A 144179-nucleotide genomic window follows, 5' to 3' on the forward strand; every position below is an offset into this window, starting at 1 on the left:
GTAGATAGGCAACAACAATATCTTCCCTAGGATATGGTTGGAGAAAAACAAACAGGTGTGTCCTCCGTGTGTCCTTTTCCTTTGCCCCATTTTAAACATAATAATAATAATAATAATAATAACAACAACAATAATAAACGAATAATAATAACCTCAAAGACTGCTGGAAAACTTCTAAACAAGTAACAGGTTTCAACTCACCGAGGTGCTGCTGGAATCTTAAATGACTAAGGTTAGCTATCCACTCGAAGCGGTGCTGCTTAACTACTTTTCCTTTTAGTCTCAAGCGCTTTATTCACTCTAGACGGCTCTCGGAGCTCCAGGCGAATAAGCGTAAGTATAGAAGCATTTATTTCCTTACCTCTCTCTCAGAAGTGTCCTCTCAAAGTAGCGAAGAGCTCCGTGTTTCCCCTCCTGTGGTCGCCCTTTTTCCAGAGGAGCCGTAATCAGAGTGAACGGCCGAGAAGCAGCCTACAGATAACTGACTAGACCCTCCCTCTCAGGTGCATTCAAAGACCGCTCGGAGACTCAAAGTTCTTCGTTTCTTAACTGAGGTTTGGTTTCAGGTTCGGGAGTGTTTCGACTACCTGCTATTTTCTCAACAAGCTTGTTTTCGCCACTTGAAAAACAAAAGCAAACTATAACTATCATAATTATGTATAATTATCACAAATTTGTCACAAAATTGACTGTCTAACTCAAGGTTCTGAGAAAATAAGACGAATGGGAAGAGCAAATTGAAATTTTGAGTTATTAGGTAGAAACTTTGAATTAATGACTCGAAATTTTGACTTATGGGTGGCAAAACAAACAAACACACAAACAAACAAACAAACGAACAGGAAAAGCTTCTGGTGGAAACAACTTTCTACAATGTTGTGTGTGCAAGACAGTAGAAATGCCATTTCCATTGTTTCTTCTTTTATTTAGTAGATGGTAAAGAACAGCATGAAATTCTCACTTCTGAAATTCTAAAATGTTTGCAATTTTTGCACTGGAATGAAGACGCAATATAAAATTCCAAAAATGATATGTATATTTTTCTTATAAATTTATAAACTACACCATTTGGCAATGCAGGCAAAAGCCAAATCTTCTACAATGTGTCAATGTATACTCCATGCAACCCAATACTCTGTGTGGCTGCCCCTATTTTCAAATGTGAACAAACAATGATGCAAGCTGTATTAGTGGTTCCCATCACTTTACTGTACTGCAAAAAACAAAACAAAACAAAACAAAACAAACAAAAACTCTTGCATCCCTATGGCGAAAATAAGACACTTTTGGCAGAGAGTGAGACACTGCATTCGTCTCTCAATGCACTCAATCTGAGCTTTAAAAAGTCTAACTCCACTTGAACATCGCACAGTGTCTTGGACGTTTGAGGTGCCACCGCCTGCACGCTATTGGCTGAACGGATTTAACCGTTAAATGGGCCCTCCCCTTTACGGTTAAAGAATAATGACATCATTTATATAAAGATTTTGTTTTCTTCTTTGTTTTTTATGGATATATTAAGGCTTCATTTTAATCTGCTGTCATTATTATTCTGTCCCCTCTGGTGCAGTCTAAGAAAATGGACTTTGACCCAAGTTATTTTCTCCCACAGTGCAACAGGAAATCACACAAGAGGGATTTAAGCTTTTTAACATACCATTCCCTCAGTGAGGTCGCAAGTTCATTCACCCCAGGGTGCAGTATGCTGTGAAAACACAGCACGAGCTCCGGGGTAGGGTGAACATTTCACCTACAGTATGAGCATTATTAACCCACAACAGCCTATTATGAGCACTCACAATCATATCATAACAGTTCTTTAAAAGTCACATTAGGAAGTTTAATGGTACCCAAACAGAAATAGCTGGAAGCAAATTTCTGGTGCATTAGTGTAAAAAACAAAGACTTAGTTGTTGAAACGTTGGAACTGCAAGCCTCAACAAGATGCAGTATGTAATCTGGACAGCTCTCTGCAGTTTCCATGGTAATATCCACATACTGTAGTTTCAAATATAACGGTACACATTGGCACCTCCCCGTGCCACAGAGTACTGATGCTATTTCTGTAGGTTGTCCGGAAGGGGAGCTGCTGCTGGCTGATGTGTGATTACATGAGGAAGATGAGTATTTGAGATGGAGCCACAGTTTGTAAAAGGAAAGCTGCAAACAAATTTACATGTTTGCCTCCAGCTGTTTCTCCACAAACTGCTATTATGACCCATACTAAATGGTTCATCTTGTAGTGTAATGTCTTTTGAGATGATGGTGCTTTGGATGCAAAGCCCCCCGCCCCCCCTTTTTTTGAATAGGCACTCCCAAAGTCTGGTAGGATCTAAAGGAATCAAAGATTTGCGGTTTAAAAGCTTAAAGTCAAGTCATTTGACTGGTGAACTAAATTTGCTCAGATCTTTTATTTACTGTGAGTTCGTGTTGTTAATTCGCTTTGACAGGGCTAAGTTTTGACATTTAAAATACCTTTACACCCCTGCCAGACTATAAACTGCTCCATAAAACAGAAAGAAGCTTTATAGTTTGCAGTAAATCATGAGGCAGGAATAGATGGCACACATATTTCTTTGGATTAATCGTGATAACTGACCCTCCATTTAACAACTGAGAGCTAAAGTCACAACATCGACAAGCTTCAGAGGCGTGACTGAATTTTGACCTCTGCATCTAGAAGCACTTCTTCATTTTTTTTAAATGTGACAGCAAAAACAAAAACAAAAAAAGGAAAAGAAAGAAGAAAAAAAGAACTAGCAACAACTCAAATAAAACATGTCAACATTAACAATAAGGCTATAAAAACTCTGTTCTCTAAACACCGGCAGGATCTGCTGGCTGCAATAAAATAAATATTGAGTATTCGTTGTTGTTATGGACCCGAAATAATCACTGAACAGTGGTATGGATTTTAACTGGTGTTTCCAGGATTTAATGCCACTGCTGAGTCTGACCAAAATACAGAAGAAACGTAAAAACAATTACATTAAAGGACATTCACATATGAGCAATGATCCCAGAGTGTGGCAGACACTTAACAGTAATCTTAATGCCCTTTACGCTGGTATAAATCAGGCCTTCCTTTCAAGCATTCAGTTGGTCCAAAATGCAGCTGCTTGCCTTCTTACCACAACCTATAAGACAAAGCATATCTCCTCTGTCCAGACATGCCTTCACTTAGAATTGATTTTAAGCTTTATTGTATGTTTTTAAATCCCTTAGAAGGTTAGTGGCATCTTATGACGCTGATCTCTTAACACCTTGTGTTCCTTTGAGGTCACTGAGATCAGCTGACCGGTTCCTCCTCCATGCTCCAAATACTGGACTTAGGAACTAGGAGGATCAAGCTTTCTGTGCCATAGCCGTTAAACTGTGGAATGAGTTACCTCCACATGTTAGGCTGGTGTGTGTGTGTGTGTGTGTGAATAAATTTGGATTGGATAAGTGAGTGAAAGAAAAGCCAAAGGACAACTTCTCCTTTTGTGTGTGTGTTCGTGAACAGTCAAGACACAATAAAACAACAAGCCTGAGCTGAGCTTCATCTGCAGTGTCCAGTATCATCAGCGTACATTGCTGCTCATCCCAGCTCAGTCTGAATGACACAGAGGGGAAAATCTAACCACAGTGCTAATAGTTAGCTCATACATTGTTACTAAAGGTCATTAATTTGGCCAAAAATGGTGTCATGACACTGATAATCACACGTCTTAGGTTATTACAGTTGCATCACCGTCTACTTGACCCTCTGGATCGTGAGCCAGCTTTTATAGGTTACATGCAGATTTCAGTCTTTCTTGTACCAACAAGAACTAAGTTACACAAGTCATGAACTGTTTGAATGTTAAATGAAATTACACTTTGTAATGTTGCATGAAAAAGCAAACTGTAAAATGTAAACTCATACTGAACAGTGCCGATAGTAGATTAATCAATGCTAGCACGTCACCATTATACAGTTTTATAGTCTGTGTTAAACCCGCAATAACCAACAGCTGGACCATGCTTCAAACATAACAGTGAAATATCATCAGATGAAGGTAAATTTGCTGGTGCAATATCAGCAGACATGCTGTTATTCGTTTGGATTCATTTGGAGCTATGTTAGTGTCCACCTGGTGAATGTAAATCCAGTGGCTGTTGCTTCTCGCTCTCTAGCAGCTCGTGAGGGAAACATCTGGTTGTCATAATAATTTTATGATGTTGTGAGATTTTGTTCAGTCGTAATTCACAGCGATATGCCCATAAAAATCAAAATATGACAGCAAAGATTTGAATTAAATGGAAAAGGACACACGTGATTGGCAGTATAGCCTGACGATTTTGCAGAAAAACAGAAAACACTGAAGAAAAATGAGAAATAATTAAAAAAAAAGACAAAACATGTTTTAAACTCTTTAGAGTGCAAACGTTCGCCAAGGCAGTTCACTCTCTGAGCAGTATTTACTTTTAAGTGAATAGTATGGTATTTTGCATATGTGCAAAAGTTTATAGTACAGCAAAAATAACGCATTCTGCGGTCAACTTGAAAGAAATGTAGATGTGAAATGTAAATGAAATGATGTGATGTGATATTTGGATCCAAACTATAATGTGTTTATGCAAGTTTGACCTTACTTGTAATAGTTCAGTAGTAACCTTATATTTAGAATCCTCATATTCCATTTCCTATATGTTCATATGTTGTCAATACAAACAGTAAGAAACATGGTTTTAATAAATAGCTCCATATGGGATTATTATCACTTTGCCCTTCAAATCAGTCTATTGACCTTGAAGGAGACGTCAGAGGTCAAATGTGATGTAATTTTTAAAATCTTCAAATGATATTATTTACATGTTGACATTACACACCACATTTGTAAGAATCATAGTTTCTAACTTATTGTCAATTTTTGACCAATAAATCACTGAGCTGACCATGAAGACCATGGTGAATGTAAACTAAATTTTAATGGATCGTTAACATGACCCCACTCTACACCCCTACACGGTTTGATCAGAATTCATTCAAAACCCTTTGAGCTCTATTGTGTTCATAGAAATAATTATAATTATACCTCAGTTGTATATGTGATCATGGCCTTACTATTAAAGTATTCAACAAGTTACTTTTGCAAATATACATATTTTTAATCATTTGTTCTGATGCCTGTATTTACACTTAGTTCACTTTTTACCTCTCTTATTTCTAAAAACCACTGAATACAGTCTGGAAGTACATTATTTTTGTGCTCTGTACATCACCAGTGCGGTATTGGCATAAACTAAATCATAAAAATTTAACACATGTAGTTTAATAAATAGCCTATTGGTTGGTTTATTTAAACTGTAATAACTCCAGTAATTTATTTATAGTTCTTATAGTGTTCTTCTGCGGCATAAAAATTGGATTAGTGTTTGTTTTCTATGCATTCCCCCAAACCTCCATACAGTAGGTAATGTATGGGGCTATTAGGGAACAACTTTACTTTATGGTTCTTTTGTTGCTGTGCTTCCACTATAGTCACCATCTAATTAAAAGCTATGAAAATCTGTAGCTATCTGTGTGCTAAGCAGATAGTGTTCACTGGGTTTTTAAGCTGCCTACACAGCTGAAAATTATGAAACCAAACATTAAAGTGGAAGAGAAGATAGCCAAACACTGAGCTGAAAACTAATGCAGATTCTTTTACTACTTTTCAAATGCTCACATTATTCTCATGCTATAATTTTTCATACTTTGTTGCAATTAAAAAGAAAGCAATTAAAGATGATCTAATGATTCCAGAGTTGTTGGCTCTGTAAAATAAAATGCTAGACAGTATAACTTTCCGCAAATTTTGAAACTAAAAACTAAATCATGGAGCAGTGCAGTATCCTGTGTGTGTGACATAAAAAATATATAGAAAGGATAAACCGCCATCAACAAAGTTGTAGATGCACCAACAAAACACATAAAAATGTATGCGTGTAAGAGGTTTTTTTTAACCTTTAGAACTAACTTCTTCTCATTATATCTTTTTGTTTGTACTTGCAAGTGTCTGACTCCCATCTCTCTCTTTTATTAAAGCAATTTTAAGGGCTTAGCTTGTGTGATATTGTTTAAAATCGGTTTCAGAGGATTTTATTAGAAGTTCAATATACACTACCTCTTTTATCAATTTATCAAAGCTTAGATAATCTAGTATCGTGGTTATACAGTACCTTCACCCCAGGACACGACATTGAAAGTCAATAAAATCTCTGTGAAGCCAAAAACTTGGCATTTCTCATCTTTTTCCCACGCGGGGCAGCACGCATCAGTGAACACAGAAAACAAGGGAACAAGCTTGAGGCTGCTGTGAACTACTGAGTCACCCAACATGTCCCTGGGGAAGTTGAGAGTGGAGCTCAGCTAGACGTCCTCGCTTCACCCTTTCGGCTCTAAGGCTGCTGAAATGTGAGGACACGCTGACACCCAGTGGTGTTAGAGACGTAGCGCAACAGGCGTGCATATCAGTGTGTTAGAAGATCTTGACGGAGCAGTGAGGCACGTCGATGACAAAAGACAGACGGGAATTTCATCAGCCCTAGTTTGATGCGACTTTTTTTTTTTTATGATTTTGCTTGGCTGTCACTGATCTCATAAGACAACCACCTGACATGGTGACAGAAGAAAAAGTGAACCCATATCCTGGTCTGTGCTTATCAGAAATGCTTTGAGGGGAAAGAAAAAAAAAAGGGGGGCTGTGGCTTGTGATAGTAAACCAAAAAATATTTTCGTGATTCGCAATTCTGATCACACAAAACCAGATTTATGAAAATGACTCACTATTGAATTTAAACAAACATTGTTCGCAGTTTTTAAGATGAAAAACCTGATCAGAGTAATCAGAAAATATACAAGTGACAAATCAATAATAAAAGGAAATATTGGGTGCAGTACTCATATTTATGAAGACATATCCTTCTGTCCTTTATGTGCTTTATCAGACTCTCAGTGGAACAAAACACTTCACCATGAAATAACTTTATCATGCACCTATGATTTGATCCTTATTTTTTTTTAATCTATATGCCATCAACAGTGAACAACCTCTGTAAAAAAAACCACAAAGTGTATACAGGTCTGACCACCAGAGGGCCTTCAACTCCAACATTTCGATATTAAACTGAGCCCTTCACACACACACACACACACACACACACACACATATATGTGTATATATATATATATGTGTGTGTGTATATATATACATATATATATATATAATTACATTTAACTGCACTGACAACCTGTGAACCACCACTGCCTACTGTTCCTGTTCAGTTAAGCCTTCAGAAGATAACTTTAGGATTTTTAAACTGGGCCAAATTCGACAGAAAAGAATCGTATTTCTCTGTAAGATGACATTTTTAACCACCGATCTCGTCTGCCTCCTCCTACTCCTGCTTAGAGCTGACTTTTCTTCAAAATACTGCTATTAGTAGCAGTGAATGTGGGCTCGCTGGTTCTTTCCTCTCTAAAGTGTCTTTTATCTTGGCTCCCTCTGGTGTCTTTTCCTCAGTAAGCTGGAGTCAGTTGAGTAAAAGACACTACTGGGAACCCAGAAAGAGTCGGTAAAAATTCCCCCTGCTGCCTCTCATATAAAATGCTCCCAAATTGCAACCAATGGTCTGCACAGCTTATCATTAATCATTAGCAGATCTTGTCATCAGGGGAAAATGAGGAGGTCAGAGAGAAGAGGGGTGAGCAGGTGGAAGAGCAAGAGTGAGTGGGGGGTGGGGGGTGAGATGGATGAATGAATTCAGTGTAGCCCCACTGGCGGCGTACACAAACAGACTAGATTGTTTCAGTGGTCGTGCTTTGCACAGTGATGTCCCCGCAGAAGCACATCTGTATGAATGGGATGTTGTGTGACTATCAGGCAATTTAAACCTGTGCGTACGTGCATCCAGGGCGGACAAACTCCTGTTTAGCAGGCCGTGTTGAGGGGGGGGGTAAAAAACGATTGCCACCCTCTTGTAAGGATTTACGGGGATGAGAGAGCAACGCAACATAAAAACGAGAAATTGAGGAGACAATAGAAGTTTTATCCTATTTCACTTGGGCCAGATATCCAGCTGTGCTGCTCAAATATGTAAAGCCAAAGGGGCGCGTCCCTGCTTGTGTTTGTGTCAGACCCTCTAATCCAGCTTATATACACAGGGCCACAGTGTACCAGGGTGTTAAATCCAACGATGGGTTATGGGCACAATATCTTTTAATACTTTTCAATGCAAGTGGAAGAACATTCTGGAACAATAATACATATATATATATATATATATATATATATGCATCTGCAGAAAACTTTTCTCTTCAACCTCCAAATTGAGCCCTTTCTGTCTGATCCCATCCTGATAAGAACTAAAGCTGTTTATGAGATTTAGAGGAGGAAAGAGGGAGAGTAAGGCTGTGAGAGAGAAAGACAAAAAAACAACTGAGAACTAGAGAGGATTAAAAAAGATTGAGAGAAGGAGCATGAGATATTCCTGTCCCTGAACCGGTAGTGCGAAACAACATAATCCCAGATTTTTATGGGCACTGTTTTTGCTGGAAAGCTTTTGGATTATGAGTGGCTGTTGCTTTATGTCGCCTGTATGTCATTGTGTAAACATGACCCCACGGCCCTGCTGCTCAGATGAGTGAAGCTGAGAGGCCGAATACAAGTGTAAACTAGGCGAATGACAGGAGAGGGGAAGACATATTCTGAGTTTTCCTAAGGTTTTTTTTTTTTCAAAAATGAAGCCATCAGTCAGACATAATTTCCACTTTACTGATCCTCTGTAGTTTTAAAAGCAACCTTTCTTCAAATGTATGTGTGTATGGGATTTCACAGGCACTGTGAGGGCCAGAATGGCTCATAAAGTTGTGACATAATCTCCACCTTGATCACTGAATATTTTAAAAAGTCATGGAAACAAGTCTCGTTGCACCATCTCTTGTTGCACTGCGGGAGCTTTCCAGCTGGTGTGCATATCATCACACATGTATGGGATAACTGACTCCCATCCACACATGGGTATCCGATAAATTAAAGGCTCATCACATTGAGTCACACCCTTTTTCTAGAGGAGCCGGGGTGCTTCCAAAAATGGTGTCGCCTAATTTCTAAACTAAAACATGTCAGTGTTTTGTGTCATCCTTATCATGGTTGATAGAGGTAAGGCAGCAATTATCCACAGTTTTATGTTAACAATGTATCAAAACATCAATCCAAAGACAATTAGGCACCTACAGAGAATTATTACATAATTGCACAGTTCTCCTACAGGGATTTAGAGTGAGTTTGAACCAGTTGTTTACTCTGATGGCTCTAATAATATTGTTTTCAGACACATCAGTTAGGTATTCTCAACAAAAAAGAGGCTAAAAAGCTACTGCAACCTACTTGCCCAGAAATAAATGGAAGACACACAGATAATAACCAGGTGATAAAGATATCGAAGCATTTGCTGTAGCAACAGAAGGGCTTAGTATTATCGTAGGGAATTAGTCGAGGTCAAACAGAATGCCAAAGGGTGAATACATTAGATTTACCAGGTAGTCAGAAACACAACTGCAAATGAATGTTTCTCAGTAGTGTATTTACTGTAATTAAAAAACTTGTTGATTACTGGTTGACCAAATTAACTTAAAGGTAAAGTCAATCATTTTTTGAGTTCAATTAATGGAAAAAAGAATACTGTAGTCATAAATATACATTAATTAGTATGTAATTACATCTTCCATTAAACTGATGGATTGTCATAAACTCTGAATTAATCCATTAAAAATACATAGGAGCGGGCGCCGGTTTGTGGAAACTGTAACGTTGTCCCACCACTCTGCCACATACATACTACGCCAAAGGTGGAGGAGAGAACTTGTACATGTTCACATGTTGTGGAGGCAAAAATGTAACTTATTTATACTTATCAAGATACAGTATGAAGAAACATACCTATGTTTTATTTTTGAAGGGGTCTCCTTCAACAATGAAGCAAAAATGTCAGGAAAGAGACAACTGCATCTGAATACAACGTTATCCTGTTCTTCCTCACCTCAAGTCTCATAGACATATCACCCTCCTGTGTCGGAATAGCTGACAAAATGCCAGCTAAACAATAACAACACCAGTTAATTATAAGCTAATGCTACGTTAAGCTCAATTATCCAAAAAAATCACGCTTTCCATCTGATAAACAGTTTGATGACATTCTCACATCATATAAATTTTTGTTTTGCTAAGTATCCAAGTCCAACAATATCTTCTAAGAAAGTTTCACTAACAGAGGCTAACAGCAGTGTTTACCAGCAGAAAAGTTCAGGATATCCTCAACAACTCACCTCAGTACTGCTGTCATTGAGCTAAAGTGAACCTCACTGACTTACTGATTTATATCGCACTACTTTCATAAAGTTTTACAGCTGTCCCCCAAGTAAATGTGTATCCAGGAATATGCTGCAGTGGTGTTCTTCAGTAGCAAAAAAATAAAAAAATAAAAAATAAATATTAGGCTTTATTGCTTGCATTGCTAAGAATGCATGAATGCCTCTACCTGGCTAAGCAGAAAAATACTTTTTTTTCTTCTTCTTGACTTTACTATTTGAATGCACTAACTTGGGAGTGATTCTGACATCCAACCTGTGAGATAACTGAAATGTGGTGATAGATGTTCAAGTTTCTCACTGGGCATGACGTAAACAGTGGACTGACAGACTGTCCAGACAGCAAAAGGCAAGTCCGGAGTCACTTTGGTATCTGGATGCACTCACTACAGATAAATGTGTGTTCTTCTGTTGTCTAGGGGATAAAAAACATGAAATGATGCAAAATATTTAATTGACACATTAATTTTTTATTATAGTGTGCATAAATTATTATGGTTTTCTGTACACAAAAAGTAGAATGAACATGCTGGCCAGTCAAAGTACAGACATTTGATATTTATGCTCTCTCTTGGCTGACTAAGACAGGTTTGGCCACCGAAGGATTATGAACTTGAATTGAGGGGTAAAAAAAAAACAGAATTCAGTTGATTGTAATCTGCAATCTAGCAGTGAGATTTTACACACTGTAACTTTAAAAGTACAGTTATATCATGTTGTATTCATTATTGTTACTACTTACCTGATTGTATGAGGCCAAATTTAAAATACCTGATTAAGGCAAAAGGAGATTGGTTAAAAATAAATGATTGCAAACTGCATGTTGGAAACAGAATGTGTAGCCACATCTTTTATATGCTCAAATTCTTATAAAACATCAAACTGCTCCGGATCTGGCTCATCCGTCAAAGAGCCTTCTGTTTAAGGACACAGAAATGAATGCTGTTTTATTTCTGTAGAGGACAAACTGTCCCTGCATGCTACCAGTACCATTTTGAGAACAGAAGAGAAAACAACATCAAGTGATGCCACAGCCCTCCTTAGAAATACAATGGGTGATCTGTTTGTTGTGCTTATCAAAGTTTGGAATATGGAAAGGTTATAGCATATGTATAAAACTGGATTTTATTATGGATTGTCGTTTCTTAGTCCTTTGACATCATCTAGTTGGAGATAATAAGAGTAGATAGCTGTCGGAAGGCAAACCAAACTAAATCAGCACTTTCACTCACTCCAGGCTACAACAGAAACAGTCTATCCAGGGTGTATGAAAAGCTGCATCAGTAATTGTAATAAATATAAGAGTGGATGAATCTACAGGTAATGAAGCAGATGCTATTAGTAGTGATGATACCATAGAAAAATTATTCAAATGATTTAGCTGCATTGTTGCATCTTAAATGCATTATTTTCTCATAATTTTTCTACTGGCCTTCAGAAAAAATAAAAGAGCTATTTCCAGCAAGACGTTTAATGAGTTTCTGGACTTCCTGTATCACAGAGATAGATATCGCTTTCCAAGACTTGGTGGAGACCAAAACCTGAGCTAAAAGGAGAAGGTGTATTCAATATACATTCGACAGGCAATGGAAATGAGGCTCAAAATTAATAATGAATTGTGGAGTGCCTGTTGTGTGTCTTACTAATGTTTTTATAGGGGTAAATTGGAATATACAGGCACATATAAACTGAATGTTTTAAAGTGATGCAGTTATAAGGACACACTTCCTGAATTATATCTGTGTCATGGTTCAGGTTGAGTGTCAGGTTGTGGTGTATTTTTCCATCCCGTCTCTTGAGTCTAGGTTTCTCACTCTAGTCTCACCTCACCTGCAGATCATCAGCAGCAATCACCAACCAGTGTTTAAGACCAGCTCAAGCTTCTACTCTTTGCCAGATTGTCTTCTGCCTCATGGTGGTCAATTGGCTTCCATGTTTTTGCTTATGTTCATTTTCCTCATCATATTAATTCAGTTCTTACGTATATCTCCAGCTATCCGTGCTCTTGGATCAGTACAGCTTTGTTCATTAAGATTTCTTTCCTGAAACGCCTGAGAAGAAACAGTTGTACATTGTATCTGCATTTGGGTCCAAACTTCATTACAGCCTTTTCAGCCCTTGATAATGTGTGCCTATTCAAAGCTTGGTTGTGCAGATTAGTCACTCTGTGCATTACATTTTAGCCCTGCACTTGGGTCTCCAGAAATAAACTACCATGCTTGCTCTTGATTTGCAAATTTATACATCAAAAAGTACACATTCTTCTCAATCTTCCCAAGCGCACAACCATTTTTCACTTGTGACTTTCATTGTGATAAGGCCTCTCAGAGATCTGAGCGCCTGAATCAGAACCATCTGTTCAATTTAGCTGAACATGTACTTTTATTTCTATTTTTTGACGCACTACATTCAGAGTAAAAGATTTAACCTTTCCTCTCAGAGTTTTAGTTGCTAGTTACTTTTGATGCTGTGATTTTCATGTGGAAATATGTGCCGAGATTAGGCAATATTTTGTAAATTTAATAGAGCTGAAAAAACATTTGATTAAAAAAACATCTAAATTTCATGGTTCCTGCATTTAAAATGTTGCAAAGCAGCTTCTCTTTTCTGTAATTTTAATAATTCAATTTATTTATTTTTTCATTTGTTTCATTCCTTTCCTTTTGGATGTGAATAAACACTTATTAAAATCTCTCTAACCTTCAGTCAAGGTTTAAATTCCATGTAAATTCAAAATTCAGCTATTATTCATATTCAGCCACTATTAGGAACTCGTTCACTGATAGCTGTCCATTTTCTTTTTTCTCTCCTGTAGATTTTTGCCCACTGCAGCAAGAAATGCAGTGGAAAGAGCACAGGCAGAGCATCACAGGTGTCCTTTTCTAAAGCAGCATCCTGGAGCTATACCGGGAGGATCTCCAGGTGCTGCCATAACATCAGTGAAATGTTGTCATTCATAATGTCATGTTGATCTAAAGGCTGGGGTTCAGAAACCGCCTAAGGTCACATGCTAGCATTTACTGGCTTTCCCTGGAGAAAAGCACAATATGAGCAACAGCACTGTATGGTCAGAATGGTCATTGAATGTAAGTTAAAGCAAATGCCTGCTGGAAAAAGAGCACGTGTGGAGGAGAGCTAGAGGTGATAATAAAGTGTGAGTATCACACGGTGATTTCACATTAGTGGCTGTTTTTTTTAATTAACCCCACACCCTCTAAGGACAATTACTCTAATAAGTGGATTGCATATTCATAAAGACAAATGAATGGAAATAAAAAAAATCTTTTTTGTATTTATGGTGTTTTTAACTGTATTTATTACAGAAAGATACTGTAGCTTATGAATAACAATGAGGGTATTCTTCTGCTCTTAGTGAAATGAGCTCATTCTGCTCACTCACATTCCACGTCTACTGTAAATGACATTTTAAGTGAATGAAGCAGAGTGAAAGGGGATCAGAATAAGGTGTGTCTAGAATGTCTGTAATGTAATTTTAATGGAGCTAACTGTAGTGTAGTTACCGCTAATGAGCTAGACTTATCCAGCGTTCATGCTGCGATGTGAGGCCATCAATTAGGAATGAGGGCGGAGACTGGTCTTTCATGCTCTTCATAGCTTTGAAGGAATTAGTCTGTTTGAACATTTACACCTTTGAGTGAACGAGCGTAACAGACAAGAGGAGAAAGGGTTGAGTTAGTAAGATGCACCCTGCTGCTATCTGAGATAAAGGCTTCTCTGCTGAGGGCAGCTCTGTCTGTGATAAGTGATCTGCTGTAACTTTTTTACGCTACAACTCTTAGTTTTCTGAGATGTAAAAGCGCTGCTCGGGGTAAGAAAAAAAATGGGTGGAAAAAAAAAGATTCTTCAGCATTTTCAGTTTAACAGATGAATGCACAGATTTCTGGATTTGAGGAAGAATTCCTGAAAGTCAGCATAAGTCGCTTTTTTTTTTTTTGTGCAGACAAAACTGCAAAAAGTGACTTGACGGCATATTTGGAGTGTCCAGTAATAATGCAAATAGGCTATTCTATATGGAGATTACACTTATGTGGGACTGTGGAAAGTCATCTGTGGAGGAAAGGAGGAGTATGAGTGATGGACAGAAGGAGGGACAGCAAGAACAGAAAAACAGCCATCAAAATAGATACCACAGCAAGTAAGAACAACTGCGACAGAGACACCTTCCAGCTGCTGTCTTTCATATGCTAATGCTGGCATGACTGTCTGCCAGTGCAACACAGAAGACAATGTGTGTTTTTGTGTATGTGCACGACTGTTTATTCCATATGAAGCGATGCACTCAGCGCTCAGTATTGGTAGTAAGAGTCATCTGGCAGGGCTTTGAATCTTGCACAGAAGTACAAACATAAAGCTTTAACCTTCACTTTTATGCTGTAAAAAAGTGAAATTTATAGATGTATAAGATGTAATCCACTTTGTGATGACAGAATATACTATAACAGATGGTGTCAGCAGTCTGATCTGATTCCGTTAAACAGTATTCCTTGACATAGATCGATACACCGTAGTGTTTTTCTTTCATAAACTTTCACTGATGCCCTAAAACTGTTAAACTTAAATAAGCTACAGCATTGCATGGAATAACTTGTTCCATCATTCCTTTGAACTTTCTTTTAGCCACATTTTATATTAACTAGCATCATATCAGATGCTTTTAACTTGACAGAGCCAACCATTAATTGCTTGTTTACCCACTAAGGAGCAATGGAGCGATAGTATCATTCATTTGGAGTTGTGTTTGTATCAATGTGGAAAATGTCACACTTTTATTCTGGTCTTTACCAAATCCAGAGGAAATATCTGTAATGATCTGTAGGTGGAAAACAGAGGACAAAGGAAGAGAGTTTAAAATAAACAGACTTGAAACTACAAACAAATAAAACACAAATAAATCGACAAAACAGGCAGTGCCAAGCACACAGGAAGACTTACAGTAATAGACGAGTGTAATGACCCATGATACAAGTCAACGTGGCAGAGAGTGGGGAAACATAGACTAAAAGCACTAAAAGGGAGGACAGCTAAACACGGGTGGAGTAGCTAAAGTCAGGGAAAGCCATCACAATAGCAAGAAACACACAGAGGCTGAAAAAAGATCTAAATAAGAGCAAAGGTTAGAGCACATGCAGAAATGTCGATTAAAAAAAATGATAACTCAGGTTGCTCTCATGATTTGGTTCCTTAGCAAATAAAACTTCATTTTGTTCACCAGATAGTTGCTCCTTTATCTTTCTGCAGTTTGGTGCTGAGCTGCCCGATATGAGAGCGGTGAAAGGAAACCAAAGCTGCAGGCCGGTCGGCTGAATGTAAAGCTGTTCGGCACAGGCAAACTACGGCTTCAGGAAACAATTCTCTGTAGGTTTATCACATTAAATGACCATTTTTTTAACTATACTTTTTTGAATTGTACACTGTTATGAATTATAAATACTTTAAAGATCCACTTCTTCTGCTGGACCCAATTAGCTGAAGGCTGCAAGCCACACACATATGCAGGACGTTGAGAAGCAGAGAGACAAACAGTTTATGGACAATAAAATCATCTAAAAAATAAATTTTCTTTACTGTGAGGTTTTACAAGTGATAACTGCCAAATGGTACACTGCCTACTATAATTATTGCTCTGATGATTATGAGTAGTACAGAGCCATGTGGCAAACGCCTCATGTCTGTGAGGATTATCTCTTGGTCCTGCAGGATTTGTCTTCTTTTCAGCTGTTTCACTGAGCTGATAGAAGGAAAAGTATGACAAATGAATACGATTAGACTGTTTCGAGGGGCTCGATTATCATGTCCACGTGACTGTGTATGCGTGTGCTTGCATGTTTCATGCCTTGTATACACACAACATGCAACTCCAAGGCTGTCATGTGATATGTAAAGGAAAGTGAGTATTCTGTGAACAAGAGCTCTGAGTGGCACATGTTAAATCCCACTGTGTGTGTGTGTTTGTGTGTGTGTTAAAGTGTGGGTGAACATGTATGTGCATAAATGCCAAAGATCCCAAAGGAATTAGACTGATTTTTGAGGGCTTCCAAGCAGGCCCTGGGATCTTGCGTTGCATGCATGTCTCTATTTGTTATCTTGCAGTCCACATGCTGAGTTTAACTACGCTGCCAGAACGCAGTACAGAAGACAAATCCCATGGTTGGGCTTTCCAGGTTATCCGTGATTCACCCGTGTTACTTTAGCGAGCAAGAGAGAAGAAGAGAGAGGAACAAAGAGACAGAGGGAGAATGAGAATGCTTCGGTATATTAAGAAGATAGCATACAAGGGGAGGATTAAAGAATGAGCAATGAAAACAAAAGTTAAAAAGAGGAGAGGAGAGGAAATAAAAGGAGGGGAGAGTAGAGTGTTGAAGGTTCAAGAGGGTGACCAGAAAGGAGAGGAGATCAGTAATCTGAACTCTTTGTCAGCGTAACAGATTAGCTCACTGGGTGAAATGATATATGACTGGCAGCAGGCCTCCCCACATGCACACGTGCACAATCACACCCCCACTATGGATCAATTACCCTGTCATCCATGTGTGCAGCCATACATCATCACCTCGATTACATCTCGCACACACTTGTATGCTCACTCCAATATAAAGTACACACCACCACCAGAACTTCAGTTGTACTTTGTCTCACTAAGTGTTTGTGTGTGTGTAGAGTTTTACTACCAGGTTTCTCCGCCGCCTGATTTCTGTGTCCTTAATACCTATTACTGTCTATCTGTTTCTCCTGCCACCAGAGGGGAAACTGCACATTTTGTGACACACACATACAGTACACATGCACAGTCACACTTTAGAGGGCCAGTGGGGACTACTTCCTCAAATGAACTGCACTGGTCAGAGTGACTGAGTCTGGACAAAGTCATTTGTTGTGAGTAAACTTCTTTGGGCAGTTCAGGTCATTTCGGGCAACGGAACACACATAAAGACGCACACGGACATACACTCGCTCAGGCAGAGAGGCCGGTCAATTTGGACGGTATGGTGTCGATCACCCCTTCGCTCCTTTTGGTGTAGTCTACTGGGAAATGCCCGTAGCTCAGCTAAAGTGAGTTCAATTTAATTTGAACCTCTCACCGCTGAGAGAGGGGCGCGTGCGCACACACAGATACAGACAGAAACATAGACACACACACACACACACTGAGACAATAATATTGTTTTGTCCTTCATGAAGTGACACAAACATTTTTGCTGATACTTCTGTTGTTGTCTGACTGCACGTGTGCATTGTGTGCATGTATTCTGTGTCAATATGCTGGCTGATGCTTCTTTCGGTTTCACTACCAGGCAATAAACCACTAATATCATATATCCAACATGTCTTGGCGCAGCCCATATGGCCCTTCTTCACATTACTGTACAGTATCATTTACATTTATTGCCCGCACATCGGTGAGCAGTTCTTCCCCAACTAAACCGCTAGGGGGCGCTGCTCCACTTCAGAGTTTTACACTCTAAAGGCAATCCTCTCCATCTTCCTGGCGGACAAGCAGGAGCGCAGTAACAGTCTGCGTGACTCCCCGACCGCAACGCATCTCTGTCCCGCCACTGGGCTGCTTTCACACTACATCATTTAAAGAGGAGAAAAAGAAGGAGATTGCTGCTGCAAAACAGAAGCCAGCTTTCCAAACTGGCTGTTTCTTCCTTCGTGACATGGCTTAATAACTAAGTTTCTGTGCAAAAGCGGAGGACAGGAGCGGAACTTTCAGGAGACCTTTCCTTGCACAGGAGTAGTAGCAGGAGCACCACCCCAGAAGGTCACGTCTGCAACCGGCTCCTTTTTTGTGTGTGTCTGCTACTCGGCTTCGAAGGTGGATGGTATGGTATAACTTTTCCGCTCTAGTCGAACTGAGCGGCCGGTGTCACAGAGGAGCTGTTTTCCGCTAGTGGAGTGGGGATGCGAGTCTCTTCTCTGTCTCGGATAGCGGAGCGGCTATGAGGAGAGAGGTTCACCTGCTGGGCTAACAGAACAAGACCACACCGCACCAACAGGTATGGGTCACAGGGTAGCCTTTACACCTGGGCGGAGCTGCTCGGTGTCTGTCACGGTTTTAACGCGCCTTTAGTTAACAGCAGGAGAAGTGATCGTGATAAAAAAAAAAAAAAAAAAAAAAGTCAATTACTAACCCACCTGACATGCACGGATACAGCCGTGTCACAGTCTACTGGTTAACCCGTCTTAGAAAACCATTTACGCACGAAATGGATTACACTTCATCCGCTCCATTTGTAAGGAAATAGAAAGGGATTGGATTTTAGGAAGGCATTAGAGTTGTGAAAATGATTTCTAGTGGTGTCACCCATCAGCCTGGTCTGCTTTAGTGTCAGTTTTATTCACGCGGTTGTGATTTTGCAGCAAAGACAAATGATTGCGGTTGTTTCAGATATTGCACAGCCTATAGAACCTCTCTCTCTCTCTGTCTCTCTCTCTCTCTCTCTCTCACACACACACACACACACGTATGCGCACGCACGCACAAGGGCGCTCAGGTATAGCTGTGCGTATGTGGGCATTGACGGATTCTGTGCGCTATTTTAGGCAGACCTGCCGTGTGGTGGTTGTCACTTCACGATGATTATTTTTTTTGTGATTGATCCTATTAGCTGGATCCACATGTGTCAAATAATTGATAAATTAAAGTAAGAGGCGGCATTCTTAAAGAAAAAGAGCTGATAAGGAACCTTTATGCTTTCCTTATCCTTTATACCCCATTATGCTCTATTACATATCTTCTGGTTTCAAACAGTTGCACTCAGTATGGAGTGTTTCTAGGCTTAATATGGCTGAAATGCAGGCTACTGCTTTTGCATGTTAAAAATTGAGAGGCTGTGCAGGGGTGGGTGTCTTCTGTGCACCTGATGTGTGAATATGAAAACTTTACATTGACGATGGCAGCATAGATCATCAGTCTAACAGAGGAGAGGCTGTGAGTTAGGTGTTCCAGGTTCTGCTTTTCTTTCCTTCACTGTTAAAAAGAAGAAGGTAGTGCCGGTTTCAAGCTTCTTCATGACCTAGACCTGGTTATAAAGTGTTGTGTGCACACAGGCTTGTTTAATTTAAACAAAGATGGCCATCCTGACTGTGAATATTTTCGACATGTTACTGCTCCATCTGTCGCTGTCTCTTCCTCTGCTTCCGTTTTCACAAGCCTCTGTGAAGAACACAGGGGAGGCGAGCCACAGAGGTGAACTGAGGGAGTTAGAAAGTAAGACGGAAGAGAACTGCCAGTAAGACTTGATGGTAGGAGGAGAAAGATTGCACTAAGGTGATGGTGAGCAAGAGCGACAAGGGAGATTGGTTGGATTGTTGGGGTTTATGGAGCGATACAAGAATACACTATAATTTGTGGTCAAGGATGGGCCTTAATGTGGCCGCAAATGCTATCTGCATATATAGTATGCTTTCCATTTTATTGACCACTGGCAGATTTGGCAGACTTGGCTTTGTACCTTCAAGCCTGTCATTGCGAAGTTGCCTCTTCACCGTTGCCTATAAGACCCAGTGTTTTGTGGGTTAATGGAGCTCCCAGTTGAGAAATGGTGAGATGCCTTTTTCTCAAACTAGAGACTTTGATGTACTTGTTCTCTGGCTCAGCTGTGTACACTCGGATCTCAGTGAGTGCTCTTCGGTGAAGGGAGTAGTACACAACATATGCAGTCTCTTTTTGAGGCTAATTAAACCCACAAAGGCTAATGCTCCAGACACTCAGTCAGATTTATTGCTTCTTTGAAATCAGCAATTCAGCGATGCTTACATATTTGGAAAAAAAAGGCTTTTTTTTCCTATTGATTAGTTGGTCTTGTATTAGATAACGCGATGCAACCATCACAGGTGTGATGGTTGCTGAAAAGGGGCCTCTGCACGCCTACACGCATTAAAAATAAATCATTTAGAAAAAATATGTCATTAATCATCATTATTTGCTTGTTATTTGCAAAATCATAATCAGTTTTAATCAAAAACAAATGTGTTATTCTTTCAAAAGCAAGGACATTTCTAAGTGACCCCACTAGAGAACGATGTTAACATGAAAAGTTTAGTCACAAAATATTCTGGACTTCTACTCACTTTACTAACCGGAGTTAAATGAAAGATAGAAATGAGGAAAACTAAAGAAAAATGAGGACAGAGGAGACTGAAGTTAAAAGAGGTGGGATTTTTGTTCTGGTTATTACTTCAAGGAATGCATTTTTTGTTTGGATTTATGAATCTAAAATAGAATAACTATAACCAAGTACCTTCATGGCTACATAAGTCCCAAAAATGGCACATGAGACTAGCTACAAATGTAAGCCCATCCCTACAGACTTTTGATTTTAGAGCATGATTTTGGTTTCCACTCAATCAAGGCTTAAACTTAGATGTATGGGAGCTCTGACTGGCAGGTAGATGCTGACAAAGGCATCTGTAGCCACTGGCTGCCTGGCGGGTCTCATTTTAGATAATTCGAGTCACTGGACTGGACCTCTTGACCAATTTTCTGGTGTTGATGCATCATGGAACACCAACCCGGAGTAAAAAGAGTCTGTGCTTCAGTTTAGGTGTCTGTCTGATGTAAATATGTAATCTATAGATGGACCTTTCTAATGAAATACTAAAAGCTGCTAATCTAACTCTCCAGTGTTTTATTTAGATCATGTAAGCATACAAACAAATGGCTGATGCTACAGAGCAGATGTGGACAATTAATTTTCCCAAGGGGTCACACGAAAAACTGAAGCGATTGTGGAGGGACCCACCAATAAACTAAACTCAGTTCTGCTCAATAATAATTTTAACTCTTCATAAGCTTATTGGTGCGTCACTTCATAACTGTCCCAGTTTGGCATCCAGCCTCTTGGAAAAAGGAATTGCCCACCTCTGCCACAGGGGCTATGTGCAACTTTCCGTTACAGTCTTTGCACAGAAAAAAACCAAAACAAAACAATGTAAGTGCAGATATGTTTTGCTTAGTCATTTAGGAAGCATTTAGTTACTACAGCCTACATCCTGCTACAGGCTGCAGAGCATGCTCAAATTACTTAATATGAATTTCCATCTTGGATGAATCACATTATATCCCATTTAATGTGAGGCAAAGAGAGAGAGAGAGAGTGAGAGAGAGAGAGTCTCTTCCGATGACGTTACAAAGTAACAGATGTTTGCCCTGAGAATATTGTTCCTGGTGAGTTAAATGGTTTGGTTCTGGGTTCAAGGTTATATTAAGTTTAGTCTCCGTGCACTTGATTATTCATTGGTTGGGAAAACAAATCCGTTTTCACAGTCACACTATTTAGACTGACCTCGCTTGTTTGTGTATGCATATGCAAATATAAAAATGTGTATGTTTGCGTGTTTTGCATTTTATGTCTTAATTAGTGGGCCAGAGATGCAACAAAGGTCATGGTTGCCATCTTAACTCCTACACCACAGCAGAACCCCAGTGTATATGTGCTTTAGGAAAAATGAATGGCTCAGTATGAAGATTAATGTAGGGAATAATGCACTACTTTACAAAAAGCCAAAAAACCAATCTGTGTCCTAATTTTACCCCTTTTTTAGTATTTTATAAATTCATAACTGAATATTGTTAGCTTCATTTTAGAATGTGATTGATGGTATCAGACATGAACACAGTACTCTAGCAGACTCCTTTCACAGACGTGCCTGAGGTGACTGCAGACTGCAGGACTTGGTCAGATTGGACCATTTTCACCCCAACTTCCTGCAGCCTCATGACCAAAAGCAGATACATACAGATGCTTGAAAATTCACCAAGCTTTCATGTTTCTACATCCCACAATTTTATGTCTCCCTCTGCACCTTTAACACACGCTCTACCCTTTCCTGTAGTTTTCTGACTTGCTTTCTTTATCCATCTCTTCTACCAATAAATCCTCTGGGCCATGGGAATAATGTCAGAGCTGTTATCCGGAGAGAGAGAGAGAGAGAGATTGGAAAAGAGAGATAGTTCTAATAAAGACAAAGAGATCAACCAGAGGAAACAAAAAATACACTATGCGGCCTATAAAAGGTGATCTCGTTTTCATTTGCACCTCCTGTAGCTGCGTGTGATGAGAAAAGAATAGGAGAGATGGGGGGGTGAACAAGATTGAGAAACAGGAAGGAGTAAGACAGAGACCTAGACAGAGCGAGAGAAGGAGAGGAAAAAAGAAAGCTACAGGGGATAAATAAAAATAAATAAAAAGCATGTGTCCTATAAAAGAGTGTTCTGTATTTCATTGGCCATCTCCAGTAGCTGTGTGTGGTGAGCTGAGGCCCGGGGGGGGGACGAGTAGCCACTCTAAATGTGTGTAACCCACATAAAGAAATTGTTTCTGGGAGATCGAGCCTCGTAAATTCATTCCTAGCCGTCAGCCCCGTTCTTATCCCACCTCCCAAAGGTGAGCTATAACATCCAAACACATATATTTTTTAGATTCTTTTCCCGCTCTCTTGCTACACACAGACACACACACGTATTTTTCAGCACACATCCAGACGTACACATCCGTAACCTCACTTTATCTCTATGCATTTTTTTCTTTCTTTTTTTTGGGGGGGGTGTGTGTGTCAGAATGCACACGGATATACTGTACACACACATCCACTTTTGATAAGCACACTTTTTTTTTTTCAAGAGAAAACACACATTCACAGAAATGCAGACACACATTGCTTTACTCCCAAATGGCTTGTGTGGGACAGTTACAGTGACAGCTACAACAACATCAGTACCTGCTGTGGAACAAAACAGCGTCAGAGAGAAACAGCACCAGATGCTGAGCTCACAGCTCCAGGATTACCTTAGCCTGAACAAACTCCATTACTGCCTCTATTACCCAGGTATACACAGGCTGGGAAAAAGCACTTTGCAGAACCACTGTTTACCCACCACCTCTCGGCCCCACACTGCTTCCTTCGACTACAGAGCAAGGAAAGGGTGAAGAGCAGGGGGAAGGGGGCGGGCTTCATGGGGGGAAAGCATGAGGCGCGTCTTTCTCCGGCTGTGTGTGTCTAATTCAGGTTAATGCAGAGGGCGGATTCAGTATACACAAGAGGAAAAAAAATCATTATTAATCTTTTTGATAGTCAATCATTAGGAAAAAAAAAAAATCTGTATCAGTGCCAGCATATTTTATAATATATAATTTACAACATATTTCTGTTTGTATTTACTGTCACTGTTTATTGACTGTGTCTACATTTTGGCCCAGTTGTTGGACAAAAATTTAAATTTTTTCGATGTTCTGAAAATCAAAAATGTTTCTGCTGTATTATGATTACTTTAAAAAAAATAAAACTATATGAAACGCTGAATGAAAATGTCAGCTTCCAGCTTTTCAAATGTGCTCTTTTATGTGGATTACTGTAAACTCAGGGCCTCTAGGATTTGAAACCAAAGCACTTTTAGGACAATTTGTCAAAATATCCAACTTCTGCCTATTCTTATTTTTCATCTGAATCTGTTTAAAAAAAAATCTCTCAACTCTTGGTCAAACAAAATCATCAATTTTAAGACAACGTGTTGAACTCGGCTTTTCAGTGAAGGGCATTTCTCATCATTTCTTACATTTCGTGCGCTAGCAGACTGATGAATTCACTGAAAATAACAAGCAACAGATAGAGACAATCAGACAGCACGGCGATGACGAAGGAATATTGTGGCAATGATCGGGGTATGAGATCAGAGCGTTCCTGTGTGTTTGTGTGTGTACATGAGAGCTTTTCCAAGGCTGCTTACGTGATTGCAGGGCCATCAATACAAAGCTGAATGGCTTTTGCAAAACAGCATAAGTGGATGAGCAGAAGGTTAATAAGGGAGAAAAGCAAGTGTGTGATTCTGTGTGAAAATACACTATAAGTACGTGTGCATGTCTGAGGTGAGTGATGAACTGCCATGTATTTGAGCTGAAAGCCATCCATCACCCTCATCAGTGGCTCTTGGGTCCTGTCATTACACGTTTCCCTTCATTTACACTGTTAATAGCCATCTCTCTTGACCAGACTCTGCTGTCTTTCTGTCAGCCTCTCAAATGTTTCTTTTTTTTCCCAACACAAGGCAATGCCATCAACAGATGCAGTACACCAGTAAGTGAATGCACTGATATTTATAATGCTCTGACAGTCAGGAAGTATTCGAAGCAAGTATCAAACTCAGATTACTCATATTACAAGGGCAATATCCAAACCATTATTTAACTAATGTTTCTGTTGCTTTTGAAAAATAATGAGCCTTTAAATGGGAAATAATGTCGATGCTCCCAGTGACCAGCGAGGGGAGCTCCGTTCAATCAAGATTTTGTGTTAAAGCCTTGATGCATCACAAAACGCTTTGGGTTTTAAATGTCCTGAATTTACATGTGAAAATACGAAAAAGTCAAGTCAGAGCTGGTTATGCAATGCAATATAAAGATATTATAGTGAACGCCACAAAGGGTTTCCAACAACACATTGCTGGTGCAAATCCAAGTTTTGCCTTGATGCCGTTTGAAAGCCTGACTGCATTTCATAGGTTTAAAAACTGTATGATAGACAGAGTCTTATGTGGCTAAAATTTAAGGAATTTCTAAAGGAAGAAAATATTGCATACTGCACTTGTGAGTCATCTTTAGTCCTAGCCACCCTTTTTGACCTCACCAGTCTTTCTTTAGTGGAAAATGTGATCATTTCTAATTGGGCTCTGAAACGCAGCTACATATTAGTCTGGTATCTCCACAGATGACTGAAAACCATAGAAAACAGTGATGACATACAGATTCAGTGAGTCAGAATGCAGCACAAAAGAAGACAGGTTGTGCTCTCCACCTGTTAAAGCAGAAACTTCCCTACATGCTGGGAGAAAGAAACTGGCTTGTCTCAAGAACGTGTACCAAAGACGAAAAACACGGAGCGCTCCTGATTTTGTGTTTGTACATATAAAAGTTCTGAATCATGTCTTACTAAGTAAAAACATGCTTTTCCTAAAATTTCAAGGCTCATTAACAGATAATTGTGATTCATTGAAACATAGGGAAATATAGTGGATGCTCTTGCACCATTGTAGGCAAATCCAAAGGGTGCAGGTGAACCATTGTTACTATTTGTGGTAGCCAACTTGCTGTGACATGTTGCATCTTATTAAGGAAGCCGTTTGATTTGTTGATTTTGGCGCCACTATAGCTTCTGCTAATGAGTTTGCAGTGACAGAACTCTCAGCCAGTGTGTGGGCTGGGAGGTGGTATTACTTTCAGCAGCCATTATAAACGAACCGACACAGACACTCTAGCTTTGGCGGTGTCAGAGCTGACTCATTACGGCTGATGGCAAAGAGGAGCTGTTAGCCAGAAGTCTGAACTACACCACACATGCAGCCCTCTGGCAGCTTTCTTCATCAACAACTAGACAGCAATCACTGCGGTCATTAGGCCAGCAAATTAGGCCTTACCTTGTGTGACTGTTTGTGTGTGTCTGAGTGTGTGTGGGTCTGCTGTCCCTGCTCTCTAGAGGTATGTTTGTGAGAGTCTTGTCTTGGTCAGTCTTACGGCGATGATGAGGAGTAAGGTAGGTGGAAAATCACGTCCCCGAGGCTGAGAAATGGAAACCACAGAGACACTTAGAGTCACTGATAAACTGAGCCGCTGTTGATAGATTATAATGAGGGTTGAAAACTCCCTCACTCACTTTTTCTTCTTGTTTTAATAATTTCAACTTTTTTTTCTTTTTTTTGTCTGGGTGTAGCTCTGGGCTTGTCCTACTGTCTGTCCTTGTTTATCTGTGTATGCCCTTTTATCTTGTAGTCTTTGATTATGTTCTTATAAGTGGAACCACTAGCTATTTTACAGCTGCCTCATTAGGTTGTCAGGCAAGCCCACAGCACATGCAATTATATCTAATTATGCAATTATGAATTCAGAATGAAGCTTTATATACTGTAGACTGCTATGTTTGAGCTGGAGCACACACACAGCAGTAATTAGTGCAGTTTTGTGGGTATTTGTGCACTATACGAGTATGGGTGTGTGTGTGTGTGTGGCTCACCAATAAAGGTTATAATAAAGAATCAGATATGGATGAGCGTGCACATTTAAATAATTTCTGTTACCTTTGAGGACTTGTTTTTACACACTGTGGGTTTAGTCTTAGTATATTTGTTACTGTAGGGCACAGTAGCATTTAGAGGGCTGTAACTAAACAACAACACTTCATTTGACAGTTCAGCTCTGTCGCGTTGCTTATAAAGCAGAAGAATTCGCTAGTAATAAAAAAGCAACAACTTAAAGTTGAAAAAAGTTTGAATATAGACTTTAATATTAACGTAAGCTTAAATGTACGCACATTTCCACCGCCATCTTTAGCTTCTTATTCTGCTTAATGCTTAAAAGCCAAAAGAGTGTCTGCGTGTTTTAACAAACATTGTCGATATATTGGTCGATATAACACAAGAAAAAGTGGTATATTGATATATAGATATAGGGATATTTTGTGCAATACAAAGTTAAAGCCTGCAGCCTACAGTGTAGCATACTGGCCATTCTGCTAAAAGCAACTCCTTCTGCTGGGACCTGTGGAGCTACTAATGGGTAAAGTGGCAATGGATAGGTTAGTACTATGTAGGCTGCCATAAATCTGAATAACGTAATACTGTAATGAGTTTTTGTTTTATCATTAACACAAATATTAGACCTGAGTTAGGACTCAGTCACACAGACCTAGAGACTGGTCAGCCACCTATTGGCAAAAATGTGTGTTCCCCGACCAGGTAGCGACTTAGCGACTATTAGTCACCGGGTGGAACTGGTTATATATATTGCTGCACTAAAAACCTTATAGCGATTGCTTTGGTTGCTAGCAGATTGCTAGTGGGCTGGTTTCAGTCATTATGCAAATGTACTGGTTATAAGGTTTGGGGAAACCTGCAGTCAGCTGAGACTGAAGAAGTCACTTGGATGAGTGACGAAACGTTTCTCCCACAAAACGCTACGTCCAGATGAACAGATTCAACTTTTGGAGATAGCAGATTGCTAGTTTGCATGGAAACTGGCAACTTGGCGAGTGGTTTGAGAATGTTTGCAGACAAGCTGGCATCTTCCACGCAAACTACTGGCAACTGTGCTAACCTACCAGAAAGCATTTGCACGGAGGTTTCGGGGCAGCACCACATATCTATTTGCAACCACTGCCAGAAACCTCAAGCAAACACTCCTCAGCCTGCTATGTAATACACACCGGCATCTAGCCCTACCTGAATGGTCTACCTAGGGATTTATGCTTCTGAAATCCTGCATCATAAACTAGTTGTTTTCTATATCACAACCTATATTGTAACCTGATGTGCACTTCCCTTGAAATGTTACTACATGTCCCATTGATGCGGCCATAACTACCATGACCGGCCTGCTAAGTGCCTCCTTCCATCAGCCTACAGAGTCAAACCTAGGATCTTGTTGCTATGAGGCAACAATGGTGATGACTGCACTACTGTATTTTCAGATGCACTATTTTCTGAAAATCATAGATTCCGGTCTCCGATGAATCTGCCACTTTTGGCTTCAACCACAAACGCCACAGTCTGCGCGGTAAGAGGGAACGCTTTGTTAAGAAGCTTGAAAGCAGAGGTCTGCTTATTCTAATTTGCACGCTTCAGCCTTCCTACACTGCTGCAGCATTTCTGTTTTTCTACCAGACACATTTCACACCAGCACTTCAATAGATGAGATAAAGAAAAAAAAAAAACTCTGTGGAAGAGGGGAATGAGCTACGGTAGGTGGTGCGCTTCAGTGTGTCATGTTTCTCCACAGATCCTATTGAGAAAAGCAGGCACGGCTGCTAGGCTCCCAATATGTGTGTGAGACGGGCTGACAGTAATACAAGCAGTATCTGGCACCCCCTCCCAGGGATCACATCCTTAAGACGGTTTCTCTTACTAATCCCCTCCTAATATGACTAATATTATGACACTGCCATTAGCTAGAGCCCTCTGAGGGCACACGCAGGAGGACAACTACAGTAGCGAGCGAGTGCATATATACACATGGTGCTTGAGAAAGCTTAATCGGAGGCACTTTATAAATATAATGCTTTGTTATTGATGAAACAATACGAGAGTGATCTGAACTTTAGATTCGCTGTTTTTTTCATCTAAAACATCAAGTCGTGGTTTGCGGGTTTGGGGGGTGGGCGATGCTGATGCCCTTTATATTTCTGCCAGCAGCCACAGTTGTTTGTTGAAGAAACTTGTTGCATAGTTGGATTTACTGATGCTGCCAGAGGCTGAGGAGACCAAGATAAGTGTCAATGTCAATAGTGAACAAGCAACAGAGAATGGTAGCAGCAACAGTAGAAGCAAAAAGATGATATCTATTTTCAAATGTAATATCAAGGTGAAGTTACATAATAAAGCTTTTCTGCTCATAAGCCTTTTAACATATTTTAAAGTGCCATTATTTTGAAGTGTTTTTGTACGATTAAAATCAAATAATGCTTCACACATGCGTCTGTCAGTGTATAACACAACATTCTTTCAGGTCGAGCCAGGATAAGACTCAGGCTGTGTGGGAGAGACTGAGAGAGGCTCTGAATGCAGAACAAGAATTCTAATTTTAAAGCCATGAATTACCAAAAGGCTGCTTTCAATTTGATTGAATCCAACTTTATTAGCATTCCGCTTGCCTTTATGTGATGAGGCTGAGCTGGCCTTGTGTCCTCTCCAGGGCTGCAGCTGTGGCAGCGAAGGGCACAAAGAGGAGCTTAATTTGGGATGCTGATGGCTTTAGGGCTTTCGGTGACAAAGAATTACGTTGTCAATTATTTTTGCCAATATGTTTTCTACATCTTGTCTACTCTTATTGCACACACAGCTTTTGATATGACCGACTGAGCATGTCTGTCATGCTGTGTGAAATTTAGATGGTAGCTCACGCAGCAGGTTCTCGGTTTAATATGAAGAAGTACATATGTAGTGAGCAAACTGTGCTATATGAATCTAAAGTAAAAGTACAATGTTTCATGTTTTGCTTCTATTATTATATATGACATTGTTAGATGTAAAATAGCGGTGCAAGGATGATTGGGTTCGATTTTTTAATTTTTGATGAAGTTTGGGTAGTTAAGAAACACATAAAACAAAAGCCAGATGTCTTGCATTAAATACGATGAGCAGTAGTTTAGAAACATCTGGCAGATATAAGAATATAAAGATTATATGATTGTACACAGTCCTTCCTGATACTTCTTCCTCATGATTTGAATCATTTGTAATCTAAATCAAATACAATGCACTAAATAGTACAGGTCTTGTGTAGATGCACTTTCACCAGTTATTAGCAAATTCTATCAATAGTTGGCCCATGAGTTTGATTGTGCTATTATTATTGTGAGTATAAGAATTAAGTGTTCATTAGTTAAATTGCTCCAATTTAGCAATAATGTTTGTGTACTTTAACCATCACTGGCAGAATGCAACCTGTTTTTCTTGATGTACCCTTAAAAGGAAACATCATGTGATCATGTAACCATCCATGTTGTGTACTGAAGGCATTAGTTGTGTACTGATGTGATGGTATTCTTGATTAAAGTCTCTTTAGCGAGCCAGGTGTGTGCACAACCTGCACACACCTGGCTGCAGTAATGAGGCCCCTACAGGCCCTCAGACCTTGCTGTAAGACCATATGATTGACTGTGTGTTTGCATATTTGGATTTGTGTGCTTACCTTTAAATTGTGGTCTTATCCAAGCTGTGGAGAACTTTATAACTGTGTTATTCTTTTATTTTTTTTTATGCTGTATAAAAAAGTTATTATTATTTTTCCACTGTGGAGCTGTCTATGGTGCTGAACACTGCAGTGGCAGCCACTGAGGGAGCTCTCCATGGTGGTGCAAGGGATGACGTGCTTCTGGGAACAAATAGCAGAACCCAAAGATGTTTGAAGTGGTCACTGCTAACCATTCATTTGATTGCGATGTTTTATCAGATTAAATGTGTTTTCCCTCCAAGCTGCATGGTCACCCACAAGATGATGGCAGCAGTAGTGCTGAGCTGCTTAAAGAACAGATATTTTTTTCACAGTTACGACTTCCCCATGTGGAGACATCTTAAGAATCTCTTTGACGCAGCGTGGTCCTTCTTACCCCCTAAGGTGTTTGGAAAAGAGAGCTAATGCAGCGAGGCAAGCTGGAGGAAAAATCCACCTGACGAGGACGTGGTTGTTCACGGGAGGGCAGTCAGTGCTAAGGGGGAGCAGCTGTGGAAAAAAACATTCTTGGAAGGGAAGAACGACATTGGATGGATGGAAGCTTTTTGCGTGTTGTCTTGGCGATTCATGCAGTATGAATAATCTGCAGAAGGCATGGCTTTTGGACCTTTCCTTTAAATGGGAATTCAACGTCTTCAAGTGTCATCCTAATTCCGTTTCCGCTTTAAAGCATCCTGTTTAAAAATTGAACAACTCCTCTCCGACTTGCTCTCTTTCAGAATCTGCTTGTGAGTTCAAGTGAGCATATGTTACCTATACTGCGAGGGCTCTGTATGTGCAAACTTGCGTCCTGCACCTTATTAATAAATCCTGACAGAGAGCTGTGCTGTGGCACTGGCTGTCCATCCTTCTCTTTCTCTTTTGTCTCCATGTGTGTCTCTGCTTTGGATTTGGAATAACTGTGAAGACTGAAATGGGAGTTGGGGATAGGGTTGATATGAGGCTCCTGTGTGTGTGTGTGTGTGTGTGTTCACACGTGTGGGTGTGTGCTTGTGTGTGTGTGCGGGGTAAGCCTAGGGGTAAGCTTTTAGAGGTCTGAGCAGAAGGGTGTGAGTGAGAAGGAGAAGACAGATTTGAGCATTTATCTCTCCCTGCAGACCTCCTGTCCTGCATGCCTACACATCCACACACAAACACACACACGCACATACAGTACACACAAATATATGTACACCATTCCCATCTGTAATCATGTTTAGCACGGCTCTCTCACACACATACACAGTCTTGCGTGAATGGACGATCACATCCAGCTAGAAGAGAATGCCTGTGCTTACTGAGTTGGCTGCTCTGTATTTGTTGTGCAGCAACAGCAAAATCTCTCCACTGTACCTCTTATTGCTCACCAGAAACAAGCCCTGAGCTGCAAGCACACAGAACATAGCCTGGGATTGTGGGGTTGATGCTATTTTTACAGCCAGCGTGATGAGAGATGTGCTGAAAGAAAGCTTGGCTCGCTTCCCCCGCTAGATACTTTAATTAGAATGCTCGCACTTCTTCCACTCTCACCTGTCTCTTTGTTATGGGAAATAATACACGTTAGGGAGAAAGAGGTAACTGGATAAATGGATAGATAAATTTGACTGAGAATACAATTTGCACCCATTTCTTTATTTTGCAAAGGCGTATTTGCAAGGAAACGGTGCTTCCAGGGAGTTACTGATACACGGCGCAGAGCGTTGCAGTCAACAGTACAAATCAATGCAGAGAATATAGTGGAAATTACTACAGCAGCCTGCAAGTGAACCTAGTGGAACAAACTAACTAATACATGAATAAATAAGCACAGTGAAATGGAGATGTGTGTGTGTGTTTGGGAATGTGTGCGTGGCACGTAGATCGTGGACAGCGCTGTGCCAGCCAATTAACGAAGTGTGTAAACCGAGCTCATTAAAGAAACACAACATTGGACACACACACTTTCATAAACACGGTCACACACAAACACTTCTTAGTATCCAGCCAGACTCTTCTATTTCAGGTATACCATACGTGTATCGGAGGAGGAATCCTTGTTTTTGTGTTTTTTTCACAGCTGGTATTCTCTCCTTGTTTGAAGACTCTTCTAGTCCTTTTGTTGTGTCCGTGTGTGTGTGTGTCTCTTTGAGTCTGTTTGGACAAGCTGTAAAAGATTGATTTAGAGTTTGTTGCTTTGAACCAACTGCCAAGTGCTGCCTCGCTAACGCTCCGTGTTCAGAGAACAAAAGCTTTTCAAGGTCCCCCACCTACTAACCGTTCCTCCGTCTCTCTGTCTGTCTCCCCATGACTCGGTGCTTCTTGGCTTCTTTTCTTGTCTTACACTCATCTATTCTAATCTGGCTTTGTCTCACTCTGCCCTTCTGTTTTCAAATGTTGGCTGAGCAGCACAAACACAAGCGCTTCATTTGCTTCTCTGTGTAATAAAAGCGAGTCATGAAGATCCTGTTTTGTAAGTGTTGTGACTGAGTGCAGCGTGCCTGTGTCTCCTAACTTTCTCCTGTCAATGAGACTTTGAAAAATAAGCAGCTATGAGATTTAGGGGAAAACATTTTCTCTCACACTGCTTAATAACCATGATTCATGGAACAGCGTGGACTATTATTAGTCACTCAAATGAGAGGAACCGAAGAGGGACTTAATCAGGCGGTGAGGTATGTGCCATTATTCCAGGGTCTGAGTGTTGAAAGGTGTGTCTGTCTCTCCTGTTTCTGCTCCACGCGTGTCTCAATTTAAATTACGTTAATTCAGTCCATTTTGGCTCAGTGTGATTTAGTGGCATGAATGCTAATGAAGACAGGTTCCCAAGTTTCAAAATAACATAGCAGTTATCCATGAGATGTACTGAGTCATGGCAGTTTTTTAAATTGGTTTTCTATTAATCATCAGGGTTGGTTTCCAAGAAAAGACTGCCTTTTTTTTTTCAAAGATTTTCCTTACTAATTCTGATTCTGATTTTTTGTAATCTACTGACATTGTTTTTGTATGAACTGGAAGTGACATATATCTATATCTATATGTATGTATATATATATATATACATATATATATATATGTATAATTTTCATAATAAAAATTTATATTAAAGTAAACAAAGTAATCTATTGCTGGAGCAAGTTACAAATAAGTTGCTGTGCATTCACCTTTATCTAACTTTATCTGTGCAAACAAAAGCAAATGCACCAGATTTAGATAACAAAACAAATGTCGGTTACTTAATCATTTTCCAGTATGTTTATAACGTCATCTTATAACAGGACATTGACCCGTCTCTCTTTTCTGTTATTGCCATAATCTTCCTCGTAACTGCTTTGATCTTTTTCTAATACCAAGGCTGCTAGCTTTTGGCTCGCTCTGACCTCTGGCTAGCTTTAGCTTTAGCAACTTTGTCTTTGTTAGCGTCTTTAAAATATCGCTAATCAGCTAGGTAATGGTGATTTGTATGTGAATGTGTGTGAATAGGTTTGTTGTTATGTTTTCACAGTTGATCGCGTCATGGTTTACTTTGTGCCTTCACTCACAATGAAAAGCTTTCACGCTACCAACATATTAGCGAATGGCCGCAAGCGTGCGTGCGACTGTTTGCCTGCTCATTTTTACATTCATGAAGCGGACAGGCTTGTTGTCACTCACACAGCATGCTGACCAGCTGATTATTGGTCAGAACACTCCAAAAAATCTGATTCTGGTCCTTGGCTGGTCGATTGGTGGTTATCTAGTGAAAATTGGGCTATTAAATACATCTGGGTTTTTGTTCGAAGGTCAGATTTTTTCAGAACCACACTCAGCATTTTTTTTATAATGAGGTAAATCACAAAGGATGAACAGAAAAAAGGGATTTCACATCAATTTTGAACATTTTTCTACTTGTTTTATACTATCAAGTAATGTATCTTTATTTTAATAAATGTTAAAAATATCTCTGGCAGCGTTAAATATTGAATTATAGCTTTTTCTCTCTTTAACAAAAGTATCTCCACTTAGATTTTTTGTTTCTTTCACTGATTTTATTCTCTTAAATGTCTAAATTGGATAATTGGTTGTTATTCTGTGAAATGTGACATGTTCATTTAGAGAGAGTTTTGATAGCTGTTTTTTTGTTTTGCTAAAAAAAATATTTCAGTAAGCAAATATATTTTAATTAATGAATAATCACGCTAACATTTAATTGTTGTCCTAGTTAAAGTTATGATTCGTTTAGTTAGTGTGTAAGTTTATTCACATACATGACCTGAGCGCTCACATCAACCCGACAACTGTAGCCTTTTTGATTTATTCATTTTATCTTTTTGCTTGACTGAATGCAGCGTTTTTCCTGATGTGCATCCAATCAGAATTGTACACAGTTTACATACATAGATGAGCACACACATGTATTTGTGCTGCGGGAATGAAGCTCAGTGATTCTGTGTGCATATTTTGATTTTTGTGTACTTACAAAGGCCAATCGTGTGCTTAACAAAAGATTTGGAGGATCGGGAAACAAAGCTGCTGCATCCAGAATTTGTCACAGACTCAGCTTGTTTGCAATACCTTCAAGTGCATCCAGTTACACCTCTGTCAGCTGGCTATACAGAGTACAATCATCATTGCTACAGTACGAAACTGAAAAAGGCAAAACATTTCTTTCCTTGTCATTAGCCTCTCTTTGGAGCTAAGTCATAAATGATTAACCTTACACTCCATTCAGAGGCATAAAACAACTCGGCAGCATGCATTAACAACAAGGACAGCCGTGCCAAAGTGCTGAGCCCTCATCCAACAGATGGGGGGATTTGACTACAAGCTACATGTTATATTACTGAAGGGGAATCTAACAGTTGTGTCATTTTGAAAAGCCTGACTGTGAACTGATAATCAAAGAGCCAAGAGCAAATCCTCCCTTGAGGCAAATATTCATGTATTCACATGCAGCAGTATAGCTTGTGGGTCACCCATGGCACTAACCGTTCCCAGCACACAGCTGGGCTGATCATAGGGAACACATGTGGGAACATGTGTTCAAAAGGTTTTAAGAGATGGAGGTTCAAAAATAGATAGAATAGCCCTATGTACATGTGCATGCTTCATCTATCCATCCATTCATCCATCCATCCATGTATCTGTCCCCAGTTAAGTTCACGTTGAACCCTTCACAATGTGACAGTGGGTTGGCAGATTGCTGGGGCTGCTGGCCTTGGTGTCATGCCAGTGGAGCCAGGTGGTGGGAATCTGTTGCAGATTAAAGTGCTTGGTGACCAGCTAACCAGCTCACCCTGGCTCTGACAGACGTGGCACCCCTAGCTGATTGACCTCTGTGGCAGGTGTCATGGGTATGGGTGGCAGGACAGAGCTTGGCCTTTTCTGCCTTCTTCTGTCCAGGGGAAAACTTTGGCATCCATCTGTAATGCCACATCAGACCTACCTTCTAAAGACAAGACTAAAACGAGTGTTATTACAGTCATATTGTTACTGACATTCAATCCCCGATCTCCCCATGTCCTAAGTGTTCATTTGCTCATCCTTAAACTTTTATGCCCATACTTGATGCTTTTTTTTGCAAACTCACCTAGATCATGGAGATCTCCCAGTTTACAGGTTTCATGTGACGAAGCTGCCGGTTGTGGACTTAAGATTCATCCGTCTTTTAAACTAGAATCTCCGATGTATTTGATTGCCAAGTATGAGCCTTCGTAATCTCTTTCTATCCTCATTAGAACATATTAGTGCAGTTCTGTGAAGAAAGTTGTACTCACCTTTGTATGAAATCTTCAATTTTTCCACATGAAATAACCTTCATTTCTTAGAAGAAGAATAACACATTTCAAAAGAGAGCTCTTTTTTTGGACATTTTGAGACCACAATTGAAAATATCCAAGCTGGTGCTCCACTCAGCTGCCCAAATTTAATGCTTTTTTAATCAGAAGAAGAGTTCACAACTTTTGGAAAAGGGAATTTCCAAACATAAAACGTTGCTGTCATTTGGACACTGGAAATGGACTTTTGTACATCTGTATAGATATGCAGTTCAAGCTAAAGAAGATGGAGAAGGTGATGTATTCTACTGTCACTTTATTGGAGTGAGAGAGTTAGAAAAAGACAAAAATAGATGCCCAAGCTTGGGCTTGGGAGTGGGGTGGAGTCATTCCTGGGTTGCTCCAATTGGAACCCAGCTTTGGTGCTTGAAGTGCACGCTTTACAGGGTAAGCTACAGGGGGTCCCATTATACTGACTTTACTGAAGACAAACACTGTAGTCTGAATCATCTGTCAAGCAGCCCAGAATCATTGCTTTCACAGATGATGACGAGCTCAGAGAGACAAAAAGACTGCAAGAGAAAATCATTTCAGCTGCTTCCAATGACCTGACAGGAGACTGTGCGTATATGACTGATAGACAAGCTGCACAAACAGAGGATTATTTTTTTCCATGTGATTATTTAATTTAGTACGTATCACGTGGCTACTCCTCAACATCCATAATCTAAGTCTGCACATGTGGCTTGTTACAAGAAGGGCTCTACTACTTCCTCCATTTTAATTACACATTAAAATAATGAGATCATTGTTAATTACACTATTCAGCAATAGATTCTTGATGTAAAATAGCATTAATGCGGTGGACTATTTTTTTCTGATTAGCTTGTATAGCAATGTGGCGGGATACTTTGAACTTAAGTGTAGTGCCACTAAAGTAAATATACTCTGTGAAGCTAGGATGTAGTACGTGCTAAACCTACAGTAAGTATGTTATTAAACTTTAATAGAAAAAAAGAATGTTGTACTAATAAATACACATTTATTAGTGTGTAATTGCATCTCCCAACAAACTGATGTGTTCTCATAAATGTAGAATTAATCCATTAAAAATACATTGGAGTGGGTGGCAGTTTGTGTAAGCCACCACAGCTTCCCACCATCGTGAATACAGTGGCTGAGTTGGACATTGCCATTCCACTTAACTTTGTTTTATGTATTTAGCACACAGTATGCCTTTTATTTGAAGTTTTATTTGAAAAATGTCTCAAATAGATCTTTCAAACTGTGTATGACCATTTAACATCTGCACGACTCCTCCTCTTCATTTACCTTCTTCACCACTGCTCTCTCTCCTCCCTGATTTCAAGCTCATCCTCTCCTTACCTCAAGCCTCATTTCCTGAACTGAAGTCAGGGCTCTAACACATGAAGATATGCCTAAACATGAATATTCACTCCCAGTATTGTCGCAGTTACTTGTTTCAGCAGATTAGACATGCAACCCTACATCTCAGGACAGATGACAAGAGCTGGCTAAACATTAACAGTACTATAAGCTAGCTTTATGCCTGCTAATCTTAGGCTCGAGTGTTTATCTAAAGGAAGAATTACACTCTCCCTCTGATAAACACCTTAATTACAGTCTCGCATCATATGAGAGTTTGCTAAGTGCGCAAGTCCAGAGTGAGCCCAACTCCAAAATAAGTTTCACTAACTCCAGCTAACAGCACCACTTATTCTCAACACCCAGCCTAATGCAGGATTTTGAATACTGATACTGATGCAGATATTTGGGAATGTAAAAATCAAATACATTGGGCAATGCTTTTTTCTTCCAGATGCAGAAAAATATCAACAGATTTGTGATATTTATGAGTTCTTACTAAGATAATATTACAATGCAGTTTAAAAAAAAAATTCTTGTGTTACAACAAGTCACAGTTTACTCTGCCCGCCTCCCCTTAGATCAGGTGGTTATAAGTGTTTGTGGTGTTCAAAACAGTGTTGCCAGCAGTGAATTTGCTCATCGCCCTCTAATGGACAAACCACACCAGGTCAAAACTCATAATGTGGTTGAAGGTTATTTCTCCCGTCCCTGCTTTACCTTTTAAACTTTTAACAATATATCAGCCGATAGCTAATATTGGCTGGTATATCGGCCCTACTTCTGAAATCTGTCAGACTGTAGTTTTGACGAATGGGAGGAATTCCAGCACGCTTCCCAGAAGCACAAGTAGACAGGGACATCACAGAAATTCCACTGAGCGATCTGAAAAACTAAAATTTTATTGTTAATGGCCTGTTCTCAGACCTTTTTGATCGCTCCTCACATTGTGAATGCGTGTTAAATGGTGTCTAGATTAGGGCAGCGCCTTTATCCTGTTGAGGAGCCTATTGTGTATTTATGAATATAATATATTGAAAACTGTGATACGCAGAATAGTCCAGGATAGTCCAATGCTGATACTCTTAGAGTGTCATACCATTTCATGCTTTTGCTCAGGTAGTGTCATGGACACAAAGCTCTTTTGAAAAAGATGGGTATCTGAATGAATCCTGAAAAGCGAGAGAAACCTACTCTTCTTTGTGGTTAATTGGTTTTTATTCAAGGACTCTCCATTTTTGCCACGGCTCTGTCTCCTTCCTCTTGCTCTCTCTCGCTCTCTCTTTTTCGCTCTCGTTCTTCGCTTGCAGTATCAAGTCTATGCAAGTCACTGGGGAGCTGTAGACCTTTACCTGCTCTGGTCTGGCTGTGTTAAAGGTCAGATATGAGAGGATCTCATATACCGGTCTCAGATGTCAACACCACCCCCCCCCTCCTGCAGCTTGGATTAAGAGGCAAGGAGACAATGGCTGCCAGGAAATCACTTGTCCTCCATCCTGTCAGTAACAGTCTGTGTCTCTGTCAGAGGTGGAGTGTGTGTGCATGTGTGTGTGTGTGAAAGAGATGGAGTAAGGCTGAGAGAAAAGAGAGAGGGGTACTGTATGTGTGTTTGTAATATCAATACCCCGCTGATCCTCTTCTCCCTGCTGTGAGTCTCTACACATCTCTGATTGCCAGATGTGTTTATAGAGAGCACGCGTGTGTAGGTGTGACGACCAGGTGTGTGCCTGAGTCTCTCGCTGGCAGTGAGAGATTTCTGTGTTGACAGCGCTGATGCTGTTTATTTTGGCAATATGCTATCGGGGATGCTGGGACACCAGTGGTGTGTGTGTGTGTGCGTATACAGCAGGGTTTGTATTGCTGGTCTGGTAGTGTGTGTGTATGTTTGTGTATATTTGTGTTAAGTTGGACATGTGAACTGCTGTCACGTATAGAAGACAGCAGTCTGTAATCAGGCACAATCAGGTGACGTGAATGGGTGTGTTTGAGTGTGAGTGTTATTCTTGAAAAACTCAACAGGAATCAGCTTTAATTGTGGACCCGCCTACGGTGACACACACACAAACACATACGCACACACACACACACACACACACAAAGAAAAGTTTATGTACAGCTGCCTCGAACTACATTTGTGTGGATTTTTTTCCACTGACTGACTAACAGATTGCGCTTGTACTTCTTAAATCTCAATGATCACTTAATTGTTTGTCCGCTGGTGTTTTTGATGTAGTCCTGTATGTCTGTGACAGCACCCTAGAGCAAACTACAGCTGCTAGATACTAAAACCAGTGAGGAGGCAAATGCAACACTAGCATTTATTGGTACCGCAGGGAATTCCTTAAGGTGTCTGTTGTTTTATGCGTGTCCTTTAGCACAAGTACACAAACACAGCACACATAGTTTTTGCTCTCATAGTCCTGTCTCTCTAAGCTCTTCTTGTTCTGTCTTTTTCCCCTCATCCCCCAACAACTGGTCTCAGTAGATTACTGCCTGTCCTTGAGCCTAGTTCTGCTAGTTTCTTCCTGTTAAAGGGGAGTTTTTCCTTCTCACTGTCACCTAATTCCTTTTCATAGGGATTGTCTGATTAATGGTGTTTTCTCTGTAATACTGTAGGGTCTTTACCTTGCTGTATAAAGTCCCATGAGATAAGTGTTTTTGGATTTGGAGATATATATTGTAATTGAACTTGAATTGAAGTTTATTGTATCAGACCCTCTTATTAATCACGGATAGGCAATTAAGTTTCCCAAGGGACTACATAAAAAGCTAAGTCTGCTGTTGAGGTTTGGACCAATAAGTTGAACTCAATTCAATATAAATATCTCTTTATAAACTGATATTGGTACAGGAAGCTGTTACAAGTAGGCAGTGAAAATGTGAAATAGGCATAGAAAAACGTACTAATGTCATCTGCAGGTTTTTTGTCCATTGCGGTCAGGTTTAGTTCCAGAGGTAGAAATGCAATGGTGGTTCTCACTGAGTCAGGACTGATCAGTCATGATCTGGATTTGTTCAAGTTATGTCACTGAGAATGTTTGTTCAGATATGAAGGTAGATCCAAAGAGAACCAACATCTTCTGAGCATGTCTCTGTATGTGTGGAAAGTTTAAATCAAGCAATGATGATGGTTTGAATTGCTCTGCATGTAGTGAGTCATCTGACATCACTGGATGCATTATCCACACTGCAAGTGAAGGAAGATTAAATCGTGTGTATTTCACTCTCAGCTGTTTTGAAGTCTTCAAATAGCCTTGAAAACTCACCAGGCAGGGCTTCGTGATTGAGTGTCAGGTGACGCGATCAGCTGATGGTATGGGCTCTTAATCGTTTGACATCTAAATAATGCACTCGAGTGGGCTCAAAAGAAACAGCAACTTTCTTGTGAAAGTCTCCAGCAAGCTGTACATTTCATGCGCAAATAGGCTCTTGGCTTGTAGTTCAGTTTGCAGTTCATTCATTAGTGCAGTCACATCAACAGTAAATGTGAGATCTATTTTCCATTCTGTATCTGAACGCCCTTGCTTTTCTTCTCACAAAACTTTCAATGTTCTGCTCTCAGGTCCCATACTTTTTCAGCACTTAGCCAAGGCTGAGCCACCTGACAGCTGCGTGGTAGCTCATGTCACCATGTTTAGCCTCACGCTCCTCCAAAAGTGCAACAAACTGTGTGTAATTCAATTCTTCTGCCCTAATGAAGTTAACCATTTTAGTTAAAAAATAAAGAACACGGTTCATTTTCAGCACAGCACCTCCTGTTTTATAATACAATGCAGAAATACCAATTTCAGTTCAGGGATTATTTCTGTGACATTGTCTTGCATCTGCTTCAGAAGTGTGACATTTGTCAGATTTGGACAGCCATCGGTTGCAACACCTGCTAGTTTTGTCCTATTTCAGCCCCAGCCTCTATCAAAGCATGTAGGTACTTTGGTTAACAAATCCCTCACAGTTGCATCACCTTTCATTCAGCACAATGCTTCCAACTCCTCCATAATCTCAAACTTTTTCTTTATCCCACGTACAAAGATGAGTAACTGAGCTGTGTCGTGGATATCACAGCTCTCTTACAAAGCCAAGAAGAAATAGTCAGAACTATCTGCTTTCTTTTTCAACTGAAGTTTCAGATTTCCTGCAAGGTCCTCAGTCCTGAATGATTGAAGACCTTGGGGGAATCTAAATGCTTCTTTTTTCTCAGGGCATATGGGCAGAGTACACCAAACACTCTTTGATAAACTCCCCATCCGAAAATGCCTTGCTGTTTTTTGCAATTTTGTGGGAAATCACAAAGCTGGTTTTAAATGTTCCATCCCTTGATGTGCAAAGCTTAGTAAAAAGAACTTGTTGCTTTCACTGGAGGAAAGCGTCACAACATTAGTCAAATAATGGCCAAAAGTCAGTGGGAATATACAGAAAAAAAACAAATCACTTGAATCCCACTTTTGTAAGGGCACTTCTTGTTTTTTTCTGTTCTGAATAATTTAATTTGCTTCTTTTTAAGTGTGAGATAATTTAAATGTTCTTTTGGCATTTTATTCACATTTGATATTTCTTCTTTTCAGTGCTACTTTATGAAGTTAGAGGCAGAGTTAAACCTTTACACAGTCAGGTGATGTTACGTTGACTTGACCTTGAACTTTTATATTTGAAATATAACATTGTGATATGACACCATCAACTGAATTCATCATTTGCTTTAGATATTTTCCAAAGTTTCCTCCCATAGTATGTGAAGATATAAAACCCATATACGTGACATACGGATATCTATCCACGGTTCTGATTCTTTAGCAGCCCATACCATCCCTCCTGCTGATCGTAGAATACATGATGAGTAGGAGGGATGCATTCACTGAGTTTTTGAGGACACTTTTCTAAGCCTATCTCTAACAAAGGCTCCCACCTTATACAGTCTAGTCAGTGCCACTGCCAGTGACTGAAATACGGTCATTTCAATATTAAACAGTGCAATGACTTGTTTGCATTTTATTTACAGGCAAAGTACAGTATATGTACCATGTAACCCAAAATATATATTTTGGATCATTCTACAAAAATAACTACAGTATTTACCAGCACATCTTTTTAGTGAGTCTCATAATCTTGTAGCCTTAAAAGGAGCTGAATGCCTAATAGTAAGAAATGCCTAAAAAAAAAGTGTAAAAACTCAGCTGTGTAGGGAAACCGTAACTTTAAGGATGCTTTGCACTTGGTTTCTTTTAATATTTTTTTCATGAGCGCTGCATCTGAAAAATAAATACATACAGTATATAAATGACATGTTCACATACTGTATTTTTAGTGCTAGCATCCTATTAAACTGTGGGTGGTTGCTTTCAGGCTACAATCACACTCCCTTATATACCTCCCCATTTCAGGCATGGATTTCAAACAGCTCCGCTGGCACTATTTTTTACTTTGTTTTCAGTGATAATTATCCATTCTCTCTTCACCCCTTCTCTTTTGGCGCTTTCTCTATTTTAGTAGCAGACATCTGCATGTAACAGATAAATTTTTAAATGGTTTTTGACCTGGCTTAAACAAACCATCATCTCCCGCCTCCGAGTGAAACAGCTTATACGTCTGAAAAAAAAAAGGAGGTGTTTGAAGTCTGCATCAAAATGTCGAGGCGTTTGACACTGACGCTCACAGCTATAACCGCTTGATGAAACAAAACCGTGACCTGCGACAAAAGAGGAGAAATAACTAGTTGCTTCAATTACCACACATATCACATGACACAATGTTTAACTATGATGCAAGTGTATCTCTCGGCCTTCTGAGGGATTTCTGCGCTATCTATAGGCAAGACACTCTCAATGCTTTCTGAAAATTAATCCGTGCAAATTTGATTAAAGGGATGTGAAAACAAGTATTTGAACAAGAAGGGCTGTGCATGGCAAGCGTGAAGATGAATAACATGAATACATTACGGATCAGGGGACTGACGCATTTTTGCCTGTGATGTTTGAGAATTATGGATTTAAGTGTTCATCTAATTTATAGGTGCATAGGTGACAGCGCAGTCTCTCACAAGAGGTGTCATACCCGCTAATTTTTTCCACTGACTAAAGGCTGCCTCAGATCACGGGGGTGGGCGTGTGTGTGTGAACTCAAAGTTTATTCCATTACTATTTCATTACACTTTTGTTGGCTTGGTTTTGGGAAAGGGTGTTAGTGTTTTTGTGCGATATTTGAATTCCAGTGTGCGTGTGTGTTTGAGTGCTTGTGTGTGTCACACCATGCCATCCTGCGCATGCATGAGGGGCACACGTCAAACCGCTAAACCCCGGAGAGGAGAAGCTGTCACCAGAATGCAAGAGGAAGGGAAGGAAGGATAGATGGATGTGGTAAAGGTAAAGAAGAAAAAAAACATATAGGGTGAGAAATCCCAAGTGAGAAAGCAGGCTGTTCATTAGCAGCACAGGAATGTGTGTGTATGTGTTTGTGCAAGTGTGCAGGCTGTGTATGTTTGTGCATTGAGCAGCTGGGTATTAACTAGGACACGTTTCCCCAGAATGAAGCAAAGGCAGATTTTGAGCAGGACGCATCTTATCTTTTTCTCATCACTTTTTTACCTCTGCATGAACTGCTCTGTGTGATGCATTCCTCAGCAAATCAGCATGCAGATCTACCTCACTGCTGCAGAAGTGCTGCACTGCTTTGTACCTCATGTACTTTAATTCACTGCTGCATCACTGGCTTGTCAATTAGATCACTGCTTGAGAGAATCTGTGTGTTTCCTTCTCTGAAATGGAACTGTGGGCTGAAATAGACTAACTCAAACACACCCTTGCAGCCATTTGCTTTCTTCACCCCTCTTACCCCACTACAAATCCTCAAAATGTCGACCTCCTTGCTTTCCCCACTGAATATTACATGTCTTTTTCCTCCCTGGCGCTTTTTCCTCCCTCTCCTTTGTTTTCAATTTTTCTAAGCCAGCAATTGTTTTATCCGTCCCGAGGCAGATTTCCTCTGCTGGTTTTGAGTAAAGGAAAAACTCTTATTTATTCATAAGACAGACATACTCACCTCAGATTGTTCCAAATTGCATTCATGTTCTTGGCTGCGCGTGTTTTGGTGTTGCGTTATAAGTTGAAGATTGAATTAGACTCAAGGAAGGGGAATCGCCAGCAGAGAAACATAATGGATGGCTTTCTGTGTGTGTGTGTGCGTGCGTGTGTGTGTGTGTGTGTGTGTGGCTACATCGCTGATAGTGTCAGGGAGGGATGTGCTCCATTTGAGGAGACCAGTTTTCTGTGATCACAGCTCTGATAAGAATTGTGGGAAACCACACTCACAACAAGCCACCCTGGAATATCAACTAGACACACACACACACTCACTCTTTATATACACACACATCATTCCTTCTGAGGCACACACACACACACAAATTCAAACTTATTACGACAGACATTCAAGTAATATACATATGTATATGTATGTATATATATATATATAAATATCTGATGTGTTCCATGTTCACGTTTCTGCTAGATGTAACTCCTGAGAATATGACCTATCCACGGAAAAAGAGAAGTGAGTGTCCTGCAGGCATATGAGTGCATCAGGCCAAGCATTATTAATGATTTACTGTGATCGTACAGGGACATCTGCCCTGATTAACCGGATATAGAGAATCAAATCATTCTCAAACTTAGATGCAGGAATACTAGTGCATCACTGTGACTTTTTTTTGAACAATTTAATTCTAAAAGGGAAAGTTTCACATATTCTATATTCATTATGCATAAACTGGAATATTTCTAGCTTTTTTATTTTGATTTCAATGATTAAGACTATTTGCTTCTTAAAAATTAGAAATCAAGCATCTGAAAATCCTAAAATATTTCCTTCAGAAATGTCAAACTGGTGAAAATTATATTAATTACTGCACAGTACTTTTTGGGGTTTCTTTTAACACGAATTAGTTTAGGTTCCTTTGATAGGAGTCTTCAGATCATCTGTAGTTTTGGGTTGGGTGTTTCTCATTTTTAGGTCCACCAAGTTGGAAGGCCCGTCAAGCTCAGTGATAATGCAGTCACCAAAGTGTTTGGTGTTAGTTTTGGGCCCCTGGACAGGCGTTAAGTCCTGTTGGAAAAGGAAATCAGCATCTTCATAAAGCTTATCAGCAGATGGAAACATGAAATCCTTTAAAATTTCCTGATAGGTAGCTGCATCATAGTTTAACTACCAACACCAGCAGAGGACATGGCAACCCAAATCATTACAGACTGTGAGAACTTCCCACTGGAGTTCAATCACCTTGGATTCTGTACCTTAAATGAAAATTCACTTTCATCTGCCAAGAGGACTTATGATCACTGAGCAACAGTCCAGTTCTTATTCTCCTTTTTCTCCTTAGTCCAGGTAAGAGGCTTCCGATGTTCCTTCCGGTTCAGGAGTGGCTTGATAACAGGAAAGTATAGAGTAAGACAGTTGTAGATACACTGACACTTGACAATTCTCTCAAGGCTGCAGTCATCCTCTTGCTTGTGCACTTGTTCCTATCACTTTTCCCTCCATACCACGTTCTATTAATATGCTGTGATACTGCACTCTGTGAACGCCAAGCCTTTTCAGCAGTGACCCTCTTGGCTTACACTCCTTATGGAGGGTCTTGATGACACTAACTATCAAGTCAGCAGTCTTCCCCATGATTGTGGCTGTATGTAGTGAACTAGACCGTCAAATATTAATTTATATAAACTCAAAATGAATATTTTAATAATTTGAGATGCTCAATTTCTCATTTTAATGTGCTGTAAGCCACAGTTATCACAGTTACTACAGTTACTGTAGGCTTTTTAGCTTACAAAATAAAGCAACGCAAGCCAACTGCTGTTATGATTTTGCCCTCTATCTAAATGGGCTATGGTTGTTTCTGGTTTCAAAAGGCCAAGGTAATGGTAGCCATCAAGCTAATATCTCTGAGTAGCTTACATTAAGGTTAAAAAAAAGGTAAAGTTAATTAGACAAGTTCAAGTTCTTGTTTTCTTTTCCCCCTCCCTGAGTGAGGGTGAATATAAATGGTAACAATTTAACCCTCCAGAAAAGTGAAACTCTGTTTGTCCCTCTGTCTGCTTCAGATAATTGCCAGCCCAGCTGCCAATCTGCCTGCCCCAGTGGCTCCAGTTCTCCATTATCATGTCTGATAGACGGTTGTGTGTAGAAGTCAATAGCTCACCCTGATCTGTTGGCAATAACTTCTGATGGGAGTTTTGGTACATGTGCGCCAAATCCCTCATCTGCCGGTTACTGGCAGCAGAAAGCAGTTCCTGTTGGGTGGAATTTGCAATGACAGGATGGACTGTGGTTAAATGTTTAGTTACTAACCTGCCTGTTCCCATATGAGCCTGTACAGAAACGCACCACGCTCCTCTTTCTCAAATAGAAACACAGAAGAGTTTGCGTTACATGCTACATGTTTTTTTGTTGTCGTTTTTTGTTTATTTGTGTTTTTGTGTTATTGCAGACTGTGATAAATATTATGTGATATGGTGGGTTTGTATGCATGTGTGTGGATTTGCATGTGTGTGTGTAACTGGAGTCCATCTGTTGTTGTGGATGCTGATATGGCAACTGCATCTGTGGGGAGCTGACTAGCACATTAGAGAAAGAACACACACACACACACACACACACACACACAGAGACACACACACACACTCACACAGACACACACACACACACACACACACACACACACACACACACATATACAAACCTGCAGGTAGATAGCTAACAGCTCATTTGACACTGTAATTAAGGCCAAGGATCATGGATCCATTCTTCAGCCCTCTTTCTCAGGGTGTCGTCTGACCTCCAACGATATCAGCATAAGATGGATGTAAAAGAGGAAGGACAGACGGGGGAGAGGAGAAAGAGCGAGGATGGATAGAAGAAGAAATCAGAGAGGTGAAAAAAGTAATGGTTTGTGAGAAAATATGGGAGAGTGTGGATGGGGAGTGATGTACAGATTGGGAGGATCCATGTTTATGTGCCTGGAGGTGGGGATAGATTCAGACAGTGTGTGTGTATGTGTGTGTGTGTGTATGAGTGTTTGGTGTATCCAGGCATTTCGCTTTCCGTTGCAGTCTCTCATGTTGACCTCACTGGCTGCTTCACCGTTGCATTATTAGGATGGCTTATATTTGTTGCCATCTACAGCTGTTGGCTGCAAATGCACACATGTGTACAGACACACAGTGAGTGTGCACACAGATAACACATCAAATCACGGCGACCTGTATAAAAACAGCATGCATAAGTTATATGCACCAGGCTGGGAGGTGAAATAGGACTGATATTATCAGTTTTCTGGGGAGAAAAACAAGGAGTTTTCATTAATTTCCTGCTCTTTCCCATGAAGAAAATGAAATTAACACCCCTGTAAGAATAAATTCTATCATCCACACGCTGTAGGGAAATTAGCTTCATTTTGGAAATATGGCAAAAATTTCTATAAAGCACACACACATTAACTTAGGCAGAAATTAAATAAGAAATTTCACAGTAACACACTAACTACCTCTATAAAAACAAATGAATGAGGAATTTAGTGAAAGACTTGGCAGTGAAAGTATGATGCAGGTGAGTGATTGTCATTCTTATTGGAAGCAGCGTTTGGAATAAAGCACACAGTTGTCATTTCTATAGTCTCCTGGTAAGAAGAAAGAAAGTGTGGTGTTTACTTGCATGTCCATAGCCGCTGAGTCAGTGAGACGAATTATAGAGATGGAGAGAGAGAGGGCTGCAGCAGCAGCAGTGCGTGTGGCAGTGAAGAGCTTTCTGAAGTTGCCTGGCAATGCAGAAATACAATGAGAGACCTTTTTATTGGTGACAACAAAGAATCCATAAAGTTGCGTTCCAGCAGCTGCTTTTTATAGGCAACATTTTTAAGGGAAATCCTGACCAGGAGAGGAGCGTGCTTGTCACCAGAGGGCATTGTCGGTGTTGACTTCCCTCCCTAGACACACCCATCGAGGTGTCAGAGAATACTCAGGGAAATGGTGGCTTTTGAGGTGACTTTAAAAGCAACTGAAAAAATAAACGGAACTATGATTTAAGTAATAATCCGTGGGATTTGGTGATTCACAAGGTATTGAGATAATATTCTATGAAGTATTTTAACACAGAAAAAAAACTTTAAAGCTACTTTAAACACAGCAAAGCAAAAGAAGAAACTTATATTCTTTACTTTTAAAAAGTGTCTGTGCATTGAAGCAGAAGGTTGAAGGAATTTAAGATGGCACAATGATCATTAAGTATTTTTATTACTTTAAACAGACTGAAAATTGTTTCATACTTTTGAAAGAGTTTCCAGTCTGGTGAAAATTTCTTCTCCTGTCTCTCTTTGCCATCCACATTCAAAGAGTCTAATTCCCATTTATGTGGTTTCATGTCTTAGCCATTGAATTGATGCTCACAGCATGGGCTTTCCCTGAGTTTGAGAACTTCATTTTCTTATCTGGTCAGTGTTCATCCAGACACTGTTCAGGTGAAAGCGGACGGTTCTTTTGGGTATTTTTTTTTCCTTGGAGTGTGATAATTCCCTAGATGGGGAATATTCAACTGAACTATATAGAGTTTTATGTATTTTGGGAACAGAAGGTCCTTGAGGTGAAATGCTTAGCATTGCAGGACTGCAGGTTCCCCCCCATGCTGTGCTTAAATCATTACTACCTCTGATAGATGCCCCATCTCCTGCCTCTCTGGGGTCATAAAATGCATACCTTCTTGGTTTGGTGGTCTACTTCAAAGAGAAATTTATATGTGAGAGGTTGAGAAAGCATTGGCCTTTTAGAAGGTATAGAAGGTATCCTGCTGTCTTTGTGTTTATCAGAATGACTCCTCAGCTCTGCCAGCAATGTCCTTCAACATGGTTAGCAAGTAAGTGAAATAATTTTATTTAAGATCAGTAAGTCAAACAGATGTATACGTCTGTTACCTCACATCATCACACTGAATTGTTCAGTTCATCCTTTATCATATTTTTCCAGACTTAGAGTGAGGTCTTAGTAAGCATGATCAGCCCATGTAACAGCAATGAGTCTATGTTAACTTGGTTATTTCTGACTATAAGAACACAGATCACACAAAACTCTAAATAACACTGCCCTGTAGTGATGAATTGCAAGCATAACTAAAAGCGTTAGAAAAGACAGCAAAACCAGAAGTGCAAAGAAGGCATTGTGCATTAGTAGAATATCTCAAGTAGAGACATAAATCCACATGTACATGGGTCTCTTTTTTAAATGAAGATTTTTCCATGTCTGATTTGAAAAATATTTGTGTCCACATGAACATGCTAAATAACAATGTCAAGCTAAGAGGATGCCAAAGCAACAGGTGGTGATACAACCCTAAACATGTAGAAATGTTGGCCAGTCGGAATCAATATTATGCACAAGCCATGTTGATTTAAGGAAAACAGTTAGGATTAGCGTTGTCACAATACTAGAACTTCAACCTCAATCCTAATAACCAGGAAAATACTCAATAGAATTTTTGAAACCATGAGTGTAAAATCAAAAAGTAAGAAGCATAAGCAAAAAATAAAAATTAAATAATGAACAATACTGGTCTGTGCAAAGGGGTTAATCTGCAGCCATGTTTATTTCCTGTGCTTCTGGCAGACTTTTCTTAGGTTCAATTTGGGTTAAGAAAAACAGACAGCACTGTTGGTATCAGTGCTGTTACAAATGAGTATCCAATCTGATAAAATTTAATCTTGATTAGTATTTGAGTATAGATTTTTTAGAAACCTTCTTCAGCACATACATCATACAGGTACTAAACAAGTAATGTTATGCTTTCAGTTTGGTATTGAGAGATATATCAGTACTGGTGACATCGCTACCCTGGAATCGTCACCAATTTATCACAGGTAAAGCGCTCTGAGTGCTCAGATAGCGTAGAAAAGCGCCATATAAGAACCAGTCCATTTACCATTTATCATTTACAGAACTAGCACCGTGACAGACAACCAAGCATATTTATACCTATGGCCTATTTAGAATAGTAAATTGACATGCTTGCCACGATTTCCTGTTCTGATATCACGCTTATATTTATGTTTATGTCCTTCAAGAGTTGTTTGGCGAACAGCTATTAAACAGGATCTGAATTATTACTGTTATTCTCACGTCTTCTTATCAGTGTGGCACTGGCTGAAACGTTTTGGCAAGCATGCCAAATATTGATCTTTGGAAGGACGACATCGAAACTGAAGAGAAATGATTGGTTTCATGCCAATATATCAATAATTAGTGTTAATACAGAAACACTTAATACTGTGATTTTGTTTGGATAAATATTGGCAAGTACTTCTTTGGCTGTTGTCTATAGTACTTGCTGCTTGTTATTTGTGTGAAAGCTTCCAAATGATTGTTAATCTCTTAACTGTTAGGTTAAGAGAATCTAAATACAAGTTTTCGTTTACACATAAAGCTACCTGTTCGGTATCGTGATTCATTTGAATATAAATAGTTATAGCATGCGTTATCACATTTTTGAAATTCATTATACTGCATACAGCTTATTTACCCATTGCGATCTTAGACATTAACATACATTATCAATTTCAAAATCGTAGTCATGTGCTACTTATTTTGGAAACTGTTAGTAAAACTATTTTTAAGTCAGCCTCAGCCTGATACACACGGGCCTACAGGGACCACCCAAGCAGATGCTTCATTTACAGAATTATGCATTTAGGGCAGAGAAATAGGTCTGAGCTGGGGGAGTTTAGGAGAGTTACAGAATGAGACCAGAGAGGACTGAAGCCATCATTGAGACGCCCCGCTTTCAGTGTTGTGCTTTCAAAATTCCATAATCTAGTGAAAGACAGATAAGGAAAGAAGGAAACAAAACAGGGAGCCATTCCAGTGCTGTTTCCTCTCTTTAGGGTTTCACAAACCCGAGGCAGAGGTTTCTGGAGCAAAGCTTGGACCCTAAATGCTTCCTCCTGCCGCTCATCTGCTCACATCATCACACAAAAAGTCACATGCATGTACACACACACACACACACACACACACACACACACACACACACACACACACAAAACAAAAACCCCCCTAGAAAGACAATCGTTCACTGAACTTTTTTACTTTTATCCTGCTTCATCGCCCCCCTTGTCAAACACTATGTTTTTTTGACATTTTCAACTCAAACTAGCGGTGTTGGCAGTCCTCCACTGACACACATGAATGAACCCAGTTCCGGATGAAGGTTTTTTGCGCCCAGATTGAACATTTTTTAAGGTCCCTAACTGGCAGCAGCTTGTCTTTTAATCTGGCATGACTGAATTTAAATGATATATTGGTATCCTCTGTGGCAGGTGCTGTATTCAGAGTGTGTGTGTGTTTGTGTGTGTGTGTTTGTGTAGTCTTTACAGTCTTTACTTTCAACAGGGCATAAAGTGATTGAGCACTGAAGCCAGGATTTTGTGTGTGTGTGTGTGTGTATGTGTGTGTTTAGATGTATGAAACTATATCTTTTAAATGTCATCAACTGTTTGATGTTAGGAAAAAAATATATCTTCATAGCCTTATTACTGTTGTAATAATTCAAAGGTTTATTAAAAAAAGCCAGAAGAAAGACCTATTTTTACTACAAGTCAGGTGGCATTATTTAAAAACAGGGTTTATAAATGGGCTCTACTATAAAGACACTACGATAACGAATTCAAGTCAGTGATGAAGATTGTAATGACTTGCAAGTCCGCAGAAACTAGAGGAAGATAGAAATGGACGTGGAGTAGAGCCGCAATCTAAATATGCCAGCTGAGGGCAGTGGAGAAAAGAAAAAGCCCCAGTCTTCTGAAAACCACAGTGTGATGAAAAATTAAGTTGGGAGGCACAGAGAGGAAAGTATAGACAGAGAGAGAGGGAGAAGGAGGGGAGTGGAAGGGAGAGAGAGGGAGTAAGTGCTTTTACTGCCGGTCGCTTTCACCTGTCTGTCTGGGAGATAGACGGATGAAATCGCACTCCCATTAAAGTGAGCTGGAAAAGTAGAACCTGCGTTCTTCCTGTGTCACTGAGTCCAGAAATAAGCGAAGAGCTGCACCTTTTCTTTGCATCCAATAGCTTAACTGTGCCGGAGGTAGTTATCCTAAGGCCTCTGAGGCTCTGCAGTTCTTTATTGTTTTCACTCTCTGATGGGACTTTAACTGATCGGCCTTATTTCATTTCTCGTTCAGGTACAACAAAATCTCATTGGTGTCACAGTTTAACTTTGTAAGTGTTCTTATTCTTCAGAAACAAAGCACTACAAGGTTTCAAGTACTGAATGGGCTTCCACCTGTTTCATCAAGTGTTGTAATAATTTCAGCCAAAAGTCTACAAAAGTAAAAAAAACCCCAAAAAACTGCAATTAAATTGAATTAAAGAAGCAATCTTTTCCTTCTGAGTTATTTTTTCCGTCCGTGCTCTCCCATGCCTGACGCTTCCTGGCTTCCCACATCAGGGAGCACATAGTGGAAGCCATTAGCATTTTGCTTTAATATATTTCCTCAATTCCAAAGCTTCAAGAGATCCCTCTTTGCATTTGTTTATTTAGTTCAAAGTGTTTTTTCTGTCATTGCCCAAGAACCTCGCCGGAAATTGAAGTGTAGTCAAAATGTGATAGATAAATATAAAAGTGGTCTGCTGTGTATTCTACGGAGAGAAGGACTTTGATGTTATTTTTGCAGTGTTAAGCCAGCTTACAGGGTTGGTGTAGCTCGCGCCTGTAGGTGAAGCCTGGCAATTCCCTTTTTCTTTTATTGTTTGATGCTGTTGGACTAGTGGCTGATAGAAAGGCTCAGACAACATAACTGCGTTAACCACCTGGATCTGTACTGTCAGCAGCCACACACTGCAGCGCTGTTTTTTTTTCTTTGTGTGTGTGTGTGTGTGTGTGCGTTTGACCTGAGGATGTTTTTGGGGTGGCTGTGTTGTGCGTGGACGATGGATTGGTAGTGACATCAGGATCGTACCTCGCGGTGCAGCGGGCTCTCCAGGTTAGCACCGCGTGCGGCAAACAGAGCCAGAGCCAAAGAAGGAGAGAGGATGGAGATGGATGGAGTGTGACACCCTTGGGTCGACTCAAGCTTCGGGGATGTGTCGGGGACACACATGTAGCAGCAGCAGGCAAAAGCTGATTTGAGAGATGGGGGATGTCAAGTCTGTGATGTGCACTCTGCTGAAGTCATAGTGTACTGTTAACTAGTGAACGAATGATAAGAGGTTGAGGAATGGAGGAGGAAACGCCCACTCCTCATTATCTCACCCCCTCTTTTTTCCCCCGATCGTTCTCCTGATTTTCATGCACATTGACTCACACCGTTTCAGATATAATGTTTCCACAATGGTAGTTAAATTGGAGGTTTAAATTTTAGCCACTGGCTTTTTCTACAGGTCACATGGAGGGAATTTAGCCACAAAGGCCAAACTGTGGATTTGATTAATGAAACACACACATGAATCACACACTCATGCATGCAAATGCACACATACACACACACACATGCTTCTGGCAGGATCGGGGAGGCCTAATCAAGCTGAAATCTCCCGAGGTTGCAATTAGGTTTGGAGAGTCCTAGCAGTTCTAACTCTGGCTACAAAACAAGCCTGTCCATTAACTCGCAAGAATACCCAGAATCCCTTCGACAAATCATCATCTCCCAATTCTTATCCACTGCTGTGTGTAGCATCTACATGCTAGTTTAGTAAGAGTGGAGATGCAAGGTGCAGGCGATACACACCAGCAGTTTTTCATACCTTATTATTTTTGTTCTGGTATTACAATAGTGTAATTCAGGCTGCACCAGGATCTGGCCTAACAGCATTTCTGTTTGGGACACACAATAAGTCGTGTATCTTATCAACGAAAGACTCAATGATCTCGCAAAAGATAAATCGGACTAGATGGAAAATTCAGTATAAAAAATCAACTGTTTGTGAACGTTTTATGGTACATTTTTCCTTTAATGGACAGGTGATGGTGAAGAAGAAGACAAAAACGTGTCAGGTTTAGGTACAGTACTTGGAAACCTTGGTTACTGGTAACCTTGGATTCCTTCCTTCTCTTTCATCCTTGAGCCATTCCCTTTGGCTCTTTTGCTTACTTCCTATGCACTTGCCTAATTACCTTTCATTTTTCCTTTCTACCATCTCTGCGTCCTTTCCTTTCCTTTTTGCTGCTTCTTGTCGGTATCAAACAGCAGCTTCCATTTTCTCTTGATAGTTTTCACTTTAAATAGAACAACGAGCTTGCGAGCATCATGATGACCTTTGCTCCACGGGCGAGCGAGATAGTCAGCTCTCCCTTAAATTGTCAGGATGATTATGATTCATATCTATTGTTCTGAAGTCACAGTCATACAATAGCTAGTTAATTTCAATGCTGAAGGACAGAAAAAAAAATACAAGGTAACAGATTGTAGGGATCACAGATGTCACCGCTAATTGGTGCCAAAGATTTTCTCACAGTTAGAGCTGAAATTACTCTCATTGCAATAAAAGACCATATAACAATGGAGAAATTTTAGGGCCCATAAACACCTTGTGTGGCCCTCAGAAAAATAATAACATTGTTGGTGTGCAGCACTGGTAAATTTGAAGTCAGCAGGACAGTTCTCTTCTATTTGTTAACTAATTGTGAGCACTATTCACTCTAACTTGAATACTATTAATATAAATACGACAAAGATATGACACAAATAAAGCTTTGTCTCTTTGCCATTAAGCTAGTGGAGTCAACATGTTGTTGATGTCACTGGTAAACAAAACAAATAAATAAATAACCTTTCAGCATATTGTAATTCAAGTGATGTGAGAGGGAACTCGACTCTTACACCTCTTCTTGGCTCTGTTTTCAGGTGTTATAAAATCTAGCCCGTAATGGGAGACTGACATTGACCAATCATAGGTCTCAGAGAGAGAGCGAGAGAAAGCATGTGCCAGAAGTAAAATAAAGTGGTGCTATGTTGTGAGCTGAGGATTTTCACATATGAGAGCAGGGTTTTAACCTTGTGTGAAGCCAAATGCCATTATTAACTGGAGCACTTACTTGTAGAGCATGTATGGCCATACTTGCTGTTTGTTCTGTGCTCAGAAAAAGAGGGAGGAGCTGCAGGAGGTCTGTCTGATTTAAATGGTAAAAAAAAATCTCCCAGAGCTTTTTACTGAATTAGAGAAACGAATTACACCCCGTTTTTAATGTTTTTGACTATCTCATTATAATAAAATCCCTGCACTCATGTGCTGACATGAACACCTGTTACCATAGTTACAAGCTGCATAAATATACAGTGTACTGTATATTACTTTTCATGTTGCTTACAGACCTTTATGAGCAGATGGATTCAGCTGTAGTTTAGTTGTAAAAAATCAACAAACTAGTTGATGTTACATATACTGGAGTCTGCATACACGTGGGTTGGCAGACCACGAGAGACCAGAGCTACATGTCACCATTCCCCAACTATAAAGTTTCCTGATGGCTATTATTTAAAAAAATGTTGTAAAGAAGCCTTATCAAATGTTTCTGTTGGCTGTACTGGCTGAACTGTGAGTTCAGCTGTTAAAAATGCTGCATTTGATCCATTCGCTTTCACACCACAAATGAAATGTACCTCTACATTTCATGTAGAACTGGACCTGATGCTCTCAGGTTGGCTGGTTTGCACCACAGTTGAGGTGACAGCTTTCACATTGGCCTAAATGAACCACACTAAATGGACAATTGCACCTGTATAAACTGAACAGGGGTGTGAAAGCAACCCTAAAAATACCTTATAGTGTACTGGCACAACTGCTACTTTAAAACAGTTTATTCCCTCTTGAAAATGATGTCACTGACAGACTGTTTCTCAATATGCACGGAAATAAAAATGTCAGTTTTTGTGACCGTGGGTTAACAGTGTGTGTGTTCTAATATCAAAATCACTTTATGTTAATTGCTGCAGTGACTGATGCAGAGCGCACAGGGATCTCATTTTCCAAATGGCTTATATCTTAAAGAATGGAAACTCCTCGAGTATTAATGTATTTCTACTACATTTTTCTCTATTACCACTGGGAGCTCATCCAGGGCTCATATGCCCGTGAGATGTCTGTCCGGCTTTAGCTAAGATGCATACAAACACACATGCCCACGTGTGCGCACACACAAAAACAGACTGGAGATATGGAGAGGAAACTGATCAGCTGCGTGGAGCGGGGAGGGCATTCCAATGGGACTAATTAAAGGGATGGAACAGACTGCTGAAGTCATTGGAGACCACCGCTCTTTCACCAACTATTTCTTTCTCAACTCGCTTTTACTTTCTCTTTTGCTCCTCTGTGTTCTGTTAAAAAAGCTACATCATCCAGGGTTATGAGATTTAATGCTGTTTTCTCACCAGCGTTAACACTAAAGATGTGATTAGAGGAGTTTAGGAATTCTGGAGTCTGCACTGCTTGAAGCGCTTGTTTACCAGCCGTTGTGATCTCCAAATTCACAAAGTTCCTAACTCACACATGGACTTTTGGTTTGTCAATATAGAAAATTTGTCTGTTGCCTTTGAGTTTGTGCAGATGTGTGAGTCACCGTCGTCTGATGAGTTTGATACTGATGGAGAGTCGAGCTGTTTAGAAGCTATTGATCAGAACCCCTTGTTCCTGAGCAGTCAGACTCACACGTACACAAACACACACGCAACCACAGTGCTCCTTTCCACTACTCTTTCTTTCTCTCTCTCTCTCTCTCTGTCTTCTCCTGCCCCTTTCTGAATCCATTTCTATATCACACACCCACTCATTCTGCGGCAGACAGACCAAACAACCAACCATAATGAAGTGGCACTGCATCATCACAAACACTGCTGTGTATCTAAATGAGCTGGAGAGGAAGCAGGCAGTGTCTCTGCTTTGTTTCCTAATTATTTAGTACTAGCAGAAGATAGGTGAGGACAGCAGAAAGAGGGTGAGAGGAGAAGGGAGAGAAGGAAAGATATAGGAAGACTGGAAGAGATGAAAGGAACAAGAGATGAAAAGTACATATATATATATATATATATATATATATATGTATATATATATTTATATACACATATATATATATATATATCTGATTCTCTCGCTCTGTGTGTGTGTGTGTGTGTGTGTGTGTGTGTGTGTGTGTGTGTGTGATGCCCCCTAACCAGAGAAAGCCTTGGCTCAGCCTGTCTGGCTTTTCAGCTTCTCCCAGCTCTAGAAATGCCTGGCTGCATAACCAGATGACTCACACACCAAGCTCAGAACTCAAGCCAGAGCTTAACACACACTTCCTCATGGCAAAAGCGGTCTCACACGTGCGTGCAGATACATCCTTGAATATAGAATATGTGCACAAAATAAACACATCAACTTATGCCCAGGTCCAACCAGGTGTGTGCATAATCTCATCTGCACTTAGTTAATCTGCCCAGACTCTCACACAAAAACTGGAGAGCTTGGTTTGTTTTACTTACATCATCACAGATCTTTTCAAAAGTATTTTAGTTTTGTTTTTTTAATGCCATGCCTTTCCTTCGTTACTAGTGGAGTTATTCATTACCACCATTTTTAGAGAGTTTTGGGGTTTTTTTGTTTGTTAAACCACTTAACACTGACCTCTGAATCATTAAAGCATAAAAGGCGCCTAACTAAAGGGATGAACCGGTGTTTTATTGACACATAGCAGGCAACTTAAATTTGTTTTTTAAATTTTAGATTGTATGTTTAGCCACCAGCAGCCTGTCATAAAAGCACATCATTTGCTGTGATTTTATTTTATTTTTCTATGAAAAGAGCCAATAATTACACACTTAGTGTATCAGTGATAAAATATTACTGCCCCAACAAGGTCATTCCCAAATAACTATTAGCTGTAAACTTGCCATCATGCCAAGATAAAAAAAAACTGGAAAGTGGAGAATAAAAGAAAAATTATCAGCCCTAAAAATCTATCTGCAGCAGATGAACAGTATCTAAAAGTTGTGTCTTTAAGAAATGGGAAAAATTGCCAAATTTGGGAGATGCATCTGGGCCTTTAGTTGACCCATCTAGTACAGTATTTGATGAAGTTTCATTAGAAAAGGTCTGAGTGGAAGGATGACTATCAAGAAGCTGATCTTAAAGAAGGGAATCAGGAATAAAAGGTTAAGGTATTTCAAATTACACAAGAGCTAGGCTGAAAATCCGTGGCAACAGATCTTATGGAGTGACAAATACAAATTTTAATTTTTTGTTGTCAATATGTACAGGTAATATAGGTACTGCACAACAGCGAGTTTCTACAACCATCTGTAAAACAAGGTGGAGGCTCTTTCATGGTTTGGGGCTGTATTTCAGCCTGGAATGTTAGGGATCTTATCAAAATTGATTAAATTATGGAAGCAGAGAAGTAAGATCTGTTTTTGATTCACTATGCATTATCATCTGGAAAGAGTTTGACTGGCAGCGGCTTCATTTACAGCATGACGGTGATCCCAAACACACTGCCAGTGCAGTGAAAGCATACTTAGATAGAAAAACACACAGTGGAACATTATCAGTCATGGACTGACCTCCTCAGAGCCCACAGCTCAACATTATTGAAGCAGTATGAGATCATTCAGTTCAATTGAATTTGATTTTGTTTATATAGCACCAAATCACAGCAATAGCTGCCTCAAGGAGCTTTATATTTAAAAACTGTACAATAATACAGAGAAAACCCCAACAATCAGATGATGCCATATGAAAAAGCACTAGGTGAAAGTGGGAAGGAAAAACTCCCTTTTAACAGGATGAAAAGGGAGGAAGACAGAATAATAATAATACTAGTTAATGATTAAATGCAAAGTGGTGTATCATCTTGATAGAGAACAAAAGGAGGAAGAAGAAAAGAAGCGTGCCTAAACGAGTTCAGGCTCCATGTATTTCCATGTATGTTTGCACATGGTTCAATAAATAACTGCAGCTATTTCCCATTCTCCTAACAAAATATAAAGACATGAGGGATGACTGAAGACATTTGCACAGTACTAATATGTTTAGTGTTTGGAAGTTGGAGTTGGAGTATGACCAAGACTAGTAGCAGTAGTATATAGTTGACTTAGTTGTGTTTTGAGCAAAGCTATAGATATTTAAACAACATATGTAAAAGATAAAAAAAGAGTTCAGTTGCCTCTTGCATTTGCTTTTACTTTACCAGCATCCTGCAGTTATTTATTCATACCAGTGCGCAAACACATGTACACAAGTTTACTGACAAAACAGTTTCCTTGGTAGAAAACACACAGCTTGTTTGTCTGTTGTAGAACTTTTTGTGTATACTTAGTGCCCAGAATGTAAAGTGCTTTAATTATATGCATCCCTTTACTTCAATGGAAACACCTGCCAGCATTTGGACAGAGAGAAACACAGGAAATACCCAGTACTTTAAGTGTTTACTCACCATTGTTGGCCTTGTCCATAATGAATACACACAGATAAATAAAATCCGTTATTTGATCAGTACAGTTGATTAATAATTTTTTTTTTATCAGAAAAGTTGTTTTTATTAGATTTATTGGCTTACGGTGAGTTTTTTTACACTTACTTGCAGATACTTGTCAGACCTGAGGGTATAAAAGCTTTGTGTTACAGTTTTTTTGCTTTGTTGTTTTGCTTGTTTTTGTTGTTGGCTGCTTGGACATTGGTCCTGGCAGTATCTGTTTTCTAATGGGTCTTTATTTCTTTACCCAAAAACAAACGTGCACCTGTCCTGAGTCGGCTCCGTGTCTTAGTGTGCATTATGGCTTCATCCTGCAGTCTTTTCTTTCTGAAATTTGTGGCCTCGTGACTTGCAACAGCAGCAACAGATTATTCAGCAGATGGGTGGATGTTGCCGACGGAAGACAATTTTTCACTTAGTAGCATATTTGAGATGCTGTATTCACATTTTGAAACGTATGCCCCAAAGAGCAATGCGGTTCCTCTGAAAAACCGACTGTTAGTGCGCCATGACAGGGAGTGCTGTCTTTAAGTGGGATGAAAGTGGTAAAAGCAAATAGCCAACACTGCCAAACCTGAAGTGGATGATGATGTTTTCTTTCCATCTTGTTTCCACATTGTGCCAGGCAAGTCTGGGCACAAAAACACCAGAACCGTTCTTGGCACATCCCCAGTGCTTTTCTTGCAATGAACAGTGAAATAGCCTTTTTTTGTATTTTTTGTATTTATTAGGGAGACAGAAGGTCACTGCAGGGCATAATTGCCAATTGTGTATGTTTGACATTAGTCGTAGAGTCTAATGTCTAAGGGTTATACATGACTGTTTTCTCAACAATCATGCATGACAGTGATGTTGTGCTGGCTAAATTCTACAGGATGCTCAGTTACTATGTTAAGAAGGTGTAACACAGATGATACATCAAGGCATTAGAAAAATGACATTTGATGCTCAACGTGACTCAAGTATGGACATAATTGTGCCACAGCCATAAAAAGTTCGTTATCTGTCTTTGTACATATTATTTTAGAATCCATGAATTAGATGTTGAGATCTTTTCAGTGGTAATACCTGTTCCTGGTGGTGGTAGGAGAGAAAAAGTCAGAAGATCACCAAATGTTATCTTTAAAATGTCACTGTAACCCATTCAGTAGTTAGACATACAATATTTAAGTCTAGATTAAAACTGTAGACTGATGGATATAGTGCTAACAGTTCTGAAGGCAGAAGGAGAAATATTTAGAAGTATTAAAAGTGGGTGTAGCTTGACCTACCCTTGAGCCACCCCTTCTTTATATTTTGCTTCTATATTTTCTTCTTTTTGTCAGCCTCCCTTCCATTAAGACCATTGTAAAATAAGCAAACAGTAGCTGGATCAGCTAAGGTACCAGATGCAGCTCTTGGGTCCTGCATCAGATCTTTGCTGGCTATTTTCCTGTACCCTGAGGACATGACTTTCAGATACTAATACAGATATCTGTTGTAGATAGGCCACTTCTTCTTTTGTCCCTCACTTGTCTAGTTTCCAAAGATTTTTTAAGGACACACTGCACACACTTCTGACATGTGCCAAGTTTTGGCTAATAGTTGTTTGGGAATCACTTTGTTGGTACAAAACTTAAATTTTATGCCCGGCAGAAAATTAAGGTTTTGGTGCTTTGCTAAGTAGTTTGTTATGTGTAGGTTCTTCCATTGTGTTAGGTCCTTTTTTATGTTTGCAGTAAGTAGTTTGTGGTTCAGATCATCCACCAGTTGGAACTTGGACTTGGATGGATTGATCCCCAGTTCCTTCAATCCACATATCAAAGTATCCTTAGGGAAAATACTGAACCCCAAGTTGCCCTGGCTCCTTTAGAGAATGAATGTGTGTGTGGTAACTTTATTTTATTCTCTGTAATATTTTAGATATTTATAATTGAGCTATTTGTATATATACTAGAGCTATTTCTTATGTTTTGTAACTTTGTAATATACTGTATTATTATTTAATTTAGTTCATTCTGTCACTGCTCTTATTGGAGCAACTGTAACCACATAATTTCCCTTTGGATTATTAAAGTATTCTGATTCTGAGTTAAAAAACAAACAAACAGATTGATAGGTTTGTGGCTTAAACCTACTCGCTGGAACGTTGAAGACAATTTAATTACACGGCAAAGCAAGACACGAGTAGGCAAAGTTCTTTATGTTAGGCTTTTGATTACGGCAGCACGCTATCTTCATTTTCGTGGACTTGTTTCTCATTTTTTCCTCACAAAGAAGTTCTGCTTCATTTTGTGTGAGTATTCCCACAAATTCTGAAGTTTAGGGTCCTTTTTTTCATCACATGTGCTCTACAAGTAACACCTGGCCTATTGGATTACCTGGAGCCTGGAATTCATTTTGTCTGCTAACAATTTAAATTGGTGATCAAGAAACATGACAACTAAGAGGCTAACAGAAGATATTGAAGAAGTTAAGAAGTCTCTTAACTTCATGTCAGAGGAATTGAGTAAGGTGGTGAAACAGCAAGCAGGACTACTGGACTTAATTGAAGAAATAAGACAACTGAAGATTGTGATTAAGGAAAAAGATAAGAAGATTGAAGAGCTGGAAAAAAGAGTTGACTATTTGGAGCAATATACAAGAATGGAAGATGTGATTATTTCTGGACTGAAGACAAATCACTACACCTATGCACGGAGTACAGCAGGTGACAAGGAGGGGGAAGATGCACCAAGAGCTGAAAAGGATTTGCTTGAGCAGCAAGTTATTCAGTTTTTCAAAGACAAAGACATTCTTTTGGATAGTAAAAACATAGCTGCATGTCATACTGTTCCACAAAAACATACCAAGATGCCAACTATCATACTACGATTTGTGAACAGGAAATATAAAGTTGAACTGTTAAAGATGGGAAAGAAGTTAAAGGGAACCGGCGTATATGTGAATGAGCATCTCACCAAGAGAAATGCTGAAATTGCACGACAGGCAAGACTATTGAAGAAGGAAAGGCACATCCAAGATACCTGGACTAGGAACTGTAAGGTATTCATAAGACTTAATGGGACACCAGAACAAGCTAAAGTAATTGTTGTCAGAGACATTGCAGATCTTGAGAGATTTAAACAAAAGAAATAGAGTTCAGTGTGGAAAAGAATTGTGTTGCTGACTGTGATATGAACAACATCTGATAAGTGTGAGAAAAAAATGCATGTGAATGTGTGAACAAAAAAAAATGGAATATTTTGGATCTCATGATTATAAATTTTATGAGTTGGACAGTAGTATTGATCCAGATATCCACCTCTATCAGAATGTTGATATGACATGTGAATATTATAATGGGGAAGAGTTGGATCCCAAGATAAAAGGTTTTTCATTAATCCACTTTAACAGTCGGAGTCTTTACAGTAATTTTTCTAAAATTAAAGCGTATCTTGATCAATTCCAAAATAAGTTTGCAGTGGTAGCAATTTCAGAAACATGGTTGAATGACGACAAAGAATTGCAAGATGGACTAGAGGGCTATGAAATGTTTTGGCAAAATAGGAAGAATAGAAGAGGAGGAGGTGTTGCTATGTTTGTTTTTTCGTATCTTAAATGTAAAGTTGTTAATAATATGACTGCTGTGATTGATAACTTGATGGAATGTTTAACCATTGAAATTCAGTGTGAAAGATCGAAAAACATATTAGTTAGCTGCATTTATCGTACACCTGCATCCTGTATAGATCAGTTTACCAAAGAAATTTCTGTAATATTAGAAAAACACAAAGAGAAGGTGACTTTTTTTTGTGGTGATTTTAACATTGATTTATTGAAGGCAAACGACCATAATAAGACTTCAGAATTTATTGATACAATGTTTAGTTTTGGATTCCATCCGTTGATTCTAAAGCCGAGCAGAATAATGATGGATAGTGCTACTTTGATCGACAATATTTTTGTTAATAAGATCGACGGCAAGATACTTAGTGGACTGTTAGTCACAGATGTAAGTGATCACTTGCCTGTCTTTTCAGTGTTTGAAATGAACAATCAACTTCATTTTCAAGAGGAAAAGCAAATTGATTACAGTGGTAGAATAAAAACACCAGAACAAATTGCGGCTTTTAAAACAGACTTAGAAAATTATGACTGGCAAAAAGTTTATGTGGAAGACACTAATGATGCATACAATGCATTTTTGGATATATTTTTGTCAATCTATGACAGCCATTGTCCAATTAAAAAGTTTTCCAAAAATTCTAAAAAGAAAAAACCATGGTTTACACAAGGTCTGGAAAGAGCCTGTAAAAAGAAAAATAGGTTATACAGGATTTTGTTGACACACAGAACAAAGGAAAATGAAGACAAATATAAAAAATATCGAAATAAATTAACATCTATTATGCGATATGAAAAGAAAAGATATTATGAACAGCTGCTTCAAAAACATAAAAATAATATTAAGGCTACCTGGAGTGTATTAAATAGGATAATAAAAAATCAACATAATATATGTTCTCCAACACGTATTGTAAAAAGAGGTAATGTAGTGATTGAGAATATTGAGAGCATAGTTAATGAATTTAATGATTACTTTGTTAATGTAGGTCCCAACTTGGCAAAAGAGATTTCTGTACCAGGAGGAAATGATGAAGTAGATTCTACTTCTTGTAAATGTAACTCAATGTTTCTTGGTGGAGTCTGTGAGAGTGACATTGTAGAAGTGGTGAGCAAATTCAAGAGTAAAAAATCCATGGATTGTGATGACCTTGACATGTCGCTAATTAAAGAAGTTCTTCATAGTGTCCTTCAACCTTTAACATATATTTGTAATAAATCATTTCAAACTGGAATTTTTCCAGATAAAATGAAAATTGCCAAAGTGATCCCACTATATAAAACTGGTGATAAACAGATTGTGTCAAACTATAGACCGGTATCTTTACTGCCTCAGTTTTCAAAGATTCTTGAAAAACTATTTGCAAACAAATTAGATTCTTTTATTGATAAATATGATTTATTGAATGATCATCAGTATGGGTTCAGAAGAAATCACTCAACATCTCTAGCTGTGATGGAATTTATTGAAAATATTGCAACGGCTGTGGATGAAAAACAGTTTGGAATAGGTGTGTTTATTGATTTACGTAAAGCTTTTGATACGATAGATCATTCTTTACTTTTACAGAAGTGTGAAAGGTATGGTTTAAGAGGTGTTGTACAGTTTTGGTTAAATAGTTACTTGAATAATAGGTTCCAATATGTGAGTATTAATAACATGAAATCTAAACTTAGAAAAGTAACTTGTGGAGTTCCGCAAGGATCTGTTTTGGGACCTAAGTTATTTTTACTTTATATAAATGATATTTGTACAGCTAGTGATATTTTAAAATATGTGATGTTTGCTGATGATACAAACTTATTTTGCTCTGGAAAAGACATAAAGAAATTACTGAAAACAGTGGAAACAGAACTCATGAAGTTAAATAGATGGTTTGTATTTAATAAACTATCATTGAATGAAAGTAAAACAAAATTTATGTTGTTTGGAGGTAGTAAAAGTAATATTAAAGTAAAATTGAATTTAAATAATGTTGAAATTGAAAGAGTATATGAGACAAAATTTTTAGGAGTAATTATTGATGATAAACTTTGTTGGAAGCCCCACATAGAATATGTGAAACGGAAATTATCCAAGTCTATTTCTATTCTTTATAAAACAAAAGATTTTTTGAATAAGAACTATCTTTATTTATTGTATAATTCCCTTTGTTTGCCTTATATGACCTACTGTGTAGAAATTTGGGGGAACACTTACAAAACATATTTGGATTCAATATTTAAATTGCAAAAAAGAGCTATTAGAATAATAAATAAAGTTGGATATAGGGAGTCCACCAACCAGTTTTTTGTAGGATCATCTATGTTAAAATTCATGGACATTATATATTCTAAAACTTTAGAAATGATATATCGTGTGATGAAAAAGAATGTTCCAATTTGTATTTTAAGTATGTTTCAACTAAGAGATGGAAAATACGATTTGAGGGGGTCTTATAAGTTTGAAATACCTAAAGTGAGAACCAATGTTAAGTATAGATGTGTGTCAGTTTTGGGAGTTAAATTATGGAATGGACTTAATGATGAACTGAAGATGTGTTTTTCTTTGTCATTCTTCAGGAGGATTTTAAAAATTTGTATTACACAAGGTTATAGAAATTTGGTTTGTTAAAAATTTTTTGTGATGGTTTGAAAAATTTTTTGATTTATCATTGTTTTCTTTTCAAACTGTTATACAACTTATTTATCAATGCTATTTATTTTCTTGGTTAAGGATTTGATTATTTCTATGGGGGTAAGGGATAGGATAAGTATAAGCCACAAGGCTTCAGCCTATTCCTTTTTCGGTTACTATTTGAGTACTTTTATGTAAAATTATAATTTGTTGTGTTGTTGTTGACTGAAATAAATTTCAATTCAAATTTCAATTCATGTTTTTCGTGCGCGGGAGAGAACTGGACAAACGCCGTTCCTTTGCTTGACCCCAGTTTCTCTCGTCCGCTCCCCCGTAACACTGCTCTTTTATTGAGGTTACATGAATATACATAGGTTCATTAACATATGACGTCTACATACACACAAAGAGTACCTTGCCTGTGCGTTGTGTAAGTGTGTGTGCGTGTGTATGTGTGGTCAGTGTGTGACCCCATAAATGACTTCCCTAAACCTGCTGGTCTGGAAGTCCAGCAGTTCATCTACACAAAAGGCACTTAGAGTAAAACAGATATACGTGTGTTTGCTATACCATATATCAGTAAGAGCAGATATAACCTCTCTCCTGACCTTAAGTTGTGTGTGCATGCCAGAGCACTCTGGCATGCACACAAAGCCTTTGCAGACTATTAAGGATCAAACCTCTACCAACATGACGTTGATTATACAACTCTAAGCATATATGAGTAGATATTTCTAAGCATAAATGACAATCAACAATGCAAATCTAACACAGATTTCTGTGAAAATGGTCAGACACATGGACTGGACTGGAAATGAGTGAAAAAGCAGCCAAAAAGAAACAATGAAAGACCTTCAGAAAGCCTGGCGAATTATTGCTCAAGAGGCTTTGAAATGACAAGAAAGTCTGGCAATTTGAAGGCAAAAAATAAAGGAATGAGGGGTGGCTAAAGACTGTCGGCTAAAAAGTGATTTAGAGGAGGTTTACTAATTCTGCAAATTTTATTTCCTCAGGTAGGTCATTCCAAAGTTGAGAGGCCCTAATAACAGAAGCACAGTCACTTTTAGATTTTATTCTTGACTATGATTTAGCCAAAAGGGCCCCATGTGAGGATCTAAGGCTCGAAGCTGGCTCATACAGGGTCAACATTTCGTCCAAGTAGCTTGGGGCCAGATGCAACATCATTAAAAAGTGATGATTAAAATCTTAAAATCAATTCTAAATCGTACAGGGAGCCAATGGAAAAAAGCCAGGAATCGAGTGATGTGATTGCTGTCTGCTAATACCAGTAAGAAGCCGTGCTGCTGAATTCTGAACCAGCTGCAGGCAAGAGAGTAACTTTTCATTCATGCCAGACAGGAGAGAGTTGCAGTAGAGAAAATAAATATGTGGATGGCTTTCTCCAGGAAAGTTTTATTTGTTTTCCACTAGACATAATTCTAATTTCTAAGAAGCAAGACTGAACAGCTTTATACATGTGTGATTCAAAGCTAAGAACAAAATCAATTTGAACTACGTTTCTGGCAACAGGCTCTACTTTAGTTCAATAAAGAGAAATGGAAGAACTCACTTGGAAGAACTGAACATTGTTTATTGAGAAATTATTATATTTGGTGATTAGACTCTGATGACCCATCATGGCAGAATGGACTCCCAGCGGTGATAGGATTTAGGACAGGACTCCCCGGAGTCTTGATGCTGGTGGTTGTGAAGACGAAGACTGAGGCTTGGATAGAGCTCTGACTGAGGTGTCTGTGAGTTGGAGATGGGCAGGAGGTGGGTTGCATGAATGAGAGTTTGAAAGGGAGAATGATGGAGATCACAGATGTAAATCACATAAAGCAGAGGTTGATTGGCTCAAAGAAGGCAGGAAAGAAGATGATTGGACTAGAGTAACGATGACAGCATTGAGACTGACAGTGTGGGAAAGTGGTAGTGATTTGAAGAATGGAAAAGCAACCTAACACTCAGAAAACCAGCCAGATGAGTGATTACAGATCTTCCTTATTGAACTTATGCCTAAGCTTCATTAGAGAGAACTTGAAGAGAGCTCTCAGTGATTTTAAGACAGTTTTCTGAGATTGAACATAGCTGTTTTATGGCGTTAGGTTGAAGGTGCAGCCCCATGCACATAGCAATAGATTATCCTCAGGACTTTCTGCCAAAAAGGAAACCCTTTTACCACAGTGTTTAAACGGTAATAACTTTAATTAACTTCAAAACCATCGACTCGAGTCCCAACCAGACTATGCCCTAATGATCTGCCAAATAGGAAAAAATAAGCTTAAATGTAAAAAGGTTTGTGTTGAACATGGTTTAACCAGCAGTCTTCTGAGTGATAGTTCCATGTTTAAGACATCCCAGCCCAGCATTCTCTTAATGTGGACTGCGTTAGGTGCTTTTTGTGTACTTGCAGTCAGTTCTGTGGTTCAGGTTGTAGAAGAAGGCATCTGCCAATCAGAATGTGTGTGGATTGATCCTCGGCTCTTCTAGCCCGCATGCCAATCAAGTATCCGCAGGCAAGAGTCTTAACCCCAAGTTCCTCTCAATACATCCTTCAGAGTATGAATGTGTGTGAATGTTGCTCTTTGCACCACCTGACTTTGTAAAGTGTTTCTACCAAAAAGGCCCACTCGCCTAACATGTTATTTTGCGAGGATGCTGAACGTTCTGGTGTATTCATGGAAAACACTGAACTAACCTTTGCGCTTCAGCTGATACTTTTTTCACTTCAAGGGCATGCATGAACATATACAGCCAGTGTGTGGTGCTTGATTAGGTTCAGACTTGCATAAATGAGAAAGGTGGTGCCCAATTAGGTAGAGGGGGATAGAGAGACACTAATAGCAGTTCTGCAGTTAGAATCACTTGAATATTTTTTGCATATATACACTATATACAAGTAAAGCAATGCATGTTCTAAATTTTTCTCTTCTCTTGTGTCACCTAACAATATTTGTGTGCTTTTCTTTCCTTTTGACAGAATGCGGGAACGGGGTCCTTGCATTTGTGGAGTAGGTGTGTGGAGTCTACTGCTATCTCTCTGTCTGGCCTCCCTCACACATGCACACAGAAGCCACACAGGTAGGTAGCTGTATATCTATATGTCCACTTGCGTACTGTATATTCACCTGTCGGTGGGTCATTGTCTGTTTACAACATCCACAATATTGGCTCTATTGTAGATTACCTCTGCAGCCAATTTCTTTTCACATATTGTAAAGTTATAGTGAATAGACCGCGTGCTACCCGAGGGAACACTGAGGTCGGATTCACAATGAAATACGAGACCACCGAGGCAGATTGCCAGGAAGAACACACAAAACTTCTTTAATAAAAGAAAGGGGGGTACAAGTAATCCAACAAGAAAGGTCTTCCCAGTTCAGAGGCGTTCGCGTGTTCGCAGTCCCATCAGGGTGGGGTGACTCTCAAAAATGCCTGGGGGTTACAGCACAGACAGTGAGAAGTGAGCTTTTGTGGATTAGAAATCCTGGTTGTGTGATATCCTTCCCGTGTGATTCAAGTGGCTGAGTCACTACCATGATTGAGCCCAAAGGCCTCGTACTACTTTTCAGTTCATTTCTCATGTGAAGATTGGGTACTCGCCTCCCTGGTTCACAAAGATCACATGTATGTGACACTGAAAATCCCATACCTCTAGGCAACAAAGATTTAACGCAGAACACGTTATAGCTGCTACCTGTGCTTGAATAAGAGCTTTTTATGTTCCTGAGGTCATGCTGTTCAGTTAGATACACATACAGGCAAGAATGTGAATTAATTCTGTGTCGTTGTGAAGCTTTTACAGTTAAGATTTTTATTAGGGGTATGTCAGAGGGGTGGACTTACAGGCTTTATTGGCTGTAGCCTTGCAGTGAAGGTCATTATAATGTAAGCTGTTCTTAATCACTTTTAATTCTCAAGCAACATTAATTGCAAGCCAGCATAAGTAAGTTTGAAAGGCTGGTGCCATTCAGTACAAGTCTATTTTATTTATGTAGCACCAACTTACAACAACAGCCACCTCAAGGCATTTTATATCATAAGGTAAAGACCCTACAATATGACCCTACAAATGTGTAAGCACTTGGTGACAGTGGGAAATAAAAACTCCCTTTTAGCAGGAAGAAACCTCTGGAATCTGCTATGGTCGGATGACCGGATCAGGGGAGGAAGACAGGGCAAAAGACACCCTGTGGAAGAAAGCCAAAGATAAATAATAACTGTTCAGTGCATGATGGGAACCCCCCAGGAGCCTAGGCCTAAGTGTTGTTCAGTGTGACTAAGGAAGGACTCTGGGCCACCTGATCTAGACCTAACTATATGATTTCTAAAAAAGGAAAGTTTTAAGCCTAATTCTAAAAGCGGAAAGCCCGTCTGTCTCCCGAGCTAAAGGATCTACTTTTAAATATTCCAGGAACCACAAGTATTACCCGGCAAAATCCATTTCAAGATTTGTGGGGTAACTAATAAAATGAAAAAAAAAAACAACTTACCTAATCAAACTCAATAACTGAAAATGACAAAATCACCTAAGGATAAAAACAGGAAGTGATTTTAGTGTTGTGTGTTCGGTTTGACTTCATATAATATGCTGTGATGGCTTGAAAATGTTACGCTGTGCCTTTGGCTTTCATGTTGTGATAAGTGTTGTGCACCAGCTGCCCTTCATCTGAACTGGCTGTCGTTGTCATTTTTGGTACTGCGTATCTAACGTGAGTGACGTGAAGGATATTTATATTGCAGCCAGTGTATTGTATGTCTTAACATCTGCCTCGTGCAGATGTTCCATTAAGGGACGACTGAAAGGGAGAATGATTGATGAGTCTGAATCTTTTCCTTAATCTGGCATCTTAGGTGGACGTGCGCCCCTCCTTTGGCCTTCCTTGTAAAAATTGAAAATTTCTCATAATGTTATCGCTTCTTGGAGACAAGAAGGGTTTTTTGTGAGATTGTGTGTGTGTATAGTAAATGTGTGTCCTTCTTGAAATGTGAGTACCTATAACCATGGCTTTGCGTGTGTGTTTTGTGGCTGTATGTGTGTAAGATTGACTCTCCTGTTCTCTGGCTGCCAGGCATCATCTCCTCTCAAAGAGACATTTTTGACAAGGCAAGGGCAAACATTTTCATAAATGGAAGGATTGTGAAAAGACATTGAGAGGGGACGGAGACACCTTCTCACTGTGGTGCTTCACCAGGCTTTCAGTGAAGTGCTGAGGTCTGCACAAAGCTACGAGAACACTGAAAACAGCGAGTGAGGCGGATAAATAGAAAAGTCACAAGATGAGGAAAAGTTTCGAATTTGCACTTTTGTGTTTTTCTTTTGTCACATTTTGCTCTGAAACGGTGGCAGCAAAGGCGGTGTTTGTCTGCCCGTGTGCATTGTGACCGTTCTTCTGTTAATGGGTGATTGATTGTAAAGTAGGTTGTAATCAGTGAGTTACAGCATTATCCAGTTGCAGGGTGTCTGAGTGAGGAAAAACAGACGAGTAATCAGATAATTACTGAATACAATCCTTTAGGTCACTTCAAGGTTGTCGCTCTCACTAATTCAAAACACACCCGCTGTCTCTTTCTCTTTCGCACATGCATTGACAGAGGTACACACACACTCACACACACACACATACAGGCATGTAAAGTAAATTTGATTACAATGTTGGGAGTCACTAAAGCTATTCGGTTTTGCTTTCATTATAAGAGTACCACAGTGAGCGGCTGTGGTCACTGCCATTACAGCTCCCTCTCCTCTCTTTAAACATTCAAGTCAAATCAATTTGTGGGCTGCCGGTTTAATTTCTGAAGCAATGATTTACATTCTTTTGCATCTCTACAGTGAGAATTTTGGATAATCAAAAGCTAATGTAGATTCATGCTGACTATGTAAAGTGTTGTCAGCACAGACTATTTATAATTGGGTGATGTAGCTACTATGACATCACCAATTGATTTGCCAATATTCAAGCTTTGACTTGAATATTGGCTATTGCCATTTTTTTCCCTGTAAATACGGTAGTTCTGATTCAGAGTTCGAGCATGCTGCACAGTCATACTAAGTAAGGGTCTGTCAGTCACCAGATGGCTGCCCCTCCTTGAACAGGTTTCTTTCTGTTAGAAGGGAGTTTTTCCTTCCCTGTGTCATCAATTGCTTGGTTGCATGGGGGTTTTCTCTTTATTATTGTGGGATCTTTACTTTTTAATATAGGGGGCCTTTTGGTGACTTTTATTGTGATTTTGCACTATATTAATAAAACTGAATTGAATTGAACCAAGACAAAATAATTTGCCAAGAGTCCTGTAGAGTTGTAGAGTTCTATCTGTGCAGAATAGCAACACAAATATCTTATTCAACTGCCTGAAAAAACACCAAAAGCTGAAGTTAATTAATGTATGAAAACCAAGAAAAATGATACATTGGAGGCTAACGTGAATCATCCAGCATCAACTCAGACATCCATAAAACTGTACAGCAAATGAGTGTATCAGTCAAATGCATAGGCACATTGAAATTACATTACATTTAAAGATATGTGTTGAGTAAACACGAGTAATGAAGGCTTCAGGAAAATGATGAACACACTGGACAAATGGTATGTCAATCTCTTGGGCAGGTATGTTTCTAAAGTGCACAGTGAGTGAAACCTGGTTATCGAATACTTTGTGTGTAAGAAAGTATATCCATCATATTCATATCCATCATGCAGGTACAGCGAAAGGAGTAAAACAACAGTCATTTAATTTTGTGTAAAATTTTAGTACATTTTTTTTTGTTTAGATTTTGTATTTTTCTTCCTGAAAATTGTCTGAATTTAGGTAATGATTGACCAATTTTAAAGGGGTTATATGTTCAAAACAGCGGTCCGTTTACCTGAGAGACAAAGCAAGGAGCTCAGTCTGTGTGCCTCGATCAGGGGTTCTCTTGTTGCAAGAGGTGAATCCGATTCAAGTTAACAGTGAGTGGATTCCACCTTACCTAACACCAGCCAGCCATGATGGCAATACATTAAATGTCTCCCGGCTGGGTTTTACTTCAGCCAGCATTAACACGTTTGTGTGAATATGTGTGCATGTGCATTCTTGAATTCATTTCACAAGGCATCTACAGACAAGACAGGAACAGCAACCTCAGGAGAAAAGCTGATGGAACTGAGAAGTGGTTGAAGAAGTCTCAGGATATAAGTGTATGTCTGCAGGAGAGTGTGTTGTGTGTGTGTCTTTATAGTGTCTGTTCTTTTTGTGTCTCTCAAGACAGAGTAGAAAAATAGAAAATGATGCCTCTCCTTTGTCATTAGTGCCTCTCCATCTGTTAAACCACCAATCCTTCTGTTTATTCTGCCTTATTCGCACATTTTATTATACTGAAATGTGTAACACCTAGACCACAGAGCGCTTACACCTAGAAGACTATAGATCTCCTACAATGAAGAGATCTTATTTGCAGTCTAGGCCTTGGTTAAATGTCTCAGTGGTTCTGCCAATAGTCTTGAAGAAACAGCTTGGCTTGGACTTTGAAGTAAAGCGGAACAGCGATTATGCTGATCACTTCACCACACACTGTCGAGTCATTGATTCTCAGTCTATAGGCTGCAATCTCTATACATCGTCACTCATTAGAGACTACTAAGAACTTAAGTTACTCTGAAAGGCATTGTGACTGCCAAGACAAGGGAATACAGATGTAAGGAGAAAGACATAGAAGGCGAAGTCACATGTGCTAAACTACTCTCACACATGCTCAGAGGGACATGTGCATTCAGTCAGGCACGCCGACAGACCCACAGTAAATCCACATGGAAGGACACACACAAGTAAAAAACCCACGTGCACACACATCTACATGCATACATGGTCAAGGAGGCTCTCTAATGTGATGTGTGGAGACAGGCTGTCTGCCCTCCTTAGTGGCTGCTCCACAGTAAAGCTGCACTCCATGCTTGGTCTACAACACGGTTCCATATGGCTTGTGAAAAATTCAAGCTGAAAATTACAAATGTGAAATTTTTCATGCTGACAAACATCCCAGCACTTCCTTCCACTTTTAAATCACAGGTCACCAGCTAAAGAATTCATGCATAAGAGAGAAAGAGACCAAATTAATGAAATCAGTAATTACTGACAGTGAGACAGATGATCAGAAGAACATTATATTGTCATTCAGTGTCTTTGCGTACTTATTAGACTTTTAATGTGGCATGCTGTCTTCATGATGGGAAAGAATATTTCCTTCTTTTAAAATCTTCTTCTTCCTAAATGTTTTAAATGAAGCACATGTTCATTTTGCTGTGCATGAGTGCAAAAGTGGCCGAAATTGTGCGTTTTAGTGCAGCAGCACAGTTGTGCAGTGGTTAGCGATGTTACCTCCCAGCCAGAAGGTTCCTGGATCAGCACCTCTGTGTGGAGTGTGCATGTTCTCCCTCTCCCTGCGTGGGTTTCCTCTGGGTACTCTGGTTTCTTCCCACAGTCCAAAGACCTGCATGTTAGGTTAATAGGTGATTGTAAATTGGCCACAGATGTGAGGTAGATAAAGTGCTTGGAAATGTGCAGAATAAAAAGCGCTGCATGACTGTGTGGTTAAAAAGTGCTTCGAGCAGTCAGTAGGACCAGACAGCGCTAAATAAACGTGAGCACGGCGCTTTGCACATTGTTTCGTCTCAGATGAAAATAATAATAAACTCAGCACATTCTAAATCTCTTTGTAATCCAATAAATAAATGCAAATGTAGCAGACGCTTTCCGTCCCTTTCCCTCTGTAAATAAAATTTTATTGAAATTGAGACGTGCTGACCCAGGGCAATTAAAAATTATCATTGAACAATAAACACACGAGAAAGAATTCAGACCAGAAACTTCTTTTACTAACTGTGATAAAACTCTACAGCATGAGAGCAACAACAAAGCCAAGACTTTTGTCTACAGTGATAAGGTAAAATGATAGTGGGAGTGGAATACGTATGTGTATGAGGCACCATAGAGGGATCACACTGTAAGGAACTTGGCTTGATCCTACTTTCCATCTTTAAAGCACTCTTACTCCATCATCCACACCTGCTTCACCTGTTGAATGAATATCATTTTTGTTGGGAAATGAAACAAAAGATTGCACATTGCTTGAAACTGGGGTTGTGCATGTGTGTGTTCCCATATAATTACATTGCAACATCTGACTGATGACAGACGTGGAGTCATTCGTGGTGGCGAGTGGCAGACAGGGAGAAAATCACTTTTAATTACCCATTTTAAATATCACTGTCTCACAAATAGCTGCTGACATTAACATCACTCAGTGCGGTAATCATAAAATAATTATTTTATGAGCAGGAAGCTGCATAGCAATGAATACTGTTTGTTAAAGCAGTATTTATGATTTCACACAATTATTAAATTTCAGTTACATCGTATTTTGTCACTCTGGTTTCCACTGAACACTGACTGTCCTGCTGCCTTACAGCAAGAGAGACACATGTTATTTATGATCTGTCCATTTGTTCGTCATTATGGGTTTTACGTAGCCTCTGGCTATCTTTTCTTTTTCTCCCTCGCTCTGTATCAGTGGTTACAGTTGACAAATTTCAAGTAACTGAATTAGCATATGCTCTCCTTCACCAATCACTGTGTCCTTGGTAATGCACGTATTGTTTTAAGCACACTGCCATTAACGTGCCAGGAGTGTATCTGATAATTGGGTACAGGCGTTCTAGACTTTTGGAGTTTGTCACAGGATCATCTTCTGTACTTATTCATGCTCAGACAAGATTCCACCGATATTCTGGAGAAATGTGTTTCTAATGTCTGTCAGGCAGGCTGCCTGTTTGCTGAAATATTGAACAAGAAGATCACAAAGCAATCAAAATGGCTTTTCTACTGGAGGAAAGTGTGTTTATAGCTGTTTTTTTTCTTTATTTTTTTACCAAGTGTAGCAAATGAATATCTATAAAAGTAGAAAGGTGATGCCAGACAGCAAGATGAACTCTGCTTAGAGGCAGTATGATTCATGGCCTCTGCCTAAAGAACCAGAGTAGCACATAAACAAAAATGGATTGTGAGGGTGTGATTGTGTTACTAAGGACTAGCAAGATGCTCTTTATAGTGTATGTATATATGAAAATATTCTGTCTGGTAACTGAAACCTTTTCAGAGGCTTGTTAAAGGACATATATAGAGAAAACTAAATGTTTTTAGGCATGTAGACATGGTTAAGAAGAGTCGCTGGAGTTCAAACAAAGCATCAGAATGGGGACAAAAAGTGATTTAAGTGACTCTGGATGTGGCACAGGTTTTGGTGCCAGACATGCTGGATTTTGGAAAAATGCTGATTTATGTAAAATCATCTCAATCCATCTGGTATATCGGGAATAGTAAAAAAAAACAAACCAAAACAAACAAACAAAAAAAGTGAGAGGAAGTCTAATAACTACTTGTCACAGCCAGTTATGCAGAAGCACATATTTAAATTCCCAAATGGAAAGTATCAAAAGTTCAGTCTTGTGGTGATAGAAGTATTTGTTTATTTGTTCTGGCACACATTGATCCCCTTAGCCTCTTGAGCAACATTTAAATACTCTCCTTCAATGTTCTTGCTTTTCCTTTATGACCACAGTGCACATCATCTCAGAAGTGTTTTTCTGACAATAAATTCACTATTAAAAAAAGTACAAACCAGTGCAGCTGGAGCACCTTTTAGATGGTTTGGATTTGAAGCATCACTTCATAAAAACAGCTTTTACAAATCTGCAAAAGGTGTGTGTTGTTTTAATGTAGACCAGATTCTCTGAACAACGTTAGAAGCACCTTGTTGAATTTATGTCAGAATGAATTACAGCAGTTCTGAAGGTAAAATCGAGGCCAACCAAGTTTCTTTATAATAACTGGTGCTACGTTCAAATTCAAGGATACTGTTCTTCATCTTGATCGGAACGAAATGTAAACGATAGAGTGGTTGTAAAGAATTATTCACAAATCATACAGGTCAGCTTCAATGCCTGTATAAAAATAATCAAAAATCACTGATAGTTGTTCAAATAGCTGATGAAATGATTAAGTCAGGAACTGACTCACACTGCCAGTTCCTGCTGCAGCCGTTTCTATGAATGCACTGTTATCAGATTAAATGCTCCTGCAAACACACATAAAAACATACTGCACTCTGTCATCGCCCAACACTGACAAAACAAGATCTTTTTTTAGATTTCCGAAAGACTGCAAAAAAGCTGAGACGATCCTAAGAAAAACACTTGACTACTGGAAGAAAAAATTAATTAAGTTTGGGTTAAAGTCACACCATTCAGCTGTACCTCAGCTAAAGAGCTGCTGATGTTGTTGTTGGTGGTGGTGTCTGTCAGTTCCATTTTTGGATTTTAACACTTGCATACTAAAAGCTAAATTCGGCTGCTCACTTGTTCGCAAAGAGTTGCCAAAGCAGGTACTTCTGCATGCTTGATTCAGCCAAGTTTGTATGCCAGATGCCCTTTGTGGGATCGAACTGGAAATCTTTCTCTTTAGTTGAACTTGTAAAATGTTTTAACATTTGAAAGGAGTAAAAATACCGCAAATGTCATTCTTTTAGCCTGGAATTTGATTATTTTTATTTCCTAAAGTGACCCAAAATACATAAAAATGAAATTATAAATTTTGTACTATTAATTAATGTTTAAATCAGTATTAATACTTACAGGCGGCAATTATGAGGAATTTTATGACAGTACTTAAGTGTTGTAGTGGTTACACATGGTTATATAATAAATCCCAACAGTTACAAATTTGACTTTCTTTAAAATCTATTTAATTTATTATGACTTTATGTGAACTTTATCATTATGTTATGTTTTCATGTCTTGAATGAAACAGGACATTGTGTGATAGTGGATGCATTTCTCCAAAAACAAGTGCTGTGAAGCCTAAAATAATAAACTCCCTTTGTTGTTCCAAACAGGACATAATAATTTCATAATTTAAAATTCAGTTAACTCTAAATAGATCTGTAAATTCAGTATAGATGCTAAATGTGATCTTTGTGTTTTCCCACTTCCGTATCAACCCTTCCGAGGTAATGTTAGATGGACGCACTGGTGTGTCTCTTTGTGCTGTGGCCCCTGCCTGATTACGTGTTTGGACTAATTGGTGTAAATAGAAAGTTTCCTTTCTCTGCACAGTGAGATTTCCTCATTGGGGTCCTCTCGTTGCATTCATTAGAGGAAATCGTTACCTTTTAGTTCTCTAGCTAGCCCTGCCTAGACCCACCTTGGTACAGTTTGCTTTCTTAAGTAAAAGCAAAAAGCCTCTATTGACTCTTTACCTTTGTTTCAGTCACTGTCTGGAACTAGGATAGTTACCTGCTTTACTTATTTGAGGAAATCCAGGTTTCCTTTGCAAAAGACACCCGAGGATGTATTGCATATGCGCACAGGACAATACAATATCAATATGAATTAGCAGTTTGTCAAGGAAATACTATAAAAAAGGCAAAGAGTAGCTTTGATTGATTTTTTTAGAAATGACTTAGCTTTCCATCATGTCCTTGTGTCGCTGGTCTTTGGTTTTCAAGTCTCCTCCTCTCTCCCGTGTTGTTCCGCCGCTGCTGCTTTCCTCTCTTTTGCCCTCTGTTTCATATTCTCTCTTTCCTCCTCTTCCCAACTTTTACTTTATTTCACAGCTATTAAACCAGGAAATTTCAATCAGGTAGCACAGCGTGAATTTTTGCCGGGGCAGGAGAGAAAGGGTGAATTTTTATTTAATGCAGCCGTTCTTTCTTTTCTCCTCTCCACCTCCATCTCGTCTCTCTTTTCTTCCGCAGCTGAACTCAACCTTGGCTCTTTATAGTTTATGATTCAATTTCCAATTTGTCCTCCAGAGGTATTTGCCTGGTGGGTGGCGCAGCGCTTTTGTTCTTATGTGTTTGTACAATGCTCGCCTTTGGTATTCATGGGAACACCGTCTTACAGACACATGCATTTGAATTTCCAATTCTGCGTCTGCAGTTCTTTTGGCTCTGTTTTACATGAGTCACATTGAGACAGGAATCACCCTTTTAACTAAGATCCTGGAGGAGAAGAGAGTCGGGCTGAAATATGTATAACCAATATATACAATTTCCTTGTATTAGAGTCAAGGATGACCAGAGGAGCTTCGATGAGGCTTGGATGTTCTTGATTCCTGACACTTAGCAGACAAAACTTTTTTTTATATATTATATAGTGGAAATCTGCCAAGGAATTCAAGTACATTTCCAGGTGAAAGGTGTAAATAATAAAGATGGTGAAAGGTATCATATACAAATCTTCTAAACAACTAAGTAAACTATAAACTAGCACCACAAAATTATCGTGACTTACTGCAGTGATGCTTCACAGTCTTCTGTTGAATACTGATACTAGATTGTAAAATGCTTTGAACAGTATATCTGCTAGTTGTAATCACAAAGTCACATGACCTGGCCCAGAAAATCTAAATCCTGATCCTGATTTTAAATGGTCTGGTATCACTTTCATATCCACTTACAGACTGCTAACACAACTATGACTTCATACCGCTTTGTGAAAGTTTGAGGTAGTTTTGCTATGTGACCATGATTTCTTTGCATGTCCCACTTGGACAAAGCTCCAAGGCAGACCCAGGACACGCTGCAGAGATTACAACTCTCAGCTGGTTTGGGAATGCCTTGGTGTCCCTCCAACAAAGCTGGAAGAGGTGGTCGGGGAGAGTTAGGTCTGCACTGTAAAATCTAATTAGTTCCCAGAACTTAAAAAAATTATGCAAACTCGTTGCCTCAAAAAAATATGTAAAGCATACTTAAAATAATGAAGGTAGGGCAACTTATTCATTATGAGTACCCTGTACAATCTAATTAGTTGCAGTATGTAAGCATAAATAAAAAATAATAATTAAAAATACATCTTAAAATGCAGTTAAAATCAGCCCAACTTTTTATTTTCAAATGCAAAAAAGTAAACCAGGCAACATGCTGGACACTGACACATCCCGCAAGGTAGTTGGTCCAGAACCAACCACCTTGCGGCCAGTGGTCCTTGCAGCAGCCTCAGCTATGGAGGTGCAGAACATTGTCCATTCTGACTCAATGTCCCCAGCTTCCATTGGAACAGTGTGAAGATCTCCTGAACCACAGTCCCCAGTCTACACTATATGTTTGAGTGTGCCAGATGTGTCCGGCATCCTCCCCCGCAACCTGATCCAACTCACCACCATGTGGTGATCAGTTGATAGTTCAGCTCCTCTCTTCGCCCCAGTGTCCAGAACATACAGCAGCAGATACCCAAGCTGTTTATTGAGGTCAGCATCTCTCAACCTCACAAATGTCCCCAGAGGTCATATTCAGTGCTTCGATAGCCCTGACCGCCGCCCGACAAACAATAATGCCATAACAGCATATTTTTAAAAAGGGCTATGCAACCATGGTCACTAACTTTCCATTCTGAATGCCTTCTATCTAGACGTAAAATGAATTCATTATTTTATTTCAGTTACAAGGTGTCGATATACCTTTCAGATGATCGGCAGAATAATGTGGGTGCAAAACAAATGTCATTGTTCAGAAATTTGCAGACTTCACTATATACTGTGCAGACAGTGTGGTACCTCTAAACTAGGTTTGTGAGATATGATCTTTCAAGAAACGCAGACCAAACTGTTGTTGTTTGCGTTTACTTACGCAGCATGTCTTGTAGAATTTACTGGAGTCAACAGCAAGTACTGCTGGAATTCCTTTGAGGACAACAGCATAGTGCAGTCATATCTCAAGTCTAATAACAGAAGAGAGGAAAAGATCAGTAAAGAAACAATCTCCCAAAGCACAAAGCACACGCGAGAAGTAAAACAGGTTGGTCTAAAGTATGATTAAACTTTAGCATGATTAATATAAATGACTCTGATTACTAATTACTAATATATAGGAAAACTTTAAAAAAAAAAACCCTTCCCACTCAATTGACATCTTTCTGTCCAACAGCTCCTTTTCTAGACTTGCAAGAGTTTGATTTAATGTTGGGAGTGCTGGTCCAGAGCCTCAAACCAAGCTTACAACATAGAAAGTCAATGTACATCTCATACAACCAAATATAAACTGTCAGATAATGAAGTAAAATATGAAATGAGGCAAAGCAGCAAGTTGTAACCTATTTAAGTACAGTATAGATTAAGTGTACTTAGATACATTCCACCACTGAAAATTTCCAGCTTACTTAGTTGAAATAAACTGAGTTGATCGGCTTTTTGAACAAAAATTTTGGTAACTCACTTAACTGAGTGCTAATAACAAGTTGATAATTACCGAGTTCACTCTACTTAATATTTTTAATTAAGCACATTATCAGGTTTTACAGTGTGTCTGTGTGAGACTCTTGATTGGTCTACTGATTATTTGCAGTTTATTTTCTATGAGATTTGTTTCTGTTATTCTCAGATTGAATTTCCTCTGTGTTAAAACAAAGTTCATAACAGATCACTACTTTTTCTGCCTTGTTGTTACCATTATTTTGTCCTAATTTGCCCTCATTCATTGTCTTACGTGTTTATCCAGTCCAGCTTTGAGTTGGAGTTTATGGAGCTTTTCTCTGGTCTATTCTAGCACAAGAGCAACACATACTGCACATAATGCTCACATTCACACTTATAGTCAAATTTAAAACTTCCCATTACACCTTATGTTTGGACTGTAACCAGAAAGCTGAGCCCTTCAAAAACAGGATGTATTTCATTGAGTCAGTGGGCGTTTATTATTTGCATAGTTATGAATTGCCATTGAAAAATGCAACTCTGAATGTTATTGTATAATTTGTAAACAGGCATGCTCAGAGCACATCAAAGCCTTTTGCTATACCTCCTTGGGGTCCATTTGCCCTCATATCGCTCCCATTTCTTTTCCCCATGTACACAGTTTCTGTGTTTGATCTCAGGAGATTCAGCAAATGACCAGGTGTTTGGAAAGCAAACAAATGGCTGGATGTTACCTTTTGAACCATTTACATATTTGTGTCTGTCAGGAAATGCAGGACTCCATCCAAAGCTTTTGTTTTCTCAGCCATGTGTACCAAGAAAGATCTGAATGGATTAATGCTACTAAACAGCAAATCATAAACCTAATTCCTGTTTAGCTGGGGTAGATATGCACAGTCCCCAAGTGTTGTTTGTCTTCTGCTGGCTGGATGTAAAGTAGCATTGACTGGCCAGTTTTTTTCTGTTTTCCCAGTGGAGCTTGTATGAAACACACTTCTCCTATATTGGAGCTTCACATACATTGACATGAAAAAGAATAAATGAGTTTAAACCTTCATTTAACAAGGCAGCCGCAGAAGCAGATTTTCAGTAGTATTTGTGTTAGAATTATGCAGAGAATGGACCACCATTATCAGAATCAAGTCTCCGAATGAAGAAGAAATTAAAGGGTCATCCTGGACCAAGACTAGAACATGTTTTGAAATGAAGAATAAATTAAACAAATAGGAACAAGACTGAAGGGAGCCGAGTACAGAGCAAGTATATATTTTCTTCCAGTTGCGCTTGCTTCAATATAAGTGTGATTTTGTAGAAGGCACATTTTGAGCAATCCATATGTGTATTTTCAAGTGAAGCAAACTTTACCGCATTGACAGGGTGTCTATTTTGGTTGGTATAATGCTGATGTTGATATATTGCGCAGTATGCATATGATTGTGCTTTTGTGTGTTTGCGCGGCTGTGGGGAACAGCTTCAGTATTCCTGACAGCAGCTCCAGAGTCATACATTGATGGATGGGGTGCTCTTTACTTTACTGATGTATGTGATCAGTGCTGATGCAAGGAAAGAGAACGAGACTGAAAGAGAGAGAGAGGGAGAGAGAGAGATGGCTGAGTTGTGCTGCCTCTGCAAATTTCATTCTTTCTCTTTCACGGTGCTTCCTTCATTTCCAGTCTGTCTGCATTAATCCTCTCCTCTCTCGGAGAGTTTCCCACTCTGTTGATTCTGTCAGTATCTGCATATGCTCTATTCTCACCAACATCATCGCCTTAACTAATATGACACAGTGTCTCCAAGCACAGCATATGCTGAACAGGGCAAATTTCAGCAGATTACTAGATTATAGATTAAGTGCAGAAAGTTGAGTATGAGAGAAAGTGTGTGTCTCTGTGTGTCTGTGCGTGGGTGTGTTTTGCACATCTCTTTCCGGTACAGATCTTTAAAGAGGACACAAACATCATGTTTGTCAAAGTGTCCAGGCTGGCCTCTCATGTAGCCTAAATGTGTTTAAGAGGCTTTTATTTTTAGTCTTTTGCTGTTGTGAGTTAAATAAAACAGCAGTAATGCAGCTTCACTAATCCTCTCATGCAACTAATCCTTGCAGAACACCACTGTAAATACTCTGTGGGCTGCATTAAAGCCCAAATCACTCAATCCCTCACTGAGTGTTTTATGCTTATTTTGGTTCAGATTAATAGAAACGCTTCAATTTTTCATCTGTGAGGGAGATATACCAGAATCAACACGGCCTCCTACTGGACTTCTGATATTTTTTGTGTGTCTGTCTGTCTTTGTACTGAAGCACATACAGTATTCAGTGTGAAAATCAATACGAGACTGCATGCTGGAGATACACAGCGGTCGCAGAAATGGATCCGAGACAACCTATGTACAGTTAGCCCTTTACAAAGAGGTTTTGATGCCATTTCTATGGAACATGCCCTGAGATGACTTGTGTGGTATTTATCTAAACTCAATTGAAATTGAAACATCAGCTGGGTCAATTTAAAGGTAAACAAATGACTTATAAAACATCTCACTGACAGCTGGAGAAAAGAGTTCTTTATATTTTAATAACTTAATTGTTTGTGTGGAATTTAAAGAAAACACAAATTATAAAAAGCTATGGTGAACACTTCATTACTACATGCAAATTAAAAAAAGAAAGAATGAACAACCTTCTTTTGAGTACCCGGTCATGGGTACAGGAGAAACAATAAAAATACAGTTTCGTGTGTGCAAACATAAAAATATGCACACAACACAGCCTTTCCTTGAAGCTTCCTGAATTACAAAAAAATACAAATGCTTTTAAGAAAACTGAAGAAACTGTGAAATGTGTATCAAATAAATATTGCTAAAAATGTTTTTACTTCTTCTCTTTTTTTTTCTCAAAATGAAACTTTTCAACTGAGTTCTTTAATATGTCCCCTGGTGGGTCTGAAGTGAGTTATACCAGCCGCCTGAAGCAAATACAGAATATTTGCTATGCTGCAAACACTTTGCTGTTATTTCCTTTACCAATAAAAAAAAATAAAATCTGGGGCTTTGAGAGCCAAAGAGGTATGCAAAAAGGAAAGCCATTTAAGCAGTGTCCTGCTGTTTGAAGTTATTGTGCTGGCCAGACCTTTGTTCAGAGGCGCACTGTGCAGCGCTATGCACGGATTGTAAAGTTTAAGGTGCAACGGGTTATTCACAGGCAGTTGTAGTGGGCACTGTCCTGAGGAGAGATCTAATCAGGAAAGATAAGTGGAAACATCTGCGTGGGTGTACGGTAGGCATTTGAGGCCTTTAAAAGCCCCGTTCTATCAAACAGGTGTTTTCAGCCTAATTACACCTCAGTAAAAGCTCGATGGAGCTGTGCTGGAAATTACATGTTAGCAGACTCTTTGTAATAGTAATGACAAAGGTGTAAGTTGTCCTTTACTACTAGAATGTGTTCATGGCATGCCGTTCACTTGTTATATAAGGAAAAGCACAAGTGAAACCTGTTTCATTAATGATGGTTATATTCCATCAAGTGCTCCGGTAAGCCACAACACTATGACAGTAAGCCAGCGGGAACAGTACCAGATGCTGAAGCGAACTCACCTTAATGGAAGACAGTTGTTATAAATGTCATTCCTGCTATGCCATGGCAAAACATCTGCTGTGAGAGAGGTCTATTACCGCAAAACACCCACATAGAAGATGAGGGGAATGTCACTCAAGCTCTGTTTGTACGTACCTGCAAACTTCCAGTATGTCCAATCAGGCAGGCTCAGTGAAAACAAGTGTGTGTGTGTGTGTGTGTGGACTGTGGATATGACTGAGCTTTAGTTCTGCAAAAAACAGTTTATTCAGATTTTGCAATGTTATTGCCGTTATTCCAAGACAGTGTGAGCCCTGTGCTAGCTTTGTAGCCACTTCAGACAAATAGCCTAAAATAGCCGGGCCTTTTAACCAATCAGTTTGCAACATTTAGGCTTGCTTTTGTGAAGAACTGTGTTTTATCCCAAACCAAAAATTTTCCTAAACAAACCAAGTGAAAAATAAAGTGAAAAAAAATGCAACAAAACAAACTGCAACTTTGCTGATATATGGCAGTACTGAATTAGCTTCCCCTTATATTGGAGATTATGTATCAGAATTTCAGGAGCAGGACCACGCCTCCAAACACGCTCCTTCCAGCTGTCATCTATATAGGTTCCCCCAGTTCTGCAAGCTGATCATTCTCGTATACGTGCCCCACCCTCCCTCCCTCTTTGTTCTCTATTCTTTAACTTCTTCACTTCTATTTAGTGCACGGGGATCTGCCAGGCCCGGGTGCCATCGCCAGTCCCCTTCGAGGCCTTCCTCAAACCGCAGCTCAATTCATGTCAAAGCGTTCACCTTTACCTACTAAAACGCTGTCAAACCTAAAATGAGGACGTGGGCCCGGCTAGTGAATTAAATGTTTGTAGCACTTTACTACTGAGTGTTGAAAGTCAGTTTTAAGTAGAAAAGAAATAAAACAGAAGTCAAATTAAGATAATATCCATGTTGGAAGGCAACATATATCTATATCGATTGTAATGTGTTATTTTGAATCTCTGGCTCACTTCCACAGCACATCTTTTTCCTGTCTTCATCCCCTCACCCCAAACAGGTCGCAGCAGATGGCCACTCCTTCCTGAGCCTGATTCTGCTGGAGGTTTCTTCCTGTTAAAAGGGAGTTTTTCCTTCCCACTCTCGCCAAAGCGCTTGCTCACAACGGGGTCACAGGATTTTCTGGGTTTTCTCTGTTTCTTTGTTCGTATTATTGTATTCTTTACCTTACAATATAAAGCGCCTTGAGGCAACTGTTGTTGTGATTTGGTGCTATATAAATAAAATTGAATTGAATTAATCCATATAAAAACAATGATGTACATTAGTCAACATTCAGAAGGGCTGAAGTAGATAACAAGTACAAAATACCAATGTGTTTTTCATTTTCTAAGTGACATCCCCAACAATAAAGGCAAAATATCTCTGTTACTGTAAGGAAATGGTGCCTTTGGATTAGCAGTTTCATGTTGTGGGATGTCAACAAAAGATGAGCGTGCGAGCTAGTGAATACAGATCTGTACAAATGGCATTAGGCATGCAGGCATGCAATAACTGCCTCTCTATTCTCACGGTTTCCTAGGTGCGTAAGACAGACTTGAAACTTCATTTGTATTTTATTAATTGCCCAACTTTGCTCATTCCACAAAGTCTAATCATCTCTTAACGCTTAAACTCTCCCGTTTTCATATAGCATTTACAGTCAGAGCAGGCTGTGCTTTTACTCCCCTTCTTTTCTTTTCGTTTTCCTTTTCTTTGCCTTTATGTCTCTCTCTCACACTCTCGCTCTCTTCTCATCTTTCCACCTCTGGCTTTGCTGCCAGCCAGCCTCAGACACACCAGGGTTTCCCTTTCATTTGGTAGTGCGAGATGGGATGAGAGACTAGTGAGGGAAGGAGTGGAAAGATGATGAGCTGTCCTGATGGATATAGTTAGAGAGAAAGTGCTGACGCAAAGGAAAAGAAGCTTTAAGAAACAACAAGCTTCATGCACCAGTCATAGAGAGCATCGGATAACCTGTCTGAAGGAAAATATGAATTAAGCTTGTCTATCATAGAAATAAATTGAGTAATTATGTTCCAGCGTTCTAGAGGATGATAGTTGGTGTTGGTTTTTGTGTTCTTCTGTTGAAGTTGTCAGATATGAACATTACATTTTTAATGACTTTCCTGTGTGGATGCTTGGAACAGTGATGCCTATGTATCTGCAAGAGTGGGAAGTTTAGTGTGCCGTTATTGTTAAATATCTCCTATTGACTGTCAAGGTGCAAATTCTATATGTAGTGCAACTGGTTTAAATGTGTGGCTTTAACTTTATTACAGCACAAACTGTTGATAAGATATTTGTAATTTAGGTGAAAGAGTAAACCGGGACTCTCATTTTTTGTTCCCTGTACTCACATAAGTGGAATAGCTAACATGTACATTTTTAGTTTGTAAGGTGCACATCCATGAGCAACCTCAAGGGTGTTTCAGATATTTTGATTGTGCCATCTTTCCATTTTCGTATTTTGCAGTAACATTCCTACAAAAACTGCTCTGCAGAACTGCTTATTTTCAAGGATGAAGTGTTAAGGTTGATTTAAAAGAGTACCCAGTTGTGGACACAGAGAGCAGTTGCAAAAGTCAAGCTTTATTAACCCCAAAAAAACTGATACAGCAAATAATTCAACTCTACGAAGGCCAACAAAAGCATGAGTCTACAGAAATCCAAGCATGGAGGACAAACTGAAGAAAGATGCAAAACAAACTTAATGAGGGACAAATAGGGTTTCAGAAGGGACAAAGCTGAAGAATACAGAGATGGAATTTAAGTTATTGAAACAGCAAAGTGATTAAAACAAGACTGAAGGAAAGCTGAACATGCTGCTCATGTTGTTGATTCATCTCTGCTGATGGAAGTAAACAATTTTCTTTCTGTAGGAAATTAAACTATTCAGTAAAGTCTAAAATGTTGTGGCAGCTTGGATATACTTAATCTGTCAATCGGCATAGGCCTCAGTGACTACCTGGTAACCAGCTGGCAACAACCATGTTGCTAGGGAAAAATGAGCATTCCCCAGCTGGTTGCAGGTGGTTAAAAGAGGTTCCTGATAGTCAGTGTGAAACTGATTGTTAAAGCTAGTCATCAAGCCTAAAGATGGGACAAATGTTGTGAATGTGTATTAGAGAAAAATGTGTATTGCCCAACAAGTTGGCTGGTGGTTGCAGGAGGTTGATTATGATAAAATTACGGCACTGAAAACCTTCATAGAATAGGTCTAGTGTGTTGCAGATTGGCTGCATGGAAGCACAGAAGACGCCCACTTGTCTGCTAACACTCACCAGCTAATTGCGAAGTGATAGTGAAAGGCAAAACTTTTACTTTGAATGCGATCGGTCTCTGTTCCTGGTTTGTGTCGCACTTTTCGTTTAGCTATTGCTTAGCGAGTAGTCGGTGAGTGTTTGCGCTTTCCATGCAAATGAATCGCTAATATGCGTATGGCCAAAGCTGTCACACGGAGGTTTGTGGTGCACCTCCCTTTTCGTAACTGATAAATGAATTAGTGTGTTCAAAAGTCAAAAGTAGTAACCAGTTCTCTGAGGATAAAATAGGGTGAAAACAAAGCTCAACAGTGTTGCTTTGCTCTTGATATCACTGGAAAAAATACAGTGGCATAGTTTGTCACAGCTAAATTGAACACGTGCTGAAATTTCTTTCCTTTGCTCTGTGCTGGAGTATCTCTGTAACGGTGACATAACTCTAATACTTAGTTACAGATTATACTATAATGTGAGCCTGTAAAATGTAAAATGCCTGTGAAAGTCAACAGCACTGTCAGTAGCTCCATTTCTGTGATTATATTTCATGTTCATGTTTGTTTTTCCACAAAGTATGACCGTGCAAAGACACTGTTTAATTCTCAAGAAAACTTATTTCAGAATGTGTTTTGGGCGATTTTCGCTCGTCCCTCTACTGTTCCAAAAAAGCTGCGACAGTCTGTATCTGTCTAATTTTCAAGGTTTGCAGATGACGGCGGCGTTGGTATGCTGTGAACTGGCTGGTGGAGCTTGGTGTAACATATGGGACTGTCCGGTCTTTCACAGAGAGTAAACAGGCCGATAACAGACCATTTATCTAGATCTGTGAAACGACATAGCTACAGCATTGATATAAACACCAACCATAACTCACACACATGCACACACACAAACGCACGGCTACGTGTTAAAGTAAAATATGTCTGACATTTATGAGTGTCCGTCCTTATTCCTCTGACAGGGAGAGAATTCAGACAGAATGAAATCCTCATCAACATGGCTGCTGTGCTATAGATCTCTCCGTTTGCTGACTGACAAAGAGAAAACTGGAGGAAAGGGGGGGTAGGAGTTGGGGGGGTGGTTTGGACTGAACACAGTCATTGTGTTTCTGCCTCTGTATTGGTCTGCCAGGAAGACACAGAGAAGGAGAAAGAGAGACTGAAGGAGGTAGAGAAAGAGAGAGAGACGACAGCTTAAGCCAAAGAAATGAAAAGATGTTTGCGTGGCTTTGAGCTCCCCCACAATACACATTTGAAACAGCTGTAGGAGAGGACAAAAAGATGCAAATACTGAGATAGGTAGCTTTCCAACCTCCGAGACAGAGTGGGTAGCAGGAAAAAGGGAGGAAAATTATACAGATAAGTATGGAAACCCGGACATTCCTGGAGGGCTCTTGAAAAGTCGCCATCAGTCAGCAGTGAACAATTAACAAAAAAGGTTTCAAACTTGAGTGTCTCATACACACACACTCACGCACACATGCTGCCTCATCTTAATGCTTGAGTGGTAAGGGTGTGTTAATACATCCGAACATATTAAGAATTTATATCAAATTCACCATCCTAATATCTTGCCTGGAGCACAAATTAGTACAAATTGTCTGCTGCGGGGTGGCGGCAATGGTGGCGGCGCGCTTGCTAATATGTCAGGACATGCCATGTGTCACCAGGCTCCCCCCTGTCACATGAACTAATATCCTGTATGATTTAGCAAGACAGTAGTTGTGCTTGTGGTGTGGAGAGATAATTCCCTTGTTTGAACTGCATTAAAACTGCATGAAAATCAATGATGGAGAACCAGGGATGTGGTGTGGGTGACTAAGAGACAATCTGGCACAAGCTGGTCTCATGTCAGTGAGGGTGATTAGTACAGAGATGGAGGAGAGGCGGGTGGTGGATAGGTAGGTGGTGGAGGCAGATGGGAGTAGTTTGACAATAAAAAGCATAAATCACTTTGCTGAGGTGTAAGAGAGCGAGTTGCATGACAGAAGTGAAGAGAGAGCTTAATCCAATCAGAGAGCGATGAGTATTTTGGTGATGTTGAGGGTATGTTTTCTGCGTGCTTGTTTTCAGCGCATGCTGATTGATCTAAAACGGTTGGATGATTTATGGCAAGGTATTTATTTATTTATTTATTTTTTTGACAGGGATGAGCCCCTCTGTGTGGACGCCCACGGTATTTTCCTTTCCCTTTCAAATTTAAATCCCGACGAGCCAGATGCCAGTGTTTTTTCCCTCTCTTTTACACTTGTTATTTTTATCACATCGCGCGTGCAGGAAATCCTGCTGCGAGCAAACACTTTCCAATTGTGGTCACTCACTCACTCACCCACTCACTCGTTCGGGGATGCTAAGCGGGGTGGGGTGTGGGGGGAACTAGGGACAGAGTGGATGCTGTGTCGAGAAAAAAAACAAACAAAATCAATCCGCAGTCTGCATTTAGCCTGCACTTTTTCCAAGAGGAGGCAAGTTTTCTGGCTGATGTTTTAATTCTGATCAACTTCCATTTGTTCACTTTGTGTTGAGCCTGCTTTCCCAAGAAAAATAACAGCATCAGTCATTTTTAGCAAAGGGTCATTAGTGACATACGTGGAAGCGACTCAGCCCTCTAGCTGCTGAAGGAATTATGACTCTAGCTACCGTGTATGAGCAGAGAGATTGAGAGAGGGGGAGAAAGGGAAATGAGCAATTATGAGATTATTGTTCTGTTGTCTCGTAGTTAGTGCATTTCTGTTGAGCTTTGGGAACGAGGAATATTCTCCATAACTGAGAAAAAAAGTATCAACCGCTGCTCCATATTCTGATAATTGAATGCATGTTTTGATGGTTTTGAACTGTTGGTCATTTGTTACAGTTGTTAAAAATGCTGTATGGCAATTAGTCAGAACATGTTCTCCGAGCTACCCATGTGGAAAATAAAACCCAACTTATTTGGTTTCTAAATTTGTGCTTTATTCCATTCTGCCTTAAAAAAATAGTATTTATTAAATTCTGGTTAGTGGGGAAGATTTTTTTTTCCTCTTAGAATAGCCAGGAGGAAAAACAAGCAGAATAAGATGTGTATCTTCTAAAGCTTAGCTACTTGTTTTTTCATTTTACTGATACCTTGGATCTTGCGCAAGTCATAGAAAAACAGCGCTCTGTGAGATGTTTTTAAATTGAGTCCCTTCGTAAATCCATTATACCAACGCTGAAGAAAAAGGATCAAATAAGAATCTTTCCTTCACAAAACTGTATTATTTCCAGGAATGTTTCTTATCCCTAAATATGCAAACATATTTAGAATTCTAAATAAGTGTGCATCCTTAAGATCAAGCATGTCCTCTATTGACATCTTCTCTTCTTTCCTCGTCTCAAGTTTTCCCCCCACAGGACTCAGTGTTTATCATAACAGAGAGGGACATTAGTGCATGGAAGGAGTCAGGCTCTTTAGGGGGCTGCCACTGATCAGTCTATTTGTGATCAGCAAACACAATATGAGCACAGCGCAGAAAGTGCAGAGCTGATATAATTCTCGTGTATCTACACTGGGCACCGTCTCCTGTCAGAAAAAAAAGCGCTACTTCCCTCCAGCACTTATAACCTTCTATGAATAACCATCGCACAGAGATGGTGTGGCAGAAGATGAGGAGAGACGTGTGCTGGAGTTGTAGACACAGAAGTGAATAGAAAACAGGGTTGAGGGGAGAAGACACTAGTGGTCGAGTGCGCGTGCCTCTTTTCTCTCCATGCTAATTTTCTTGGCAGGCTCTTAAACAGAATTTTAATTTGCTCTGTGTTTATGATTCAGAACAAATGCTGCCATCTCAGAGGCCAATATAATCTAATTATTAACACAAATGCATGGACGTACATGCGCTGATGGGCACACGCATGCACTAAGAAAAGTATTTTGTATGTCTAATTAACTTGGCAAGCTTTCAGGACTAATTTTCCATTTCAAAATATGCTCTTTGTGAATAAAATAATACGGGCCTAAAGGAAAACCTTAAATATTTATACATACTTAATATGTGATGTATAGAGAACATCTAGAGTGTGCTATGGATACTTAAAGTAATTTCATGCTAATTTGTGTTATTACAGGCTTGGCTGGAGCTGTGCCAGAAGGGTCAGAGCACAGGGAAAATGAAAACACCTGAAGAACAAAATAATAATGATAACAAACATCTGATTTACTAAATTGTTTTGGTTCTGGTCAAACTTTAACAGCATGAGAGAGCTCCGGATGTAATTATAACATTGTGAAGCCCGCACCTAAAAGCAAACAAAACCAGAGGGGACGTTTACCTCGCTGGTATTTCCATTCATCATGCCAGTACATTAATTATACCTGATGAGGGACCGTCAACTCCTGTTGCTGTTTTGCCAGCAAACCATCTCAGTGTTTAATATGAGGCATCAGATGTTGATGAATCCAGATATCCCATTCATTCCAAGAGATGCTATGCACACAACACCTATTGACAGTCACATTAACCTGGCTCTGGCTCTCACATGGAAGCAGTTTCTTAATAAAGCTCTTTAAATTGTTAATTGATTAGTTTTGCAGCTATTTTTCTTTACTTGTGATGTGATGTTACCAGAGCTGTAATTTTGACTGTTACCACTTTACCACTGCCATCATGTTTGCAGCCCTGCACGGTTGCTGGGGGCTTGACATACAGAAAGTGTCAGTTTCAGTATGCCTCATTGTATCAGAGTCAAAGCCCTCTCCTGCTGTGAAAACACAAACAAAAAATAACAGGGAGGAGAGTGAACTGTTGACACAGCTGAGAACCAAGGATTCAGAGGAAGCTTGATGACTTATGACTACTTGCAGGTTGTAGAGATCAAGGTTACTGCTGGCAGTTGGGGAGTAAAGCCTGAAGACATCAAAAAAAATGAATTAATTGCATTGTTGCTATTGAAACATAAGACCTATGATGATATCTTGCATGTTTGCTGAGTTTTGGACTTTTCCCCAATTCCTTGGTTTGGTTGGTTGTTATTTATTTTAGTCTGTCCATTAACAGATCTATCAGTGCATGCATTTTGTTAACCTCTTACTGAACTAGGGTCTCCTGGGGGTAGAAGCCAATCCCAACTGGCACTGGGCAGTTGGGATTGGCAGCATTTATAAGCATTTCTAAGTGTAAGTAAATCAAAGGTATGTTCCATCCTCCTTTTCCGATGAGCCTAAGTCATTGATTAGAGGTTGCCTAATTCAAAGGATGAATCCATTGCCACGAGGTGCAGCACTGTAGCAGTGACACAGCATAAATCAAATGTAAGTAGCCTAGATAGTGTTTTCAGTGTATATATAATATAATATAAAAGTATAATATTACTACTTTGGGCTACTGAATTTATCTTTTCTTATAGTCCTTGGTTCCTCATGATATTAGTTCATTTCTGTGTCCATTCTCCCAGGTCTTGTCTCCGGTCTGTCATGTTTCTATGTATGTTTATTCCCAGTCTTGCTGTCAAGTTCATGTGTCTTAGTCTGAGTCTCAGTGTGTGTTACTTCCTATTTTATTTTCACAGTCCTCTGTCTCGCATGTGTTGTGTTTACCTTTGCTTTCCCTTGTCTCTTTAGTCTGATTAGTCTGACATCCTAAAAAAGGTCAAACATGGTGGTGGTAGTGTGATGGTCTGAAGTTCCTTTGGACCTGGATGACTCACTTATTATGTGATTTACTTTTGTACACAGGTTCAGGTAGGGTTTTTCTTCCCTTAGTAAATGAAATAAAAATTTATATAAAATCAGGAAGGGTGCAAATACTTTTTCACTACACTGTACGTTTTTCTGTGGCTCTCTCTAGTTACAGCTCCAGCATTCACCCAATGTTGCCCAGTGCCAGCTGGGACCTTAAAAGTAACAGATTCAGTCACCTAAATCATACAGTGTCATATAAAAGGGTAACCAGTGACTTTTTCTTTCTACTTCTTTACAAGTATTGTGTTAACATTTGACAGATCCTGAAACACAAGGGCTTGAACTGTTTAAATATTTACAGCGCTAACTAGAAAGATTTGTGTTTCCCATTTTGACAGGTTCCTCATACTATATGTGCATGTACATTTGTGTCTGTTCATGTGTATTTAACTCTGTTTGTGTGTGAGTGTCTGTGAGAGAGAAAGCAGGAAGGTCCCCAGTGGCAGGAATGACATTTGAAAGAGGCACCCCACTGGGACCAAGACAGCTATCGCAGTACTTACACAGACACACACAGACACCCACACAGAGTGCCTGGTTGTTCTGAGTCGGGGCAATCTGTCCATCTGTTAGTCTGTCAGTTGCACGTCATCCTTAGTAAATGGGGTTAACAGCCACTGCTGTATTAAAAGAGGCAGGGATAACAGGTCCTCATGCCAAGGAGAAAAATACGGGTCGGGGTTGGGGGGGTTAGAAAGGGAATGAAATGGCCACGAAGATGAAAAAGCAGGAGAGAGGGAGGACGCATTGTAGAAAGTGTAAAAAATTCTCTGATTTAGGGCCTGTGATTGAGGATAATAGTTTCCTACCCTGCTGAGTTTGCTGTGGTGAGCTACGAGCAAGAGGGAGCAGAGGAAAAATGGGGCGCTGAAGTGGCTAAGAGAGGCTGAGAAAAGGAGGGGTCATTTGTGAAATAGCAGTAGGGCGAGGTAAAGCAGATGAAGCAAATGAGGAGGAGGAGGAGAAGGAGTAAAAGGAGGACGGGGGTGTGAGGAAGAGATCGTGATGAAAGTAGGTGCCATTTTTGAAATAGAATGGGAGTTTTCAGTTGCAGTAAATACACACACATTATGGTGCACACACACATATACACCGAAGACAGCAACATTTCCGTTTACATGTTTTTATTTTAGCACTAAATGCACAAATGGGCACAGCTTCTACGTGGATATGTATTTTCTGTGTGTATATTTAATACATAAACTGCAGTGTGTCGTGTTCTGAGTAATTTAGCTGAGTGTTTATCAGAGTTTATTGGAGGCTGTGGCCCCCTGCCTGACTCAATATCTGCCAAACTGGTAATTATTAAAATCTTGGCACAACACAGCCTCAAACTGTTGACACCTTCAGTTGTAGTACTGAGCTAAGGACCCCCACCCCACCCCCACCCACACATGGTTTTCCAGAGCTGTTTCCACATGCGAGTACTAAATCCCTATGAAATCCAGTTTTGTGAATTGTGCCCTCTTTTTATTTGAGAAAAAAAATTCTCAACACTGTAAAGCCTGCAGGTGCACCAAGCTAACCAAAAAGAGCAGTTTTGCCAACAACATATCCACCATCAACAGCAGCTGTGTGCACTGAAAGAAATTTAGGAAAATGCAATTTTCCTGTGTGTGTGTGGTCCTCCACAGAAGACTCCCAAGCAAACACGGAGTGCATGCTTTCTGTCTTTGTCCAGTTTACTTTTCAACACCCAAACCAAACACCCCACTAAGTTCTATATCACAGGCTACTGAAGGGAATTACCAAACCACAAAGGCTAATTAAGTGCACATTGTTTCTCTACTGAGAAAGCAGAATGGTATGAAACGAATACATTCAACTACATAAAACAATCCTTAAAAGTGTACAGCAGCATATGTTGATATTTACTGGCTCCCTGTTAAATCCAGAATTTAATTTAAAGTCCTTCTCCTTGCGGGCAAGGTCTTGAATAATCAGGCCCCTTTCAATTCAGTTCAGTTTTACTTATATAGCGCCAAATCACAACAACAGTTGCCTCAAGGCGCTTTATATTGTGAGGTAGATCCTACAATAATACATACAGAAAAAAAACCCCAACAATCATATGACCCCCTATGAGCAAGCACTTTGGCGGCAGTGGGAAGGAAAAACTCCCTTTTAATAGGAAGAAACCTCCGGCAGAACCAGGCTCAGGGAGGGGCGGGGCCATCTGCCGTGACTGATTGGGGTGAGAGAAGGAAGACAGGTTAAAAGACATGCTGTGGAAGAAAGCGAGAGATTAATAACAAGTATGATTCAGTGCAGAGAGGTCTATTAACACATAGTGAGTGAGAAAGGTGACTGAAAAAGAAATACTCAATGCATCATGGGAATCCCCGAGGAGTCTACACCTATTGCAGCATAACTAAGGGAGGATCCAGCCCTAACTATATGCTTTAGGAAAAAGGAAAGTTTTAAGCCTAATCATAAAAGTAGAGCACTTCATTCTCAGATTGCTGGGTTACATGTGGTTCCTAGGGTATTTAAGAGTACAACTTCTCCTTTTGATGAAGCTACGAGTTACGGTTGGATCAGATGTCTAGGAACCCTCTCTTAGTTATGCTGCAATAGGCCTAGACTGCCAGAGGCTATTTTCTTCACCCTTTTAACTCTCCCTGTGTTGATACACCAACTTGGATTCAATCAGTAGTTATTATTAAGCTCTCACCCTGTCACGGCGGGGCGAATTACACACAGTAATTCGGCGTGCCCGTGTGGCGTGCTGGCTAGACCCAAACGCGGTGAAGGCTAGCGGTGGGTTGGAACAGACACGCAGTTATTCTAGTAACGATCCGTGCACGAAGCTTGGCTTCGGAACTGGCGTTACAAATGGAGAGCGAGCGGGGCTCGGATGAGAGAAAGAATCGAGAGGAAAAAACACTCACAGTTGCTGAATCAGGCGGAGACTGACGTAGGCAAAGTTTCGGAGCTCCTGACATGAAGGGAACGATGTCTGAGCGGCGAACAGGTGAGTGGCATCTCTCTTTTAAGCCCGGCCCCGTAATCAGCTGATCAGCCGCTGACACACTCTCTTCCACAGTGTGTCTTTTTGCTGCCCCTCTCTTTGCCTGGTTCTCCTGGAGGTTTCTTCCCGTAAAAAAAAGGAGTTTTTCCTTCCCACTGTCGCCAAGTGCTTGCTCATAGGGGGTTGTATGATTGTTTGGGGTTTCTCTGTAATATTGCAGAGTCTTTACCTTACAATATAAAGGGTCTTGAGGTGACAATTATTGTGATTTGTCGCTATTAACATAAATTTGAATTTAAATTGAACTGAATTGAAACAAAACATTTTAGCCCACCTTGGCTAGGGAAAATACACATTCTCCAACCAGTTGGCAAGTGATTGCTCCTCCTTGCAACTATTCACTTGAAGAATGCCACAGTTGCCCGAAGGTTGCAGGGAAGACAAAAACTCGTCTCCAAACACTTGCCCAGAATTCTCTGAGCAGTAGTGGAACTATGAAAAGAGCAACACAAACCTAACACGGTGACCGTTTGCTTTTAAAGTAGATGTTGCACCTTTTTAAAATGTTAGTTTCATCGTTTACTTGGAAGGGCAACATTATCATTCTTTCTCCAAGTTTCAGTAATGCTAAATGGACTGGTACTCGTATATCATTCTTCTACTCCAATTGAGCACTCAAAGTGGTTTTTATTACAATCCTCGTTCACTCACATATTCATGCGACACTTTTTCCTGTTCATGTTGGGCTACTCCGGGTTCAGTACTTTGTCCAGGCTACTTCACCACGCAGACTGGAGTTGAGAATGATTGGACGACCCACTCTACCTCCCGAGCTTGGTGGTTAGTAAGCGACTGTTTGCAGACAAGTCGGTACCTTCCAGGATTACTAATTTTTTCCTGTGGCTTTTCTGTGGTTTAGCAACTGATCTCACAGCAACTGCCAGCAACCTCTAGCAATCACTCACCAGCTGGTCCTCTAAATGGTGGTTGCCAGATGGTCACCAATCAGTCTCAAGACCTGTGTGACTGGGATCAAAATCCTACATTAGGATTTCACAGTGCGAGATAAATAAAGACGAATGCTGCCAATTTACATGTTATTAAATATGAAATCAGGACTTACAATAAAGCATCCTCAAAATGATGTCAAATAAACAAGTTATTCCCAGAAGACTTTTTTTCCTCAAGCAGTGTTACTACCACTGTTTCTGTTTAAACCATAAATAACTTCAATCAAAACGGTTCTAATAACCAAACTATTTCGATCAGAGGGAGTTATTTCTTATGTCTTCACCTTTGACGCTTTCTGTGTGTTCAGTAAATAATCACTAATTTTAAAACTATAAAAACATTAATGAAAACATGACTCAAATAAAGTAACACATAAAACAGAACAGTTTAGCTACAAGTCAAAAAATAAAGAAAACAAAGAAATGGTCTGCCAAAAAAAGAAAAGAAATCACTTATCCATTCTGTCATAGGTTTTACGTCGATCTTTATTTTACCATGTGCCCCAAATTATAATAATAACAACATTAATGGAATTAATTAACATTAATATGTGTGTGTTCAAGACCCAGTGAACCTTTACATTCCTTTGGTAGAATCCACATCCCGACCTCCTTTTACTCTTCCTCTCCTGCTGAGCTCTGTGTGCGGCTGCTCTTACTAATGCTGAGTCAATTACTACTGCAGGTGCCGAGCCTAAAAATGGGCCAAGGGTTGTGTGCGCCTGTGGGGGGTTCAGTTAAGGTGTTTACTCTGTATGTGTTCATTTTCCTTGGCTTTGTATCTGTCAAGCTTCTAAGAAGAAAAAAAAACAATTAGTTCTACAAGAAAGAGAAGGGAAAATGGAAAATAAGAGTTATTCAAAGAAAACTCAAGCTCTAAAGCCCACATGCAATCTATACACACTCCATGTATCTTGAGTTAGGGGAAGAAACAGTTGTATAGGAAAGATGATGAAATGATTATGAACATTATGCAGTTGTTACAGGATATGTAATGTAATATTTTAGGATATATAATTATAAAATAGTTAATATATTTGATGAGGAGAATGCACATCATCATGAAAGTCAATATAATTTGTGTTCTGAGAACTTGACTGCATTGTGCAAATGTCTTTAGTCAACCCTCATTTCTTTATATTTTGCATGGAAAATGGGAAATAGTTGAAGCGATTTAGTGAAATGTGCAAGCGTAAATGGAAATACAGCATTTTAAACAAAAGAAAAAGAGTCTGTAAAATGTTACTGCTCAAGACTTTTGCACAGTACTGTACCTATGAAGAAAAAGTTTAAAGCAAACACACCATTAATTGTCTTGCATATAGTCTAACACAATCCAACGTCGGTTGTTGATGAGGGGTCATGTTATAACCAAAATACACCGAGACCCAGTGGGCTTATGCGCACACTGTGTGAGTCAACAAAGAGAAGGTCAGGCGAATTGTCCTTCAGGGTGCTTGAATGTCCATTTATTACTCAGCATTCCAACCAGTAACTACAGTAGTTTAACATTTGACTTGAGACTGAATTATAATGAATCTCTACAGAAGATTTTTTTTTAGAAAAATCTCCAAATGCATGCAGATATTTCTTCTATAGAAATCGAAATATCAGTGTAATGGCAATCTGTTCGGTGGCTGGTTTTGCACATCAAAGTGTTGGATTGATGGACAGCCAGATGGACAGATCAGTCAACAATTATCTTTACCCTTTGGCCTAACTCCTAGTGCTACAAAAAGAGAAATCTGAAAGAAAGATGAGAGAGAGATGGGAGAGAGACAGAGTGTGCTTTTCACAGAGATATTAATTGGACTGGGCTTTGCAGGACTGCTGCTTTGTCTTTTTCTCATCAACAGAGCAAATTAAGAACTTTTCAAATCTTTGTTAGCCTGCTTAACATATTCGCTGGGTCGTTCACTTCGGCTTGCCTCATTTTTAAATACTCTTTAAACAAAGTCATTGTTTTCTGCTTTAGTTTTCATTGCCATGCAGTGCGCACCCTTTGTTGCATCCTGGGCTGACTCTTTGTAATGGAAATAACTGCAACTTCCAACAACTGTTTGAAAAGCCAAAACACACACACCGAAGTTCACAGCTGAAAGACTGAACATGTATGTGCATTTGCTGCACATCACGCATACGTGAAAAACAAAGTCAAACGCATCTGAACACATGAGCAGATTCACTGTAATTACATATTGCGTGTAAGCTGTCAAACTTGCACACAAACAGTCGCACTGCATAGTTGCACACAGTGCTCCTGACAAGGCTTATTGTTTGTCCTTGACATTTTCATGTATTTGATGAAAGGCTGGTATGAAAGGGCCATGTGTTGGCATCACAAATCTTCAAATGTGGAGCGATTTCTTTGTTCCCTCTCTCTTAGCTGACTCAAGGGACTTCTGTGCTCGGGGTTGACTTGTTAATTAACCACACGGCTGCCTGATTCAAATGTGTGTATAGAAATTTGCACACAAAGTGGTAGTTACAGGAGATGTGAAGGGACTTTCCAAATGTACCCTTCATTAGTATTGCAGCAAATTGGAAGTGCAACCAAACAGTATATGGAGAAACACTCATTATTATTCCTTTCTAAGTTACTATTTTAATAGATAGATAGATAGATAGATAGATAGATAGATAGATAGATAGATAGTCATAATTGTAAGCATAAACTGCATATTTTATGGCTCATCTTATAGCAGCCTTAAATATGTTTTGCTTAATTTTTAAATGGATGGACGGATCAAATACTTGTCCTACAAAGTCAGAGATCCAAAAAGGTATTCTCAGTGCTGATATTTTTTTAACTCCTCTTGTAATCTGTGTTTGTCTGGGTCAGAGAATGATGTCCTTATTCCACATTTCCCCAACATAGTTCACAAAGAGGTTATTAAGGGGAAGGGCAGACCAACTGTGATGCCCAGTAGTCTATTTCCCTGTCTTTTTCTATGGTTGCTTATGTGTTAAAGTCAGCAAACATAAAGCAAAATCTGTGTTTTTCATTCTCAGTGCATGTGAAGGCGGGGACGTGTGAGGTGATTGCTGCCCATCGCTGCTGCAACAAGAACAAGATCGAGGAGAGATCTCAGACTGTCAAATGTTCCTGCTTCCCTGGACAGGTCGCTGGCACTACTCGGGCCATGCCGTCCTGCGTCGACGGTAGGTGTCACTTTATGTGTGTTTGGGTATCTTTTGTGTGCACTTGCGTAGTGCCGCTGCCTGACGTGCACCTGTTTTGAATGTTGGCTAAAATGCCTTAGTATGGATTTGAACTCATCATACATTTTCTTCGTCATGCATTTCAGGCAGAGCACTAAAGTTAAGATTGCTTTAATCGATTGTGAAAGAAATAAGTGAACACTGCATTAGCAGATGAGCACATTTATGAAGATGAGTGTTGACAGTCAGGCAACACAGAGGAGCAGTCAATATCAGGAGAAGACCAGTGATGCTAGAGTTAGCAAGAGGTTATTTGAAAGAGACTTTGTTCAATGCAGGTGCTGTATATGACCAAGCCGCCCTGTGTGCTGCAGTATACTGAAAAATCTAAGAATTGATACACGACTAGGTAAACCCTGATTTAACTGCCAAGGCATAGAAGCCATCAATATTCTCTTGGCAGCATTTCTGTGTACTGGCAGCCAGAATACTGACTAGAAATGCACGGAAGCAAAGTGAAGCCTTTCTCCCATTGCACGTTTTCTGTGCAGTGCTGTTTCAGCAGACTAATTTATTACAAACACTGCCTCTGTCTGTTAAATCTGAACTATTCCAGACAGAAAAGGGAACGTCTTCATCTCAGTAAATAAAAAATGGAATTTTGGGTCGTTCCACAACTATACTACAGCACCATGTTCCTGATGGAAATGTAATTGCAGCTGAATTATTGTCTATTAATGTAATGTTGATACTGAATGTACCAGACATATGTTAAACTGCTTTCATTCAACCTATTTATGCATGCATTATTTATGTATGCACTTACAGCAATCAACTAAAGTTTGGAAAAATATTAGGGTTTTATCACAGAAAGAAGTCCATGCTGACTTCAAACTCGAGCTTTCCCTAACGTTGAGCGCTCCAGCTGCATAAACCCCAGTCTTGGTGTGAGATATGAGCATTCGGTACATCCACAATCAAACCCAACCACCTCCTGCTGACTCCGATATATTTCATAAATGTGCTGCTTAATTTCCAAAGGTAATCCAGCAAGTGATTATCTTGCAGCTAAATGCAATAATTTAACTGTGAAGAAACTTAATTTGTAGGAGATGGGGTTGGACGAATTCTAAAATGGATTATAATGAAGCAGCTCAGGAAAAATGCACCATGAAGAGGAAATCTTGTGTTTTTGTTACTATACCGAATTTATCAGTAGTCAGTGTTATGTAAACATCAGAGGACTCCCAACAAGAATCTTGATAGCAAAATATATTAATCTGCAGGAAGTATTATCTTCATGAAGCTCTTTTGTTCACTGCAAATGAGAAGTTGATTTTTTAGACCCAAATGTATTTGGGCATTTTACCCATAAATGAGATTAGTGTTTAGTGATGAAAATTCCAAGCTATAAAATATTCCCGTATGCCTGGAAACCCGTCACCCACTAATGCCTCTGTGTTTACAACATCAGTATCCAGCAGGCCCTGCAGCCTCGAAGAGTGGCACTTGATGAAATAACTGACCCAGTCTCCATTTCTCAGTTGTTTCTGGGTTTCGGGTGAGCGCTCAAACATGATGAAAGATTCACTTACAATACAACATGGCACAGTAAGATGAAGGGCTGGAATGGTGGAGTACATCTTACTTACTTATAGCACCACAGATATACAGTACCATGAAAAAAACATTTACCCCTATCCTTTGTTATTTTATTTTTTTGCATATTTATCTCACTTAATTGTTTCAGATCATCAAACTAATTTTAATATTAAACCTGAACCTGAGTAAATACAAGCACAGTTTTTAATCTTTGAGTTTAAGTTTATTAAGAGGGAAAAGCTATCCAAACCCTATGTGAAAAAGTCATTACACCCTAAACCTGAGAACTAGTTGTGCTACCCTTGGCAGAAAGAACTGAAATGTGTTTGGGATAAACAGCGATAAGGAATTTTGGCCCACTCTTTTTTCAATTCAGCCAGACTTTGACTAGGCCATCCAAAACCTACATTTTGTTTTTCTTACTGAGTTGTTCAAAGGTAGACTTGCTGTGTGTGTTTCGGATCGTTGTCCTGCTCCATAACCCAAGTGAGTTTGAGCTTGAGGGCATGAAATGATGGATGGGCATTCTCCTTCAGGATTTTCTGGTAGAGAGCAGAATTCATGGTTGCACTGTAATTACACCCAGGTCCTGAATCAGCAAAGCAGCCTTAGACCATCACACTACCACCACCATGTTTGATTGTTGGTATGATGTTCTTTTTATGAAATGCTGGGTTTCTTTTAATTTTAATGATCAGAATGTTTTGTAGCAAATGTAAGAGAAGCCTTTGTGTTCTTTTGGATCAGCAGATTTTTGCTTTGGAACTCTTCCATGGTTACCAGTTTCTCCCAGTCTCTTTCCTATTGTTGAATCATGGACACTGATCTGAACTGAGGCAAATGAGCCCTGCAGTTCTTTAGATGCTGTTCTGATTTCTTTTGTGACCTCCTAGATCAGTCGCCAGCAGGCTCTTGGATTTTTTTGGTAGGCTAGACACTCTTGGGAAGATTCACCACTGTTCCAAGTTTTCTCCATTTGTGGAAAATGGGTCTCGTCATGGTTTGCTGGAGTCACAAAGCCTTAAAAATGGTTTTGTAACTCTTTTTAGACTGATACATGTGTGTCAGCTGTTTCATTAGTTTGTGGCATACTGTGTTTCTTTTTGAGCTCTTCTGTTTCACTTTGTCAAACTAGTTCTATTCATTCAAAAGGCCTGGCATAGTCAATGGCAAAAACATTTAATTCATGATTTAACAATGGGGAGAATGCCTTTTTAACATAGGGCCAGGAAGGTTTGGTGTTTTAGCTACCAAACCAATAAATGAAATCATGAAAAACTGGATTTCGTATTCAGTTGAGTTATCTTTGTCCTGCTAAACAAAACACTCATATTTACTCTCGCTCTCAGAAGTTCTTTAACAATGATGCCTGCGTGCAGTTTTTAAATTGTGTTTTTTGTTTGGAAGTTGGAATGACAGTTACTACAAAAGTTACACACTAATGCATTTAATTACCTGACAGTGGCAAGTGTCTCATCTTTAGAGTGACAGTTAAAGAAAAAGCATTCATAACAACAGCTTTTATGTATTCACACATCCAGTCAGTCAGCTGTTTCTTCCTTTGACATTTAATCATGTTTTGTTTTTGATATGTGTTATATTTTATGACGGTGTTTCATTATTTGTTTTTAACCTGAAGAATCTCAACATGAAAGAGCTGGTTTTGGCTAATTAAATTCAAATGAGTCCTTTGCCCATGAAACCCATGCCTCAGGTAATTATCAGCATTTTAAAAATCTTTTTTCTATTGCTAAAAGCTTGTCAACATTTTGGATAAATATTACAAAAGAAAATATTACAGTATTACTACAAATACGTTTTATTTCACATTAGCCTGAAGGTTAATGGGATCAGTTGTCCTTAACAGCATCTCACTAATTATCTCGTGAGTTTTTATTTGTTCAAAACTGTGTAAAATGTTGAAAAAAATGCTGTACTTGCGAAATCGGTTTTAAAGAACGATGGTGATGTTGTCTTGCATAACATCACCAAATCATTAGCCCCTCTAGGAAAATTATTTTTGTTTAAGTATTTCCTAATTACTGTTAAACAGAGCAAGAAATTTTTAACACAGCTTTTCCAAACATCTTAGTTTGTATTTTGGATCCAGGCGTTATTTCACTTTGCACACAGAAAGAAATATATTTCCCAAAAGCCAAAAGCTACCAGGGTCAGAATTATTAGCACATCATTTATGTATCCTTTTTTTATTGAGAACACCCTGCTGTCACTTGCCGTTGCAGTTTTCAGCAAGTATCACATACATCTCCTAAGCAATCCCAGCCAATTCTTATTTGGGAATTTCTCAAGCTCCTCCAGATTTGATCTTCGGTTGTCTGGCATGGACCCTGATTTTCAGTTCACCGCACAGATTTTCAGGGGGATCAGTCAGGAGTTTGTGCAGGTAGTTCTTTACCAGGAGCAACTTGTGTTTTGGGTCAATGTCATATTGGAAGGCAGAGCGATTGTTTGAACTTTTCTTTCAGAATATTCACATCTCCTTTTTTCTTCCTGATTCCATCCACCTCTATGAGATTCCCAGTTCCAAACACACTGAAACATTACCACAGCATAATACTCCCACCACCGTGTTTCACTGTAGGAAGAATGTTCCAAAGTCAGAGAGCTCTAGTTTCATGTCATCTGATCAAAGGACACTCCTTAGCATACTTCACTGTGGCGTGAAGGTGTCTCTTCTACAGAAGTGGAAATTGTATTGGTCTGCAGCCTCGCACTCCATTCCTGTGCAGAGTTCTAGTGATTGTCTTCTTTGAGACTCATATACCTAATTTCCTAATTAAGTCATTCACGAGTGTCTTGGCAGTTTTTCTGGTGTCTTCCGATGTCTCTCACTAGCTTTCTTTCCAGATTCTTTGAAATCTTTCACTTCTTACCTCTGCCAGGCTTGTTCTTTACTGTTTGCCTCTCTTTGAATTTCTTGATGATACTTCTGAATCCAGTTCTTGACACTTGGAAACACTGTAATAGCTTTATATATCCATCTCTTGTTTTTTGAACACCAACAATTCTTTTTCAGAATCAGAATCAGAATCAGAAACTTTATTGTCACTGTCACAGGTACAACGAAATTAAGAAAGGTCCCCGATCATTGCGTCATCCTTAACAATATCAAATATAAATAAAACAATAAAATTTCAATAAATAAAATAAACAAAATAATAAATAAAATAAACAAATTACTTAAAATACTAATAAGACATATCAGTAAACATTCACATACATTCCCACATACATGCTTCAGACCGCGAATGGATTAACACAAGAGTGGCGTGATGGACATTGTTTTGCAGTATTCAGATGTGTTATTGCGGTTGGATAAAAGCTGTGTTTGAGTCTATTAGTCCTTGAACTGATTGCCCTGTACCGTCTGCCTGAGGGCAACAGTTCAAACAGGGAGTGGCCAGGATGTGAGGTGTCTTTTATGATGTTTTGGGCCTTTTTAAGACAGTGGATGCTGTGTAGAACTTCCAGTGTGGGGAGTGGGCAGCCAGTGATCTTTTGGGCGGTGTTAATGATCCCTCGTAGTGCTTTCCTCTGAGCTCCTGTGCAGCTAGTGTACCAAATGCAAATACAGTAGGTTAGAACACTCTCAATGGTGGCTCTGTAGAAGGACACCAGTAGTCTTTGTGTGATGTTATTCCTCCTGAGAATTCTCAGGAAGTACAGTCTCTGTTGGGCCTTTTTCAGCAGCTCGAAGGTGTTCACACTCCAGGAAAGGTTCTCCTCTATATTGACTCCCAGGAAGCGGAAGCTTGCCACCCTCTCTACGCAGTCCCCATTAATGAATAGTGGTTGGATCTCTGCCTTTTTCCTTCTGAAGTCTATTATGAGTTCTTTGGTTTTTGAAGTGTTGAGGAGGAGGTTATTGGCCTTACACCATGACGTCAGCTGCTCCACCTCGTCTCTGTACATAGACTCGCCACCCTTGGAAATGAGCCCCACCACAGTGGTGTCGTCTGCGAATTTCACAAAGATGTTGCTGTGGTGGCGAGGAGTGCAGTCGTGTGTGTATAGAGAGTAGAGCAGTGGACTGAGCACACAGCCCTGGGGTGAGCCAGTGCTGAGACTCAGGGCTGAGGATGTGTGATGGCCAACTCTGACTCTCTGTCTACGGCCCGAGAGGAAGCTATTGATCCACATGCAGGTGCTGTATGGAAGCCCCAGGTCTTGTAGCTTGGCCACCAGCTTGTGTGGGAGGATGGTGTTAAAAGCTGAGCAGTAATCCACGAAGAGCATCCGCACGTAGCTCCCATGCTCTTCCAGGTGTGTTATGGCAGCATGAAGTGCTGTGGCTACAGCGTCTTCCGTGGACCGGTTTGCTCTGTAGGCAAACTGGTGTGGATCCAGGCTGCGGGGCAGTGCTGCTGTGATGTGTCTGCGGACCAGCTTCTCAAAGCATTTCATTACCACTGGGGTGAGTGCCACCGGTTTGTAGTCATTCAGGCTGGTGATGTGGGGCTTTTTAGGCAAGGGGACTATGGTGGAGGACTTCAGGCAGAGAGGGACAGTCGCCTGTGCGAGGGATTTGTTGAAGATCCTGGTGAAGATCCCAGCCAGCTGTTCTGCGCAATCCCTCAATATTCTACCTGGCACACCGTCAGGACCCGCCGCCTTCCTCGAGTTAACAGCGCCTCACCTCATGCTCTTCCAGGGTGAGGGTGGTGCTGCTGTGGGCGGCGTGTTGCTGCTGTGGCTCCAATACCACCGGTGCCGTGGTCTCAAAGCGGGCGAAGAAGATATTCAGCTCCTCCGCCAGCACCAGGTCACCTTCCGCAGCTCTGAGATTGATCTTATAGTTGGTTAGCTGCTGGATGCCTTGCCACACCTGCCGGCTGGTGTTACTCTCCAGATGGTCCTCAATCCTCCTCCTATAGTCCCCCTTCGCCTCTCTGATGCCTCTCTTCAGGTTGGATCGGGCTGTGGTGTAGTGATCCCTATTGCCAGACCTGAACGCAATGTTCCTCTCCTTCAGCAGCTGCCTGACCTCCCGGGTCATCCAGGGCTTTTGGTTGGGATAAGCCCTTTCTAAGTCTAAACTGATTTATTTAGTTTTTGCCATGATGCCTTATCAAGTGACAGCTCAGACCCTGGCTGAAGTTCTTATATGGAACATAATTCTCAATTTTAACTTGATTTTACAAGCTTTGAGCATTACAAAGTTCAAGCACATCATTGTACAGCAGGGGTTTGTGCTGTGGCTCAATAACAACATCAGTTTTTCAGGGTGAAATAATATTGACCCTGGTCATTTTTGCTTTTTCTGCAATACTTCAGAGCAACCTTGCACACCTTTGCAAACCCTGTAAATTCTATAATTGCTACTTTTAGAGTGTTTTTTAATTGTTATTTATTCTAAATGGTATTATGTTTAGAAATTATATAGTGAAAATGCCTTGCTCTTGGAAAAAAAAAAAAAACTTTAATTTTCTAGGGCGGCTAATAGATTTGTCCTCATTTGTATATCTAGTAAATGTGAGGATCTATGTGGTCAGCCACATGACTGATTAACTTAAAAAAAAAAACCCAAAAAACAGGTAAACAGAAAACAGCCTTTGATGCCGCCTGATTCTGGTTGAGTGAACAAAGGATGTTCTACTAGATAAGAAATGTTTTAACACCGATGCTCTTGCACTGAGGCTCACAATGGTCTGCAGCTTGCTTTGTTTTCAGATTCATAAATCATTTATGGTTGGTGTGTTGAGGCAAAATGCAACAAAGTGCAATAGAGGCAGACTTGGCAAATTAATTAATAATGACATACATGAATCGAGTAATTTAAACATCCACACAAGTTTTTCAGTGAACTGGGGCGACGATGTGGCCGTAAAAAGCATCTAGATCTGAGTTGAGCGATGAGGCCTTTGCGAAATTAATAAATCAAACAAGCCGAAATATATTTTTATATTTTCCATATCATGTTTTCCACATTGGTTTTTGCTTGTTGATGTTTGACTGGCGCTATTTTGATTGCATAATCTCGTTGTGGCTTGTTCTATATGGTGGTTCAGTGGGCGCTGATTTGAGAATTAGTGCTTTCAACTGTTTGTCTCAAAGCACCAAAGTCATGTTATTCGCATAACTGTACCGGATTGAAACCCACATTTATTTTCTGGGGGCTCTTTGTTCATGTGAAATTTTGGTGTCAAAATTCACACACGCACACAAGTCTTGGAAACACATGAAAGGACATGATTGAAAACACACTTGCATCTTCATCAAACTTAAAATTAACTCTGTCTCTTCTTCTTCTTGTAGCCTCCATTGTAGCTCAGAAGTGGTGGTGTCAGATGCAGCCATGCATGGAAGGTGAGGAGTGCAAGGTTCTCCCAGATCTGACAGGATGGAGCTGCAGCACAGGCAACAAAGTCAAGACCACAAAGGTTGGTGTGCACACCTTACGCTTCCTCTCTCCCTGCCTTGCCATCCATTCAACACATACATGCATGCACACACATAGCCAGACCAACCACAGAGTGACCCATTTTCACCTCTATCACGTTAGACTATATCCTTCTCTTCTCCCTGCTTTTCTCTCTTATTTGTCTCCATTCCATACTTTTTTCCTCCTTTCACCCAATATCTCTCTCTTTTTTTTTACCCAGTTTCTCTCTCTTTACTTTTCCTCTGGCCTCATCTTGGCTCTAACATCAAACATTCTCTGAAGAAAAATAAGGCCAACAAGAACAAGGCAAATAAAACACACACGCACCCTGAATATGAATATCACAATTCCCTTCACTCTCACTTGCCCTGCTTCCCTGCGTCTGACTGGCATGCCATCTGACTCGATGCAAAAAGAACTCGCCACATTTGATACACTGGAGTGGTAAATGCCCTGGAAAAGTTTTTTTTATGCTCTCATTCTTCCACAGCACAGTTTGTGCAGTGTGTGCATGTGCACATTCTTTCCCCCCTGTTAAGTTTCATGTACGGGCAGTCTGTCTGTGTCTTTGTGCGCGTGTGAAAAGGTGTGAATGCACGCTATATATCTTCCTGCTCAGCCTACGTCTGCACCTGTTGGCTTCTCTTCAGTGGCTTGACCTGAGCAGGCTCTTAGCTGTCTGTCATAGGAGAAAAATTTGTGCGAGACTCACCTCTTGTCACTGTACGCCTCTGTTTCTAACCTCCATCCTTCTCTCTGCCTTCTCACCTTCCATTATTCATGGCTCGGTGCAGACCTTTGTTTTCTGCCTAAATAATTGATTGAAGGCGTGGTCAGAGAGGAGAGATGCGTGCATCTCCATGGTTGGGAAAAAAAGTGAGTGGTGAGAAGCGCTTAAGGCACACATGTTCTTCTCACGCTTTCCCAGACAGTCTTCTCACATGAATGCGGTGATGATTAAGAATTCTTTTGGCACTGCTCCCTCTGCTCACCTCTCACCTAGCTAAGTGGCTCGTGCCCCCCGAAGACCTTTTTTTCCCCTTAACAGCCCCTCCTTACTTTTACCTTTTTTCCCTGATATCATTTTCAGTTCTGCTGTCTTTAGCACAGATTTGTGTGGTACTGCTCTTATAAGTGTAACTGATGTTTCCTAGCTCAGTTATGTCAGACAATATGACAAATAGAAAGAGGAATCGTCTGGTTTGATTGGATAAAGCAGCACATGAGGTTTGATGGTATTTGAAGACAGTTAGATTTTTGAATGTGAATGTTGCTGACCAATCAGCTATAAAGTGGACATTTATAATTAAAGTAAACCAGTTTCAGCCAGGCATTGCTTCATCAGTGACTCTGTTGTAGTTTTAAAGAGCACAAATATTTGCTGTCTCTTGCATTCAGGTCTTTGATCAATGATCTATGTGTGTGTGTGTGTGCATCTGCACTATTTGAGAGCGTTAGCTGATGTGTTCGCTTGATGATGAAGAGTGATTTTTTTTTCTCCTCTTGTGTCGTACGCTGAGGTCAAGATTCGCAGGCATCCAGATCAATAGCATCGAACGTTCTCTTATGGTCCCATTAAGACCTGCTCGTAAATTGAAATTGACGGTAGAGTGTGTGTGAGAGAGAGAGGGAGAGAGAGGCTGGGAGAGAGAGAGGCAGGGGGATATGGAGAAAGGAAGAAAGAGGCAGGAGGAGATGGATGAAAGAGAAAAAAAACAGTCGGAAGTGAAAAGAAAGGCAGAGGTGATAGGTAGATAAAAGAATAAAGAAAACACTTGGGAGAAAAAACAAGCATAACGGTCAGCAGACAGCAGAAGGTAAGAGCACACAACAGGATTTGGCACTCTCTGTCATTCCTCCCACCTCTGGCTGGAAACAGGGGGAAGGAGGAGAGAAGGAGGGAAGAGGGAGGAGAGGAGGAGGGGTGGGAAGACAGCTAGATCAATGCCAAATAATATCATATGTATGAGTACATGGGCATGGCTCAGTCTCCAAGCTGCAGAGCTGCCATAGAATGTAAGGAAGGTGTGTTTGTCTTTGTGTAACTGCTCGTGCAATCGTGAATGCAGATTAACAAACAAGGGACAACAATTTAGCAATGAGTATAGGGTTTACCCCCTATATACTGCAGTGAGTGTACATCATACCCAGCAGATGTGGTGATCTGTAACTTCTTTAAAAAAGACATTCAGTCACTTTAAACTTTGATAAAAGACCAGAATGAAAAAAAAACTGTAAATCCCTGAAGTATGGCAGTCAAGATGTCATAATAATTAAAAAAAAAACAAACAAACAAAAAAACATAATACTGAAACATAAATATTAGTAATGTTGCGTTAACTGTCTGCAAGCTAACTAAAGCTAGCATGCTAACTGTTATTTAAACAAGGGCAGTATTTACTTGGAATTGTCATGTATTTTGTATATATTTGTTTTCTTTTCTTTGTCATTTTTAAAAAGTTCTTCAAGAAGTTTGCAGTGAAGCAAAAATCAGATGAGGCTAGCTTGACAGATGTTTACTCTGATTATACGAACATTATGTAGGAGTAGGTAATGGATAATAGGTATTGATTTGTAAATAATTGGACATAAATAACTTGAACTTATTATATAAGAATATACTGCAGGATATATCTAACTCACTAGGCAGCTCATTCTCTTGACAATACTTTATTTAAAGATAAATAGACACATCTTGGGGGTCAACTTGAAAGAAAGGCAGATTTGAAATGTAAAAGTGAGATCAGAGGTCAAACGTAAAATTATATTTGGATGCATCTATAATGTAATACAATGAACAAAGGCAGAAGAATTTTAATCACAGTTTTAAAAATAAAATACATGTTATGAAAGTTTGACCTTATATGACCTTGAGGAAGAGGCAGAGGTCCAAAGTAATGTGATATTTATAAACCCCGTATTTCATTTCCTGCATATGTTGTCAATGCAAACAAGCATATTTTTTAGTAGCTCTGTATAGCAATATTACAAACAAGATATTTACCATGAAAGAAAGTTATAGAAAAGTTATATTTTAAATATTTATATAATAGCTTCTAGGTTATATGGCTTTTGTCAGTTTTTGACCTATAAATCACTGAGCTGACCTTGAAGACCTTAATTATGTAAGCCAAATTTAAATTGATTGTTAACATGACCCCACTCTACACCCCTACAAAGTTTTATTAAGATTTCATTCAAAACTTTTCAGACAATTGTGTTTGCAGACAGAATGGCACCCACACAGTACACACACAAACACACAAATATAACCTCCTTGACAGAAGTAATTAATCCAGCAGCCAGCGATTTAATATGGTTATTTGGATTTAAAAATAATAACCTTAGAAATGAAAGAAGACTTTCACCTTGTAATATAATTCAGAAAATGTAAGCTTTTGCTTTTCTGTCTGTCCCAAGTAGCAACTTTGGCCATCGGTGACACTGCCGTGTATCACCTGCTCGACTGGGTGGTTTTGTGTCAGAACTAAAATTTGAAAACTCGAGAAATTGAAAGAAGTGATGTGCAAAGAGACATAATAATTAATGAAAGAAAAAACAGAATATTTTAATTAAATTTGTTTCAGTTTGATTTGAAGTCGATTTTGTTCAATTTGCACACAAACTAAATCACTGCTTATACAGTTTCCATGACTAGGTGTCTCAGAAAAACGATGTAAAATGTACAGCTGAAGGAGACATCTGCCTTGTGGCCATGCGACTAGGGTAGGCAGCTAAAACCTTTGGACCAAGTACAAAAAAAGGCACTCATGGGTCTAAAAAGGCTTGGAGAAATGACACCCTAGCACTTCTTGTGTGCTTTGTAAATTGAGATCTAACTATCTAAATCCGCCCTCTAATTGGGCACAGAAACTGCAACCTACAGGCATATTTGAACAGGCAACTGGATGAATACCTAAAGGGACTTTGACTTTGCACCTTCAAGTATAGCAGGCAGAGAGATGCCGCGGTGTGCGTGCATAGTGAACTGGCGTGACAACAAATGCCTGCAGACTCTTTGATCCGGCACAGGAGTAGACGCCTGAAGGCAATGGGAGCAGACCCAGGAAGGGTGGCCTGGAGCCATCAAGAGTAGTTACAGTAGTTTCAACTGCCAGCTTGGAAGAAACACTCCTCTGAGCTCTCTTAGTGATGGCTGGTATTCGCACTTTGTTAGCTGAGACCGGGGTCAGACAAAAGAGTGTCTGCCCCATGAGGAAATAACAGAGAGACAGCATGTGTTGGGGCTAAGAGGGGAAACCACTGGGAAACTCAATAAGAGGGAAAGGCATGCAGGAAAACAGAAGAACAGTCTTGGAGAGGCTGGTCTATTATATGCCCGGCACTGGCAGTTATACAGCAATTTGTGTCTGTTTGATCACTGGCTGGTAGAAAATGTCTTCTAATAGCTTGAAATAAACCAAAAGTGAGTGTATGAGCAAAGAAAATGGGAAGATGGATAGCCGAGATAAGGAGACCATGTGATTAGGGCAGCCGTCTCGACAAATAGACGAAATGACATGGCAGTGGGCCAAGTGCTGAGAGTGCGGTAGTGTGGGCTGCTTGCCATGATTCAAGCTGTGTCTTGTTTAGGTTCTCACCAGAAGAGACAGAAACCGTGCTGGTCATGTTTTCCACCAATAAGAGTCTCTTCCTGCATTTTTCCACATAGAAGCCAGCGCTGCATTATTTAAACCCTTTCATTGACATGTACTACCAGCGCTGGCTCTGTTCTCTGTTCTGTGACCTTTGCTGTTTCAGGCTGTTTTCAAACTTTTTGGATTCTGTTAAAATGGTGAGCTTTGACTCACTTCTTCCCTTTCTCTTACAGGTGACCCGATAGTCCCGCCCATCTCTAGAGGAGCGGTAGAGACGGCGGTGGAAGTACTTACACAGCACAACGGACTTATAAAATCATGAGGAAATGGACTCTGACGGACATTAATGAGGAACCAGTCATTTTTCCTGTGGATATTCAAAACATGATGACTGAAGAGGCCGGACTGCTCGCCATCTTAAGTAAAGCTGAGTGTCCTCGAGCCTTCACTGCAAAAGACTCAGTCACCCACAATTCTTTACTGCTTCTGAAAACAAAGTGAACTACAACCTAAATGGCACTTGATTAGATGATGAAAAAAACATCTTTACAACAAACTATATTCTTTATCTCTCTTCTATGGCTAAGTTGTGTTCCATATGCATACTGGGAATTGCAGAAACTTGACTCTAGACAGCTATTCTGTATTACAAAACTAACTAAAAAGAGGGAGTGGATCCAGAATGCTTGCCTCATGTAGTCTGGATGACACATTTAAATTTAACTGTGCCACACATGACACATTTAATGCTGTCAAAATGTTTCTGAAACTGAACCTCTTCTTTATTCAGATTTCACCTCCATACGAATATTTTACCTTAAATAGTTTGTTGCTTACCACACATGCCATTTTTTAAAATGCAGAGACAGTTTGTCAGTCTTCTCTTTGCTTTTGTTTTTTGACAAAGGACAAAATCCTTTCAGGGGTGAGGTTAGACTAATACCAAGTAGATGTTACGGTATATTGAAACATGTAAACGTGTTTAAACAAAAGAAAAAAAAAAAGCAGTCCATGGAATCAAAGGGGCTAAAAATAAATCGATGCTCTAATGGTTTTAATATCTGTGTTTTTAAACGCCTGTTAACCGCTATTGAGTACATGTGTCAGTATTATATTAAATGAATAAAACCTTTCAAAAGAAAAGAGAAATCTCAGTCGTTTGCTTCAGCCCTCGGGGGGAAGATTATTCAAGTGCTTCCTGTCAGGACCCACTGTACAGCTCACAATACCAAAGCGCTGAATTGTTTCTCAATGGATGCATGGACCTGCTAGCAGTGCTGATAACATCAGCATGAAGTTAGCTCCCCCTGAAACCCTGAAATAACAGGAAACGCAAAATCGTGACTTTGTAACTGCTGGTGTTAATTGTGTTGGCTTGAAGAGATATCATCAATAACTGGTAATTACTTTGCTGTTCACTTAATGCATTAATTTCATCGTGTTTATTTCCTGGAGCAAACAAACAGCTTTGCATATTAACAATTGTTTTGTCAAAGCTAAAAAAAGAAAAAAGAAGCAACAAATACAGAATGCCTCCTCTCCGCAGGCGTCATCTGTGATCTGTAACTGACAACTTATTCATCAGGTCTATACAAAATTCATCTATGTATTTAGCTGTGTTTTTACCGCAGAAATCTCAGGCAGGTGAGGAAAGAGAAAGGACATTTGTATGCAGCTCATATGAGCCTGGACTGCAAAAAACAAACTGTGCTCATAAACAAGATTCAGTGCTGAGATTTTGTGGCTCTGTTATTTGGCATTTTGTGAAATTCAATCAACAGGTGAGTATTGGCAGTGATACTAATCTATGAACATTATCTTGATACAGTTGAGTGCAACTCAAACAATAGGATAACTTGGCATGGCTGTTCTGCTGTATTTTCCATTTTGGCGGTGAAAGCACATCCTAGCCCAAATACCCAGTTCATGATCATATAATTTCTCTTCTATCTACAAACCTACCATTTTGATACATCAGAAGCATGAGACATTCTGCAATTAAAAAAGAAATCTTAATGCCGAAACAGAGACTTAGAGTTATGAAAGTACAACATTAAATTTATTGGAATCTGGTTAAATAATATTTACTTGAATCGCATCCATTCAGTTTTTACACACCACATTTCCTTAATGATTAAGATTTTTGAATAAATAAACCACTGATTTTATATGCCTCAGTAACATTCTACTTAAAATTATTGCCTCACGTTTACTGATTATATATGCAGTACTGTGCAAATCTCTTAAGCCACCATTCAATGTCAGCAGGAGCTAGATATTCTTGAGCAATAGTTTTCGACAATTTTTGATAGTCTTTCAAAGTTTTTCTTTGGACATTGGCTACTTTTTCACTCACTTTTATGCCTACAACACAATGCAAAGAACCAATCTTTGGGCACTTTGTTGCAAAAACACATAATTAGTTCTTATTTCTGTAGTTGAATCTATGAAAAACATCAAATATGACACTGTTTGACGCAACTCAGTATCGCACCAAAACGTGTAATAGTCATGCCAGTCCACCATCCGCAATCCATGCAGAATTGGCAGTAATCTGCAGTAACAACAGAGGGAGATATTTTATTTCAAGTCAACATGAAAACATGAAAAGTGAACATGAAAACATGAAAAGTCAACAGGAAAATAATTACAGGAAAGTGTTTAAACACACATTATTAACACAATTACATGTAAATACATATTCGTGACATAGCTTAATTGATTAAGGACCCTGGAATGTACTGCATCCCCCTCCTGGTGATGTAATTTCTGCATGCAGTAATGCAAATTCTGCATGTACGTCCATTTTACATTTCGGAAAGTCTCCTATATGTTCAAGACCCAGATTTACACATCCTCGTGAATTCTCCAAGTTGGTCACAGCACAATAAATTAATATATCAGGACATATTTCCTGATATCAGTGCACAGAGAACAGATGCAACTATTCGGACATATCAACACTTTCCAATCACAATGGATTGCCGACCAGATGATTACAGTAACAAGTGTACACACTCAGCCAAATTCACTATGTGCTGTATATGTGTGGGTATATTTTCTGTCATTATTTTACTGTTGTATCATCTTATAACAAAAATTACTCATAGGAAAATGAGAAATTCTACTGTCACAACTTTTTAAGGTATTATACTAAGATGATGGTACTATAAGTTTGTAGAACAATTTTAAAAAAGTAGAGAATGCTGTGAAAGGATAAAAGACAAAGAAGTGTGTACTGCAAGCATGCAACTGGCAGTGGTAGATGCTGATGTTAAACAGGGCTGAACGTCTATTCCAAACCTGATGAATGCAGTGAAACAAAGAAGCTCAGTCCAAAAATTTTGGAGGTTGAGGATATGTACTATGTGTTTTCTTTTTGTGACAAACACACACACACACACACACACTCGTATATATACACACACAATCTGTGTTGTGCTGCATTAAAGCAGCCGTTCTCTAAAACTCTTTCCTGATTTGGCTAATCTCCCAGTGGATCCTCTCAGGGGCCACGGCCTTCCACTGAGCCTTAGTCACAGTGTGTGTGTGTGTGTGTGTGTGTGTTCCATGGACTGGGCTTTCTCTGAGCCTCAACGCGTCGTTAGTGCATGTCATTAAAAGATTATAGAGAATAAATCCACAAGATTCTCACACATACACACAGGAAGTGAGAAAGCAGAAGTGAGCACGGAACAGACGGTTATAATTACAGAGAGAAAAATGTATAAAAAGATTTTGACATTGGAATATGACAGCCTCAGTTTTCCTGTATTCTTGCTAACTGCTCGCGAGGTGTTTTTCAAATGGCACGTGAATCCAATCATGAGTCAACCACATGAGGCTTGTTGAAATTCTTCCACTACACCTCTAATACCATCCCACTCTCACTAACACTGCTGCTGACGGGAGGTATCAGGTGCAGCTCTAACAGTCTCTTTATAGCTGTCTGACAGTTCTGATCATCAGCACGGCTGCAATTCATTAATCTTGTCATCTGACTATCCTCTGAATATCCAGACATTACTGAGATTAGTCGGGGTGCTTTATGGTAAGTGGTGGCGATGAAATGTCCGCTGCTAACAACAGATGCCGGAGCAGATGCTCCAGCCAGACGAGCGATGAGATAAGCTACCCTATGCTGATACATCACTGCAAGGATGGTGATTGGAAAGGTGATGCATCAGAGATTGAATGGCAGTCATAAACATGTTGAACTGTGTCTGTATGTTGTGTAAGTGTCACAACGACCAGCTTGTTTTTGTAAGTTTGCTAAAAAGTCTTTGTAGCAGACTGAGTGGTTAAAACAAAGGCTATTTGAAAATCATCATTACCCAGTCATTTCTAAATTTCCTCGACAGGAATACTAACTGGATATTAAGAGCATATAAAATAAGTAGGCAGGTGGGGTGGTGATGGCGTAATGTGTCGTGGAGAATTCGGTTCAAGTCCCGTTTCCCAATGCCAAGGGGTCCTCTCCGTGTGTGAGGAGTTGGGAGTGAACCAGTGTCTCACTACTGCCAACACAGATGTGTCATGGCACTGAATCCAAAGGACATCTTGTTCTTATCTAAGACATCAGCAGCTCTGGCAAAACAGCAATGATTACACCCTGTCCATCGTGTCATGACCGACTGGTTAGTGAGTCACCATCTTGTTGTTTTGAAACTGGATGTGATGACTTCAGACTGTGGCTCACGTATTTTGATTGTCACTGAGCATTTATTGGATAGTACTACTTTGTAATTCTTAGAATGAACATAATGGATTTTAATATTGTATTCAATATGACACAGAGCTGGCAAATTGACACAAAAAGTTATCAGGAAAGAACCATCACTTCTTATGGCCAGTGTCAGTGTTTGCTGGGTAATCTTGGCATTGGCCTCATGAATTAAACGTTCTTATTTATTCATCTTACTTATCTGATAAAAGTATTACCTCGATTTTATGCCGGTCAAATACCAATGTGTCAATTTTTTGTTTGTGTTAAGGTTATTCTGAGAGAGAGAAAATTTCATTTTACTTGACAAACTGTGTTATAATTACCAACAATTATGGAATGCTTTAATATATAATTATTATAATTAGGCCAATTTAAATAATTAAAAATGATCATCATTTTAAGACAATTAAGAGGACAGGCATGTCATTTAGTAAATAAAATATGTCTATAGCGTGACTTGGTTGATAAATATAGGTTGTGATAATTTTAAGTTTATGTGTCAGCAGTGTGCACACCATGTTGCTATGCACCATACTGCACAGCACCAGAAGACAGATGAGAAGATTCACAGCTGTACCTCTGTGCTTGCTATTTTCTAATTTTTTGTAAATAGTAAGGCTTCTTCCTTCTTCTTCTCCAATACTTTTGATCCACCCACTCAGCCATCCATTCATTCATCCATCCTGTGCCCCATATCTGGATCTGGTTCATGGAGCAACAGTAAGAGCAGAGACTCCAGGACCTCCCCCTCACCAACCACCTTCTCCACCTCTTCCAGGAGGACACCAAGGTGTCCAGTCCATCTTGTCATACATGTAGGTCTGCCCCAGGGATATGCCCAGAACACCACAGCTAAGAAGAAACATCCTCCCCAAACCACCTCAACTGGCTCCTTTCGATGCTGAGGAGTGGCGGCTCTTTTCCGAGTCCCTCCCAAATGACAGAGCCCAGCAAGCCTTCAAAGGAAGCTCATTTCTGGTGTTTGTGTCTGTGATCTTATCCTTTCTGTCACTATCCACAGATCACCATAGGTGATGGCGTGAACATACAGTGCTCTGAAAAATTATCCTTTTCCTGATCTCTTATGTTTTTGCATATTTGTCATACTTGCATGTTTCAGATCATCAAACAAACAGTTTGATTACTGCTAGAGCCGTTACAAACCCATTTCTAAAATTTTGGTACTCCAGTGATTCACTGTGAGAGCCGTTATCCAGGAATTAAAAAAAAAAATAAAAATGGAACAGTGGTGAACCTTCCTGGTAGTGACTGGTCTATCAAAGTTTGTTCAAGAGCTCATCCACGTCACATGTTGGCCACAAAAGAACCCAGAAATACACCTAAAGAACTCCAGGCCTCAGTCACCACAGTTAAAGTTAGTGTTCATGATTCACCAATAAGAAATAGACAGGGCAAAAATGGCATCCAAGGTAAAAAACCACTGCTAACCAAGTAGAACACAAAGGTTCATCTCACATTTGACAAATGGACTTTTTTAATGAAATATTGTGAGGACCAATGAAACAAGAGTGGAACTGTTTTTACTGTTTAGTAAAACTAATACAGCATTTCATAAACCAAGAGTCAAATATGGTGGTGGTAGTGTAATGGTGTGGTGCTGCTTTCCTGCTTTAGGACCCGGACAACTTTCCATAATTAATGGAACCATGAATTCTGCTCTCTACCAAAAAATCATGTGGGTAAATATATGTCCATCGGTGCATGACTTGAAGCTCAGGCGGAGGATTGTGCAGCAGGACAATGATTCAAAACATACCAGCAAGTCCACCTCTGAACGGCTCCAAAAAACATAACAATGGCTTTGGAGTCGGCTAGTCAAAGTCAGGCCTTAAATCAGATGGAGATGCTTTGGCATAACCACAAACAGGCTGTTCTTGCTAAAAAACCCTCCAGTGTGGCCGAATGAAAACAATTCTGCAAAGAAAAATGGGCCAAAATTCCTCCAAAGTGATGTGAAAGACTCATTGCCAGTTATCACAAACGCTTGATTACAGTTCTTGCTGCCAAGGGTGGCACAACCAGTTATTATGTTTACTCTTTCACATACGCACAGGTAGGTTTGAATAGCTTTTTTTCCCTTAATAAATGGAGTCATCATTTAAAAACTGCACTATGTATTTACTCAGATTATCTTTCCCTAATAGTAAAATGTGTTTAATGATCCGAAACATTTAAGCATGACAAACATGCAAAAATAAAAAACAAAAAAATCAGGAAGGAGGTAAATACTTTTTCATAGCATTGTGTTTGGCCTGTAAATCGACAGTTTTGCCACAACAGACTGATTCAACTGAGCAGAAGTATGAACACAGTTATAGGTGACCCTGGCCGCACACTGGTGATAAGGAGACATGGAGCAGAAATAGTCAGAGCAGTAGTTTGGTTTACATATCAAGAATTTACCCAGTCATCTAATTTAGTCTTTACGCGAACCAGCACAAACGAGACACTGTAGACCTGTGGTAACTGATATATCAATTATGTGTAAAAGCGGCAAGGCAATAATAAAGGCAAATGATCAAAATGTTAAATGTTATTTACCACTTATAAAATGAATGGTGGATGCATTTTGATGTCTTGTTTTTATGAGAAAGAATAAGAAGTGTTGTTTTCTGTTGGAGTTTGTTGATTTCCATTTAAGAAAATGGTGAAAATGTGTGCCGGGGAGACTAATTAATAGTTACAGCTGTCAAAGAAGTGGCAAACCAAAGCAATTAAAAAGCAATGTCTAATAATACATGAAATGTTTCCAGGGAGCATGTGTTTTTAGATACCAGATCTGTAGGTGTTATTTGTCACAACAAATCTCTATGCTTTGCTTGTCAAAGACAAAAATGGCAATAACTCGCGGAGAGTGCACACATCTCTTTTTTTATGTGTAGGACACCACAAATGATTCAAAAAAAAGAACTACTGGAAAAGATTTCTTAGACCAGTCTGAGTAATGAAGTTAAAGGGTGTCCTGCAAACATATGTCCTAAAAAACCCAAATCTTCACTGTTCAGTTGTGTTTAGTTGTCTGTGCAGACATGCAGTTTGATTGTGCTGTGACACCGAGACAAAGGCATGAGAAGGTGGGGAGGAAAGAGGCAGGGAAGTTGGAGATAGCAATATGGCGGGTGAGTCCTGTGACGCTAGGGTGAAGCGATAACCTAAAAATAATACGGCTTCTGTTATGAGACTTGGAGAGCAGGGCAGATCTGAGCAGGTTACAGATGAACCCAATAGGTCACTGTGACATATAATTCAGCTGTGTGTACGTGTGTCTTTTGTGTGTGCATGGTGGATATCATGAAAAGAAAGGGTGTGTGTGGGACTGATAAGAGGTAAAAGCCTAAGGGGTTCTTTACATGGCAGTCTCAACCTGCCACTTTCCTCAAACACACTTCTTGATATCCACTCTCTCTCTCTCTCTCACACACACACATACATACAAAGGGAGATAACCCAACCCCGACCGTGGCAATCTTGCCATGGAAAGTGTGAAAGGAGCTGTGTGCCTCCCTTCTTCTATGATTTGTTCCCGAATGAGCATTAAATATGAGTCACAGTGATTAACGTTGCACTGATGATTCGCACTGATAAGATGACCCGCTTGCTGCGTTAAATGAGCGCGTCTACTTATCTGTATGTGTGGTCTTGTGGAATTCATTTCCATGACATCTAGGCTAATTAGTAGTCCACTGACGCATTTGGTCCGCAGACAGAAAAACATCTCTCGCAGAGCCAACTCACAAATTTTATTCATTGCGCTCGACCTCAAGAGGCTTTTCTGAGAGACAGGCAATTGGCACCTGTACTGTGTAACACATGACTGAACACCACCTACACCTGCAGAAAGCACCTCTCACTGCATGGCATTAGTCAGCGTGGCGATTGTTGCTAAAGTTTCCCGTAGATTATCCCCCGAGATGACAAACCAGCAACTCATTCAGGGAAAATGCACATGTTGCTCAGATTTACTTTGCAGGAGGAAGCATACTAACCTGGCTGCCGTGCAACAGAGTTCAGTAATTCACAGTGACACCGTCCCAGATTAATATCTTTTTATCATAACAGGCTGTGAAACTAATGCCTCTATACAACCTCAATTTATCTCTCATCTCCGCAAAGCCTTGTTAATAATCATCTATTATTAAAGATAGAAATATCTAAATCTTTCATACCTTGGAACCAGATAGGAAATATCATCCTCCTGCTTTTTTTTCAGTGAGTGAGCAATGCGTACTTGACACCAGGTGATTAATAGCACTCACTGTTTGGAAATGGGTGTCAGGTTTAAGCCGTGTAGTTCATATTTGAAACTCACATGTTCAACAGATAACTGAAAACTGTGTGATTTCTTTTGCCTCGTGTTTGTGACTGCTTTCAAAATGCCTTTAGAATTTACATTTGTTCTACACAAAGACTGACTCTTGAAAAGAATAAAGCGGACCAATTTTAATGTCTTGCCACATCCATGTCTTTTCTTTGAGGATGATAGGGTGTCTTTAGTACCCAGGAGAAGAAGAGTTATACCCACATTTGGGCTTACGACTACATAAAATAAAATACAAAACAGGTTACTGGGGGAAAAAAAATACATTTGGCTCTAAAACAGCTCATGGGCCATAACGCAAATGTTTCAATAAGGATGCTGGGTCACAGATGGCCTCCTTCAAACATATTTCTAAAGTTGCTTTCTTAGATTGAATCAGTCAGACAATCTACCTCAGAAGAGTTTGTGAGTACAGTACTAAACTTGCTCTGGGTATTGCTTTGCTCTATAAGCTTATGCATTCAATTAGGATGTGACCAATATGATAGGCTTAGCAGAGAAGGGTCACTGGACATGCTGTAAACCCTAAGTGGGAAAAGAAGATTTATGTATTCTTTCATAATACTTTTTCCCTATTCAGTAATTTATCACCTTGAAAATGCCCATAATGTGCTCATTTACAGGTTCATAATTTTATTTTAGGGGTCTAATAAAATGGGGCTACATGCTTTAATGGTTAAGAGCACATTATCTTTTTCATACTATACACTGCTGCAGAATCTCTCCTCGCCTTCTTTCTGTAGCACTCTGTATTCAGCCCTGTTGCTGCACAGCTTCCCCCCAGAAAAGCCCCTTTTGGTTCTGATTGATCAGCTGGCCAGGCAAAAATGAGATGCTGGTTGTGTGCTGCAACTCTGTGAGTTACATAATCACAGCCCCCTAAGAGCGGAGTCCCACTGTGCACATTTGAACCAAAATCCTTAAAGGAAGAAGAGGCTTCTGTAGCGGTTGTTCTGCTGCTGTCATGCACTGATGTTGTTGTTGTTATTGTTGTTGTTTGTTTGTTTAAATAACATGCCAAGAGTCAAACTAAAGTGAAGGTGAAGGCTCAAATGTTGGGAGGCACTGATTGCCTGTGAGCCAGATCATGAACAGGCAGAATTATGTTAAATTTTCCTGAGAATAGGGAAATTGCCTTGGTGAAGTACTCTAGGCTCAGTCCCTTTCTAGTTTTTCCACATGTGCTCCATCGGTGATGATAAAGACAGCTGAATTTACCCTTTACTATGGCACAAAAGGCATTGTCTACTGGTCAGGTGGGTCTTAAAACGTCTACGAATTGTGACAAGCCCAAAGAAAGGCACAGGTAATGATCTGTGTCTTTTCTAGGCCATTTCTAAAGGTTTGTAACTTTGTAGCACGTTGATGAGTCATTCAGGAGGTCACAAAAGGACTCAAAACAACATTTAAAGAGCTGCAGGCCTCACTTGCATCTGTTAAAGTTAGTATTCAAGAGAGGTCCAATGTGACCAAAAAGAACACAGAGCCAAATATTTCTTGGACTTTCTGGAAGATTTGCATCCCAGCACATCTGGAATGAAGACCAGAGCATTTCATAAAAGGAACATCATACCAACAGTCTTTGGTTGCTTTGCTGCTTGAGGACCTAAACGACTTGCCATAATTGAACCATGAATTCTGCTCTCTATTGGAAAATCCTGAGGAGAATTTCCCACCATCAGTTCATGCCCTGAAGCTTACTTGGGTTCTATAGTGGGACAATGATCATTTATGTTTAAGGGACAATTACTATTTCCAAATAGGGGCAGGTATGTTTGCATATTTTTTCTCTTAATAAATAAAATCATCATTTTAAAAAAGGTGTATTTAATTGTGTATTTAAAAAGATGTATTTAAAGGTGTTTAAAGGTGTATTTACTTATTTAATCTTTGTGTAATGATAAATTTGGAGGATGATTTGAAAAATGTAACTGTAACAAATATACAAAAAAGTACTTTTTCACAGCACTGTGGCTAAGTCATTGATAAAATCTTAGACTACAAAAGAAAATTTTTAGATGCTTTGGTGGTTTTAACTGGAGAATTCACTTTAGCATCCTTTAGATGCCTTTTAGGACTCTGAGCTTTCCAACTTGTCAGATCTTCTACATCGACGAAAAACTTTATAACACACGGGGAAAGAAAATCCAAACAAAAAGTACTTTGGGATACAAATCATTACTTATCTTCACCATCACTCACCACTCCCTTTCCCCAGCTCATCTTCTTTGAATATATCTTACTAACTTGTGGTTTGAAACTCAGAAACCAGTAAGCCTAAGCAATAGTAAAATATTACTATAGAAAGTGTGTTGCATGCCTTTGCATCTACTAAATGGGGAAAAAGCTCTGCTCTCCTTGAGGGTGGAGAAGCAGAATATTGCAGGAAATTACACTTCTAATATTGGTAATTGGTAATATTCAAATCTGCTGCTAATCAGTCTGTGAAGGGAGACACACACACACAAAACATCCCCTGTCTGGGATGAGATTTAGAGAGACAGTGGGGAGGGGTGTCAGTGTTGTGATGAATATTCAGTTGTTGACATTTAGTGTGGAGCACTGAGGATGTGAGGGTGGGATGATGCCAAGTTAGAGTAAGAGCATTACAGAACATGGAAGAGATATGGGGATGAGGAGAAGTAGAGGAGGATTAGGGGGAGAAGGGGACAACGATTGAAAAAGATATCTCTCACACACTCACTCAGCACACACTGGGGAGTTCGTCTGGGTCTGCTGGAAAACGGAGACCACGAGTGTTGCTGCTGTAATTAATGAGACTTGTTGTTGATGATTGTTATTGTCAGTTTGGTTTTTCCAAGCAGCTTAGTGACAGTCTAGAAACTAGATCTGGGCCACACTACCACAGTCTACTCATTAAACCCATTCAGCTCCCTCGCTGCGCCATCAGCTGTTTATTTAGCTATTGAGATAGCACGGATGTTTTCTTCTCTCAACTTCAGACGGCTCTCTCAAATTCAGACACAACACTGAAAGACCACAGTGTTAAATTTGGAGAGGGATGAAGGGGGAGAATTAATAGATGGAGAGATGGAGGGAGTGAACTGACACAGAGAAAGAGGGAAAAGAAAGAAAGAAAGCAAAGACACTGTGTTGTTGTGCTGTTGTTTACAGATGCTGTTTATTAAGTTAATGACCTATTTTGCATAATTACAGTCACAGACAGTGTGTGCTGGAAACTCAGGAGAGTTTCAGTTCCAAACACAGGCTTAACCAAAAAAGATGTCTGTTTTTGTCACTAACAAGCTGAATTTATATGTGTGTGTCAGAAGGTTATTTCACTGCCATCGTAACTATGCTAGAGACAAAGCTAATATGCTAACATGCTGATGAAAACAGTTTAAAGCTAAAAGATATTAATCTGGTGATTACATAAGTCTTGTTGAATAAAACCAACCATGAATTCATCTGACTAAAAATAATATTAACCTCCTAGGACATTTCGGATGTCTAGACCAAAATAATACATTTTGCTCTACAAGGGCCTGATATCCAGATGCGAGGACATTATACTGCCACTTTTCTATCAAAATTTAAAACAAATGTCCTCATATGTGGATCTCATTTCTCTCAGAAACAAAAATCTGGTAAAAAAAAAAAAAATCATTCAAAATACATTCATCAGGTCCCAACGTGCCCAAATATTTAAAAGAAATTAAAAATGCATGCCATGGAAGAGTTCGGGTCTTAGGAGGTTAAAGAATATTTCTATTCATCCATTCTCTGTCAGGTTTGGGTAGCAGTCTAAGCAGAGAAACCCACCACTTTCTCTCTCCACCTACCTACTCCAGCTCCTCCAGCAGAGAGATGCAATTTTTCCAATCTGTCTTGGGTCTGCCTAATCCTGGTAGGACATGCGTGAAACACCTCAGACAACCAGGAGGCATCAGAGTTAGATGCCTGAATCACCTCAGCTGGCTCCTTTTGTTGTGGAAAATAGACAAAGTACAACAAAGATGGTCTGGAGGGGGAGTGGGGGGCATAGGAGACGCTAACATCACCCCGTCAGCTGATAGTGAGACACTTAATCACTAAAACAGAAGTACAGAAGACTCAAAATGAAGCTGTGGTGAAAAAGTGAATAAGGCATTATGCTGCCTGTACCGCAGGAGCTGATGATTGAGATGGGAGAATAAACAAGTTGCTGGAGTAATCTCAGGGTTAGCCGTTTGAACCCCACTTGCTGAAGCATCCTTGGGCAAGATACTAACCCCAAGTTTTCTCCTGGGCCGTGTGGGTGTAGGTGGGTGAGTAAGAAAACATACTACAAAGAATTTTGTAAAACCTAGTCAAGGTTAATAAGACATATTTTATTTATCTTTGTTATAGCAACCAAAAACATAAAAATAAATAAATAAACTACAACGATGATGATAAATACAATATCACCAAGCACAAACTTAAAAAAATGAAAAAAAAATGACTGAGGCAGAAAATATTTTCTCTCAGTCCTCAGAAGCAGTGAGGAAAGAGATTTTAGAGAAAATGTTCCACTGTGCAGTAAGTGGTGCTGAAGGTGTCCCATTTATTATCCATATCCAGAATAATTTGGATGACCTGTGCATTAGAGTATGGAGGTGACCAAACAGTGCATTGGTTCAAACTGGACTCAAACCCAGTGAATTCAGTGAATGAAAAGAAGTCATATACACTGGATGGACACGTTAATAATTCCTTAATTCTTAAACAATGTGCTGGAAATGTTCCTTAGAGAGTTTTTGGGGTCTATATTGGAATGTCAGGCAAGTTGCCTCAAAATCCATGATGCAAATCTCCCATTCCATCACATCCCAAAGGTGCTTTATTAGAATGACATCTGGTGTCTGTGGAGTCTATTTTAGTCTAGTTATTATTATGTTAAAGAAACCACTTTGAAATAATTGGAGCTTTGTGGCATGGCATATTATTCTGCAGGAAGCAGCCATCAGAAGACGGGTCGAGTGTGGCCATAAAAGCATGGACAAGGTCAGCAACACTATTCAGGTAGGCTACTCCAAGCAGATGTGGCATTTAAAAAAGCTCAGTTGGGCAACTGATGCTAAAAGGCCCAAAATATATCACCTACATCATTTCATCACATCATGTCTACAACAATCTCAGTACAAGGCAGGATGGATCCATGCTTTCACGTTATTTATGACAAATTCTTACTCTACCATCTGAATGTTGCAGCAGAAATTCAGACTCATCATTTCAGGCAACATTTTTCCAGTGACCAAGTCTAGATGTCCAAACGCACTGTGTTGCTGCCCTGTGTTTAGCTGATTAGACCTTTGTTTTAATGAGCAGTTGAACAGTCACACTGTACCAAGAGGCCAATGAGTGTAAATACAGACTTTTTATTCTCTATACATTAAGAGGACTTTATTTTCTGATGCAATTTTTTATAAGCAGAAAAGGCAAAGCACCTGAGCTTCTAGAGTGGCCTTTGTCTCACAACAACCTTATTCACAGTGATCACAGTTAATATTACTAAAAACTTTAAATGAATGTTTGGAGAACAATACGGCTTTACAGTACAGAGGGAAGATAAGTCAGGGTTGGGAAAAACACATTGTACTTGTTATTGAGATCAATTGTTTTGCTCTTTTTTAGTAAATTTATTGACAGTAAAGACAACTACATCATTATAGACTAGTATTATGTTCTCTAGTTACCCTCAAGATAACACCCATAACAAGTATTTTATAGAAAATGTTGTGTTCTCTTTCCTCCTGTATGATGTTAACGTTCAGGGAGACATCTTTTTATGAGAACAGTAGCTGCAAAATATATGAAAAATCTAACTGAAGTCTAGTATATTAATTTGTCCCTCCTCTCCTCCCTTTTATAATCTAACAACAGTGATTAGGAAGGTGCAGGTGTAGGCCAATAATGCTCTACAAGTGCATATCTCCCCACTGCTTGTATTTTGATTTAATTGTGTTTTTAATTACGTTACACCCACATAATCTATTTCACTTGTAAATATGTCTCTGTATTGAAGAAGCTTCAACTTCAACATTTTTACTGTGATTTTGAGCATTAGCTATGAACAGGAATGCAATGTTCAGACAGGTGCACGGGCACACACACACACACACACACTTTATTGAATATAGTGTATACAAGTGCCTATAAAAAAATAGGGAGCGTGCAAAATTGTACACACTTGAGTACCCTTCAGTGAACACTTTCCCAGCTCTACATGTAGACTAATGAATACATTATAACAACACTTTAGAGTCAGCCCAGATAATGAAGTCTATTTGCATAATGAAAGGGGATGAATCAAAAGGTAATTTTACAGTACCCTCTTGTCCCCTGCTAAAATGTAGGCCGAAAAGAAGGAAGGAAAGAGGATGAAGGGTGTTGCATGCACTTACATCCTTACTCCAGAGAGCCTTTTTGAAGTTGTGAGCAAGGTTGGGTTTTTTTTGTTTGTTTGTTTTTTTATACAGCCATTAGAAAAACAAAAAAGACCCTTTATCTCTCTGCAGGTCACACATATAATATCAGTGTCTCACACAGGGACTTTTCAAACACACAATTACGCAGACGCAGATCCAAATATGCAAAACCCCCTGAAAACAAATGGCACAATTCTTCACATCAACACAAAAACAGTCCAGCTGTTTCCTTCAATCAGTTTTTCCCACCTTTCCACCTACCTCTCAAGTCATTTCTCTCTGCATCCACCTATTTCTCCATCCATCCCCCTCCAAAGCCTCCAGTCAGCAGTCAGCTATAGAATTCCATTACAGCCAAGTGATGCAGCACTTCAAAAGAGGCCGCGCTGCATGAGCGTGTGCAGTACTCTGGGCATGAGTACATGTGCGATACAGTGTCAGTGAGAGAAATCTATTTATTTTTTGCTATGTACAGCAAAAGTCATCAGCAGACACACAACACTGATGTCCCCAGCCAATATTTATGGGGTACTGTGTGCAAGCTGGGTTTGTGCATTTTTTTTTCTTGATCTGGCACGTGCGGTAAGTGACTTGCGTTTTGGCTAAGAAGCATGATTTCTCACATTGGAGACACCTGGCGACACAGCTGAACAGAATCTAACTAATGAGACGTGGGAACACAACTGAACACAACACATGCAAGACACAGGGCTATCAGAACAAAACAGGAAGTAACAAACACTGTTGCCATGAACTAAGACATATGAACTTGGCAGAACTAAGCAGGGACACAAGACAGAAAGGTAAACAAACATGGAGACAAGACTGACTTCCACGGGGATGCTAAAGACAAAACACAGAGACTAGACTTTGACAGACTGGACATTAGCGTTACAAAATTTTTAACTATCAAATAAGCGACACTCTGGTGTGTCAGAAGCACAATGCACAACCAGCTGGGTATAGTGTAAATATGCACTGTGTGTGACATTGCAGGTAACAGTCAATATGCAGGACATTTAAGGTAGAATAAAGGACGAACCAATTTCGCTGTCCCAGCTAAAATGGGACAGTTGGCAACCCAACTGGACACGGAACAGAATTAACATCATCTATTGAGCAACCAAGGAGCAAAGATAGCAAACCACCATCTTTGCTACCTTTAAACATTTATGGTTAAAGATAAATTACATCACATATCCAAAGAATGCATCCACAATACTCAATGACAGCATGACCAAATTGCCTGTAGTACTTTCCATACCCCCACTGTGACATTGTTTTTTTCCTCCATATATTTTTTGTCAAAAATACTTTTGACTATATGTCTTTTTTTGTATGTTTTATTTCCATTGTTTTGACTTTTAATGGAGCAGAAATGTAATCTGGCAGCAGTATGGTGAAGCAACAAATGAAAGAAAAAGAACAAGTTGTCCAACTTGAGTGAGTGCAACAATAATGAATACATAAATAATATTTGTATCTTATTTTAAAGCTGCATTCACATTGGAAGCAATTTGCAGCAGTGTGGCGGCTCGAGAGTGAATGACAGTCTGTGACTTCAAGAAACTACAGGTAAAAAAAAAACAAAGATAAACTTCATGGAAGCAAATCGCAGAAGTTGATTCTGTTCACCTAGAGATAGTATTTTCAGTGAGAAACGTTTCGTCATTAATTCAATCAGCTGACTCCAAACTTATTAACACATATCACCTGGTTGTAATACTTCGGCAGCCGGAGCGTGAAATGACTGCAAGCAGCCTTCCTTCAGCTTCGAAGCCATGCACACGGGAGATTTGCTGATTCATTCATTTACCCAGCCTGCCCAATTTGTAAACATTAGACCTTGTATTGTAATATTTCTTTCAGTTTAATTTATGTACTGTCATGACTAAAAACCTGTGGTTGAAATCTGATCTGAATCTTTATTCAAGAAAACCTTTTTTCCCCATGTACTATTTTTTTCATGAAGGCCAATGTGAAAAGTTTCTGCTGGCTCTCCCTGTCTAACTTTAGATAACAAGAAGTTATCTACAGAGGTGTGAAAACTGCATTCAGTACATCTCCAATTTTATCTTTTAAAGTACACTAGTGTTAATTGGCCAGAAGTTAAGTTAGGCAACATTTGCCTTGTGCTGCTTCAGTCTCCACTGGTGAAACAAACAGCCTGTGCAGCAGCCACATACTTACTGAAACTACAAATTTAAGGACAGCACTCCCATATTTAACTCAGAGAGGTACAGAGTCATTAACGTTGTGGTAATTGCAGACAGCTGCAGAAGGGGAGCTTTGAGAATACAAAACAACAGACAACAGCAGAAGAATCTGACTACATCGACGGGAAAACATTTATCATACAAGGCGGGGGGTGGAGGGTGGGGTTGGAGGGAGTTTTCTCTCCAATGCAGCTCCCTTCTTTTCAATTAGATTGTTCCTGCATTTCCACTGGTAAATAATTCACAGGCAGAACCATCAGCAGATGGGCATGGCTGTATAAATGTTTTAGTGTGTGCGTGGGGTGGGCAGTGAGTGATGTTGGAGATGGTTGGTGTGAGTTCTAACGATGGAAATAGTTTTTAGGCGTGTTTCCTGCGCTTTCAAACATTTCCTGCTCCGCCTGTCTTCCTGTCCGTCTCGCTCGCTCTCTCTCTCTCCCTCTGATGGACTAGATGAGGTTCTCTTTCCATGTTGTCCTGAATGTAAATGGAAGAAGTCAGCTCCAATGCATGTCAACTAAAGAGAGCAGAAAAAAGGCACTCACAAACAGTGGGAATGTGGGTCGGACATCTGTAATATGAGAAACAACCTGGAAGACATAGAGTATTGCTATGTGTGTGTTTTATGTTGTCGCTCATGGGAAGCACATTTATTTATTGATATTTTGTGTGTCAGAGACAAATTAGTGTACAAGATAATTGGTGAGATAAGTTGGGGAGCTCAAAGTATCAATGTTAATTAAAGTTTTTGTGAAGTGTTTAGTTTGTTACTGTGTTAATCTTAGCATTCTCTTGGGAGTCTGAACTGAAAAAAAACAACAAAACAAAACAAAAAAAACAACCAAATGCTTATTTAATTGTTAATTCATGCACATTCAGAATTTGAATGTGGAGGTTCTTGGCAAAATGAATGAGACATTATGGAGTCATAAAAAAGATAATATGATAATATTTTGTATTTTCCATCATGTATGTACTGATGTGATTAGATATCTATTCATAATAAGGAAGTTGGACAAATAATCAATGATGACTTTAGGAGAAGGGGTGGGATTAAATAAGTATGCACTTCTTGCCCCTCTTTGTCAGATATGTAAACTCAACTAGAAAAGCTACTTTGCTTTACTTTGCATACTGTTTTTTTTCTACATGACATCCTGAGCTAAATGACAAAACCAAAACAAGTCTTCCATCATGTCTGTCTTTGTCTGTATGAATCTGGAAGAGTGAAATGTTTGTGCCTAAAGAACTCATACCTTGAGTGAGTAATGTTTATATATATTTTATTCATAGAGTACTTTTCTAGGTACTCAAAGATGCTTTATCCCTGTATATACAATAAAGCTCATACAAAGAGCAAATCAATATTTGATGTGACCACCCTTTGTCTTTGAAACAACACCAATTTATCTAAAGACACTTGCACGCATTTTTTTAAGGTACTTGGTATGTAGGTTGCTAAAAGGATCTTGGGGTACTTTCCATATCTATTCTTCACTTGTCTTAGTGTCTCCTTTCCCTTTAGTCAATCTTGAGACTGGGTCTCTGCAAAGGCCATACCATCTATTTTGTGGCTAAAAACTACGTTTTGTTTCAAACTAAGTTCATGACTGATCAGATGCATCAGAATTGTGATATGGATCTAATCCAAAGCTTTATAAGCTCTTCCTTAAAAAAACCAAACCTATTCCTTTCTGAGTTACAGTGGCACCAGGCTGTCCAGATGTCCCTCTCCCCAGTAACATTAGAACCTAATGTGATGTCCTGAGGTCCTCTCAGGCCAGATGACATAAGTAATCTCTTCAGCATGTTCTTCATATACAGCAGGTTCTCGTCCCAGTTGGACATGCCAGAAAAACCTCAAACTTGAGCTTCACTCTCAGCTGCAAACGGCCCCAGTGCACACTGAAGGTCATTCTCTGATGAAGCCACAGAAGCCCATCATTGGTAGAGAAATGAGGCAATTCTGAGGTTCCCAAATAAGACACGTTCATGAGCCCCCCTGTTGTGCCTTGAAATTCTGTGCAATAAAACAACAAACTGAATCAAGGCAACCAGGCGGTTAATGTTGAGAATACAGACCCAGCTCTCAATCTGCTTGTAGGACCAGATGGCTTGCGCAAACAACCTTAATATCTTCTAGTCCTGCGTTATCTTCCTGAGGGACCTTTTTACATTTGAAAAACACATGTAGACTGACTTTAATAAAGGCACCATGACTTCATATTCTGAAGATTCAATATTACTATTTTTGCTGCCATTGTGTTTATTTTCACTAAATGTGGATGACAGGGTGGTGTGCTAAGTTAGCAGCTATTGCTAGCCAGCTTGGTTGATAAGTTACATTCATTAGCTGCAGCAAATGAACACACATACCTGATAACTAGTGCTAAATAAAACAGTTGAATTTCAGTCAGCAAACCTGAAGCACAAAGTGCTGTACAATACAGAAGGCTATATTATTTGCCAGATAACTTGATTAAAAGTAGTCTAAAAGGCACCAACAACACAAGCATAAGTATAGTTCTGTGAGTCTAATTAGTGGAGGTGAGGCCTAGCAGAGAATTGGCTCCAGCTCCCCTGTGTTGGGACACTGGTGAATCTAAAACATCCACATTTCAGTTGTTATGAAGGGCGAAGTTATTCACAGAGGAATAAAACCATTTTGTTTTTGTACCAGGATTTAAATGGGTTTTTTTTAAATGCTGTTGATGATTTTAATATGGAAGTCTGTGGGGAGTGAAGTGCTTTTGGAGCCAGCCTCAAGTAGCCACTAAAGCAACTGTTTGCTCTAGAGATTGCTGATTGATGCAGACTGGTCAAACCAGCACGGTCCCTCCAGTAATTTTGCTCGGCCAAAGTGCTGGTCCACCGAGCAAGGCTTCCCCTGAGTCTTCAGATTGTTTCTTCTAAAGAACATAGATTGGTTTGCATCATTCAACGCCAGATGATGTTAGTAGTACTTTCCTACTGCTGAACACAGCCTGGGCCAAGACCTTCCATCCCTTTTGGAGTTGTCAGATGGTTCAGCTGAACTTCCTTCAGGCTAGGGTCAGACTAAAGTCCTTTTCTATTGCCTCTCTGGCTCCAGCACTTTAGCTGCTATTGTTTTCCAACTTTGCTAGCGTAGATTTTTACTTTCCAGCCTTTACAGTTAAGTGTCATACTGTGACTTCCTGTATGGACACAGGTTTCCTGAACCAAACACCATTTAGAGGGCGTTACAAATACTATTACTTTTGGCCTTAAAATTAATTTAATATTAAAAATATTGTATTTTACAAAGAAATGATGACGACAAATACAAAAGAAGATGTGAAGTTTGACTGGAACTTTAAAATCCCAGTTTTTAAGTCACTGTTATGCATTAATGTTAAACATGGGCCTTTTTTTGATTATTTTAATATATATCAAAGACATGTCCCAGAGCAATCTTTAGGATTGATCTGGGCCTTCTTTGTTTTTTTATGATGGGGTAAAGTCAAGCAATGCTACCATTATTTACTGTATCCTGTGCAGTGATGGGAATAACGGCGTTACTTTTTTCAGTAACGAGTAATCTAAATAATTAGGCCTACTATTTCTATCGTTACAACGCCGTTACCGTTACTAACATGAAAATGCGGTGCGGTCGCGTTACTATTTTTCAACAGACGGTTGAAGCTGTGTTCAGCTTACCGCACCTTATATCAGTTGCACGGACGTAGCTGTAAGTAATCTGGGCGCTACAGCTTTAAACAGCTGCGCGCGCTCCCGCGGACGGCTATCACTTTCTGGTAGACGATCACTTTTTGGCACAACACCTGGAGCTAAGGGGGCAAAACAATCGCATGAGTCCTGCTGTTTGACTGAGGAAGGATAAAGTAGTCGTAGTAAGCCACATGACCACTTAAACATGACAAAGCAACAAGGTGATATATAGCAGTTTTTAAATTGTGTTGATAGGCCACGTAAAACCAGAGTCATGATAAACAATATATACGCATGTTTTTTCCTCAATAGTTTTGCCACGTTTACTGTCTAAGGACAGCGCTAGCAAGCACTCTCTGCTTATGACCAAACAAATAAAACAAAAACAAAACAAAACACAGCCCGTTCGTGTTGGTGGAAAAATGTACCATGTCGACCAATCAAAAAATGATATGGCAACATGATATTTGGTTGTTTAGGAAGAGGGGGGGAGTTTTAGGAGTGACTGAGAGAGAGAGAGAGAGAGAAAGACAGCAGAAAAAGAGAGAGAGCGAGTTTTGAGATGTGAGAGATTTGTGACGTTTAGCGTGTTTGGGGTGTGTAGTTAATGTGTTGTCTTGTGTAGTTAGTGTGTAGTGTTGTGGATAGTTTTGTGTTGTGTGTCAGAACAATGAGGCGACTGCTGTCTCCAGGTAAAAAACAGCAGTGATACACCTGCTGCTGTCAGACCTGCAGGTATCAGGCTGTCATGTTCTCCTTTATAGTGGACAGAAATTATTTTTTTGGAGTGGCACAAATTATTTGTGCGGCATCTTATTGAATGCAGAACACCTGATTGTTATGTAAATAGTTTGAAGTGGTTATTTAAAAAGGGTAAAAGGTAAATGGCTGCAAATAACTTTGTTGTTGTTGTGATTGTTGATCAATGGTCATGGGAATTTGCATAATTATGATTAAGGAACTGACCTCACAGCCCAGTGTTCCTTCAGTGGGCTGGTTTCAGTCATTATGCAAATGTACTGTTTATAAGGTTTGGGGAAACCTGCAGTCAGCTGAGACTGAAGAAGTCACTTGGATGAGTGACGAAACGTTTCTCCCACAAAACGCTACGTCCAGATGAACAGATTCAACTTTTGGAGAAATAACTTTGTTGTTTGCAAAACTTGTGCATATGATTTTAAAAGTGACAGTTTATATTTGCATTTAAAGTTATGAAATATGATTCAATAAACATGTTTGTGGTTGTTACAGTAAAAAATATAATTTTCTACTCGAATTTTATGTTTTTTGTCTGATTTTAGATCAATTGTGTTAATACAGTATGTCAAAATGAAAACATAACTATAAATTCAGACACGTAAGGTTGTGCTGAAAAGAATGATTCCAAACAAGGCAAAGTAAATAATTTTTAAAAGGAAAATCAAAAGTAGTCAAAAATGGCCAATTATACCAATTATGGCCAAATTGGACCCCAGAGGCTTAAACATTTTTTTTGAAATAACACAATAGTTACTTTTCAAGTAATTAATTACTTTTAGAATCTTGTAACTCAGTTACTAACTCAGTTACTTTTTTGAAGAAGTAACTAGTAACTATAATTAATTACTTTTTCAAAGTAACTTGCCCAACACTGATCCTGTGTGCCGACGACCTTTTAGCCAGCTGGTGTTCATTCGCTGCGTCCCTTGAAGGGAACCAAAAGCTATGATTTTTTTGTAGCAGAACCTTTCTTTTGTCTTCCACCAAAAATATAAAACGTATAAATAAATAAATAAATAAATAAATAAATAAATAAATAAATAAAATCAGGAAGCAGCTTCTGTTTTTAGCCAGGGACGACAAATGTCTCATCTAGTAGATCATTTTAGCTAACGCTAATTAACAGTGTTCCCATGAGTAACTTAAAGACATCCAAAAATAAAACTCCCCCCAAAAAGTCCAAAACCCCCCAGATTTTGGCATCCAAAACGGGAGCTTTGCGCTCTCTGTACTCTGCCAAAGATTGTTTACGAGGCAAAAGAAGCATTCATTTGTTGAACTGAATTTTCTCTCTGTGACTCACTGTTTCACATCACTTTCAGGAGTCCCAATTTCTTGGATAAATTCAAGTCAAATGTCATATCTTAGTTTAGAATTTTTTGTTTCTAAGTTTCTAAATGCAACAGCTTGAAGACCCACAAACTTGTAGCTTGTGAAAAATAAAGTGTGTTACTTCAGTGGTACATATTTCATCACCATTTAGGTAAATTTATTAAACAAGTGTATGTGTAAGCCTGGGAGTTTTATTTCTTTAGAAATACAGTGTCATCCCCAGTCAGTATTTTCTTTCTGCAGGGTGAGCAAACAGTTTTATTTCTTATTCTGCAAAAATGCTCTTTCACATGGAGAAAATAGATTAAAAATAATACTGATAACTTATTTACAAGTTAAAAACTAATTAAAATAATCAAAAGTCAAAGCCCTAGGGTGAAGGAAGACAAAAGATCTCCTTTTTCAGTGCTGTATTCTTCAGTGAAGGGGAGGACTATGAGATACTGAGAACTGAAACTGTGAAGCCAAGATGGCTGACTGAATGCTGCTCTAGTTATTAGGCCAGAAGGCAGAGCAAGTCAGACCGGGGTTTGGCTGTAAACGGGGTCCGATTCACGCATTGACAGGAACAACGTTCACCGACACCATTCTTGTCTGATCAGCTGTAGCTATAGGAACCTCACAAGTAGAAGTTTTCTGAAGTTTGCAAGTGAGTGAGTGAGTGGAATATCTAATCCAACAAGTAGTTATCTGCACAGTCACCATAATATACAATTTATCTTATTTAAATGTATCTGTACATTTATTCCTGCAGGATATTTCATTAAATGACTAATAGAAATAATGATTTATGCTTCCTGGCTTTTCCTTTCCTTTAGAATCACTACCTCAGATAAATAATTTGCTTTATCGCTTAGTACTGTTAAATATATAGAGAGGCTAGCGATGTTCTTCCTTTTAGTAACCCAAACCCTTCACTGCAAAACCATCACAAAGAATAAACTGCACAAATATAGCAAAAGTAATTCCATATTCAGTGGACAGGGTGAAGGGTGAGAGATATACAGAACCCCGAATAACTGAATTCATACTGGATGAATAAACCAAGGAATAAAAGATTGTACAGTCAATTTACTGCATGAACATTGCATGCATGTTAAAAAAGAAGAAGGAAAAAAAGAGTGTATTATTTTGATTTGTATTAACTTTGTGCCCGAGCATGATCAATTTTTGTGCTCCGAAGACTGAGTGACACCGGCCCTGTGCTCTAGTTGTTTGAGACAAGGCTATTTGTTTCAGCTGACAGGAGCTCAGGGCAGCAGAGACACGGAGAAAAAAAAATAAAGGAAATAGAACAGAAAGTGAGAGGACAGAGGGAGAGAGAGAGGGGAGAGACAGGGACGATTTCGCTAACGTCAGACACAAAATTCACACATTTGTCGGTAATTCATGCAACTGGAGGCTGACCGAAAAATTAGAAATCAAATTTCATCAGCTGGCACCTTAAAAATAAATAACAGTGTGCACCAGCAGTGAAGAACTCATAGCTGTTTTCTCCAAACTGAGCACAGGGAGACCCTCAGACTGGCAGATAGTAAAGTCAGTCTGTGTATTGATGCAGTGTAATTAGAACAGGCAGTTAACAGGCTGGAGTTTGATTAGGCAGAGGCATAAGATGGAGGCGCAAATGGCTGCAGTTTTCCATTTCTCCTTGTGAATTCTACATCTTAATGTCTGCTAATAAAAGAATAATACTAAAACAGACTATGAAAAAAAAGATTGTAGACCTTCATAATTGCGTTGTCATAAGTTATCATTATGGCTACCTACCATAGCTTTTCGAGAATTAGAAGCGCGTTTAGATTGAATCCTCCGACCAATTATTGTGACAGATGGTCCTTTCGGTTTAAGACAGAGAGACAATGTGAGTTAAAGTCACACTTTTTTCATGTTAAAAAAACATCAGTCATGACAGATGCGTCCGCGAGTGTGTTAGTAACTGTCAGTGTGTGCAGATCGAAGGCATTGATCGGAGCAGCTATCTGGCCTCGCTCCACGTCAGCTGCCTGTCAAACAGAGATGGAGGGTATCTGATACAGTGCCGAATGAATGAGAGTCTAACACAGACAAAGTGTACACACATACGATCATGTGCAGGAGATCCACAAACAGTCATAAACATGAGTACGTCACTCAAAACACGCGGTAACATACCCCTCCCTTTAAAATCAACCTCACTCATATGTAAATATCTCCTGCAGAGGACACAGAGAGTGCCGCTGTTTACGCCCAGCATATTTAAATTCACGCGGTACTGCATGTGTGGTTGCTGCCTATATCTTTGTTCCACACTGGCCTCATTCTTATCTTGTTGACATCTCATTTTCACCCATCAGTTTGTCCCTCGCTGATTGAACGCAGCTGTCTGACGGCCTGACATGCCTCCCAACACCTCACAAAAATTTGTCCTTCACATGTTCTCCGTGTGACTGCAGCAACCTCGACATTTGAGGCGAGCTGGATTTTTTTCCTACTGACGTTCATCCTCTCACACTGACATTCACATATAAACTGTCAAAACACACAAACACACAAACACACACACAAACTCACAAGCATTTGTCTGCCTGCTAAAGCCCTGGGGGTGGTAGGTGAGGTGTCAGCAGTGATCTGATAGCGCTGAGGTGGTCCAAATGCATGATTCCTCTTAACCCTGATCCTCTCACTGCGTCCACCTTGAAAATCCTTCCCAGTGTTGTCCCTGCAGCTATGGAAGATGAACCCATTACAAGTCCCCAGGCCAGGGACTTAAACATGTTGTGTATGTGTGTGTGCTTAATTTGTAATTCACAGCTAACATGCATACTTAAAACTTCAAGCGCGGAGACTGAACTACAGGACCTTGCTGAAATAAGTTTTAAAAACTTCAATTAATTCTAATTATTATTCTAGCTGAGAAATTATTGCCCAGGTCGGCCAGAGCCTGCAGGCACGGTCTGTTAGGTCTGAAAAATGCTTTGGATGTTAGAGTTGGGAACAGAGAGGTAGCCTGTCAGGTGAACTCTGAGATGTCGCCGCTGCAAGTTTTAATGAAGAGGTAATCATGCGGAAATTACAGATGAGCAATCATTGATTAATAACTACATGTTTTACAAGGAGGTCAGGGATTGGTGAGGCTACAGTGGATCTCTCAGATTAACCGCTTTGATTGGTTCGGTAAAAACCCAGCCGGCCGAGTGTGCAATGACTAGAGTTGGATAAATGGGCTCATAACTTCCCTAAAGTTCCCTTTTTCTCCACCCTCCCCCCATCCCCTTTTCTTCATTTGTATGCAAAGTCCAATCCCTTAGGCTCCCTTTCCTTCTCTTTAATTTTCAGCCATCTTTTTTTAATCAATTTTCTTTTATCTCGGGGAAGTTATTTTAATACTCCTACATCTTATTTCATTCTCAGCAAGACTGTGTGGGGATATCAATTATTCAATGGAGAGGGAGCTGAGGAATATGTTAATATTGATTAAGCTTTCGCCACACCTAAGAAGATTACACTCTCTTATCACTGTGCTAGAGTGCTGCATTAGCCAGGCAAATTATAGGACACTGTGTTAGATATACAGTGATGTAAGAGCATTTGTGTATCTTCCATGTTTGGATCAGAGATTAAAAGCCTATTTAGGTTATATGACGAGCAGTGAAAAGGAGACATGCTCTGCATTCAGAACAATTTCTGCTTTTCTTTGAAGCTTAACCCCTTAATTGCACCAAAGTAATACAACATAAACTCAAAGATTAGCCTTGAGGGCAGGGGAAGTTAAGCACATTGTACCAGGCTAAATGAGAGAATTACAATCAAGGCGGTCATGTCTGACTCCTAGTTCTGCAGCACGACGTTTTAATGTATTGTGTTGTTTTATCTTGACAGTTGTAGCGTTTGTGTCCTAGCAGCTGTTTTATTGCCACGGGCTATGGGAATGGTTTTGGGCAGTGATACCACAGATACTCAGGCATTTGTATCTCATTTCCCCAGAGCCCTGCAGGGCAGCCAGGAGCTGTATATTTGTCAGGGTACAAAGCAGGCAGTCACAGGGCTGAGGGAAAAGGCACTTGAACAGAGGCGGGCGTTAAGGGGACAGGATGTCATTGTTTGTTTCAACAGGTTTTGGAGAAATGCGCGCGACACTGCCGAATGCGGCTTTGGAAGTCAAATAGCTGCTTCTGATTCAGGAATGCATGCTGTAGTATTTTAGAATATGTGCACATATTGTGGCACAGCGCACACCCACACATGCAACAATCGATGCAAATAAGGTTATAATCGTGCTTTGCATCAACCCCCTCTGCTGAACCCAAACTCCAAATTAATCCCTCTTCATTCTGAACAGATTTCAGCCAGCAGCATTTTATTTATTACTGTGCACACCTCTGTGGACCCTTAGGTTCATAAATACACACACACCTAAAGCCTAACAGTATTGCTGCAGTGCAGTCTTTCCTCCAGCATGTTCACCGGGACTTTAGTCTGCTTATACAGTCAATAAATCTGTGTACAGTGTGCATATTAATGAAAGTTCTGAATAAAGAAGCACCCATGTCCTCACAGTTGCTTGTGTAGATATAGAAAATCTGTGCTAATTGATAAAAGTTCAGCTGAAATCAAAGGATTGTCACTGAGCCAGTCTGTTGGCCGTGATTCACCAGCTTGCTTGTAGACCTTGTGCTTGTGTTGTGTTGTTGTTACCCACAGAAGAAGAAACAAGGGAGAAAAGGACAGAGAGGAGATGAGAGGAGAGGAGAAGGACATGAGAGAGACAGATAAGTAAAGATTGAGACAGGAGGAGGGAGAGGGGAGGAGAGTCCCCTGCTCTGCATTAATTCTCTGTTTGCCAGTCAGAGCATGCTCTTTCCTATGAGATTAGACTGATAAAATGCATGTGTGTGTGTATAAGCTTGCGCATGTCCGCACGCTCACACTCTTCTTGCTTTGTGCACACCTACGTGTCTCTCCATGTGTGTGTTGTAGTGTGGGTGTGCTTGTGTATATCCACTCACGCCCTTCCCTGTGAGATTAGGCTAATTTGTCAGTGATGCAGGAGTTCATCCATGATTAATAGGCCAGCGTGTTGGAAACAATGTTATTCTGCATTATCTACCTGTGGGACACGTTGTACAGCTGGATGTGTGTTTCAGTGCACGTGTGCGATGCACCATGAATATCGAGCCCCAAATCTTGTTCCAGACGCACTGATGTTGTATGTATGTTGGTACATCAGTAAACTATGTGTCGATACCACAGTGTGTTGTGTACCGACGTCCGTGTGTGTATTATTCATGAGTAAGTCCGTTCAGATATGTGACTCTGACAGACCCGACAAACCTCTTAGAAAATAGCATCAAAGGTTTCCACTGGTGTGCCTCTCCCCTCTGGCCTCAGTGGGTAGTAAGGGTTAAGTGATTTGGAATATATAAGACAGAAGCTCCACTCAATTCTTTTTAGGGATGTGAACACAGTCTTTCAGAGAATGGTTGTCAGATTTATTTTCTAAGGTTCTTAGATTAGATTAGCATATCTTTACTATATCTCTGCAAGAAAAAAACGGGGGAGGCTAGACATTGTAAGTAACAATATTCAGGCAGGCTCTGGCATTTAAATGATGCTCAGCAGGTACTAAGAGGCCCAAAGTATCCCAAAAAATATCCCCACACCATCAAATCATCACCATCAGCTGGAACAGTTGATACAAGGCAGTATGCATCCATACTTTTGTTTACACCAAATTCTGACCCTGTCAGCTCAATGTTTCAGCAGGAATTGAGACGTATCAGACCAACCAACATTCTGCTGTCGTAGTGTTCTGCTGCTGCTGTCACCCACCTGCTTGAAAGTTTAAAGTGTTATGTATTCACAGATGCTTTTTTGCATACCTTGGCTGTAAAAAGTTACCATTGTCTTCCTGTCAGCTCAGAGCAGTCTAGCCATTCTCTTCTGATCTCTGACCTCTGGCATAAACAGAGAACTTGCTGGATTTGTTTGGACCATTATCTGTAAACCCTAGAGACGGCTGTGTGGGAAAATCCCAGTAGATCACTAGTTTCTGAAATACTGAGATCAGCCCATCAGGCAATAACAACAATGCCATGTTCAGTGACACTTAAGTCACCTTTCTTTGACATTCTTACGTGCAGTTTGAACTTCAGCAGGTTGTACTATATACATAAATGCATGAGTGCAAAGCCATGTGAGTGGCTGATTAGATTTTTTGTATTAACAAGCAGTTGAACAGGTGTATCTTACAAAGTGGCTGGTGAGTTTATTACTTTACCTTACCTGCTGAGAGGTTCAGCTTTGATAAGGAAACAGCATTTTTTACATTACATTTTTCAAACTATAATTTTATTTAAAATGTTTGTTTAAAAGTGCCAATTTGTTTTTTTGCATTTAATTTGATTTAATTATTCCTGAGTCGTCACTTCATGAGAGAACAGCTTGTAGTTTTTTTTCCTATAACATGCATTAGTCATACTCATGTTTGAGCCTAAATATTGGAATAGTGACTTTTAGATTTGACATCATTACCTGCTGTCGAAATTATACTGTGAAATTACATTTATGGAGGTTTTATAAAATATAAAGGATTTTCTTTGAGATTCTCATAAAGTAATGAGTGTGATTTTTTTTATTTCACAATAAAGTCACACCAAAGCTAATTGCAAAGCAGAGTGATTAGGAAAAACTAAAGACTAAGATAAACAGGCCTACAGAATTGTCTGTGACAAATTCTGTCCAATTTAATTTCCCATGGCTTTGCATAAGACTTCATAAAGAGGCACTCTTTAAGCGTTTGTGTTCTCCAGGGTGCGTGTGTGTGTGCGCGCATACGGGTGCATGTGACGGCAACTGATAGAGACACAAGCAGTAGATGGGATAACTATGGGAAGCAGAGTCTGTGAAGCCAAGGAAAGAGGATCAATACAAAATGTACTTTGTGGAGACTGAGAGCCGAGAAACTCTGCAACCAATTAAATACAAAGATCAGACAGAGAGAGTGAGAGAGTGAGAGAGATTGAGAGTGAGTGTGTAATAGTAGAGACCCTCTGATGAAGGTCCATTATTTTCACTATGTACAGTGCATTGATTCAAGCACACCCACTGTCATCCTGTTATTGCTGTTTGTGTGTGTTGCATGTACTGAACCTGTCAGGAGCATCAACCTGTAGAAATCCGAGGTCAAATATTGCAGAACACGTCTCTCAATTATTTATTTAGTTTTAATACACTTGCACATTCACTCAGCAAGTGACTGACGAACCGCATCAAGTTTAATGTTCTTGGAGCCTGCTTCACTTAAATGGC

General features: G+C 39.6%; 2 protein-coding genes and 1 long non-coding RNA gene across 6 annotated transcripts in view; 2 read left to right on the forward strand and 1 right to left on the reverse strand.

Annotated features, from left to right (window-relative positions):
* The window catches only part of LOC100693083 (rho-related GTP-binding protein RhoA-D), an 18306-nt gene extending 17790 nt beyond the window's left edge, over positions 1–516 (reverse strand). The window contains exon 1 of one of the 3 annotated variants that reach the window (XM_003448194.5): positions 362–516. The gene's annotated coding sequence lies outside the window, so the exon portion shown is untranslated. The remainder of the gene's footprint in view (positions 1–361) is intronic. The other 2 variants (XM_005478028.4, XM_005478029.4) reach the window with 2 other exon arrangements.
* Positions 517–17877: 17361 nt separating this feature from the next.
* LOC100711576 (protein FAM19A2) lies at positions 17878–114564 on the forward strand. The gene is made up of 5 exons (XM_005478030.4): positions 17878–18393; positions 68867–68967; positions 100665–100814; positions 108693–108817; positions 113651–114564. Exons 2-5 carry the CDS (start codon positions 68868–68870, stop codon positions 113660–113662), a joined length of 387 nt encoding a protein of 128 aa, XP_005478087.1. The 5' UTR covers positions 17878–18393; position 68867; the 3' UTR covers positions 113663–114564.
* A 15000-nt stretch (positions 114565–129564) lies between these two features.
* Positions 129565–131868, forward strand: LOC102082894 (uncharacterized). Of its 2 annotated transcripts, XR_002057605.2 has the most exons (4): positions 129565–129695; positions 130269–130335; positions 130416–130467; positions 130627–131868. It is a non-coding gene; the product is annotated as an uncharacterized LOC102082894 (long non-coding RNA). The 2 variants fall into 2 exon arrangements; XR_270250.4 differs by lacking the exon at positions 130269–130335 and having other exon boundaries at positions 129566–129695; positions 130388–130467.
* The last annotated feature ends 12311 nt before the right edge of the window (positions 131869–144179 follow it).

The sequence above is a fragment of the Oreochromis niloticus genome, linkage group LG20 (genome assembly GCF_001858045.2).
Source record: "Oreochromis niloticus isolate F11D_XX linkage group LG20, O_niloticus_UMD_NMBU, whole genome shotgun sequence".
NCBI classification, from domain to species: domain Eukaryota; kingdom Metazoa; phylum Chordata; class Actinopteri; order Cichliformes; family Cichlidae; genus Oreochromis; species Oreochromis niloticus.

Bases quoted from the DNA above. Each gene is read 5' to 3' on its own strand.
- LOC100711576 (XM_005478030.4), top strand. From the start codon at position 68,868: ATGCGGGAACGGGGTCCTTGCATTTGTGGAGTAGGTGTGTGGAGTCTA. The intron at 68,968-100,664 runs GTAGGTAGCTGT...TTTCATTCTCAG, and splicing joins TGCACACAGAAGCCACACAG to TGCATGTGAAGGCGGGGACG. The intron at 100,815-108,692 runs GTAGGTGTCACT...TTCTTCTTGTAG, and splicing joins CATGCCGTCCTGCGTCGACG to CCTCCATTGTAGCTCAGAAG.